The 144,179-nt window shown below is 37.2% G+C and overlaps 9 protein-coding genes, 2 long non-coding RNA genes, 1 other non-coding gene and 1 pseudogene across 14 annotated transcripts; 7 read left to right on the plus strand and 6 right to left on the minus strand.

Annotated features, from left to right (window-relative positions):
• Window positions 1-25,867: 25,867 nt before the first annotated feature.
• Window positions 25,868-37,422, plus strand: LOC104092695 (serine protease SPPA, chloroplastic). Of its 2 annotated transcripts, none has more exons than XM_070197546.1 (14): window positions 25,868-26,376; window positions 26,687-26,870; window positions 28,035-28,172; window positions 28,532-28,702; window positions 28,784-28,887; window positions 30,494-30,561; window positions 30,997-31,163; window positions 32,060-32,129; window positions 32,530-32,684; window positions 34,847-34,952; window positions 35,291-35,378; window positions 35,468-35,611; window positions 35,788-35,963; window positions 36,594-36,832. In XM_070197546.1, exons 1-13 carry the CDS (start codon window positions 25,921-25,923, stop codon window positions 35,809-35,811), a joined length of 1,875 nt encoding a protein of 624 aa, XP_070053647.1. In that variant the 5' UTR covers window positions 25,868-25,920; the 3' UTR covers window positions 35,812-35,963; window positions 36,594-36,832. The 2 variants fall into 2 exon arrangements, with proteins under 2 accessions (XP_070053647.1, XP_070053646.1); XM_070197545.1 differs by lacking the exon at window positions 35,788-35,963 and adding an exon at window positions 37,174-37,422 and having other exon boundaries at window positions 25,869-26,376; window positions 36,594-36,974.
• On the minus strand, window positions 36,736-38,927 carry LOC138907189 (uncharacterized). Its single transcript, XR_011414959.1, has 2 exons — window positions 38,690-38,927; window positions 36,736-38,349 (listed from the first exon to the last, which is right to left on the minus strand). It is a non-coding gene; the product is annotated as an uncharacterized lncRNA (long non-coding RNA).
• Window positions 38,928-56,634: 17,707 nt separating this feature from the next.
• LOC138908450 (uncharacterized) lies at window positions 56,635-57,045 on the minus strand. The gene has a single exon (XM_070199116.1). It carries the CDS (start codon window positions 57,043-57,045, stop codon window positions 56,635-56,637), a length of 411 nt encoding a protein of 136 aa, XP_070055217.1.
• A 274-nt stretch (window positions 57,046-57,319) lies between these two features.
• On the minus strand, window positions 57,320-58,108 carry LOC138908451 (uncharacterized). The gene is made up of 2 exons (XM_070199117.1): window positions 57,910-58,108; window positions 57,320-57,825 (listed from the first exon to the last, which is right to left on the minus strand). Exons 1-2 carry the CDS (start codon window positions 58,106-58,108, stop codon window positions 57,320-57,322), a joined length of 705 nt encoding a protein of 234 aa, XP_070055218.1.
• Window positions 58,109-58,211: 103 nt separating this feature from the next.
• LOC117275885 (uncharacterized) lies at window positions 58,212-59,412 on the minus strand. Its single transcript, XR_004506114.2, has 2 exons — window positions 59,267-59,412; window positions 58,212-58,732 (listed from the first exon to the last, which is right to left on the minus strand). It is a non-coding gene; the product is annotated as an uncharacterized lncRNA (long non-coding RNA).
• A 464-nt stretch (window positions 59,413-59,876) lies between these two features.
• Window positions 59,877-62,814, plus strand: LOC104092699 (pentatricopeptide repeat-containing protein At1g18485). The gene has a single exon (XM_009598359.3). The coding sequence runs from the start codon at window positions 59,985-59,987 to the stop codon at window positions 62,649-62,651; it is 2,667 nt and encodes an 888-aa protein (XP_009596654.3). The 5' UTR covers window positions 59,877-59,984; the 3' UTR covers window positions 62,652-62,814.
• A 19,776-nt stretch (window positions 62,815-82,590) lies between these two features.
• Window positions 82,591-88,039, plus strand: LOC104102030 (folate-binding protein 1-like). Its single transcript, XM_009609623.4, has 4 exons — window positions 82,591-82,748; window positions 86,430-86,788; window positions 87,047-87,372; window positions 87,617-88,039. Exons 1-4 carry the CDS (start codon window positions 82,673-82,675, stop codon window positions 87,735-87,737), a joined length of 882 nt encoding a protein of 293 aa, XP_009607918.1. The 5' UTR covers window positions 82,591-82,672; the 3' UTR covers window positions 87,738-88,039.
• Window positions 88,040-88,648: 609 nt separating this feature from the next.
• LOC104102032 (pentatricopeptide repeat-containing protein At1g18485-like) lies at window positions 88,649-89,752 on the plus strand. Its single transcript, XM_009609626.1, has one exon. It carries the CDS (start codon window positions 88,649-88,651, stop codon window positions 89,750-89,752), a length of 1,104 nt encoding a protein of 367 aa, XP_009607921.1.
• A 2,921-nt stretch (window positions 89,753-92,673) lies between these two features.
• LOC104102029 (uncharacterized) lies at window positions 92,674-98,730 on the plus strand. 2 transcript variants are annotated; one of them, XM_009609622.4, is made up of 6 exons: window positions 92,674-93,235; window positions 93,334-93,395; window positions 96,808-96,908; window positions 97,977-98,008; window positions 98,230-98,284; window positions 98,361-98,440. In XM_009609622.4, the coding sequence occupies exons 1-5, from the start codon at window positions 93,155-93,157 to the stop codon at window positions 98,245-98,247; spliced, it is 294 nt and encodes a 97-aa protein (XP_009607917.1). In that variant the 5' UTR covers window positions 92,674-93,154; the 3' UTR covers window positions 98,248-98,284; window positions 98,361-98,440. The 2 variants fall into 2 exon arrangements, with proteins under 2 accessions (XP_009607917.1, XP_009607916.1); XM_009609621.3 differs by lacking the exon at window positions 97,977-98,008 and having other exon boundaries at window positions 92,690-93,235; window positions 98,361-98,730.
• A 7,520-nt stretch (window positions 98,731-106,250) lies between these two features.
• LOC117278184 (small nucleolar RNA R71) lies at window positions 106,251-106,357 on the plus strand. The gene has a single exon (XR_004508501.1). It is a non-coding gene; the product is annotated as a small nucleolar RNA R71 (small nucleolar RNA).
• A 5,111-nt stretch (window positions 106,358-111,468) lies between these two features.
• On the plus strand, window positions 111,469-112,754 carry LOC104099470 (probable splicing factor 3A subunit 1; annotated as a pseudogene).
• Window positions 112,755-113,102: 348 nt separating this feature from the next.
• Window positions 113,103-116,107, minus strand: LOC104099468 (uncharacterized). The gene is made up of 2 exons (XM_009606475.4): window positions 114,646-116,107; window positions 113,103-113,625 (listed from the first exon to the last, which is right to left on the minus strand). The coding sequence occupies exon 1, from the start codon at window positions 115,965-115,967 to the stop codon at window positions 114,648-114,650; it is 1,320 nt and encodes a 439-aa protein (XP_009604770.1). The 5' UTR covers window positions 115,968-116,107; the 3' UTR covers window positions 113,103-113,625; window positions 114,646-114,647.
• A 747-nt stretch (window positions 116,108-116,854) lies between these two features.
• LOC104099469 (protein ENHANCER OF LHP1 1) lies at window positions 116,855-124,157 on the minus strand. Its single transcript, XM_009606476.4, has 12 exons — window positions 123,715-124,157; window positions 120,820-121,928; window positions 120,336-120,512; window positions 120,104-120,217; window positions 119,571-119,675; window positions 118,734-118,868; window positions 118,590-118,645; window positions 118,406-118,508; window positions 118,213-118,329; window positions 117,992-118,118; window positions 117,751-117,881; window positions 116,855-117,655 (listed from the first exon to the last, which is right to left on the minus strand). Exons 1-12 carry the CDS (start codon window positions 123,989-123,991, stop codon window positions 117,146-117,148), a joined length of 2,961 nt encoding a protein of 986 aa, XP_009604771.1. The 5' UTR covers window positions 123,992-124,157; the 3' UTR covers window positions 116,855-117,145.
• Between the last annotated feature and the right edge of the window lie 20,022 nt (window positions 124,158-144,179).

Raw genomic sequence — 144,179 nt, forward strand, 5'->3', positions numbered from 1 at the left:
CTTGGAAATCAGCCAGCTCAAGTTTGATATCAAAAAGCAAGTCTGAAAGAAATACATGTACATAACTCTTAGTGAATAACAAGACGAGGCCCTCAAGGACCTCCCAATTCTCCTAGCCGAGCTGGAAAGGGCTCAGAAAGAGGCCCCATCCTTGAAGCGGGAGTAGGCTAACCTGGTCGAGAAGGTAAGGATCTTTGAGGCTAAAAATGAGAAGCTACTCGTGGTGATGAACAATGCAACTTCGCAGGTCCAAGAAAAGATAGACCTGATCGACCAGCTTCGGGCTGAGATGGATGAGGTCAAGGCCACGACCGAGGCGTGGAAGGGCAGGATGGACCTGTTGGCTTTGAAAAAACAAGCTGCAAAAGAGGCACTGGCATCAGTCAAAGACCAACTCAGGGTGGCAAAGGACAAGGTCGACAAGTGGTCTCAGCTAAATGATGAACTCGGGGAACAACCGAACTCAGCTGTCACGGAATAGGATGCCCTCGGTCAAGCCTATGCCGCGTTGAAGTCCAAATTTGAAGCAACTTCTATTGATTCCTCCGATGTCAAGGAAATGCTAGCCCAGTATAAGGTTGGTGTAGAAATAGCCAAGGCTCGCTTAAAGACGAAGACCGAATATGTGAAGCGGCTATCCCAGAGAGAGACCCTCGAGGAGAATAACGCCCGAGGTTTTTACCTATCGGACGAGATCAAAGAAGCCAAGAAACTCGAGGCTGAGGCAAAGGAACTCTACGAGCCTGTGGGTCCCAAAGGCTTTGAGGGTTTTGAGGGTTCCGACAGTTCTGGTGATGAGTCGAGCCCCGGTGAAGACCAAGCGTAAATGCCTTAGTTCTTTTTTGGTTTTTCCTTGTATATTTTCATTTTGTTCATTTTGGGGCTGCTTTATCATGCCTTTGTAAATATTTTTTGAAATATATAAAATTCTCCCTTTTGGAAATACCATATTTTTACCTTTCAGCATCTATTTGTAGTCATTTATTTGCGTATCGTTTTTAATGCCTTAACATAAAATCAAATCTAGTCTAGAGCATCCGTTATTCGTAGGGCCGAATGGGGACTGATTACGATGTCAACTTCGGATTACTTGTCGATTTGATACTTCTATAAAACTGAAGGCCTTTAAGATGCTTAAGTGTCTTAGACGATGTTTTGCCGATGATAACCTTTTAATAGGTTTCGATTTTTGTAAGGGCCTTACTTTCTGAGTACAAACTTCGGACGTTTCTGAGCCGTTTTTAGGGCGGTCGTAGCCATTCATATTCAGGCACTACCTATTAGGCTTGGTGCCTCCAGGATTCGGTAGCTCGGGTCATCTAAATTTTTATCGGTCGACAGTCCCCGAGTAGGGGTAGCTCTTGGGCTTTAGGATCCAAGATCGAAGAAGAAAAATGCACAGTAATAAAGTGTAAGGGAAGCAAAGATTTTTTTCATTATTTAATATGTAAGGTACATGATCGGAGGCGCATAAGCCTTGTGCCATGGCTAGAGTGGGCTATACGTGCACGGTTCGCATGAACGTATGACCCTTACAATGAATCCTAATCACCAAGCCTTGGCTTTTGACATATACAATTTTCTTTTTCCTTACTAAAGATCTTAATCTAGGGGTAATGGCCCCTAGTATTCGAGGCCTAACTTGCGAGGGCTCGTACACTGTCGATTTGTTGCAATCGATCATCAATTCCGGTCTAAGGCCGGTCTCCAAAACTAAGGTAGCACGTTTTACTGTTGCCTCATTAAAGACCTTGTCGAAAAACCCGCTTCGGGACAAAATTGGTTCAAGAAAAAAAGAGTACAATACATACTTTCAGACCTAATAGTCACATTCGTACCTAGCCGAGTACCTACATAAGTTAGTCCGTAATGTAACAAAATTAAAAAGGATTTAAGTTTGTACCTTAGCAGTAGTACCGCTTTAAGTGTGCCATTTCCAGTTATTTGGTAATTGTACACCATTTCTCGATTCGAGTTTATACGAGCCTTTGCCGGTTATTTCGACGATTCGATACGGTCCTTCCCAATTCGGGCCCAATATCCCTTCATTTGGGTTCCTAGTGTGTAGTGATACCTTTCTCAATACCAAGTCCCCGGCTTGAAAATATCGGAGGTTGGCTTTTCGGTTGTAGTACCTTCATACTCGCTGCTTCTGAGCGGCCAACTGGACCAGGGCGACCTCCCGCCTTTCGTCCAATAATTTGAGGCTAGGGGTCATGGCCTCGCCGTTTGACTCTTCGGTAGAATAATGGAACCTGAGGCTCGGTTCACCTATCTCGACTTGTATTAAGGCTTCCGCTCCGTAGGCCAGAAAAAATGGGGTCGTCCCGGTACTCGACTTTGAAGTCGTACGGTATGCCCACAGGACTTCGGGCAAGATTTTCTTCCACCTTCCTTTCGAACCGGTCAATCTCTTTTTCAGGTTTTGGAGTATAGTTTTGTTCGCCGATTCCGCCTGCCCGTTCCTATTAGGTTGGTAAGGCGTTGATAATGTCTTCTTGATCTTGTGATCTTCGAAAAACTTATTCACCTTGCTGCCGATGAATTGTTTTTTGTTGTTGCAAATGATCTCGGCTGGTATCCCAAATCGACATATTATGTGATCCCATATGAAGTCGATGACTTCTTTCTCTCGGACCTTCTCGAACGCCTGAGCCTCAACCCATTTGGAAAAATAATCGGTCATGAATAATATGAATTAAACTTTACCGGGTGCCCATGGCAGGGGACCGACGATGTTCATTCCCCACTTCATAAATGGCCATGGTGACAAGATCGAGTGGAGCATCTCTCCTGGTTGATGAATCATCGGGGCATGTCTTTGGCACTCATAGTATTTTCGCACAAAGTCTTTCGCATCCTTCTCCATTTCATTCCAGTAGTAGCCAGCTCTAATTATCTTTTGAACTAAGGATTTTGCCCCTGAATGGTTCCCACATGTGCCCTCGTGAACTTCTCTCATAGCGTATTCGGTCTCTCCTGGCCCTAAGCATTTGGCTAGTGGGCCGAAGAAAGATCTCCTGAACAATGCCCCTTTGACTAAGCTAAATCTGGCAGCTTTGGTGCGTAGGGCTCTCGATTCCTTGGGGTCCGAAGGTAATTTTCTTGTCTTCAAGTAGTCTATGTATTTGTTTCTCCAATCCCAAGTTAAACTTGTTGAGTTTACTTTGGTGTGGCCTTTTTTTATCACCAAGTTCATCAGTTGTACCATTGGCCCCGAGTTGAATTCATCGGAGTCGACAAACGACCCTAAGTTAGCCAGTGCATCGGCCTCACTATTTTGATATCGGGGTACATGCTGCAGAATCCATTCCTTGAATTGGTGCAGGGTCACCTGCAATTTGTCCAAGTACCTCCATATCCGTTCTTTCACTTCGAACGTTATGTTGACTTGATTTACGACGAGAAGGGAGTCGCATTTGGCTTCGATCACTTTGTCCCCAAGGCTCTTAGCCATTTCTAGACCTGCAATCATGGCCTCATACTCGACTTTATTGTTAGTCAATTTTATAGTTCTAATAGACTGCCTAATTATGCTTCCCACGTGTGGTTTTAACACAATACCGAGCCCGGACTCTTTCGCGTTGGAGGCACCATCCGTAAATAGGGTCCAGATTCCTGAATTAGCCCCCAAGGTGAGTAGAATTCCTTTTCGACTTCGGGTATTAAGGCCGGCGTAAAGTCGGCCACGAAGTCTGACAAAATATGAGATTTTATGGCAGTTCAAGGTCAGTACTCAATATCGTACCCATTAATTTCCACGGCCATTTGGCCAACCAGTCCGAGAGCTCGGGCTTATGCATGATATTCCTCAGCGGGTAAGAGGTCACGACACATATAGGGTGGCATTCAAAGTACAGTTTTAGCTTCTTGGAAGTGCTTAACAAAGCGGGCACTAACTTTTCTAGGTGAGAATACCTCGATTCGGCATCGCCTATGGTTTTACTAACATATTAAATAGTAAATTGTGTACCTTCTTCATCCTGGACTAAGACACCACTTACCGCCACCTCGAAAACTGCCAAGTAGAGGTACAGTCGTTCGTGTGCCTTTAGAGTGTACAGTAAAGGGGGGCTCGACAAGTACCGTTTGAGTTCTTCCAAAGCTTGCTGGTATTCTAGAGTCCAGGAAAAATTATTCATCTTTTTCAATAGTGAGAAGAATCGATGGCTCTTGTCCGAGGACCTCGAGATAAATCGGCTTAATGCGGCTATATGCCCTGTCTATCTTTGAACCGCCTTAAAGTTTTCCACTACGGTGATGTCCTTTATGGCCTTTTGTCAGGGTTGATCTCTATCCCCCGATTGGATACAGTGAACCCGAGGAATTTGCCCTAACCGACCCCGAATGCGCACTTCTCTGGGTTTAGCTTCATGTTGTATTTCCTTAGTATGTCGAAGGTTACCTGTAAATGTTTCAAATGGTCATCTGCTCGCAGGGACTTGACCAACATATCATCAATATAAACTTTCATTGATTTTTCTATTTGTTCTTTGAACATACGATTTATTAGAAGTTGGTACGTGGCACCGACGTTCTTTAATCCAAACATCATTACATTATATTAGTAGGTGCCAAATTTGGTTATGAAAGAAATCTTTTCTTGATCGTTCGGGTCCATCGGAATTTGGTTTTACCCGACCATCGCGTCGATCATTCGATCGATGTTAGGAAAAGGGAAAGAATCCTTTGGGCATGCTTTGTTTAGATCTTTATAATCCACACACATCCTTAGTTTATTTCCTTTTTTGGTACTACCACTACGTTAGCTAACTAATCTGAATATTTAACTTCTCGGATGGATCCTATTTTTAGAAGTTTGGATACCTCATCCTTAATGAATGCGTGTTTGATCTCGGACTGTGGTTTCCTCTTTTGCTTAATCGAATGGAACTTCGGGTCCAAACTTAGCTTGTGAGTGGTTACCTCCAGTGAGATCCCTGACATGACAAGATAGGACCAAACGAAATAATTGGCGTTAGCTTTAAGAAAATAAATAAGTTTTTTCTGAGCTGGGGGGTTAACCTCATGCCCAGGTATACCTTTCGATCCGATAGATGCTCGATTAATATGACTTGCTCCAACTCTTCAACCATTGATTTGGTGGCGTCGATGTCATCAGAAGTTATGAATGATCTCGGGACACCGTAATCATCCTCATCGTCTGCTCCTCGCTCTTCCTATTTCTCTGGTTCGGCTGATGCCAGTATCAGTGATTGCTATTTAATCTCTTCCTTTTTGGTAGGTTCCATGTTCCTTGATGTTGAAATTGCGAGCGCCGAGATTACCTCGTCGATATCAAACATCTCCCTTGTGGCTGACTGTTCTCTGTAGACCATTTTGACTCCCCTCGATGTGGGAAATTTCAACGCCTGGTGCAAGGTCGAGAGTACCGCCCTTATATTGTGGACCCATGGCCTTCCGAATAGAACGTTGTACCTCATGTCCCCTTCGATCACGTAGATTTTTATTTCTTGGATTGTCCAGGTGGTGTTTACTGGTAAAGTTAACTCTCCTTTCGTGGTCTCACATGCCATGTTGAATTCGTTCAATACCCTGACTGTTGGTACGATTTGGTCTTGTAACCCCAATTGCTCTATGAACCTTGATCTGATGATGTTGGCCGAGCTACTTGGATCAATCAGCACATGTTTAACTCGAGATTTATTGATAAATACGTATATTACCGGTTCATTGTTGAGGCTATACGATGCCCTCGACATCTTCGTCGCTGAACAAAATTGCTCCTCCGAAACATAATCTCGGGTGCATTTTTCCCTCGCAATAGACACTTTAGTGCGTTTTATCATTGGCCCTTGGGGGACTTCGACTCCTCCAATGATCATGTTGATCACGTGCTGAGGCTCCTCTTATTCGAGCTATTTGTTGGCGTCCCTATTTTTGAAGTGGTTTTTGGCTCGTACACTTAGGAATTCTCGGAGGTGCCCATTGTTGAATAGTGGAACAACTTCTTCTCTTAGCTGTCGGCAATCTTCGGTCCTATGATGGTGAGTGTCGTGATACTTACACATCAAGTTAGGATCTTTTTGGGCTAGATCGGACTGAAACTGTTGGGGCCACTTGGTCCCTCCCTGCTCCCGAGCGACTTTTCGAATCCATTCTTGCTCATCAAACCTCGGTCACTGGGCCCTCAATCGCTTCTGTTCTCGTTCCATGTGGGGTGATGCCCGGATCCATTTCCCCTTCGGTCCATATTGAAGGGTTGATACTGATCTCGGACAGGTCTTGGATCTTGATCGATGGCTCTCTTAGATCTATCATCAGCCCTGATGGGGTAAACAGATCCAGAATGGACCTAGAGTTGGTTGTCCTCGACGCTGATCTTCGATTGGTACCTGTTTTGGACGTCGGCCCAGGTTACTACTGGGTACTCCACCAAATTTTTGTTTCAGCTATTGAGAGGCCAAGGAACTTCGGGGGTTGAGCCCCTAAGTGAATGCCTGAATGGCCCAATCATCTACAACCAGTGGTAGGTCCATCCGTTCCATCTGGAATCTTGACACGAACTCCTTGAGCATCTCGTTATCCCTTTGTTTGACCTTGAAAAGATCTGACTTTCTGGTCTCGACCTTGATGGCCTCGACATGAGCCTTTACGAAAGCATCTACAAGCATAACAAACGATTCAATGGAATTTGGGGGCAAGTTGTGATACCATATCATTCGGCCTTGGACAAAGTTCCCCAAACTTTTTCAGGAACACCGACTCAATCTCATCGTCTTCCAAATCGTTCCCCTTGATTGCGCATGTATAGGAGGTCACATACTCATTCGAATCTGTGGTCCCATTATATTTGGGGATGTTGGGCAGACGAAACCTCTTTAGGATCGACCTTGGAGCCGCGCTCAGAGGAAAGGGCTTCTGGATAAATATTTTGGAGTCCGATCCCTTCAATATCGGGGGTGTTCCCGGGATCTGATCAACCCTGGAGTTGTATGTTTTCACCTTCTTGTCATTAGCCTCAATATTTTTCTCGCATGACTCCACCCGCTTTGTCAGTGCTTCGAGCATCTTCATTACCTCAGAATTTACCCCGGGCTCGGCTTCACCTGGTCTCTCGGTAATTTGTTTGTCTCTTCGAGTGCTCTCCCGGGATTGTTCGGGCTCAACCCTGTTGGGGGCAGGGCTTTGATTCTGCAGCTGTGCTATTGTCACTTGTTGAGCCTGCATCATTTCGAAAATCAGTCGTAGGCTCGCCCCATCACCTTCACCTTTGGCCGCTTCTTGAGCTGTTGGTCAGGGTCCTCTGCGGACACTATTTTTGGGATCAGTTGGAAAATTGATGTTGATGGTCACGTGCGAGTTAGCATCGACCGAATTGGCGGCTAGGACACCGTTGGGATCGGTAGGAAACACATCATGCTGGGCACCGCATTATTATTTTTGCTGTGGTGGCCTGATTCAGCGTCAACGTTCAAGCGAGTCGACTTAGAGTTTGACATTTTTAAGCTGACATGAAAGTAAGATTTCAAAGAACAAGCATAAAATATGGTGTGTTATGGAGATTTGTGTCAATTTACCACTATTATTCTTAGCCCCATGGTGGGCGCCAAACTGTTTGTCCCAAAATTAGGTAACAATTAAATTTGTACGCGGTTTAAAGGATACGTGGTTTAATTCAACACAAATAATTAAGAATAACATATAAATAAATTAATGATGATATAAACGATCAAATCAACTGCAATGTTAAGACCAGGACTGATCTTAGATTGAATAATGAGCTCGTCCTCGGTTGGACCCTCGGCTCAAGCCCAATCGCGAATAAAGAATAGTACTAGTGAATAATCTATATATTATTAAAACGAGAGGAAAAAACCTTCTCCTTAAGCCAAGTGACATCCAGAAAAAAGCCATATGGCATAAGTAGTTAATAATTAGTTATTTAGTTAATAATTAGTTATTTAGTTAATAATTAGTTATTGATTATTATTTTTAATTTAAATATTTATAAAATAATAAAATAAAATATTTTAGAATAAAAAAAGAAATTTTTTTTAAAAAAACTGTCAATTCAAATTGGAGAGTAGTTTCAAGTTGGTGTTTTTAAATTATTTTAAATTTTTTCAAAATTATTTTAAAATAAAAAACTAAAATTACAAAAAATAAAAAATCTATATCTTCTATATATTGTTAAAAGGAGAGGAAAAGCCTCCACATTGGCAACCTCACAATGGGCCACTTTGCAATTTAGGATAAAGTTAATTAAGTTAGGTAATAGTTAATTTTTTTAATTTAAATTTTAAATGATTTACATTACGCATTATATATTGTTATAATTAGTTACTCTCTTTGAGTTAACAAATTTGGAGATTTAAAATTATTCTAAAATAAAAAAACAAAAAACAAAAAAATTGCCAATCCAAATTGGGGGTAGTTTCTACCTAATATGGTAGTCTACATCTATAAAATACTAATAATAATTTTTTTATACAAAAAATAATTTGATTTCGAATTTAAAGAACAACAAATATTATTTTAAATTTATAGATAGAAATATTTGAGTAGATATATAATAAAAGTTTACTTGCTTATGGAAGATGATGTAAAAATAGAAATTATTAAAAATATCAGTAAATTTATGACAAAATAGTAAACTTTCTTATCTGTTTATATGTTTTTTAAAATTAAATCTATAACTATATATAATAAAAGGAGAGCCAAAGACACTATAGTAAGCCATGTGGCAACATAATAAAAAGTCATTTGGCAATTTTAGGACAAAGTTAGTTAGGTTAAGTAATAATTAGTTTCTTTTTAAATTTTAATTTAAAAAAATTAAAGTATGTGTTATTTATTAATAATAATTAGTTGCTCTTTTTGGATTTGAATTTAACATAGAAGAAAAGTCTAATTAACAAAGAAATTAACTACTCAAACATGGGTGAGGATTGGTTTCGGTTAGTTAATTTCTTTGTTTCATTTTTAAAAAAATATTTTCTTTTTTACTTTTTGAAATAAAAAGTGTATTTATCATTAAAATTCAGACAATATTATTGAGAACACTATAATAAAATTCAAAATAAAAAAATATTTCAAGAGTAATAAAATAGATGTCTTCTATTATATTAAAAAGAGAAAGTAGCAAACAAAAATATTAAATAAGTAATATGCTAATAATTTCTATTAACAATGTAAGGGTTGGTTTAGGTTATTTAATTTCTTTGTTTTATTTTATTAAATCATTTTCGCTTTTCTTTTTGTTTCTTAAATAAAAAGTATATTTATTCATTAAAATTCAGACAATATTATTGAGAACAACATAATAAAATTTAAAATAAAAAAATCTTTCAAGAGTAAAATATATATCTTCTATTATATTACAAAAAGAAAGTAGCACACAAAAATATTAAACAAGTAATATGCTAATAATTTCTATTAACAATGTAATTATACTAAATATTGGATAATACAATAAAGAAAAATACTGAACAAAAAAGTTATTCTATGACTATATATGTCCGTTTAATTTAATAGATTAAAAGAAAGCGAGCAGACAAAAATATTAAACAAAATAATATGCTAATAAAAAATTCTATTAACAATGTAAAAATACTAAACATTGGATAATATAATAAACAAAAATACAGAACAAAAAATTATTCAATGAATATATAAGTTCTTTAATTTAATAGAGATTTTATTATTGAGTATATCATATTGACAAATAAGATAACAATTGAAATTTATTAAAGCAATACGATCTAATATGTTTAAACAAGCCCTGTGACAATTTAATTTAATTAATATCTATCTATATAAAATAGGAGAAGCAAGAGCACTATAGTAAGACAAGTAGCATAACTACAAAAAGCCAAGTGTCAATGTTAAGACAAAATAAACTACATTTCTAACTAAATTTTTTTTTGAATCTTAAAATTTGAATTAATTGGTTACACTACTTGAATTAATAAATATAGATATCTTATAATTATCTATAAAAAAAAAAGGAAAAAAAGGAAAATATAAACAAAAAAATACCAATTCATATATATATATACACTATTCTAAGTGTACGCGCGTTGCGCGTGTACCTCGTTATTGTTATTGTTATTGTTATATATAGAATATGAGAAGCAAAAGTACTATAGTAAGACAAGTGGCATAACCACAAAAAGTCAAGTGTCAATGTTAAGACAAAATAAACTACATTTCTAACTAAATTTTTTTTGAATTGTAAAATTTGAATTAATTGGTTACACTACTTGAATTAATAAATATAGACATCTTATAATTATCTATAAAAAAGGAAAATATAAACAAAAAAATATCAATATATATATAGTATATATATATATATATATATATATATATATATATATATATATATATATATATATATATATATATATACTAGTCTAAGGAGTACGCGAGTTGCGCGTGTACCTCGTTTCTATGAATATATATTTTTTAAAATTTCATAATTGTTATAAAAATATACATGAGTTAGTATAAATTAAAAGTTGAAGAAAAGGTACAGGATACTAAAAATGATAATTGTTGATCTTAATTAACTAACTCAAGAAAAAAACTATATTTATAGAAGTCTTCAATCATCTCAATGAACGGGTAACTCTTGAAGATTTAAGAGTAGTTCTGAATTTTTCTGAAAACAAATATTTTAAGTTAATTTCAGAAAACACAAGCAGGATAGCTAAATTATATGACATGTTTTTTGTCAAGCGAAATATCAATTATTCTATTTCTTTGATCAAAGATAAATAATATGAGAATTATTTCCAACAGATTAGAAAAGAATAAATCTCTATTGAAAAAGTAGAAAATGCTATATTTTGATTAATCTACGCTTTCTTCATTTTCGAGAGAGCTTTCATTTCTGTCCAAGCACATAACCATGCATCCTAGATTTAACATCTAGATGTTGTGCTTTTATAGAACAAAGAGTTTATGATTGAAAAATATAGTGTTCATGCATGTTAAAATCAGATTTCGAGTTTAATACTATCCCAGAATATAAGTAAAAATACAAACTTCATGAATATTACAATCAGATTTTGAATTTATTTTTTCAACCAATTCTCACGTAGGGTTAGTTCTTGTGCAGCGATAGTCAGTTCTCATATAAATTTGTCACGATCCAAAATCTACTAGTCGTGATGGCACCTAACACAACCCGCTAGGTAAGCCAATTAACGATTATCCATTTTCAATTAACTTAATAAAACAATTATACAGAGGAATTATCTGAATCTTATTCATCCCCAAGGACTAGTAGTACGGATCATGAGCTTCTAAGAATATAATTTACAAAACTGATATGAAGTAAATACATCTTCTGTTTGAAAAGTATATAAATAGAATTTTTATAAATCTAAGGCTACCATGAACAAGAGGCAGCTACAACAGAAACGCAGGTACATCTTCAATCCCGGCATCGTCGACACAACAACAACAACAACAACTAACATCTGCATACAATGTGCAGAAGTGTAGTATTAGTACAACCGACCCCATGTACTGAGTAAGTATCTTATATAACCTCGTCGAAGTAGTGACGAGGCTTTGGTTAAAAGATGCTCACTAATAAAACCTGTAATATAAACTAACAATAGAACTATACTACAGTACAACAGAATAGAGCACACGAAACAAATATACAGAGCAATAACGGAGTACTAGAAGAAAACACAATTCAACAGGTATCAATATCTCACCCAATCCTTTCCTTAGAGCGAAAGCCAATAAATCACAACAGTCACCTCAAAACTTTCATAATGTGAGAAATATATTCAAGACATCAAATCCAACGGCACGGCAATACCCTTCGTGCATTTATCTCATCCTCACCAATTATGTGTAAAACAGTACCAACCAATGACAAAAATGCCGATAATAGAAATAATAGTGTAGGAAATACGCAATTAGCTATGGAGAACGAGAATGTACATGAGAACGTCAGTAACAGACTGAACAGAAAACAACAACAACAACAACAACAACAATCCCCCAGTAAAATCCCACTAATGGGGTCTGGGGAGGGTAGTGTGTACGCAGACCTTACCCCTACCCCGAAGGAGTAGAGAGGTTGTTTCCGAAAGACCCTCGGCTCAAAAAAATAAAAAGACAAAAGGGCAAAAAGTGAGACAATATTAGTATCACAACAACAATCGAAGACTGAACAGAAAACATAGAGGTAATAATAACGATTAGGAAAAAGGGATGTAACTTCGACTAACTAGCAAGGTGAAGGCATGAAAATAGATATGGCAAATAAGGAAGCGAACACATGATCTTTATAAATTAGCAAGTAGGGACATGAATGACTAGTATGGAAGAAGACCTACACTTAAGTGCAACAAAACAGATGACATGGATGCAATCATAACAACAAAAAGTAAGCATGTTATTGGCAAGTTTAAGTAAATAGAAGGCATGGTAACACGACAACAAAGGTGATAGAGGATAAGACAGAACAGTAACAACATATCACATAAGAACCATGAACACGATAACAACAACTCCGAGTAAAGACATAAAAATATCTGCAAGAAAAAGATATCACAACATAATGCATGTCTCTCGTCCTCACTTGCATGAAAACACCCTTCGTGCCATGAACTCACCATAACATGAAAGCGTAATAATATCAATACAATGGCACGACATCACCCTTCGTGCTTTTACTCACATAACATGGCACGGCATCACCCTTCATGTATTTACTCACAATGATATGGCACAACATCATCCTTCGTGCTTTTACTCTCAATAATATGGCACGACATCACCCTTCGTGCTTTATACTCTCCCTCGCATGATAATGTATAAACAAAGGCACAACATCACCCTTCGTGCTTTACACTCTTCCTTACCAAGCATATGTATATCAATGACAAACAAGACAAGAAGCATAAATAATATCAAAGGGGGTGTTTAAACGAATATTTCAAATGAATCCCAATCACAACTTTCCAAGCCAACAATAGTTCAATAAAACCACAAGAACCTTTTTATTCAAGTATTCCAAAAAATTTCACAAATGATCTACAACACAAGTATAGAATCTAGTATCTCAAGAATATCGGCCATAGCAATGTATTAACGATTATGCAAATTGATGACCGAATTAAACACACCAATGTATTCTCAGAATTTTCATCAAATTTGATCAAGTTATAATAAGCTAAGTCTTAGTTTCTAATATTTAATACTATGTTCTTAGTATCTAGGAGCCAAGTAAGGCATGAAGCAAGAAGATCACGTGATTCTACAAGGCACAGTTTATAACATATTTTACCCCCGAGCATGGTTACCCTGGTACATGCATATATGCTCGTCACCTCATATATGTATCACCCCCGCATGTAGCAAACAATGTCAAATAGTAAGAAAACTTCCCTCAACAAAGTTAGGTAAAACACGTACCTCAATTCGGCTAATTCAATACTCAATTTAGCTTTTCCTTTACTAATTCACCTCTACTCGACTCAATCTAGTCAAAGACGACTTAAACACATCATACAATGCAAGAGAAAACAACTTCAATTAATAAAGGTGTTATTTTTATTCAAATTCTAAAAAGTCAATAAAAGTCAACTCCCCGAGCCCACACCTCGGAACCCATAAAATTTACAAAACCCAAATACTCATTTCGGTACGAATTCAACCATACTAAAACTATCAAGTTCTGATACCAATTTGTCCTTCAAATCATCATTTTGTATTTTTAAAAGATTTTACAATTTTTCCCAAATTTTCCTTTAGATTCTCATGAATTTGATGTTAACTCATATATATAATCATGAAATGTAGTTGGGAAATGATTAAAGGTATTTACCCAATGATTTGGTATGAAAATCCCTTCACAAAATCGCCTCTTCTCGGACCTAAGGTTCAAAATATACCCAAATGAAGCTAAGTCTCGGAATTCTCAGCACTTAACAGGTTGCATATGTCGCATTTGCGTCAGGGGGTTCGCAAATGCGACCCTCGCAAACGCGAACAATGTGTCGTAAATGCAAACTGGAGGGCCTCCTACACTTCGCAAATGTGAAGGCAGAAATTTCGCAAATGCGACAGAGTTCTTCGCAAATGCGAACTCTCCCCAGCAACCCAGACTTCGCAAATGCGATGGTTGCTTCACAATTGCGGCTGTTGCATTTGCGACCAATACATCGCAAATGCGATGATACCAGTACTAGCAATCAAAATTTATGAAGAATCAATCTGAAACTAATCCAAAACTCACCCGAGCCCTCGGGCTTCCAAACCAATCATGCACCTAGGTCTAGAAATACAACACGAACTTGCTCGCGCGCTCAAATCATCAAAATAACTTCTAAATCAACGAATCAGATGCCAAAACGCATGGAGATCAACTAAACTTCAAGAACTTCTAGAATCGCAACCGAGCTTTCAAACCATATCAAATCAACTCCGAATGGCACCAAATTTTGCAAACAATTTCCATTTGACGAAACGAACCTACTCGAAGCTTCAAATCACGCATAACAACCTCGAAACGATGAATCACACCTCAAGTCAAAATCAATGAACTTTAAAACTTCAACTTCTACAACCGATATTGAAAACCCTCAAATCACCTCCGGTTGACCTCAAATTTTGTACACAAGTCACATTTGTCATTACGGACCTATTCTAACTTTCAGAATCGGAATTTGACCCCGATATCAAAAAGTCCACTCCCGGTCAAACTTCCCAAAAAGTCCAACTTTCTCCAATTTAAGACTAATTCGACTACGGACCTTCAAATTACAATCCGGACGCGCTCTTAAGTCCAAAATCACCCAACGAAACTGACGAAACTCCATTCCGAGGTCAAATGCTAAAAAGTCAAACTTGGTCAGCACTTCCAACTTAGAGCTTAAATTTTAAAGTTCATTCTTCTAAATCGATTCCGGATAACTTGAAAACCAACACCGACGGTTTGCGCAAGTCATAATACATCATGCGGAGATACTCGAGCCCTCAAAACATCAAGAGAAGTGCATATCTTCAAAATGGCCAGTTGGGTCGTTACATCCTCCACCACTTAAACACACGTTCGTCCTCGAACGTGCCAGGAGTCATTTCGAAGCTATCAAAGCACGGTGTAACCTTACTATGCATAAACCCGGGGGTGATCCCACGTCACCCTGCTCCACATAAGCCCGCCAACACCACACCATTAGAGATCCTTATTTCAACCTTGGTCTTGAAACCTTAGAACCCAATCTTTACTATCCTGAATTCATTACAAGACCTGAATCCCATATCTATATATTGTATAAGTCTGAACAAGCTTTATCAAGTCATAACCATAACCCAAGATGTAATCACATGATATACCCCATCACTTCGACACTCACAGTAGGAACTGCTGACCACCATTACTGCCCAAAACAAATCTAGTGCTGGTAGCAACCTCCTATCGATTAGAACCTCGTTCAAAACCTTCATACCCTACCGATGATGAAAGAAACATGCGTAACTGCTTAACCACTCATCTGATCAATACGCCAAGAAACTCAGTTACCCGACCAGGCCGTTGTCCACATCCTCAACAAAATATAGTGTTATTCTTCCAAACCTTCCTCATCCCAATACAATAGCACAAATCTCAGGTCTAGAAACCTCATCTCAGCCAATACGAGCAGCCACACCGACAAGTATCAACAATAATCATATGGAGCCCTACACAATCCGGTTCCGTATACTAACACGTAATAATTCAGACATGACAGATAACCGTAAGAAAACTAAATAAGAAGACTACTAAGCAAGTTAAGCAGGCAGGGAAATTTATGAACTATTTTCAACGAGGTGAAAGCAAAAATACATGAAATAGGAATAAGGAGTAACATTTCATCACTGTACCATTACGGCGTGTAACCCGATCCCAATATATCAATCCTCATAGGGTACTCGTCGAGCCATAATACTCGGGCTCACTGATCACATGTGCGTCAATATCAAGTACAACCGAGTGCAAAAAAAAATATATAACTATGGGAAAATCATTAGGAACAAACAATTATGAGAAAGACAAGCACAACTATGGGGCAATAAACAAATCAACATCACAAAGGCCATCTCGCCCATAATGCCATGAGGCCTAAACTAAATCACAATATGCCCGCGAAGAATCATATAACCCTCACAACCCGTCGTAGTATAAGAGAGAAACATATAACATAAACCAAGGCGCGAATAACATCCATTCTGCCCGATGATATATATGTGATAACAACTGCGCAAGAACAAACAAATCCGATTCGATACAGAATACATATTCTCATTAGGCTCAAAAGCAACTCCCAAACAAATTTTCGATCATCCCCAACATGTAATTAACCTTCCAAAAGTCTATAGCAACCTTTCTATAACACCTATTATCAATTATACAATCCTCTACATTTCTTCACAATTCGCAATCAAGGAATAGTCTACCGACAAGAACATTCAATCTCTGAGCCTCACGAATACCAGAATCTTCATACCCATTCTCAACACCGCTACTCAAATGGCTGATACGTGACTCATACTCCATCATCCCACGAAAAAACACCCATAAGTCAAAACACATCGTACCTACCAACATGCGAACTCTCCCCGAGTGGAAACACATGGTGCCAGCAAAACCTTAAACACCCGAAATCGTTTGTGTCATCAAGAACTCATATACTCCCTTTCGAAACTATCTGCAACCTTGCACGTGCAATTTTTCAACCTCACACGGTGCATCGCCTCTAACATGCTAACTCGCAACACTATGAAAATCTCATAGTCAACTTTGAACCATAAGCAAACTGAATACCTCATCAACCGAGAATCTTTCATTTAACTCAATCCAGGAGAACACCACCATACACAATATAGCTTCTATACCTGTGGTAAACACCAACACCTGCCGTGGTCATAACCATGATAAATTCTTCAGAACTCAGTATCACATAATCGAGTAATCAGAACCAATCACCTCTAACTCAACCGGGTCACGCAGGCTGCCAACCCGAAAGTAACTCAATCCGATATGACTGCCTTGAGGGAACTTCCTGGGAACCCGAAGCCATTTCTTACATCACTCCAACATTGACATGTAGACCTTTCTTGACAAGGAAATACCTTAGATACGATTACCATTCGCTACCGATTTCAAGTCTGCCCGTAGACAAATTCAAAAGTCCTTAAAGGCTACATAAGACCTGGAACTCGCTAGAACCTTCTCGATGACCACTCATCTTACTTTGATCTTAAATACATAGCTAATACGCGTCGAGCAACCCATGCTTCACCAGCATATGCCTATTCAAGGAAATAACCAAGCAATCTCTCGGTCCGAAAACTGATACGGCCCATGATCCTACAATCCGATCTCCATTAGCAGACTCCACCACTTAGTTCGAATCCATAGATCACCTCATCAGTAATCCAAAGTACCATATCTTCACAGCATGCCCCGATTTCGCATGACTATTTAGCTGAATACTTCAAAACTCATGCAATGCTGATCATAGAACACCTCGAAGACTCTGCCAAGCGCTTACCTATCATTGCAATAGTCAAACAACTTTCCCAAATGCTTTGAAATGATAACATATGCACTCCACCGAATGGAAACCTTATACGAGACACACGATCCAAACTCATCACGCAGGAGATGGCCCACCGGTTATACTTAAATTGACACCTTGCCATGAACCCACCTTAATCACAATAGCCTAGCCACCAGTTAATCTTCCCAAATCTGTGCTTACCAACCAGACATATGAAGTTGCCTCATACCTCAAATGAACGACTAGAAGATTTAACACTGCATCTGCTTCTGAAACTAGACAACACATCACGATGATAATCAAGCATCCAAAGCCCGTTGTAATCTATATACACCATCATCGATCATCGGCGCATAGCGAATACTGAGTGCAAAACATCACATATGAGCGATTGGGAAGAGTCAAAGTCATAGATTTCAAGCTGAAACAAGGCCGCACGATAAGGAAATAAGAAAGGGAAATTTTTCCTAAATGCCCTGTAGCCTCCCGAAGATAGGTGTGGACGTCATCAAACTGATCCGCAGGACTCTACTAGACACTTGCTCATGACTTATAGAACCTACGAACCTAGTGCTCTGATACCACCTGTCACGACCCAAAATCTACTAGTCGTGATGGCACCTAACCCAACCCGCTAGGTAAGTCAATTAACGATTATCCATTTTCAATTAACTTAATAAAACAATTATATAAAGGAATTATCTGAATCTTATACATCCCCAAGGACTGGTAGTACGGATCATGAGCTTCTAAGAATAGAATTTACAAAGCTAATATGAAGTAAATACATCTTCTGTTTGAAAAGTACACAAACAGAGTTTTTATAAATCTAAGGCTACCATGAACAAGAGGCAGCTACAACAGAAACGCAGGTACATCTTCAATTCCGGCATCGTCGAGCACAACAACAACAACAGCCAACATCTGCACACAATGTGCAGAAGTATAGTATCAGTACAACCGACCCCATGTACTGAGTAAGTATCTTGTCTATCCTCGTCGAAGTAGTGACGAGGCTTTAGTTAAAAGATGCTCACTAATAAAACCTGTAATATAAACTAACAATAGAACTATACTACAATACAACATAATAGAGAACATGAAACGAATATACAAAGCAATAACGGAGTACTAGAAGAAAACACAATTCAACAGGTATCAATATCTCACCCAATCTTTTTCTTAGAGCGAAAGCCAATAAATCACAACAGTCACCTCAAAACTTTCATAATGTGAGAAATATATTCAAGACATCAAATCCAACAGCACGGCAACACCCTTCGTGCATTTATCTCATCCTCACCAATTATGCATAAAACAGTACCAACCAAATGACAGAAATGCCGATAATAGAAATAATAGTGTAGGAAATATGCAATTAGCTATGGAGAACGAGAATGTACATGAGAACGTCAGTAACAGACTGAACAGAAAACATAGAGGTAATAATAACGATTAGGAAAAAGTGATGTAACTTCGACTAACTAGAAAGGTGAAGGCAAGAAAATAGATATGGCAAATAAGGAAGCGAACATATGATATTTATAAATTAGCAATTAGGGATATGAACGACTAGTATGGATGAAGACCTACACTTAAGTGCAACAAAACAGATGACATGGATGCAATCATAACAGCAGGAAGTAAGCATGATATTAGCAAGCTTAAGTAAATAGAAGGCATGATAACACGACAACAAAGGTGATAGAGGATAAGACAGAACAGTAATAATATATCACATAAGAACCATGAACACGATAACAACAACTCCGGGTAAAGACATAAAAATATCTGCAAGAAAGAGATATCACAACATAATGCATGTCTCTCGTCCTCACTTGCACGGAAACACCCTTCGTTCCATGAACTCACCATAACATGAAAGCGTAATAATATCAATACAATGGCACGACATCACCCTTCGTACTTTTACTCACATAACATGGCACGGCATCACCCTTCGTGCTTTTACTCATAATGTTATGGCACGGCATCGCCCTTCGTGCTTTTACTCTCAATAATATGGCACGGCATCACCCTTCATGCTTTTACTCTCAATAATATGGCACGACATCACCCTTCGTGCTTTACACTCTCCCTCACATGATAATGCATAAACAAAGGCACGATATCACCTTTTGTGCTTTACACTCCTCCTTACCAAGCATATGTATATCAATGACAAACAAGACGGGAAGCATAAATAATATCAAGGGGAGTGTTTAAATGAATATTTCAAATGAATCTCAATCACAACTTTCCAAGCCAACAATAGTTCAATAAACCCACAAGAACCTTTTTATTCAAGTATTCCAACAAATTTCACATATGATCTACAACACAAGTATAAAATCTAGTATCTCAAGAATATCGGCCGTAGCAATGTATTTACGATTATACATATTGATGACCGAATTAAATACACCAATGTATTCTCAGAATTTTCATCAAATTTGATCAAGTTATAATAAGCTAAGTCTTAGTTTCTAACATTTAATACTATGTTCTTAGTATCTAGGAGCCAAGTAAGGCATGAAGCAAGAAGATCACGTGATTCTACAAGGCACAGTTTATAACATATTTTACCCCCGAGCATGGTTACCCTGGCACATGCATATATGCTCGTCACCTCATATATGTATCACCCCCGCATGTAGCAAACAATGTCAAATAGTAGGAAAAATTCTCTCAACAAAGTTAGGCAAAATACTTACCTCAATTCGGCTAATTCTACCAATTCACCTCCGCTCGGCTCAATCTAGTCAAAGACGACTTAAACACATCACACAATGCAAGGGAAAACTACTTCAATTAATAAAGGTGTGATTTTTATTCAAATTCTAAAAAGTCAATAAAAGTCAACTCCCCGAGCCTGCACCTCGGAACTCGATAAAATTTACAAAACCCAAATACCCATTTCGGTACGAATTCAACCATACTAAAACTATCAAGTTTCGATACCAATTTGTCCTTCAAATCATCATTTTGCATTTTTGAAAGATTTTACAATTTTTCCCAAATTTTCCTTTAGATTCTCATGAATTTGATGTTAATTCATATATATTATCATGAAATGTAGTTGGGAAATGATTAAAGGTACTTACCCAATGATTTGGTATGAAAATCCCTTCACAAAATCGCCTCTTCTTGGACCTAGGGTTCAAAATATACCCAAATGAAGCTAAGTCTCAGAATTCTCAGCACTTAACAGGTTGCAGATGTCGCATTTGCGACAGGGGGTTAGCAAATGCGACCCTCGCAAATGCGAACAATGTGTCATAAATGCGAACTGGAGGGCCTCCTGCTTAGGTCGCAATTGCGACCCTATACTTCGCAAATGCGAAGGCAGAAATTTCGCAAATGCGGCAGAGTTCTTCGCAAATGCGAACTCTCCCCAGCAACCCAGACTTCGCAAATGCGATGGCTGCTTCGCAATTGCGGCTGTTGCATTTGCGACCAATACATCACAAATGCGATGATACCAGTACCAGCAATCAAAATTTATGAAGAATCAATCCGAAACTAATCCGAAACTCACCCGATCCTTCGAGGCTCCAAACCAATCATGCACCCAGGTCTAGAAACACAACACGAACTTGCTCGCGCGCTCAAATCATCAAAATAACTTCTAAAACAACGAATCGGACGCCAAAACACATGGAGATCAACTAAACTTCAAGAACTTCTAGAATCGCAACCGAGCGTCCGAACCATATCAAATCAACTCTGAATGGCGCCAAATTTTGCAAACAATTTCCATTTGACGAAACGAACCTACTCGAAGCCTCAAATCATGCATAACAACCTCGAAACGATGAATCACACCTCAAGTCAAAATTAATGAACTTTGAAACTTCAACTTCTACAACCGATGTTGAAACCCCTCAAATCACCTCCGGTTGACCTCAGATTTTGCACACAAGTCACATTTGTCATTACGGACCTATTCTAACTTCCGAAATCGGAATTCGACCCCGATATCAAAAAGTCCACTCTCGGTCAAACTTCTCAAAAAATTCAACTTTCGCCAATTCAAGACTAATTCGACTACGGACCTTCAAATTACAATCCGGATGCGCTCCTAAGTCCAAAATCACCCAACAGAGCTAACGTAACTGACGGAACTCCATTCCGAGGTCAAATGCTAAAAAATCAAACTTGGTCAACTCTTCCGACTTAGAGCTTAAATTTTGAAGTTCATTCTTCTAAATCGATTCCGGATAACTTGAAAACCAACACCGACGGTTTGCGCAAGTCATAATACATCATGCGGAGATACTCGAGCCCTCAAAACATCGAGAGAAGTACAGATCTTCAAAATGGCCAGTCGGGTCATTACAAAATTGGAACTTTTTAAAGATAACTCAGACTTGATTCAAAAATATATATTTAATTGTCTATATTGTGAAAAAGTATTTTTTGAGAATTTTTTTACATAAATACTTTGCTTGTTTATTTTTCTAATAATATTTATTAAGATTTTCTAGTTTTTACTGTATTGATTTTTTACTTACATAAAACATATTCATAAATGGCTTCTGACAATTATAATTTTAGATTTATTTTACTATTTTCACATATAAAATGGCAAGAGATTTAATCTTACTTAAAATCTTGCACTAATTTTTATTCATAGAGTTATATCTCTTTAAAACTATTAGTTCTATATTCATTTTTATGAACAAGGGATGTTGCTATTATCAATAGGACTCTAGCCGGTTAGTTTGGTGCATTAATTAATGCTATTATAAATAGAACCCTAGATACTTAGTTGGTGCTAAACGTTGCAATTATTCTCAATAACAATATCGTTATTCAGTTTCAAGTTAAAATTGGTATTTTATACCTAAACTTAAAGAGGTATTTAACTTTGAGGATTTCCTACATTATTCAAATAAGGAAAAATTTAATAGCTATAATTTTAGTTGATTACTAACTCCTAAATATTAGGAGACAATAATTAAAAGACTATTTTGTCTAGCATGAAATATATTTTTAAAGGGTAAAAAATGCGAACGAATCTTTGTACTTTTAATATATATATATATACTAGTCTTAGGGTACGCGCTTTGCGCGTGTACCCAATGTCAATAAATAAATAATTTTTTAAAAATCACATAAATAATATTAAACAATATCTTTGAGCTATAATAAAAATAAAAATAAAATGTACTCCCTCCGTTTTAATTTATGTGAACCTATTCCTTTTGAGTCCATGCCAAAACGAATGACCCCTTTCTATATTTAGAAATAATTACCTTTATGCAATGATTTATAGCCACAAAATATATGTGCATCATTTTTCACCATAATTATTGAGTGTAGTTTCAAATATTATACAAAAGTTTGATAAATAATTTTTTTGTTGATTTCAAAGTTCTAAATATTAAAAAGATATTAAAATGGAAGGTATTATAGTTATAGTACATACTTCAAATAAGTAAATACTTTATTTAAGATAAAATCTTAATTGATTTAAAATTCTAAATATTAGGATTTCCTACATAATTTAAATGAAGAGTTATTTAATAACTAAATTTTTAACTGATTTGAAAGTTTTAAATATTAAATAAATAATTAAAATATAGTTTTTCCAATGATTAAGTTAAGAGTATTTTACCTTATTTTTCAACTACAATACGTTGTATATTTAATATTCTTTATTATCTTTTCAGATAGTTGTCCCGCATTATTTCAAAACTTGGGTTTTAAGTTTTGTATAGTACTTATGATTTTTAAATGGTTAGAATGGATTAAAGTTATAAGTAGTCAAAAACATGAATTACACTTAATGGTATAAATATATTTTCAAGTAAATAACTATATAAATTGATGTGTATATGATAGTTTAAATATTTTATTGGAGAAAAAGTGATCTTTGAAATATTTTCTCAAACGCGTTCGTTGTTTTTATGTACGCAGAATAAATCGAGTTGTTTGAATATAAGGTAAACTTAATTGATTTTGATGTCATAAATATTAGGATTTTTTATGTAGTCCCTCAAATAAGGAAAATTTTAATAAGTAAAGTTTTAGTTTGACTTCAAAGTACGAAATATTAGGAAAATAATTAAATAATTATTTTGTCTAGTGTGAACTCTATTTTAAAAAAGTAAAATAAGACTAATGACATTTAGAGCCCGTTTGGACATAAAAAAAATTTCACTTTTTTTCAAAAGAATTTTACTTTTTTTCGAAATCAGCGTTTGATCATAAAATTTTCCATTTTCACTTGAAGATGCATTTTGGAATTTTTTAAAAATTTGAAAAACTACAAAAAATTATTTTTCAAAATTTTCACTCAGATCACTCACAAAATTTAAAAAACAACCCAAAATTATATTCATGTCCAAACAAAACTCTAATTTTCAAACACCATTTTCACTTGAAATTTTTTTTCACGGAATTTTACAATTCTTATGTCCAAATGCCCACTTAGATTTTCCATAAAATTATCTTTTTCGATTTTCGAGCAAGATTGGAATTCCATGTCGTTTGAAGTTGCTGAAAGTTTACCTTTATTAGGATACAAATTAGGCCAACAATAAATATAAAAAGTAAAAAAAAAAATGATAAGAAAAAGAGAGGTTATGTCCATGACCATGTTATTTGCTGAAAACTGATACTTAAAGCATGTTGAGCAACATATCTGTGAGGCTGTTGAGTATGGAAAAGTTATAGAGATGGTTACTTCGTGAAATGACTGGCTTAAAAATAGCTCCACGAGTTTCCGAACAATGCATGGTGCGAAAAAGAATTAAAATCGATAAATGTTCTAAATATTAAAAACAATTTTAAGTAGTCTTACAAATAAGGAAAACTTTAATGAGTAAAATTTTAGTTGACCTAAAGTACTAAATATTAGGAAAATAATTAAATAATTATTTTGTCTAGTGTGAACTCTATTTTAAAAGGGTAAAAAAGACGAACGACATTTCGCTAAGGGCATTCGTGCTTTTAATATAGTATAGATAGATATATATATATATATATATATATATATATAAAGAGAAGTAAATAATTCTACGATGCCAAATGGCATAACCATAAGACAACAAGTGTAGATTTATAGAATAAAGTTCCAATAAAGCTGGAGTTTTAAAATTATTTTAAAATAAAACACGAAATTAAAAAAAAAAAACTTATAAATTCAAATTGGGGATTAGTTTTAAGTTGGAGTTTTAAAATTATTTTAAAATAAAAAATAAAAGTAAAGAAATAAAAAACTTTCAATTCAAATTTGGGAGTAGTTATTATACTAAATTGGTAATTTATTAAAAATTCATATGTCAATTTAATAACATTAAGTAATGGGATATATATATATATATATATATAAGTAATGGATATATATATGAAAAAAATTATAAAAATATAAGATTTATAATTAGAATTATTATGAGAAAAGTCGTACATATACACATAACTAAAATCATAATAAACAAATAGTCATAAAGGAAAAATACTAACTTAATAAATAATAAACAGGGAATAAATAATTTATTTGATTATTATATGACGTGTATCCTTTGATTTTATAGATTTTATTATATGTCTGTACACTACATTAAATAATAAAATAATAACTAATATTTATTAAAATAATATAATACATTAGATCATAATTTTATAAGATTAATATTCTGTCAAATTTTTCGCGCATCGCGTGAGTTCTAACACTAGTGCCTTTAACAATAGCTAGAAGACAAAAATAATTTTTTCTTTGAATTGCGTGTTACAATGTGTTATACTAAAGAAAACTTTCTATTTATATAATATGAGAGTTTCAGTCCTAGTATAAGTCTAAAAAAGATAAAAATCTTCTTTTTCCGATAATTGTTAATCCATAATCGACATCGAGCGAGATTCCTCCGTGATATCCGGTTGAGGACTAGTATTACGGCCCTCTATCCGTCATGCATAACCGTTCACCGTATCTCCCGAGGTCTAGAACTTATATTCGGCCCGGGGCGCGTCGTTTTACCATGTCCGATGTCGGATATACCATTCACTCTTCCTGGATCTCGATACGAAGGATCTTTGACCTCGATTACAATCTCGCGGATCCGTGCTCCTCCTTCATTCTCTCGTCGGGGAACCGGGTAGACATTGCCCTCCAATTTTACCCTTACATACTTTATTATAAACGATGAAAATCTAAATTAATCAAGTTAATACGTAATGATATAATTCATAATTTCTCTATTGGAGCATATTAGGAATTAGGAAAGAAATAATAAAGGGAAAAAGGCGATGTGTACTTGTGTAGTAATGTACACGACGACGTGGCATTTAGCGAACCGTGTTCCAAGACTCGGGCATCCTTTTTGAGGAGTTCTCCACTTACAGCCCGAAAGCGTGGGAAACTAGAGAGAGAGAGAGAATGGCGAAGCTTTTATCCACACCTCGTCTCACCTCCATTCACTTCCGCACAGTCACTTCCACTCTCTCCAAATCTTCTTCTTCTCCAATTCACACTTCTCCCACTCGTTCTCTCATATCTCTTCACTTCAGTACTCGTCTCCTCAACCTTCCCTCTGTCGACAATCGTTGCCGAATTCATCGGAATTTCTCCGTTTCAGCCTTCGACACAAAAAACGACGACGTATCGTCGTCTTCCAAAGATGATATTAAGGACGAGCCTGGTACTGAAATCAACGGCAATGATGATAGCGCGAAAAGTAATTCTACCAAGGAAGATCAATATCCGAGCGGAGAATTTGAATTTAAGGAGTACGGTGCTTGGAAGAGGTTAGTAGTGAAGTTCAGAATGCTCTTTGCATTTCCTTGGGAGCGCGTCCGCAAAGGCAGTGTTCTCACTATGAAATTGCGTGGCCAGGTTAACTTCGAAATTTGAATTAATCGTATTGACATTTGACAATGTCCACACGGTTTGGTCATAATAATCATAAGTAACATTTTTTCTCGAAGAAAAGTATTTTCCTGATTAGTTCTGGAGTTCAATTGGATATAGAGTTTATGGGAAGTGAATCAACTTCTAAATGTAGCTAAGTAGAGAGACGAAGGTTGGGGAAGTCACACATTTATTGATTTGGTATAGAATACTTTTATTCTGCTAATGCTTATTTAGTTATTTCTTTTCTGTTTAGTTGAAGTAGTTGAAACTCTTGTACTGTTTGTCATGTCAGATATCTGATCAGTTACAGAGCCGTTTCTCTTCAGGATTATCTCTACCTCAAATTTGTGAGAACTTCATAAAGGCCGCGTATGATCCTCGAATCTCTGGTGTTTTTCTCCACATTGAACCTTTGAGTTGTGGCTGGGGCAAAGTTGAAGAAATTCGGAGGCATATACTGGACTTCAGGAAATCAGGCAAGGCTTCGTCTTTATACTTTTATGGAATGGTGAAAGCTGTACAATGTTCATGTGCTTGTCACTTGATTATATAACTTACTTGGGAACGAGGAAAAATATGACATTTAGTTATATCTGTCGCTGTAAGCTTGTAAGGGTTGAATTTGAACCAAGGAAGAGAAATATTTTAATCCAAGTAGGAACAAAAAAAAATCTAGGACATAATGAATAGATGAAGGTATTCGTATATATAAGCCTTTAGTACTATAGGAACTTTTAGGTTGAGGGACTGGAAGGGAGGAAATATTCTTTGTCCTCTTGGACCAAGACCACAAAATAAGATAAGTGACTATTGGAGATCAATGTCAAAAGTTGTTGTGAACTAATTTGAGAGGTGATGGAAATTTCAAGGTCCCTGGGAGTTGTTTTATCTGGACATTATCAGAATTATGTAAAGTCCAACATACTAGACTCTAAGGCAAGTACGCCTTTCTGTCTTTGTTTATTGCTTTGAAGAACAATAAAGTCACAACGTTTTCCACGTTCGCTATGATTTACTACAAGAAGTGGTCGGTGCTTTCCCCATCTTATCCGTGTGCCTACTAGTCCCAATTCCTCAATGCAAATGAATGGAAAATTCTTGTGCTCATTCTGTATGTCTCATATGTGATGAAGTTTTCAAGTATGACCGGCATCTTGAAGTACGTGCATATTTCAGTGCTTCCTATGTTATGAGATTGGAGTAATGCCATGTCTCAGGTGAGATGAATATTAGACTAGAAACTATCTTATAAGAAATCTAAACTTTCAAGACACTTTTGAAGAGAAAATATTATCAATGCTTGACTGATTAAGTAGCAGTGCTAGAAAAATAATCTTTCTTACCTTTCCAGTAAAAAAAATGCTAAAAGAATAACAATATTACTACCTTATCAAGTCTTAGCATTATATGTACATCTCTTTATTTTTGATCATTATGTAGAAGTATTTTCCTTCATAGTAGCATCTGAGGTAACTGATTGCGCAACAAGTCTAAATTTAAAATGAGTATAATGTTGCATACACTGAAAAGTTACTTGGATTAGTTAAGCTTCCCATGTTGAAAGAGTTCAATATGAGATACTTTTTCTGCAATTAGGAAAAAGAAAGTAAAGAAGAGCATTAATCTTTGTTATTTTTCAGGTAAATTTGTAGTTGGCTATGCACCTGCTTGTGGTGAAAAGGAGTATTACATCGGCTGTGCTTGTCAAGAGCTTTATGCCCCTCCAAGTGCTTACTTTGCCTTGTATGGTCTATCAGTTCAAGCATCATTTTTGGGAGGTTAGTTCTTTAGCTCCCAGCTGATACAAATAGAATCTTGGCGAGACAAGTTTCCCTTAATTATCTCGGAAGTGCTAAATTCTTACTGAATCTTGGATGTATGGAATGCTGGCTGAGCTTCATTTTTGGAATATTGAGTTAGTCATCATTGCAATAATACTTTTTTTATATTCCAATTTATGCAAAAGTGCAAAAAGTAAAAACCTATTTAATTCCAGAGTTACTGGAATTTGCTACCCAGTGTTATTGGAGTTTCAGTGAGTGGGTGAGTGCAGACTCAATTGTTTAACAAAAGTGCAAATGTGATCTTAAATTGCTTATGATCACCCCTTAACTGCAGCAAATATGTTGCTCTGCAGGTGTCTTTGAGAAAGTTGGAATTGAGCCACAAGTGCAAAGAATTGGTAGATATAAGAGTGCTGGAGATCAACTAATGCGTAAAAGTATATCTGATGAAAATCGAGAGATGCTAACTGCATTACTTGATAATATCTATGGAAATTGGCTCGAAAAAGTTGCTCTCACTAAAGGTGACTTCAGATTTGAAGTTCATAAATGGAGATATAAAGCTTTTCCAGTGGGGATTTTCATGATCTGATTTTCTTACTTAGGGAAGAAAAAAGAAGACATTGAACATTTCGTCAATGACGGAGTTTACCAAGTTGAAAGGCTAAAGGAAGAGAGCTGGATAACAGATATAAAGTACGATGATGAGGTACAGTAAGTTGCTAGGTGTCTTGAGGCATTACTTGAGAGAAACAGTTCTGTGATTATTTGTAAGTTCAACTGATTTAATGGCTGAGTGGTGGGGGAGGGTGGTGGGGTAGTGGTGGTGGTGGTGGGGGGGTTCTTTTCAAATAAATTGGGAATGGTAATGGATTTACTTCTTTTCCACGGAAAGTCGATTCTTAAGATATCATGAAGGGAAAAAAATATAGTCAACTACTAGTATGTGCCATTTAATTGACCATTCTGGTGTAGGTGATTCTAGGATGATTTACCTCTTTCTGCATTAGAAGTTAAATCAAGAATTCAGCTTTTATATATATGATATAAATGTTTTGTTCATGGAATGTTGAGATATTCTCATATTAAATAATACTCCCTCTATTCCAGTTTATATGACACTATTATTTTTTATGTGATCAAACATCTTTTTCTTTGACCACAAAAGTTTCATATATTTTTCAAATGTTTTTATTTATAAAAAAAGTCGTAATTATAGTATTTCTTTATATAGTTTACATTTGTTGCAAATTTTATCTTAAAAAGATTAAGAACTCAATGTCCCAATTGAGATTTCACAATTTGACTCTCATACTCTGAACCCTTCACTCTTTTTGTAACGGAGGGAGTAATCTATTAAACTTTTTCAACATTGTGTCTGCTCTCTTTGCTTGCCAAACTAGGCCTCTGTATGATTCCAACTTTATCGATTGTATCCGAAGGGACCTCGCAAAAGCAGGTCTTCTAATCTGGGACTGGAAATGAAAGCTTAGGATATACCAAACTTTTATGAGGACTGAACTTTATATACAAAATGTGATAGCTGCACAGGTTATCGTAATCTCTGTACTCTTTTACAGTCTTATGATGAGCAGACCTCAGTATCCAATGTTTTCACCCTTTTCTTATATTATTTTTAACTTATGAAAAGAAAAAAAAGGGGACAGCCCGGTACACTAAGCTCCTGCTATGCGCGGGGTCCGGGGAAGAGCCGGGCCACAAGGGTCTATTATACGCAGTCTTACCTTGCATTTCTGGTAGAGGCTGATTCCACGGCTCGAACCTGTGACCTCCTGGTCACATGGCAGCAACTTTACCAGTTAGCTTATGCCAGTGATGAAAGCTTGGAAATCAGTTTCATTGACTTCTAGTTAAAAAATCATTTAATAAGTAAACAGTCAGTATACATCAGACGACATACGTATAGCAGGTCTATATGTGATTATAAGGAGAGCAACTAAGTTGTACATCAGTTTCGTTGCCTTCTAGTTAAAAAATTATTATAATAAGTAAACAGTCCGTATTCATCAGATGACATACGTATTGCAGGTCTATGTGATTATAAGGAGAGCAAACTAAGTTGTATACTAGCATTGTTGCCTGGAAAACAAGACTGGCACACACTGTAATCTCTTTTATTGTACTAAGCTGTTAAGCTGATACAGGCTGCGTCATTTATGCATCTGGCCTTCTGAATTTAGTCACTCTGCATTAAAATGTTTGAATTGCTTCATGAACTTGACATGTGCATAAGAACTTAAAAATCACTTTTTTCCCATGGTTAATGAAGGGATCACTGATTGTTCAACACTCAGGTAATGTCAATGTTGAAAGAGCGTTTGGAAATTCCGAAGGACAAAAATCTCCCTGCAGTTGATTACAGGTTTTTTCTTTCTGAATTTCAAGTCACCTGGATATGTTTTTCTCAGGATTGCTTTTTTGCACCAATATTTTGTACGCTTCTTTTCATGAGATGATAACTGATGATCTTTATTAATTGAAGTGAAGATGCAATATTTTGGAATTTGGCCTTGCACTTTACTGTTGTTTTTGGACTAATCTATGGCCCTTGAATTTTCAGAGAGTATCAAAACTAAGGAAAAAAAAAAATTATTTTGTGTAATTCTGCAAAATATCCCGGGTGGCTAATGCGAAACAGGGAATGTGTCATAACTTGTTTCAGTTCGACTTGGGATTTCGTCAACCATCAATTGTCTTGTATTTTAGTATCCTCTCTCCAATTTCTTTGTTTCATCTGTTATGCACTGTTTTCCTTTTGTATGTAAAATCATTTTGTGGTTATTATATTCTGACACAGGAAGTATTCAAGAGTTAGGAGATGGACTCTCGGTCTGACAGGTTATAAAGAACAGATAGCTGTGATTCGAGCCTCTGGGAGCATTAGTCGCACACGTGGTCGATTTAGTTCATCCAGTTCAGGAATTGTAGCAGAGCAGTTAATTGAGAAAATTCGTAGTGTACGAGGTATGAATTGTCCTTATATGTGCACAATTCGTGAATGATTCATTAAGTGGTCAAGATATGTGAAAGCAGTTGGTCGTTACACTGTGAATCTTGATTAGCCATAAATCATGAATACCAAGTTTTTAGTCTCAAAAAGACACTTTGCAGAAACAAGGCATTATCCACTCTGTACAGTTCTGGCTACCTTTCTTTTTCCTTTTCCAAGTTGCTTAGTGCTCTTTCCTCTCTTTCCAACTTAGATTCTGGAGAGACTTGTATTTTTGAAAAGCGTTTGCTAAGTATGAAGGAGAAAAATTCTTGCTAGGACTGTGTTAGTGTTATGTTGCTGGTGGTGTACTTGAATAATCAAAGTGCTACACTTCATATTCAATGTTTCTTCTTTTTCAGACTTTAATAGCGAACATTAAAGATGGTAAGGCCAGCTTGGTTATTGTTAGTTGCAGGCTTATTTTTTCATGTAATGCATGAAGTTGCTATCAGCTATGAAAGTTATTTTAGAAGAACGGTATGTAAAATTTTCAGTTAACCAGTAGGAAGTCATTGAAGATGTCCTTTAAGGCTCATGCATGTGTTGTAAACTGTATGCATGCTTGCTTTGAGCCGAGGGTCTATCGGAAACAGCCTCTCTGCCTGCACAGAGGTAAGGTTGTGTACATACTACCCTCCCCAGACCCCACTTGTGGGATTATATTGGGTATATTGTTGGTGTTGTTGTTGCATGTGTTGTAAACTCTCTAAATTTCAGCAGATTTGGATGCTTCATATGTGCTGATTTAAGATGAATGGAGGAAAAAGCTTGATAGGTTTAGGTGATTGCGTGCTTATTTTGGCTTCTTTCTTCTGGTTGTCAATTTTTCTTCTTTCTTTTGTATTTCATGTGTGGCTATGCTATGCAGAGTCGAAAAGGTATAAAGCTGTCGTCCTTCGAATTGATAGTCCTGGAGGTGATGCTCTTGCTTCTGATCTGTAAGTCCTGTTATATGGTGGCTCTTTCCTTTGTATGCACTATGTTAGGAGCCACTTGGCTGTCTGAATTTTTTCCTTTTAACTTCTATAATGTTGCATTTACATTCTTCCATGTTTTTTATAGGTAAAGTAAAACATAAAATTCTAACTGCTTAATTGATTGTCTTGTACAATGGAAATCTCAACTCTTATTTTCATTTAATCTCCTGTTTTGAGTTCTTCGATGATACTTCAGCTAAATCACTTGTAAAATAGAATGCGATATTGTTCTTTCCCTGTCTTCAAAGCAGTCAATATATTTTCCACATATAAAAGCTTCTGTACTAGACTCTGACGAACATTATTTTATTTTTTTCAAACCAAGTTCTCTGTTGATTGATTAGGATGCTTTTCTCCACAGAATGTGGAGAGAAATCAGACTGCTGGCAGAAACTAAGCCTGTTATAGCATCCATGGCTGATGTGGCAGCCAGTGGAGGATATTATATGGCAATGGCTACACAAGCTATTGTGGCGGAGAACCTTACACTGACAGGTTCAATAGGTGTGGTGACAGGTAAATCTAGCTACTAGAATAAATTCTAGCTCCTTACAAACTGTGATTGAGTGGTAAACTAAATTTGGGGGCTAATGTCAGAGCTGGAATAATTTTCCGGAGAACCTTATGCTTCACAAGTGTGTGTATTGTGTTTTAGAACTTGTACTTTGCACTAGCAAGATAATTTCTGTGCAGGTGTTATCAGCTCCCAAAAGTTTGTAACTGATTAAGAGATATCTTGAAATGCAGTTACTGTTGCATATCTTGATCCAAACATAATTCAGGAACTGAAATGTAGGTAAAATTTACCATCCACCTTTAAGAATTAGAAATAGCTCCCAACCGCTTGAAAGCATCACCATGCAGGTGAACTATGTTCCTTGTGATGGTTAGACAGTGTTTTTACTTAAGTTGGAATGACCTGTGCTCTTCAGAAACTCCTTAATCCTAGTTGTTTTAGAAGAAAAATCATAAAACCCAAGTGGTTACTATGCAATCAATATTGCTTTTGTTTGTCCGTAATCCTTTGGCCTTATAATTTTATGTTTGTTGAATTATTCATCATTGGTTGGTCCGACTGCTTTTAGTTTGCCTGTAGGTTACCTAATAAACTTTTACGTTATCAAAAAAAAAAAGTAAAAAGTAAAACGTTTCGCCTGTCTGTGGGCTGAGGGATACACTTTAGGTGCAGAAGCATGGATTGGTAATTGATTGACCAGATTTATTTATATCTCCAAATTGACGAAGGTTTCTACTCATGTTTGACCCAGTTGAACTATCCACACTCTTTTACCTTTTAAAGGAAGATATTGAGGGGAAAAAATCTCGATCTTGAATGCCAGGTGTTTTTCCTTGTGTGGTACGACTTGTTTGAAGCCTTTGTGCTGCTTTGCTAGAATGCATGATTGGTCAATGATTCCTTGCATAAACGTATCTTGTCTAATTCCAAGATCTTTCTTATACCATCTTCACCAGAGGATAAATCAAAATCAAAATGTTCTCTCTTTGAATGCCACCATTGGAGTAATCAGTCCCAACTACTACGAAAACTCAGCGCACATGCCTGAACTGTATGTTCTTGTATCAGATTTGGTGCTCTTACAAGGTTGATTGTACTGATATTCTTTTTACGCCCTCCAGATTAGGCCATAGAACTGGATTATGAGGGGGCAAGATTCCTTTAATTGTCCCAATAACCTGTCTTTCACAATGTATACCAAATTTAGTTCCATTACTTACCATCTCAGAATATATTGAAGTGTAACTAGACAGTTCAATATTGAATGGAATAGCCGAATTTTCCAAGCTTTGGATTTGGAGAAAGTATTTGGAGTTAAGTCCAGCTATAGAATTGAATATCATTGGGGTTGAGGCTATGTTAGTGCTTTGTCCATATAACAAGCCTGATGTGGAAATTAAAGATCTTTTCCACAAAATAACATGAATAACCAAAATTTAAGACGGAGGATAAATTGTATCTTACAGATAGGTTATGTAGTTAGAGATGGTAGTTCATCAGGTAGAGGCTAGAGCCCTTGCGTTCTATCTCTTCACTAGGCCCTCCCCTTCCCTTATCCCAACTCGGTCATTCACCCACCCGTTGCTCCCAATTCTTTTAGAACACCGGCAATTTGAGCTTGGACTGATAGTAGTAAAATTGGGATGACAGCTCTCTTTGGTGCGTGTGTGTGGGTGGGTGGGTTGGTGGGTGTGCCTGCAAGTAGAGGAGATTGGGTCGAGTTGATGTGTGTCTTGATGAAACCTTTAAGATTTTGGCTTGTGGGAGCGGCAATTATGCCGGTCCATGTATTTGCTTCCACACGAGTGCCAATCCTTTATAGTTTCAATTTTTCCGTTCCTTGGTTCCTCTGGGTTTTCTTTTGCTATCCATGCTGTTCTGGAAGTCTTTCGTTCTGCCATTGCATGCCCCCTTATATTTAGTTTCTTTGGTCCTTAATATTCACAAAATTTACTTGTACGAGGTCTTCCATAGTGGAATTGGCTTTATGAGCTAGGACTCCCATTTCACATATATCCCCGTGCAAAATATTTAATCAGATTCAATTTGTACAATAGACCCTTATGGTCCGGCCCTTCCCCGGACCCCGCGCATAGCGGGAGCTTAGTGCACCGGGCTGCCCTTTTTTATTCAATTTGTTAAAATTACATGTTTTTGGCAGGAAAATTCAACTTGGGAAATTTATATGATAAAATTGGCTTCAATAAGGAGATAATATCAAGGGGAAGATATGCAGAGCTTACTGCTGCTGAACAGCGACCATTCAGGTGAAATGTTTTTGTCTTCCTTGAGGTTTATACATGTCACTGGGTGGTCCGTTACACCTTGAGCCCCATTTATAAGAACATAACCTTAAGTTGTGAATTTCACATTACATCCTTCTGTTCTTACTGCTTCATTTTTGGGGCCTCTATAAGCCAGCTGAAGTTTGCTCGTAAAAAGTAGGATAGCTTCTGTACTTACGCAGAACACCAAAATCAGAACTTCCACTTCTGTACTTAGTGGATTTTGGGCTTAGCTGCTGTTTTAAATGCCTACAAGTGGAAATCCAACTATTGTCTTGTATTTTGATTTAGTATATTATCAGATAGAACTTCATCTGCAGGCCTGAGGAAGCAGAGCTGTTTGCCAAATCTGCACAGCATGCATATACCCAATTCCGGGACAAGGCTGCCCTTTCAAGATCAATGACGGTATGCTACTGGTGAAGAGTACAGCTTAGAATGGAACAGTCATTACTTTACTTATCAGTTGATTGAAAATACGAAGCACTGCATTTTAGGTGGATAAAATGGAGGAGGTTGCACAAGGGAGAGTCTGGACTGGAAATGATGCTCTTTCACGAGGTCTAGTTGATGCTATTGGTGGTCTCTCTCGTGCTGTCGCAATTGCAAAACAGAAGGCCAATATACCTCAGGAAAAACAGGTGCGTCATAAGCAAATCTTATTTTGCTGTTAAAAACAGCTATTTCAAGTTTGAGCACATAGATTGTAGTGCTGTGCTTTCTGAAGCATGATTCTCAAGTCTTTATTTCAGTTTATGCTTGGATCTTTGTCAACTGTCATTCTAGTTAAATTCTGGAACTCTCTTGGGAACCTCAGGATCTGAATCTCTTGATCTTCTGATAGAGAGCTGGTGAATTTTCCTGCCAAAACCGGGTTCTAGATCATCTCAGTTGCTTCTTTCGTCAATAGTTGCCACAACTTTGAGATAAAAAGAAGTCAAATATGTAGCAAAAGGGAATAGCTTGACAAAGGCTCACTACATCCTAGGCGCGGTCTGCTCTAACTTTCTTGCAAGATACTTTAATGTGTGCTGCTGTCAAGCAGCAGATTTAGCTTTGTTTTTGTGCACTCTGAGCCACCTTTCATTGTTGCCAAATTATAATGGGTTTAAGAATAGCATTTTTTGGAAATCTAAACAATAGTTATTGTTTTCATTAGTCAGATGCAAACCATGTATGGTACTCATCCCTTTGTCTTTTATTCAGAAAAAGAAATACATGATGATGTAGGAACTGAGTTTTTGGAAGATTCCTGGATATGGAATTGAAATACTTGTAAGGATCATGATGTGACCACTGCACATTCTTTGTGCTTCTTTTGTTTATAAAATGCTCACTTATAAAATAAAAAAAAAGAAATACATGATGATGTTTGATGCCCAACTAGCTTAGTGTTACTAATACCTAACAAAGCTTGGAAGCTGCTTTCTACTATTAGTAACTGAAAATGTAGTCAGAGGCGAGAAACTTTGACTGGAAAAGCAAAAATGTTTTTTGAAGAGTAGAAACTATCTCCTGAGTTAATTTCCTCCTTTTTTGTTTGTACTTTCATCTCTTTCTCTATCACTTTGATGTAATGGAGATGAATTTCTTAGTCTTCCTAATAAGTTGTTAAAACTGCAGGTTTCTGTTGTTGAGCTGTCAAGGCCATCCGCATCCTTACCGGAAGTTTTAAGCGGCATAGGGAGCTCTTTAGTCGGAGCAGATAGAACTTTAAAAGAGTTGCTAAATGATGTGGCATCATCTGATGGAATCCAAGCCCGTATGGACGGGGTCATGTTTGAGAAACTAGGAGGAGCCGCTTACACCAATCCCTTGTTTATGTTGATAAAAGATTGCCTCAGTTCCTTCTAAAGTCGAAAGGATGTATACTGTTGCATCAGAAATATCTCATTTTATTATTTGCTGGAGCAAAAAATTCATACATGGATCTTACTTTTTGTTGGGGATGCGGAATTTGGGAACATTGGTGCTCTGCTTCCTTTCAGAAAGTAAAAGTTACAGGTAATTGTCTCTTTTCTTGTATTCAGTATAGAACTTTCAATTTGTTTTAATTTTAGGTCTTGGGTTGGTGAGAAAATGAAACAAATGGATAGGTGGTAAAGAATAGATTGATTCTTGTAAAAAGTTATTTGATTTATTTACCTCAAAGTTACAGTAATTTCAGGTTCATATATATAAGTTCTTGCTGATTTGAATTCAGGGTGAGCAGTTTCTGGGTTTCAAATTCCTTATCACAAATAAGGGTATGGAGGTACCACTCGAATCGGGAGTTATCTTGACATTCTGATATAACTACATGTTACTTTGAAAAGGTTCCACTTTGTACTTCCTGTTCCGTATGATTCATCATGTCCGTACAGACAGATCCATGGGGTGCAAACGGCCATGTGTAAAATACAGATGTATTACGATTTAGTAGTGTATTATTCTCATTTTTCTCTTTCTCCAACTTCTTTCTTTTGGTAAATGCAGTAGCGGAACTATTGTTGCTTCAAAGCTCAGGTACAGCTCGGTTTTATAGTATAACTAGTAAATAGCGCGGTCATCAAAAGAGAATAAAAATATGGGTAAATAGTAATTGTTAGAATTATTATCGTAAGAAATCAGTCTTTACTAATCAAAGAAGTAGCCTAAAAGAGAAAAAAAATAATTTGTAACCTCATGGTCTTGCGATAACTCATGGAGTGAAACTTTTAAAGTCTTCCTTAAGATTCACCGTTAAAATATAATTCTTATTCTAGTATTTTATCTCTAGGAATAATATTAAATTTTATGTAATAGCAAAAGTGAGTTTCAACAAAATTTATTCTCAAGAGCATACAATGAATGATAGTGGAAGTAGTACTATTTGATCAGTTCAGTTTCATCTTTTGCATATTCTTGTCGTAACACAATTAATTATTCCTTTTTTCTTTTTGCTTTTATCATCACTAATCCCTATCAACAACCAAGAAGTTCTCCATTGCAGACAATAATCCAACACAACTTTTAGTTTTCTCTCTCTTTAAAATATATGTATGTGTATATATATATATATATATATATATATACACACAAACACACACACTTATAGTTTGTATTTTATGATATTATGTTAAGCAAAAATAAAATACTTCCCCTCCATAACGAAAATAAGAAGTCAAATTGTATCTGAGGTAATAAAGGAATTTTCATATTTGAAGAAGTTTACCCACATATGAAATAGTATTTGGTAAAGCATGAGTCAAGTAGCAGTAAACCCGGAAAGCAAAAGCCTTAGTCAATTGTTAGTAGGTAAAAAAGTAAACGAATCTGCATATATATGATATGTTATGTAAGATCACAAACAGAGCAATTGCAATGCATAACCTGTTAGCCAAATTCCTTAAGCTAATATCTGTAAGAACAAAAAAAAAATCACCGTAAGCCTCATCTTTAATCTTTTAGTATTTTATAAACTTAAAAACTAAGATATAAATAAAATATGTTTAAAATTTTATAATATTCAATTAATTAAAAATAGTATAGGAATACATACATACATTGCAGACAAAAATCCAACACAACTTTCAGTGCACTAATAATTTTAATTTTATGATATTATGTTAAACATATGATATAAAATTATTTAAAAAAATGAAAGATAGAACCAATTAAAAATTTGAAAAGACCAAAACAGTAAAAACATACAATCATGAAATAGAAAGATGAAGAATAAAAATTTAACAAAAACATACATGTGGTTTCATGGGTGAGCACCATCTGGTGATATAGAGAAGTGAAATTGGAAGGATGCCAAATTATTTGTTGCTCGTAATACGCAAGGCATGATAATTCTTCTCAGTTAGGTATGTTCTTTGTGCTATTTATGAAGAAGAAAGTCCCCTACTGGAAAATGGGATGGAGAGAAGGATTAGTTCCAACTTTTAATTACTATCATTATTTCCATGATGGTAACGTTCCATCTACTGCAACTGTTGCATTGGTTTTTTTTATTTTATTTTATTTTTTTTCAATTTATGATTTATGATTGTTATATGGGTCCAAATCTGCCTCAGTACTTGGGACTAGGTAACATCGAGAAAAAAGTTAGGCGAGGTTGACCAGGAAATGGCAAAACCCGTGGGCGAGTGTCACGACCCCAAATTCCCTCCGTAGGATGTCGTGATGGTACCTAGTCTCTAAGACTAGGTAAGCCTATCAATGCGGAATAATAATAAATATCTGAAATAAATAAATTATAATTCAAACAATTTCAACTCCCAAAATCCAGTAGAAATAAGTCACAAGCTTCTAAGAATTTATTCTCAATGTCTCTATATGTCAAGGTCTAAATAAAATATAAGGAAGCAACATAAAATGATAGAAGGGGACTCCGGAGTCTGCGGACGCTGGCAGATATACCTCGAAGTCTCCGTGCGCAGGTAACTCACTGACGTCTAGGCTGGTAAAAATGTACCTGGATCTGCACAAAAGATGTGCAGAAGCGTAGTATGAGTACACCACAGCGATACCCAGTAAGTGCCAAGCCTAACCTCGGTAGAGTAGTGACGAGGTCAGGTGAGGCCCTATTGGAATATAATAATGGCATGGTAAAATGTTTATCAATGTAGTAAAATAAAATAACATTAGAAATGAATCAAATAGTATGTCACATTTAATGACACCAAATAATTGCAAATAATATCTCGTGGAATCAAAACAGAATTTCCTTCAACTTTATGAAAATCACAACAATTAATCGAAAGCAACTATGGCCATAAATCAATATCAACAAGGGCACTACCGAGGTACCGCCTCGTAGTCCTAAGTTATAAATAATTTTATAATATCTCATTTCCTTATATCACCGCGGGCCTTCACAATTTATTTAAAGAAAACAAATTTTTCCGAAATAGCATCCCGCGTTTTAGCCACCCTTATCACACCGCATGACTTCTAGTAGTCACCCCTACTAGCCACGCGTATCAAGCCACCCTTATCTCACCGCATGCGTTTCAACACCCATACCTTATACCACCGCATGCGTATCAATATCACAATATATCACAATTTGCACCTCAAGTGCTCAAATAATTTAACTTGCCAAAAATAATTCAACAATAATATTTTTCCACAATAAAGAGCTCACGGCTCATGCCAAAATAAATCATCAATAATAGTTTGCCACAATAAAGAGCTCATGGCTCATGTCAAAATAATTCATCAATAATATTTTTCCACAATAAAGAGCTCACGGCTCATGTCAAAATAATTCAACAACAATATTTTTCCACAATAAAGAGCTCACGGCTCATGTCAAAATAATTCAACAATAATATTCTTCCACAATAAAGAGCTCACGGCTCCCTCACAATGAGTATAAAAATATTCAGGAGTAAATAATTTAGGAAAATAATATTTCAAAATCTTTACTACGTTGCTTCAATATCAAGTTTAAAAATGTCAAATACTTCATATTAATAATATTTAATTTAAAGAAAATCAACCTTCAAATAATGCACAGAATAAAAGAAACCAAGTTTCAACTAAACAGGTAAAATAACTAGTAAGAAAAGATCAAACAAATTTGAAGTATATATCTCAGATCAATGATGAAGAATATAATAAGATAAAATAATTTAATAAATGCGCAACAGTGATCTACACAATTTAAAAATATAATCTTTCGTAATTTAGCCCGTGTACACACTCGTCACCTCGTGCACACGACTTTCAACACATTTCAATAATCACATCAATACCAATCCTAGGGGGAATTTCCCCCACACAAGGTTAGACAAGTCACTTACCTCTACTTGCTCCAATTTAACCAAGTATTATGCCTTTTTCTCGATTTTCCAACTACGATCGACTCGTATCTAGTCATAATTAATTCGATACAGTCAACATAAATTATAGTAATCAATTTCATAAGAAAATATTACATTTTCAATAAAATCTGAAATTAGTTCAAAATTTTTTCATGGGGTCCACATCTCGAAATCCGGCAAAACTTATAAAATCCGATAACCCATTCAATTACGAGTCCACCCATACCAATTTTACCAAAATCCGATAACAACTCGACCTCCAAATCTTAAATTTTCGTTTTTGGAAGATTTTGCAAAAATCTTAATTTTTCTTCCATAAATTCACGGATTCATGATGTAAATGAGTATGGAATCATGAAATATAATCAATATAGGATAAGGAACACTTAAAGTCCTGCCAATCCGTCACTAAAAGTCCATTTTTCGTCACTAAAAGTCCACCAGAAACTGCTCTACCAGCCTTCCTTCAATTGATCATAACTTCATGTACAAATATCCAAATGATAAATGGTTTAACTTTTTGGAAACTATAATCCAACTACTACAACTTTTATGTTTTGAAAATATTCTGATTCCTTATGAATTGCGAGATATAAGCTTCCAAAATCGGCTCCACGCATCAGAAATTTCTGCGAAACTGCTCTACCAGCCTTCATTCAATCCGTCATAACTTTCTGTACAAATGTCCAAATAATAAATGGTTTGAGTATAGAATTATGAAATATAATCAATATAGGATAAGGAACACTTAAAGTCCTGCCAATCCGTCACTAAAAGTCTATTTTTCGTCACTAAAAGTCCACCAGAAACTGCTCTACCAGCCTTCTTTCAATTGATCATAACTTTATGTAAAAATGTCCAAATGATAAATGGTTTAACTTTCTGGAAACTATAATCTAACTACTACAACTTTTATGTTTTGAAAATGTTCTGATTCCTTATGAATTGCTAGATTTAAGCTTCCAAAATCGGCTTCATGCATCAGAAATTTCTGGCGAAATTTCTGGCGAAACTGCTCTACTAGCCTTCATTCAATCCGTCATAACTTTCTGTACAAATGTCCAAATAATAAATGGTTTAACTTTCTGGAAACTATAATCAAACTACTACAACTTTCATGTTTTAAAAATGTTCTGATTCCTTATGAATTACGAGATATAAGCTTCCAAAGTTGGCTCAACGTACGAAATTTCTGCAACAGAAATTTCCAGCACTCTTTGTCCGGAATCCATTCCGTTTACCTTCCGAAATCCACCCAAGAACCTCGGGACCTTAACCAATTATTCTAACATGTCCCAAAATACCATACGAACTTATTTGAGGCTTCAAACTACATCAAACAACATCAAAACGACGAATCACACCTCAAATCAAAATCAACGAACTTTAAACTTTCAAATTCTATATCTTGTGTCGAAACACATCAAATCAATTCGGAATGACTTCAAATTTTGCACACAAGTCATAAATGACATAAATGAGCTATGAAAATTTTCAGAATCGGATTTCGACCCCGATATCAAAAAGTCAACCCCTCGGTCAAACTTCCCAAAAATTTAACTTTCGGTATTTCAAGCCTAATTCCACTACGGACTTTCAAATAAAATTTCTATCACGCTCCTAAGTCCAAAATCACCATACGGAGCTGTTGGAATCATTAAAATTCTATTTTGGGGTCGTTTGCACATAATTTGGCATCCGGTCACTATTTGAACTTAAACTTTTAATTTTTTATCAAAATTTCATATCTCGGGCTAGTGACCTCGGAATTTGATTTCGGGCATACGCCTAAGTCCCAAATCACGATACAGACCTACCAAAACTATTAAAATACTGATCCGAGTCCGTTTGCTCAAAATGTTGACCAAAGTCAACTCAGTTGAGTTTTAAAGCTCTAATTCACATTTTAATTCATTTTTCACCTAAAAACTTTCCGAAAATTTTTTACGGACTGCACACGCAAGTTGAGTAATGGTAAATAGTGCTTAGATCACATAATTAATTATTAAATTTAAAGATGATATTTTAGGTCATCACAGCGAGATGCAAAAGATGGTCGATGTTGAGCAATACAAAAAGAGTTGTAACGGCTAGTTTATTAGGGCATGGTATTAAAGAGAATATTCCATTGGATATTCTTTGTACTTATACTATTAGGGGTTATTGGGGGTATGTCCTAGATAAATAGAAAAAAAGATAAGGAATAGGGGCATGAGATATTCATTATGATAAGAGCAGATTTTGCTAAAAGATATTCTCTCTCTCTCTTGAAAAGATACAAAGAACACCTTTTTATTAAGGTTCTTGTTCATATTATCCTACACTTCTCCATCAGATCCGAGAAGATTTCGAATGTTCTAAGATCTGTCTATCACTCATCATTGTCAGAAGAAATAATCATCTAACTCATTATTTATTGGGTGAATCACTCCTCCTATTTACTCAAATGCCATTTATTGCTATTTATTAGCTGCCACTCTTTCATTATGGCATATATTTTATGTCTGTTTAATGCTTGTTATTGTCAACCCTTTACTGGATCTGTCCCACCTCACGCACGTTTTCAAGATTCACATCTAGAGATGTTATCACTAACTAGGTTTAATCCGTTATTATATAAATATAATAGTTTTAGCCAAAATTTATACTTTTTTGTCAAACAATTTGGCGCCGTCTGTGGGGATTATCTAGTTAAATCTTTTAGTTTCTTCTAGATCTACAACTGACACTGGTTACTAACGTAAAAAAAAAAAAAAAAAAACAAGAACAAGATCCTTTTTCTCTCTACATACAGAGATCTAATATGACATGTAACAAAGAAGAAAGAATAAAAATAATGAGTGACCTCCTAACTAACCTCATGAACATCATCAATGAGAGCTCTGAAGCAGTGGACGAGGACGCGACGCCCAATGCCTCCCCCAGGCGAGGTGGGTCACCCCTTCCCCACGGCAGCATCACAAAATCTCTTGGTGAGGGAGACTCCACATCCGTGGCGGAGGAGGCGCCATCAACAATAAAAAAGCTCTTAGAGGCCTAGCTAACTGACACACTAACCAGCATCCTCCATAAGCCCGCCCGGGATTCGGCTACAGAAAACGCAAGGACCTGCGTTATACCACCAGCGGACGAGCAACATGATCAATTTCCTCCTCCTCCCCCAACGACAAGTATTACTCACAATGTCATTAACAGTGCAGGTGACGACACTCTCGCAGCCATTTTGAAAAGGATGGAGGAAATGGAAAATGAGAACAAAGCGCTTCGGGACCAAATGAGAGAACACCAAGAAAGGGTCAATAAGATACCGGGCGCCCGTAAGCTCTTGCCAAAGAGAGATGCCGGTCGATTCGTCGAGCAGCTGTACAGTGATGATGCCGCCCCACATGCTATACCGAAGACCTTTAAAATGCCGCCTTATCTGAAAATATATGAGGGAATGACCGACCCCGAAAACCATGTGACTCACTACATCACTGCCATGAAAGGCAATGACCTCGCCAAGGAACAAGTATCCTCCATTTTGTTAAATAATTCGGTGAGACCCTCACGGGAGGAGCATTAACTTGGTATTCACAACTGCCTGCACGTTCTATTGAAACCTTCGAAGAAATGGCCGATAAGTTCGTAACGACCCATGTTGGGGCCAAAAAGGCAGAGGCGAGAGTAAACGACATATTTTGCTATTAAACAATCTCCTAGACAAGGATTGAGGGACTTCTTTGCCCGGTTCAATCGGGTAAGAATGACGTTGCCGAATGTATCGGAAGGGATGGCGGTCGCAGCTTTTCAAAATGGGCTGAGCAGAAACGGTTCGAGGGCAACAAGAAAACTACTAAGTCGGCTTATGAAGTACCCCCAACTACTTGGGATGAGATACACAACTCATATTGTGCCAAAGTCCGAGCAGACGAGGATGACCTCAATGGGCCGACCCATCGACTGACCTCGGTGCAAGCAGATTCCAGGAAAGATCAAAGAAATGATATCAGAAGAGATCTCGCGGCCTCGCGACCCAACCGGAAATGGCATCTACCATATGTCAGAACCGCCACTGCGTTCTCATCCCGCCACAAAGAGGGCCCACCCCGATCAAAAATAAGGACTCACCGGAACGAGAAAGGTATGCCCCCTTTATTATCCGCTCATAATTTTTGTGTGTCACCTACAGAAATAGTCTACGCCTTGGAGAAGCTTGGACCGAAGGTGAAGTGGCCACAAAAGATGAGGTCAGACCCGAATACCAGAAAATCATATGCCCTCTGCGAGTTCCAACAAGAGCGAGGACATAAAATCGAAGATTGCATCGCCCTAAGACAGGAGATCGTAAACATGCTACGACAGGGACACCTAAAAGAGTTGTTGAGCGACCGAGGAAGGACCAACTTTGCCAGAGGACGTGAACAACATCAAGGACCGCCAAAACCACCCTCACCGACCCGTACCATCTACATGATCATTGGTGGCGGCGACGATGCTTTCATCAACAGTGTGAAGTTCACCACAACCCACAAGCTCAAACAGTCGATCACTCACGAACGGTACGATGATCTCGAAGAAAGTATCATCTTCGATAAGTCAGATACCAACGGTTTGGTTTTTCCTCACTATGATGCTCTTGTTATCACTTTACAAATTTTAGATACCGATGTGAGGCACATTATTGTAGACGATGGGAGCGGTGCATGCATTATCCACCCTCGAGTACTTGCACAAATGAAACTCGAGGATAAGATAGTGCCGCGCTGCATCACACTAACGGGTTTTAACAATGTAGTTGAGCGAACATCCGGCGAGATCACACTCCCCGTCCTAGCCGGTGGCATCACTCTGGAAACCACATTTCATATCATGGACCGAGACACGACGTACAACGCCATAATAGGGTGACCATGGATACACACCATAAGAGCCATCCCCTCCAGCTTATACCAAGTGATCAAATTCCCAACTCCATAGTGAATATTCAGTATACAAGGTGAACAACGCACATCCCAGGAATGCTACCGCATCGCCCTAGACTATACAGCCACCCAACAAACAAAGGACAAAGAAAAAAAGGCATAGCAATTAATAGGGTCAAAGTCGATGTGTGACGACATAGAGGACGTTATCAGAGACCCCGATACGGTCGAAGCTGCAGAATCAACCGTATAGGACCTCGACCCCATTCAGTTAGACAGCAACGACCACAACAAGAAATCTTACATCGGCTGAAAACTTTAGGAACCGGGTAAGTTTCGTCAATTCTTAACTGCTAACGCGGACTTGTTTGCTTTAAGCCATGCAGGTATGCCAGGTATCCCAAAGGAGATAGCCACACACAAATTGAACGTCTATCCATTCTACCCCCTGGTGAGGCAGGTTAGGTGTAAGTTCAACTCCCTAATTAATGACGCACTGCGAAGAGGTAGAAAAAATATTGGAAAATGGCTCCTTCAGGGAGTCGAAATACCCCCAATGGGTCGCCAACGTGGTCATGGTGAAAAAGAAGAATGGCAAATGGCGGATGTGCGTAGACTTCACTGACCTGAACAAAGCATGCCCCAAGGATTCATTTCCATTACCCTATATCGACCAACTCATCGACGTAATGACCGGGCATGAACTACTAAGCTTCTTGGACGCCTACTCAGGATATAATCAGATGGAGGAAGAGGATCAGGAAAAAACCACCTCCATCACCCATCAAGTGACGTACTGCTACAGGGTCATACCATTCAGGCTAAAAAATGCAGGGGCGACTTATCAAAGGTTGGTGACGAGTATGTTCAAAGACCAACTCGGTAAAACAATGAAAGTTTATATTGACGACATGTTGGTCAAATCCAAAAGGAAAGAATATCACATCGACCACTTGAGAGAAACCGTCGGCATACTCAAGCAATACGGAATGAAACTGAACCCCAAAAATGTGCATTCAGCGTGGCCTCAAGAAAATTCTTAGGTTTCCTAGTGTCACAGCGAGGTATCGAAGTCAATCCCGACCAAATCAAGGCCAACAAAGGGATACCAGAACACTTGACAACTAAAAAACAGGTTCAGAGGTTGACTGACCATATCGCCACCCTTTCAAGGTTCATTTAGCGATCATCTGATAGGTGCCATAAATTCTTTGGCGTACTAAAAAAGGATAATGGCCTCCAATAGACCCCTGAGTGCGCCCAAGCACTGAATGAGTTAAAGGTGTACTTGTCATCGCCACCATTGCTTTCAAAACCAGAACCGGGGCAACACCTCCTTGTCTATCTCGCCATGTCCAAAGTAGCCGTGAGCGTGGTCCTGGTCCGAAAAAATAAAGGTACGCAGTCTCCCATCTATTACATTAGCAAAACACTAGTCGACGCTGAGACAAGATACCCCCACCTCGAAAACCTAGCTCTGGCCTTAGTCGTAGCTTCACAGAAGCTTAAACCATATTTCCAATGCCACCCCATCTCAATCGTCATGACTTTCCCCCTAAGAAGCATTTTGCATAAACCCGAGCTATCAGGCAGGTTGGCCAAATGGGCCATCGAATTGAGCGAGCACGATATCACATATCGGCCGCGAACAGCGATAAAATCACAAGTCCTCGTAGACTTCGTCGTCGACTTCAGCGCAAAAATAATGCCCGAAGTTGAAAAAGAAGTCATCCACGCTTCTCTTCAAATGCAAGACCTCTGGGTCCTGTACACTGACGGCGCGTCTAACGCGTCAGGGTCCGAGCTGGGACTCGTACTCGAAGTCCTAACAGGTGAAGCGATTCGCCAGTCCATAAGATACCTGGACATGACTAACAACAAGGCCGAGTATGAGGTCGTAATTGCAGGATTAAGACTAGCACTCAAATACGGAGCGAAGCGGCTAAGACTGCGCTACGATTCTCAACTCGTGGTCAACCAAGTCGCATGGACTTTCCAAATCAAGGAACAAAGGTTACAAAAGTACCAGACCGAAATATGTAAGTTGCTACCCTAGTTCGATGAATGTCAACTCGACCAGATCCCCCGAGCATAGAATACCGAGGCGGATGACCTCGCCAAATTAGCCGCAGCCACCAAAAATATTGCAACCGGAGACAGAAGCGAAGTCCATCTTTTCAATTCATCAGAAGACCTAATCGAGGTAAGAACCATAAACCTGACTTGGGACTGGCTCAACCGTATTGTTACATACTTGCAGGACGGGATACTCCCAATTGATAAAAAAGAATCCAAAAAATTATGGATGCAAGCAGCAAGGTACAACGTCATTCACAACGACCTATACAAGAGGATGTACGGTGGCCCTCTAGAGAAATACTTGGGCCTAAATCAGACGCGGTGCGTCCTTGAGGAAGTACACGAAGGCCACTGTGGAACTCATCCGGCAATCGGGCTTTGGTCAGATGCCTTATACGGGCAGGGTATTACTGGCCCACCATGAAAAAGGAGGCCGCGAATTTCGTGAAAAAATGCGAGTAATGCCAGAAGTATGCCCCAATGATTCATCAAGCAGGCGAACACCTACACTCAGTGACTTCCCCTTGGCCGTTCATCAAATGGGGAATGGACACCGTGGGCCCCATCCCGGTAGGACGAGGTAACGTACGATTTCTTTTAGTTTTAACTGACTATTTCTCTAAATGGGTAGAAGGAGGAGCATTCGCTCAAATACGGGAACATGAAGTGATCGCCTTCATATGGAAAAATATCATATGCCGTTTCGGTCTCCCCAAAGAGATCAGCTGCGACAACGGACCCCAATTTGCGGGAAAAAAGGTCATTGAGTTTTTTGAAAAATGGCACATCAAAAGAATACTCTCAACGCCATACCACCCTGCGGGCAACGGACAAGCGAAATCCTCCAACAAGTCAATACTAGACATCATGAAGAAGAAACTCGAAAACGCCAAAGGATTGTGGCCGAAAATATTACTAGAAGTACTCTGGGCCTACCGAACAACGCCGAAGACAAGCATATGAGAGACGCCCTACTCATTGGTCTATGGGACTGATGCAATAATATCGGTCGAAGTCAGGGAGCCCGGCCTAAGATACTCCCACGAAAGCGGACCTAGTAACGATGAAAGTAGAAGGCAAGAGCTCGACGAAGTCGAAGAACGAAGAGATATGGCCTACGTAAGGATGATCGCCCAAAAGCATCAAGCAGAATGCTATTATAACAAAAAGGCAAAGATGAGGCCACTCAAAGTCGGGGACTACGTGCTTAAAGCTAAAACACAAGCGAGGAAAGACCCACGAGAAGGTAAACTAGGAACAAATTGGGACGGCCCGTACAAAATCACAGCAATAGCAAACAAAGTGTCATTTCAACTAGAAACAATGGAAGGAAAGCTACTACGAAACAACTGGAACATTGCAAACCTCAAGTACTTCAACTTTTAAGAGATAAAGCGTCCTCAAAGTCGTACTCTTTTTCCCTCACTTGAGTTTTGTCTTAATTGGGTTTTCTCAAGGAGGTTTTTAATGAGGTGACGGAGGGGACACTTCATGATAAAGTGCGCACAGGCCGGCTAGTTCATTACTCGACCTCTCAATACTTCCCCAGATCGACCAATGAAGGGACTGGATAGACTAGGACTGGGACTGAGACTGAAATACCAGCCAACGCCCGAAAAAATATGTAAATTTATCCAAGTGTATGAACAAATCACAATTGCATGAAGTTTATTTCTATTTCTCCAAATGTACAACCAAGGAAACGTTGCCTTAAAGATCACAACATCGAAAAATGCCGCACCTAGGGGCATACCTAACTGGCCCTCGTCTATAACTAACTATAGGTTATATTCGTCCTCATTCAAATCAACACCTAACCGACCCTCAGCCATAACTAAGTATAGGTTATATTCGACCTCGTTCGAATCAACACCTAACCGGCCCTCGGCCAGAACCGAGTATAGGTTACATTCGACCTCGTTCGAATCAACACCTAACTGGCCCTCGACCATAACTGAGTATACGTTATATTCGACCTCGTTCGAATCTACACATAACCGGCCCTCGGCCATAACTAAGTATAGGTTGTATTTGACCTCGTTCGAATCAACACCTAACCGGCCCTCGGCCATATCAAAACATACAATATGTTCGACCTCGTTCGAACTGACAACTAGTGGCCCTCAGCCATAATCAAACTTAGGTTTTGTTTCGACCTCGATCGAACTAACACCTTTTGACCCGCGACCGTAATTAAATTAAGGATATGTTCAACCCTACTCGAGCTAAGTGATTACGACTAAGAAAACTAAGGCAACCAAGCAACAAGATCAAAAAGCATACAAGCTCAAACCGAAGAAAAAGAATCAGGTACAAATAACAAAACCGGTATTTCATACTTAGAATATTTTTTACAAAGGCTCGAAAAGACGCCCACAAAAAATGCATAAGTTTGCGGCAAAACAAAAGGAAGGAAAAGAAAAACTACTAATCGCTGCCAGGCCCAGAAGCGCTATCGGCATGATCACCTAGGCCATCCCCATCTGCCCATTCATCATCACCATCGCCTTCAGGATACTCATCCTCATACCAGGCGTCCTCTTCAATCCGATCCATGCCTGCATACCCCTCATCATCACCGCCTTCCGGTGTAGTAGGATCGTAGCCACAAGAGACCCGATCTCCACGTGCCATAACACGAGCATCCTCAAGAACGGCTTCTGAAATGGTCTCCCCTCATCATATCTCTAAATATATCCAGCTGGGCCTCGGCGTGAATCCACTCCTCGTACAAATCTCGAGGAACATCAGGGAAATTAGAAGTGCGGGAAGAGGATGGTCGAGCCAGTAATTGTGACTTCTCGGCTTCAAGAGCGGTGATGCGATCACAAAGGCCAGAAGCCTTTTTCTCTAATTATCCAATCCGTTCATCAAACTACTCTTCTTTGAGTCTTGCCGTCTCCAAGGCACTCTCTCGCTCAAAATGAAGAACATGGATTACGATCTCCAAAGCCTCCATCTTCCTCATAGCCCCCGACCAAGCTAACTCCGCCTTCTCGAGATCCGTTGCCTTCTCGGTGACCTCGCCACTTAAAGCATCCGCTTTGAATTCACATTCCTCGAGCTCGACGCGTAACGAGACCACCTGGACTTGGAGATCTCCATACTCCTCTTCTTTATCTCTTAGTGCCCCCTCAAGAACGCTGTATTTTTTGATGACCCTCACCAACTCGTCATCCTTTTCCTTCAGTTTATCTCGGAGAGCCTGGAAATTACCGCTCTCACCAAACCGCCTACAAATCTCGCGGTACATGCCACGGTACTCGCGGTATTTTCGCTCCATCTTCAAAAAAATAGCCTTACACCTCTCCTCTCTTCGGGCGCTTTCAATTTCCAAAATCACAGTCTGAAAGAGAAAGAAAAAGAAAATGGAGAGTAAGAACGAAGCCTAAACATTGAACTTGACAAGCAAAAATGAAAGAAGTCGAGAGTACCCTGAGAGCGAGGCCGGCTATGCTCCTTGATAAGGTAGCGTCATCCAGCTTTTCAAGGTTTTACCCTCCATGTTCGAACAGAGGTGACCAAGGAAAGGAACCACGTTCTTCGTATTTACCAAAAAATCTTGATCCATGGGGATCGTAATGATCTGCATGGACCCGTCCAGTCTTACTTCGAGTCGGGTAAAACCATCCCCCATCATCCTCACCTCATTGGTGTCAATATTAGAGCACGTCTCATAGCCATCCTCGGTAATGGTTTTTCCTTTCCTGTCGGCCAGCGAAGAAGGACCATCAGCCGGTCGCAAGGCCGATGGCTCATCTTGCCGTAAAATATCAGAGACTCTCGCAGATGACCCTTCAGCTTCCATTGTGACATCGGGAAGGGACACGCCCTCTGTGGCCTCAGCCGATGGCGAAATCTCAGACGATGACTCGATGTCATCTCCAAGCACTATTGTCGTCATCTCAAGGGTGACAAAATCGCCCCTTACTGAATCTATGGCCCGGGCGACCCCGTTATGGGGAACCAAATTCCCACTGCTCTGCGACGACTCTTCCTCCTCATCCACTAGACGATGTAAAGGGGAAGCTGAAAGCTTTGTTGTCGATATGTCTGCATGCGGAGAAGAAACCGATGTTGAGGCAGCAGCAAGTGGGACCGACAACCAAGCAGACCTGGCCGTGGCGGAAAAAGGAACAGAATTAGACGACCAGGCAGGCTTAGCCGCGGTCACAGTAGAAATAGACGCCGAAGAAAAAGGCAGCCTTCCTCTTATGAAATGCAGGAGAAGGAGCCTTCGGCCTCCTCGAAGATCCTCGAATTGAAAAAGAAAGACTGAAGGGTATCACCACCAAGAATAAACTGCAACGAGCAAGCGACCATGAGGTCAAGATAGCAAAAAGTTTATACATATGAACTCACCGGCCGAGGAAGAAGCAGGCCCAAACTTTTTGAGAAAGCCCGGCCATTCACGAATCCCCAAATGTGAGGCAAACCCCGGCCAACCAAGTTTGAAATGTCCCCGACCAAAGGAGGGGGCGTAGTCTTGGTTGTACGAAGCAGAAAAAAAATGTCAGAGCCGGCGACTAAGACAGATCAAGTGCTTTTAGCAACAAAAAAAAAAATATATATATAGATACTTACGAGTGTAATTCCAAGTCTCAGGCAAGTTGTTCGCATTGGTCAGCACGTCTTCGGTTCTGACAAAAAAGTAGTTGAGCCAGAACTGATGATTTGCCTTATCATCCATCTTCACCACGAGGCATTTACTTCCTCGGTGGCGAAGATGCAACATCGTCCCCTGTAGAAACTAGAGGCGAAGAGATGCATCAAATGGCGGAGCGTGACCTCGTCCCTGGCCAATTCCGTAAATTTTGTGAGCATCCTAATAAGCTTGTAAATGTATGGAGAGAGTTGGGCCGGGCAAACGCCGTAGTAGCGGCAAAATTCCTCCGCCAATGGGAGAAGGGGAAGAGAATAGCCAACATGGAAAGGATATGCATAGAACGCGCAATACCCGGGGCGGTGGATTTGTACCATATCACGCCCCGCTGGGACCAGATCGATGTGGGCAGGAATGTTGAATTTTGCCCTAAGATCAGCTAGATCGACCTCTTTCATCGCTGACTCCGAGACATCGAGCTCGCTTTCAGGCGCCTTCTAAAAGTCGGACCTAACTTTCTCACTACAAGGAATTATTTCCTCCACCGTAGGAAAATTCTCATCTTCAACGGCGATAGAGACGCCTACAGCGCGAAAGGGCATAAGCACCGCCAAAGAAATAGGGTCAGTTCCCACACCAAAACCAGAGGATACATTAGCCATTTTTTAGAGAGGATATTCAGACAAGTAAGTATTACAAACAACAAGAATCGCTAAGACCAGTAAAGAGGATACACAACAATGAATTAAGGAGAAGAAGACAAAGAGATTCGATATGAAGAATATGCAAAACACGAACGAATGTCCCCATCTCCCTATTTATAAGAATTAAAAGCGTCAAAACCGAGAAATTATGCCATCATTACCTAGCGCTGGTATTGAAATGACAGGTGCACGGGAAACGATGTAAAATATTAGGAAAATGTGCCATAATGACGCATGATATCATGACGTCATTCTGGAATAGAAATGATATGACCTCGAAAGTCGCAGCCCACGAAAGGTCATGTCATCATCCCGTCTAAAACGTCACTACTCAACCTACTGCCCAATTTCGCCAAACATGATAAACAGAATCCGCTCATCAAGATCGTCTGGGTCGGCCTTAATAAACGGAGGGACTACTATATGGGTCGAAATCTGCCTCAGTACTTGGGACTAGGTAACATCGAGAAAAGAGTCAGCCGAGGTCGAACATAAAATGGCAAAGCCCGTGGGCGAGAAGCAAAAGATGGTCGATGTCGAGCATTGCAAAAAGAGTTGTAACAACTAGTTTATTAGGGCAGAATATTATAGAGAATATTCAATTGGATATTCTTTGTACTTGTACTATTAGGGTTTATTGGAGGTATGTTCCAGATAAATAGGGAAAAAGATAAGGAATAGGGGCATGGGATATTCATTGTGATAAGAGCAGACTTTGCTAAAAAATATTCCCTCTCTCTTGAAAAGATACAAAGAACACATTTTTATCAAGGTTCTTGTTCATATTTTCCTCCACTTTTTCATTAGATCCGAGAAGATTTCGAACGTTCTAAGATCTGTCTATCACTCATCATTGTTAGAAGGAATAATCACCTAACTCATTATTTATTGGGTGAATCACTCCTCCTATTTACTCAAATGTCATTTATTGCTATTTATTATTAGCCACTCTTTCATTATGGCTTATACTTTATGATTGTTTAATGCTTGTTATTGTTAACCCTTTACTGGATCTGTCCCACCTCACACACGTTTTCAAGATTCGCATCTAGAGATATTATCACTAATTAGGTTTAACCCGTTATTACATAAATATAATAGTTTTAGCCGAAAGTTATAATTTTTGGTCAAACAATTGTACCATTATTTCTTGAGTTATAACCCACCATTAAGAGGTGTAAGTTATGGGGTGTGAACTTTTTTAAAATAAGATTAAAAGGAAAAATGAAATTAAAAAAAAAAAAGAATAAAGATAAATAGAATCCCTACACAAAGAAAGATGCCACATCACCTTTCCGATTTCCAACTTTATATCTATTCCTATATTATAAACGGGGATAACTAGGCAACTCATGGTCAATATGTCTGCGTGGCATAGGGACATTTTTGAAATTTCATAGTTTATATGCTTTTAAAATATTGCACTTGCTAGCTTTATTACTTGTACACTTGATAAGTTTATTGGAAGTGTGGGCTCCACCTCAACTTTTCATGCCACTTATTGTTATTGCAGCATTTTAAACTGGCACTTATTGTTCAAGTGGGCCCATCTCTGAATGTTTGTTCTATGGATTGGATATTACTCCATATCTTTTTATCTTTCACATTCTATATTTTGTGCAAAAGCTTTATTTTTTTACAAAAAATTCAAAAAATTCATACGAAATTTTTAAAAAAAGGGACCAAATTTAATGCTCGATTGTTCTATGCGCGTACATCTTACCTTTTAGATTAAAGAACTAGACTTATGTTGATGGATTTATCTTCTCTTTTGAGTATTTATTAGTTGGATAACAAAAAGAAAATCAGAATTGTAAGTTCAAAAATCAAAGTTTAAGAAAATATGGTAGGAGTAAAATATTTTGAATATCCCAAAAAAAGACTAGAAATATGCAAAAAAATAAAATAATCCATGATTAATAAGTGGTACTTTATATGCTATTAATATCATAAATTTCACACACAAAGAATATATTTTAATTGATCTCTATTAACTTAAATTGTATAGTTAATATTTGTACAGATAATTAGTCGGAAACCTATGCTCTCAAAAGTTCTCTTTTTAAACGTAAATTTCTTCTCATCATGCAAATTTTAAGAGTTTTGTTTCCTATAAAGTAGTAGTAGTAGTATGAAATTTCATAATCAATAATTGAAGCTAAAATCATCTAACTTTAGTATATACATTTCTATAATCTTATAAAAATTAAAATCCTTCTTTGAGTAAACAATTTTCCTCAGTAAAATAGAGTTCAATTTGACGTAAAACAAAAAAACAATAGTCCTCCTCTTCTACAATGTTATTTTCCTTATTTCACATGTAAATAATTTTAATTAGGTTATATCCGCTTCCATTAAAAATAAATGTCACTTTAGCTAAATATATTTGGCCAAAATAAACGTTGCTTTGGGCAATTAAAATAACATTAGTCTGTTTTTTCAAATCTATTTTCAATCTAATAAATTACCTACAGAATATAATGAGTAACTTGACTATGATATAAATCATAAATTAATCAAATAAATCTTATAATAAATATTTTATATGATTTCCTTAATGAGCATACAAAAAATTTAAAAAGATATTTATTTTAGATATGAAATAATAGTTGGGACCAATAAAATTATAAGTAATTTTTTAATGACTTTAGATATTTTAAGAATAACTTTAGCATCCTTTGAAAATGAACTCGATCTATCTCTACCATACATATATTTACGACACTAATATTTAGGTAATAGTATTATTGTGTCATGCACAGCATGGACTATCCCTTATCCCTTGCTAGAATATACATACATAGACCAGTCGGGTACCAATTCAATAATAGCTTTGTGAATTAATAGAAAGAGAAAACCACAATCACCACCTAGGGCCTGCTCACCTTCTTCCCTGAGAAGACGATAACGACAAAGGTTAATATATGTTTTCAGGAATTGTCTACTGCTTTCAAGGACTACGCTCTTTTATAAATTTTACTAACAACTACTTTCTTGAACTAAAAATTAGTTACCTTTTGTTTTGCACTTATAAAGATTCTTGAACTTCACTTTGCACATATACATATAAAGAATACTAAACTTACAAAAGCTTAAGTTTACCGTTATTTGGCCCTCCACTCTACGACATTATACAGTTTAAACTCCTAGCTACTTGGTAATTGAATTAACATAGAGTTGAATTGAGAGGAAGATGGTAAGTATTTTAGGAATACTGAAATTATCCTTACACAAACTACAACTTCTACCTCTTCTCAGAGGCGGATCCAAGATTTGAAGATTCCGGGTGCCAAGTTGATCCAAAAATTCCAACTTGGCACAAAGCATAAAATTTCCAAAAATACTACTAATATCATAAATATACATCATTCCTTTACAATTGTCCTCGACGAATTTTCATATTCTGAAAACGGTCAATAATAATATCATTACTTACATTTATAAATACATTCCGCTCTATACAGAGGTGGATCCAGGATTTGAAGGTTTCAGGTGCCAAGTTGGTCCAAAAATTTCAACTTGGCGCAAAGCATAAAATTTCCAAAAATACTACTAATATCAGAAATATACATCATTCCTTTACAATTGTCCTCGACGAATTTTCATATTCTGAAAACGGTCAATAATAACATCATTACTTACATTTGTAAATACATCCCGCTCTATGTAACAAACTAAACAATCATTTAAATATTGATCGCCCATGCTATTCCGCTCATCATTCTTTATTTGCTTCACAGATGAAAATGCTCTCTCCACAGTTGCGGTAGCAACAAGTAAAATCAGAGTCAACTTCAAAAGTAAGTAAATATATGAATAAGTTTTCACAAGATTTGCCTCAACCAATGCTTTTGCTAAATCACTAATTCCTTTCAAGTTGGAGAACTTGGCATTAGCACATCGCATAATTCTGAAAGTATCGAGTTGATAACTCAAATCCCGAATCTGTACTTCATCAAACTCATTTGGATAACACTTTGCTAAAGTCATTATTCTACCTTTTATCATAACTAGCAAAAGAATTGACTGGATTTAAGCTAGCCATCCCGAGAAGCAAATTACTACTCACTACATCAAAACGGTCATTAAGCTCTTGAAGTTGCACATCAATCACAACACAAAATATTTCAACACGCAAGTGGTGTGAATAACAAATACTAGAAGAATTCCGCTTAGACTTTCCGGGAAAATAAAACTCATCCATCTTGGGAATCAAAATATCATGAATAGCACAAAATGAGGAAGCACACTCCAACAAAGATTCTCATTCACTTTCTTTCATATCTTGCAATCTTTTCTTTATAATATTAAGAAACTCCACAGCATTAACAATATCTTGATCCCTTTTTTGTAAGGTCTTGCTCAACTCATTTGACAATGCCAACACTTTCAACATCAAGTGTAGCATAAAAATAAATTTGAATGTTTTAATCTCACTCAGAAGATACTTAGCTTGATTTCTATCATTTGAGGTAGAACCTTCATGTTTAATCACTTCAAGCACACGGACAATAGATGAGAAAAGAACAATAAAGTTATCTAATGTTTTGAAATGTGATCCCCAACGATTATCACCTGGTCCTTGAAGCCCCCGTTCTTGATTTAATCCTTGTCCAGTATGAACTTCACCAGACTCAACTAATTTCTCCAACTTTTCAGCTTGAAGAAGACGAAGCGAATCTCTACGCTTAAAAGATCCTCCAATAACATTCAACACATTAGTAATATGACAAAAGAAATCTTCAACATCCAAATGCTTTTTAGCAATAGCTACAAGTGTTAATTACAATTGATGAGCAAAATAATGAATGTAATATGCTGATGGACTATCTTTCATAATCAAAGTCTTAAGACCATTTATCTTTCCCCTCATGTTACTAGCCCCATCATAACCTTGTCCACGTATTTTAGATGGACTTAGTGAGTGCTCTAAAAGTAAAGAATATATTGCTTCCTTCAATGATGATGCCGATGTATCGCTAACATGGACAAGACCAACAAATCGCTCTACAACTTCACAATTCTTATCAACGTAATGCAAAACAAGCGCCATTTGTTATTTGTGTGAGATATCTTTGGATTCATCAACCAATATACCAAATTAATCTCCATTTAAGTCTCCAATTATAGCTTTCAATGTTTCTTTTGCATAAGCATTGATAATATCCTTTTTGAAACATTTATCACGGACACTATTAACATCACCAACATTTAGACGCAATCTTTCAAGGCTCTTATTCCAAGCCCTAAAACCATTCTTTGTATAGAATTCACCCGCACTTCCATGAATAAATTTATTTTTGAACAAATAACAACATAGGCAATATGCCGCATCTTTCTTCACACTATATTCCAACCATCTAGAAAATTGACCTTTGAACCAACTTGGAACAAATTGACGCATTCTCCTTCCTATTTTAGTTTTGGAAAATTGATGCTCGAAGGTTGACAAGGCCCTTTTTGAATATAGTGTCTTCTCACTTCATCTCGTATTCGAGGGTTATAGTTAGCAATTGGTATTCTTTCTCCTGGATCGGGTTCAAGTGATTCCAAATTGAGTTCATCTATTAGATGAGAAAGATTGGCATTCACCTGGCTCAAGGATGGACTTGGTTGAGAATGATCCAACCTCGTGACAAATTTATCCATCTCAATCACAAATATTAGGACCACTTTCCTGTAAAATAAAGTTCATTCCATCTCATGTTATATGCTTTCAGTCACGAAGTAAGAAATAAATTAAATGAGAAAGCTTCCTCTCTAGCAGAAATGCAAGAACAATTTGATAGTAGAAATCCAAGTTAAATACTAAGTATAGAAGAGCATCCTTCTTTATCTTAAAGAATCCTTAGAAGTTTGGATTCTACACATCTACTGCCAAGCAAAATAAAATAAACTTACGGCAGGCAACAACATATGATTTGAATAAGACGAAACAGATATTTGATTAACTAACTTTCGTTGCTTTAAGTTCCATCAAAGTGTGCTCTAAAGTCTAAATCGTTGCTTTTCTTCAATTAGATATCACATATTCAAAGTCTAAAATTGAACAATATTGTGATTTGTGATACACAACCAAATAGAACAAGATGGAACAGATATTTGATTAACTAAATAAAACAGAAGAAAATAAAAATTGAACTGATATTTGATGGAAAAAAATGCAAAATAGGGCTAGAAAATAAATAAGAATCAACTGGTAGTGCCTTACAATGGTTGGGTGTTGGAAGATAGAGGCGATGGTCTGAACTCCGGTGAAAGAATGGAAGTAGAGAAGCGACCCTAGGATGTGAAAGCAGAGGCGACTGATGTGTTACTTCTGTTGGGTAGGTTTTTGTTTTACAGAGAGAGAGAGAGAAATTAAGAGGTATTTTATTTTATTTTTATACTTAAATAAATAAAAGAAAAGTCAATGATAAATTAAAAAAAAAGTTAACTGATTTTGTAAAAATAGCGGAGTTCGAACTTTCATCTTGTAGCAGGAAAAAGCAACATTTTGCCACTGGCACCTTGGATACTTCTATTAATGCGGATGGCAACCTAATTATTTATATTATTTCTTTAAGTATACAAGTTTGGATGTAAGCTTCCGGGTGGCGTACCACTCGGGACTGAATAGATCCGCCCCTGCCTCTTCTCCAAGGTTTTACTGCAAAGGCAAAGTCAATTCGGCCGGCTAGCCGGAAAATGTTGGGTTCATTTGCAACAAAAAGTTTGCAAGTTGACTATCTGTTATGTGACTACAAGTATTTTTTCTATTTATTTAATTTTTACCTATGAGACTATAATATATAAGTTTGGATAAGATTTTACTGAATAAGATTGAATTTATAGAAACTGACAACGCCCATGTGTTTACTACTCCTGCTACAAAATTAAATTCGAATAGGATAAGGGATGCGAAGACTTAGCCTTGCTATGCGCGTTTGATGTTCACACTGGCGAGCTTCCCCATGGCTCTGGCGCCGCCACCGCCGATCTCATGCTGTCGCCACCAACGCCATCGACAGCCCCATTTTCAGACCGTCATTTTCCGTCCAAAAACCAACAAAGGCACGTTTGCAACTACCTCTCTTCCAAAATCGGTAGGCTCGCTTTGCACTCCAACACCTGATGAAGGTTCTATAACTATAACACACCTTTTAGAGAATCGGATTAAGAATCCATTAACACTGTCCGAAGAAATTGCGCAACTGTCCGAATCCAAAACCTTGTCGGAAGTCTTACCTACATTTCAAGATTACCTAAACAGTGGCTTTTACCACTCGTCTGAAAAAGCCGAGGCCTTAGGCGTACTCTTACAGGCCTGTGGTAACCAAAAGGACATTGAAACGGGCCGTAAGGTTCACGAGATGGTTTGTTCATTGACCCAATTCAAAGATGACTTTGTACTCTGTACGCGGCTCATCACAATGTACTCTATGTGTGGGTATCCTTCTGCGGCTCGCGCCGTTTTTGATCAGCTGCGAACCAAAAACCTATACCAATGGAATGCTCTTATGAGTGGATACACAAAGAATGAACTTTGGTTTGATGTTATTTTTTTGTTTATTGAGCTGATCACTTCATCCCAGGATAGGCCCGATAATTTCACGTTTCCTTGTGTTATTAAGGCTTGTGGAGGGCTTGTTGATGTTGGTTTAGGGGAAGCCATTCATGGGATGGCATCAAAAATGGGTTTAGTTAGGGATGTATTTGTAAGTAATGCGCTAATTGCTATGTATGGGAAATTTGGTCTTATTGAAGAAGCTATGAAAGTGTTTGATCATATGCCTGAGCGGAACTTGGTTTCATGGAATTCAGTGATTTCTGGGTTCTCTTCAAATGGGTATATTGAACAAAGTTTTGATCTTTTCAGAAATATACTTACAGGAAATGAAGTTCTTGTTCCAGACGCAACTACCATGGTTATTATGCTGCCAATATGTGCAGCAGAAGAGGAAGTGGAGTTGGGAAAGATTATTCATGGTTTAACTGAAAAGCTAGGACTGGCGAACGAGTTAACAGTGAATAATTCTTTAGTGGATATGTATTGCAAAGTTGGGTACTTTGCTGATGCTAAAATTCTGTTTGAGAAAAATGAGAGCAAAAATGTGGTCTCTTGGAATTCAATTATCGGGGGTTATTCAGGAGAAGGAGATGTTAGAGGAACATTTCATCTTATGAGAAGGATGCAAAGTGCCAGTGAATATGTGAAGGCAAATGAGGTCACTCTATTGAATGTTTTGCCTGTGTGCTTAACAGAATCAGAGCAGTTGATAGTGAAAGAACTGCATGGCTACTCGCTTAGAAATGGTCTTGAATACCATGAGTTATTAACAAATGCTTTTATAGCCGCCTATGCAAAGTGTGGATTGCTCAGATATGCTGAGCTTGTATTCTGTGGAGTGGAAAATAAGACAGTAAGCTCTTGGAATGCACTGATAAGTGGCTATGCTCAGAGCGAGGATCCATCCAAAGCTTTGACTCTGTCCTCTGAAATTATGGGTTCTGGTTTGCTTCCTGACTGGTTCACTATTGGTAGCCTTCTTTTTGCTTGTTCCCGTTTAAAACAGCTACTGTGTGGTACACAAATTCATGGTTTTGTGCTTAGAAATGGTCTAGAAACAGATATGTCTACAGGGGTTTCCCTAGTTTCATTTTACATGAATTGTGGAAAACCTGAACTGGCACAACTTCTATTTGACAGGATAGAAGATAAAAATATTGTATCCTGGAATGTGATGATAGCTGGTTACTTGCAGAATGCACTACCAGATAAAGCCTTATTTTTGTTTCGTGATATGGTATCTCTTAGATTCCAACCTGAAGAAATTTCTGTTACAAGTGTATTGGGGGCTTGTTCAGCATTGTCTGCTGTCAGGCTGGGGAAAGAAGTTCATTGCTTTGCACTAAAAACTCACCTTATAGAGGATACTTTTGTCCATTGCTCAATCATAGACATGTATGCAAAAACTGGATTTATAGGAATGTCCAAGTATGTTTTTGACCATATTCTGCTCAAAGATATAGCATCATGGACGGCTATGATTACAGGATATGCAGTTCATGGACTTGGAATGGAGGCCATCAAGCTATTTCAGGAAATGCAAAAATCGGGCTTCACGCCTACAAGCTTGACATATGTCTCTATTTTAATGGCATGTAACCATGCCGGGCTCATTGAAGAAGGTCGACAATATGTTAGAGAGATGCAGGTCCATGGTCTAAAACCTGAATTGGAACATTATGCATGTGTAATTGACATGCTGGGTCGTGCTGGACAGTTTGATGATGCCTTAAATCAAATGGCTGAGATGCCTATGCAGCCAGATACTCAAATTTGGAGCTCGTTGCTCAGTTCATGTACGGTTCATGTCCAATTGAATCTTGGGAAGAAATGTGCTGAGAAGTTGCTGGAATTAGAGCCAAAAAGAGCAGAAATATATGTTTTGGTGTCCAACTTTTTTGCTAGATATGGGGATTGGGATTCTGTTAGACAATTGAGGCAAAAGATGAATGAGTTGGGCTTGCAAAAAGAAATTGGTTGCAGTCGGATTGAAATAGGAGGAAAAAGCTATAACTTCGCTGTTGGCAATATGCTATCCAAACCGTAAGACCTATAGTGAGGATAGATGTGATTGAAGGGAACCAATTGAGTTGGTTAGTACCTGAGAAGATTTGGTGCTTCAGCAATTGAAGAGAGAGGGTTAAGAACAAAATTGAGGTAGCTCAGCAAGAAACTATTTAGGATTCTATTTCCTAGTACCATGACCAAAAGGAACTCCTGCCTCCATCATCTAGCACAAGAGAAGGAAGGACAAGTTAGATGAACACTATTGCATGACGGAATGACCTCTACCTCTTATGGAAGCTGTTATCTCGCATATTTCCCTAGAGGAACAGTAGCTTTGTTTCTCTATGGGCACATGGCATGGGATTATAAAACACGGTTGTCCCTTGACTCAGGTTTTTCTTGTTGATGACTCCAGGTTTTCCTCAATGAGAAGCAGTTTACAAATTACCGCAATGTGCTTTACGTCGGTGCCCACAATGATCGCTAGGGAGATGATCGCAAGGATTGGGTAAAAGCACACTCACATTTTTTAAGATGGTTTCTCCTGATAGCTGATCCAAGGATGGAGTCACTTTGACCTGCTTTTGTTTAGCCTCCCTAATTGTTCAGATGAACATATTAAGGCAGAATCATATTCCTTATTCTGTAGTGTGGCAGAAGATATTTGAAACTTAAGTTCAGGTTGGAATTTCAGTTCTTAAAAATGATGAGTGATATGAGGTTGGAATTCCAAGAGTCAATTTCGTGGTAGTCTAAAAAATATGCCCCTAATCTTGTACATTATTGTTGTAGAGAGAGGAATATGTCATTGATTTTAGGTGCTTGGTTTTCGCATGCTGGAATTCCCTTGGTGCTTCTCGGCATTATTTGTAAGACTTCGTTTTGTTGTGTGTAAAGATGGAAGTAAATATGGAGGATAAGGATTGATTTCATCGTTTAGTTAGGGAATACGGAGGATTTATAAAGTATAAACAAGGAGTTGGATACTACTTCATGCCAGCTTTCAATCTTTCTAAAACTAGATGTAGAGAATGAAGTGGAGTAGTGTTACTTTTACTCCTCTTCCAACCATACCAAATTACTAGAAGTAAAATCGTTAGTATTTCAGCTAAGTGAAATGAGAATTATATTCCACATCCTAGACCGTCCCTTCCCTTCCCAAGAATTTGTAGTCCAAATATCCAACAGTACTCTCCGCTCATTTGGCACCAATGGAAGGAGTGGAGCAAGAGGCTTAATCAGGATTTCAAAAGTATGAGTGCACCGTGAGCACTAGAGATCCGAGTTTTCGAGACGATGCCTAAGAGATATATTGTTGGTTTTGGAATTTTAAAAGTCAAAATAAAGACTAAAAAGAGAAGGACAAAAAAGAAAAAGAAAATGTGTAACCAATAAAAAAGGAAAAAAGAAACAAAAAAGTGTGTTTAATTAGAAGAAATGGTATGGGGATTTAACCCTATTTATTTATTAAAATATAATTTAAAAGAAAAAAGAGCAGGGGTAACGAATCTCTAACTAAAAGGTAGAAGATGCACCTCCTTTTTTTTTAAATCCCTCCCAAATTAGGAGGATCTATAATGTTTCCACACTTCCCCTCCAACGTGACTCAAACCCAAAACCTAACGATCATGGGTGGAGGTGCTTTTACCAACTAAACAAGCCTCACTTACCAATGTACTAAAGTGCTCATTTGAGCTTGGGTTCACCCGTGTTAATTTAAGTATTGTTGTTGAATTCACTAGTGCTATACATGATTTTAGGGAGAGGATGATGGGTTCACGTGAACCCATCCCTCCCCTTTACATCCGCCCCTGGAGTGCATGTATAACTTATCAACTAGTTCGACGAGTGAAAATGTGCAAACCAAACCACATGTTCAAATTTCGCAATTAAATTGTACATTAATCTTCATTTTTTAAGGTTGTACGAGCTATAATGGTAGCTGAAAAACCTTCCGTCCGAGTTGACTTAAAACATGTGTTTACCAAAGAATTCTTATCATCGTTTATTGCTACTAGTAGCACCGTAACAGCCTAAAGTAATCTCAGTTCTATGTGATTCATAGCCTGTTTGGTCAAGCTTCTTCAAGTTGAGAAGCACTTTTTTTTTTCAAAAAAAGTATTTTTTTTTCAAAGTTGAAGTGTTTTCGCCTAGTTTTTAGAAGAAAAAAATATATTTTTGAGTAGAAGCAGAACTAGTTTTGGAGAGCAGAAAAAAGTAGCTTTTTCCCATAAGTACTTTTTTGAGAAGCATTTTTGAGAAAAATATATTTAGAAGCACTTTTTAAAAACTTGGTCAAACACAAATTGATGCTTAGAAGTGCTTTTCAAATTAATTAGCCAAACACAAATTACTTTTCACCAAAAGTACTTTTGAAAAAAAAAAAACTTCTCAAAATAAGTTGATTTTTCCAGCTTGGCCAAACATGCTATCAATCTCCTATCCACCGACTACAAGACTGTAACTTAACGGGCAGAGTTTATTTTTAGCCTGCAGTTGAAACTATTTGTATCTGGTAGCCGCAAAAGTATATAAAATTTGTATATTTTTTTGTATATAACATACAAAATTGTATATATACTAGTTTTATGGTATGTGTTTCACGCGTGTACCCCACACTAATGAATATATAATTTTTTAAAATTATATAAATAATATTTAAATAATATCTTTGAGTTATAAAAGAAAAAATAAAAAAAATTGTAAGTTCTTGAAAATAGTGAATGTTGATCCCACTTAGCTAACTTAATAAAGAAAGAAATCCTTCTCCACATAAATCCTAAGATGCCTTATTGTAATTTCTAAAGACTTCTGTGGGAATACCTTATGAAATTTATTGTTATTTTTGTGACATAATACTAAAAGTAAATATTTATAAATACTTTAATTAAAATTCTTTAAATATTTATTTAATAATATATATTTAAAAATTAAATCTTTATCTCTTTAGAGATTTGGGAATGAAGAGTTTGCCCTATAGTTTAAGAATTATTTTAACGATAGTGTACAGTACAAAGATGACTAATGTTCAGTTGATATTTTACAACAAATAATTTAGTAATATATTTAAAAAAAAATATAAATTTGTTGGAATGAATGGAAAAGAAAGAAAAATAATTATTAAAAGCTCATTTAGAATACTGCAAACAGTTATATATAGATTATAATATAGTGATTAAATAATATCAAAATTATTTATTGGATATAACTTATTTTGGTAGATGTTTGAATTATTGGATTAAAATAGAAAATATAGAGTATAATATAAATATTTGTTTGATTTTATCATATATAAACTTGAATAAATTTTTAATTTTATTTTAACATTGGACTTTTAAAATAATTAAAGCGAAGAGCTTTGGAGGAGGATATTTTGGTCATTTGATTATATTCTTTCTTGGGATACATAGCTAATCTCTATATTTTTATCCCACATTGAATATAAAATCAAAATAGTACCAAATTATGATATAACCATTTTCATAAATTTCTTATGTCGAAAATATAAATTCAACCAATCATAAAATTGAATAATCTCACTTTCTATCTCAAGTTTGTTATCCTTCAATATTGTCCACGTGAAATTGTTTGTACATTCTTTAAAATTTTCTTATTTATTTTTCAATTTGTTGAGAGTAGTTTTCAAGTACTACACATATAATCGATGAAAAGAACATACTTAGTGATTTGTTCATTAGTATAGTTCCAAATATTATGAAAGAATCGATGAAGAGAAAATATATTATGAAAGGAGGTCAAATATTAAATATATGAAAGTGTCGATAATCACTCCAAAGTTATTTATCGTCGAAAACTAAAAGTTTTTTAAAGTTCAATACAATTTCAAAGATTTTATGTAATAGGATTAATTTACTTTGTTGGAGAAAGTTTTATATGTTTATTACTTATTCGCATAATATATTTTTTAATCCTAAATAATAGGACTTCCTACACAGTTCAAATATAGAACAATTTAATAAATGTAATTTTAATAGATTTTAAAATCCTAAATATTAGAAAAGTAAATTAAATTATAATTTTATCTAAGATAAAATTATTTTTAAAGGGTAAAAAAGTAATTTTAATATAGTGTGTATATATATATGTACAAAAAAAAATATATTTTTTACTATTATTTTGAGAGCGGCTATGATGTGTCATTTTCTGTAACTTTAACACGCAAAATTAGTCTGACGGTCATATGACTACACGATAATTAATAGTACTACTTTGGGTGTGTTTGGTACGAAGGAAAATGTTTTTCATGGAAAATGAGTGGTTTTATCACTTATTTTTCCTTGTTTGGTTGGTGAGTGAAAATATTTTCTAGTGTTTGGTTAGAGAGTAAAAAATATTTTTTTAGAAAAAAAAAATTATTCTACTTTCCTCACCCCCTTCCCCCAAGTCCCCATGTTTCCTTGCACTCCCCTCCCCCTCCCCCTCCACCACCAAATACCTAACGTTTTCAGGACTCTATTTTTTTCAATAATTTAATTATTATTATTCTAAAAATTCACACAAACCCAAAAGAACTAATGTGTTGCTTTACTTTTTTTTTTACGCAAAACAACGTTGAAATTTATGCTACATAACTATAAAGAAAATACTCTTTTTTGGTTGAAAAAGAAACTACTCTTTCTACAACATGAAAATAAAGTAATAGGGTGTGGGGATAGGTTGTGGGGATGGGGAACGGGTGGGGAATGTTAAAAAAGAATTTTGAAAATATTTTTCAAAACATTTAAGCCAACCTAACATGAAAAAATTAGAAAATATTTTCCGAAAAATATTTTCACGCGTACCAAACACACCTTTTAACAATAGTTTGGATGTCGTTTATCAATTTATATTGACGGGTAACTAGTTGTTTATCAATTTATCAATTAAACATAAGTAATGTGTATTAGCTAAGTTAAACTTCATGTAGAAACAGAAAAACAAGACCCAATCTATGCAACATTTCTTTTGTGCCATTGAATCTCCGGAGCAACAATTCTTAGTCACTTCCACCAGCCAAAGCTATAGACTTTGGGTACTTGTTGAGCAGAATCTGACATTGGTCTTGATCCTTCGGGTAACATATTACGGAGTGAAAACGATTTTTCCTAAGTTTCAATATATACTATTTTATGACTATGTAAATTTTATTTCTATAAGACTAAGAAAGGATCTTCCAATGCATACAAAGAGTGATTATTTGATTCGTTTACCCAGAACTTGCATCAGTTTTTTAATTATTTGGGAATAGATGAGTCATACAACAACAACAACAACCACAACCCACTAAAATCCCATAGGTGAGGGGGTTTGGGGAAGATAGTGTGTACGCACATCTTACCCCTACCCGATGAAGTAGAGGGGTTGTTTTCGATAGATCATCGGCTCAAAAAAACGAAAAAGATAAAAAGAGATAATATATCATTGCCATCAACATAAATCATAGAAATAATAACATCATAAGAACCAGAAAATAGATGAAACGCAATAACAATAACCAGTTAAGGCCCGATGCTATGAAAAATAGACGAATAGTGAGAACACAATATTATCCCCTAACAGTCTAAGACAAACCCTATTAGACTAGCCTCACACCTTGTACGAAGTAGAAAAATATTCAACTACCTCCTAACCTACCACCCTAATACTCGACCTCCACACCTTCCTATCAAGGGCCATGTCCTCGAAAATTTGAAGTCACGCCATGTTCTGCATGATCACCTCTCCCCAATACTTGCTAGGCCGTCCTCTACCTCTTCTCGTACCCTCCAAAGCCAACCGCTCACATCTTCTTAACGGGGCATCAGGGCTTCTCCTCCGCACATGCCCGAACCATCTGAGTTTCGCTTCCCGCATCATGTCATCTATAGGAGCCACACCTACATTCTCTCTCGAATATCTTCATTCATAATTTTATCCATACTAGTGTGCCCGCACATCCACCTCAACATCCTTATTTCTGCTACTTTCATCTTCTGTATATGTGAGTTCTTAACGGCCAACACTCTACCCCATACAACATGGCCGGTCTAACCACCGCTCTATAAAACTTACCTTTGAGTATCGATATTAATTCCATATCAAATATTATTTTTTCCTTACAAAATCCAAAATTATACTAAAAACATTGCTCGTGGGGCCCACATCTCAGAACTCAACAAAAGTTACAAAATATGAATGCCCATTCAACCACGAGTCCAACCATACCAATTTTATCAAATTCCGACATCAACTCGCCCCTCAAATCCTCAAGTTAAACCAAGAAGGTTTTCTAAATTTTCTAACTTAATTCACCAATTAAATATTAAAAACAATCATGGATTCGGATAATTTGACTAATATTGAGTTAAGAACACTTATCATATTGTTTTTCTTGAAAATTTTCTTCAATGAATTTCTTGTGAAATTTCAGTCAAGTTAGGCTTTTGAATCACCCAATTTGGCCTTAAAATGAGGGAGATGTGATGTTTTGAAGATTTAAATAAAATTTGGAAATTTAAGAGATAAAAAAATGATATTTTCGTAATTATTTTACACCAGAAAATCAGCAACGGAAGAATTTTCGTTTTAGCACCCAAAACTCATTCGGAACCTTCGGGACACAAACCATATATGCGTTTCAATCATACGCTACTGTAACGACCCGGCCAGTCGTTTTGAGAATTTAAGTCTCGTTCAGTGGCATAAGGCCCTGAGCAGCTTCATATTATGTGTATTGACTTGCGTGCATGGTTGAATTCGGTTACCGGTTGCTTCGGAGTGATTTGGGACACTTAGTCCCTAAAACGGAAGCTTAAGTCTTAGGATTTTTTTCGTAGTCGGAACTATGTGAAGACGACTCCGGAACGGAGTTCTGTCTGTTCCATTATCTCCGTTGGGTGATTTTGGACTTAGGAGCGTATACGGACTGTAAATCCGAGGTCTGTAGCTGATTTAGGCTTGAAATGGTAAAAGTCAAATTTTTGAAGATTTGGACCGGAAGTGGACTTTTTTTTATATCGGGGTCGGAATGCGATTTCGAAGTTGAAATAGCTCCGTTATGTTATTTGGGACTTGCCTGCAAAATTTGACGTCATTCCGGGTTGATTTGATAGGTTTCGATACGGGTTTTAGAAGTTGAAAGATTTGAAAATTTATAAGTTCGATTCATGGTGCGATGCGTAGTTTCAATGTTAGTTGATGTGATTTGAGGGCTCGACTAAGTTCGTATGGTGTTTTAGGATTGGTTGGTATGTTTGGTTGAGGTCCCGGGGGCCTCGGGTGAGTTTCGGGTGCTTAATGGATTAAAAGTTTGATTTGTGTTACTGCTAAGTCTTCAGGCTTCTGGTATTTTTGCACCTGCGGTGAAGAGATCGCAGGTGCGAGAGCACACGTGCGGAGAGGCAAGCGTAGAAGCGAAAAAGTAGAGGAGTGCTAGTGGTCGCAGGTGCGATGCCTGCAGATGCGATGGAGCAATCGCAGGAGCGGTGAAGGACACGCAGAAGCGGACATGGGTCCGCAGGTGCGCACACGCAGGTGCGACCCTTGGATCGCAGAAGCGGACGCTAAGTTTTGAGTGGAATCCGCACCTACGATAGGAATTCCGCAGGTGCGGTGACGCATGTGCGAAGGAAGGTCCGCAGATGCGGTTTAACTGGTAGAAAATGGGGCAAATCGAGGGTTTGATTCATTTATTCATTTTTGGACTTGGGAGCTCGGGAATTGGCAATTTTTAGAGGGATTTTCAGATAGAGCTTTGGGTAACGATTTCCAACTCGCTCTTGGTTGTATTTCATTAATCTATAATTGTTTTCTTCATTAAATTTCGAATTTGGATAATTTAAGAAAGGGCATTCTTATCGATTGTTTGAGCTTGGTTCGAGGTAAGTATCTTGCCTAACCTTGTGTGGAGGATTTCCCCCTTAGGATTTGAGTTTTCTATGTTGATTGTAGCCCGTGTGCACGAGGTGACGAGTGCGTGCACGGACTTATTTGTGGAAAGTTGGCCTTTTAGGGTTCTTAGGTCATTGTATTCATTGAGTATGCAGTTGTTCTTGTTATGATTATATATCTTAATTACTAGATTCACATCTACCTGCTTAATTAGAATAAATTATTTCATGATCCACTATTATCGTTACTTGATTCATATGTGCCTTAATTGAAATTGTTATCTCTTTTATAGCCACGCTATCTTTTCATAACGGTTTATCTTTATTTGGAATTTATATTATTTCATTCTATAAATTGTTCAGTCTTAATTGAGGTTATGATTATCTTTCCGCTGCTTATCCTTAATTAAATTATTAAAAATCCTTAGTAATTTCTCAACCTTAAAAGAAGTTTTAGATATCCTATATATTAGTCGACTTGTTTTTTTTGGAATTATTTGACTCGTGTTAGTTTTTCTGTTGTTGAAATGTATATTGTGGGATCGTTGATACACATTAGTTTTCCTTTGTTGAGTTGTTCTCTTTACGCCTAGCATTCTTTACTGTGGTTATTCCTTGTGATTTGGTCCCACATTTTTCCTGTGATTTAAAAGTTCTTGAGTTGATTTACTTGTCGTACTTTGTATTATTGCCATTGTTGTTGTTGTATTTGTTGTGGTGATGCACGAGGTTTCTACCGTGCGGTTGTTATTATTGTGATTTGTGATGCACGAGGTATTTGCCGTGCGGTTGTGTTATGGGGTTGCACGAGGTTTCTGCCGTGCTATTGTCACTATTGATGTTTGCACATGCGGCGTAACAAGGTGGGATATATACGTATATATATATATATATATATATATATATATATATATATATATATATATATATATATATATATATATAGGGGGTTGCGCATGTGGCGAGACAAGGTGAGGATATTATTATGCACGTGTAGCGAGACAAGGTGGGCTGTGTCAGGGATTGATTTGTGATGATTTATGGCCTGGGGACATTCTTGTTGTTGCTATTTGTGTAGTGGTATACGTACCTGTGTGAGCTTTATCTTGTGAAAGTTGTGAGAAAATATTCTACGTGTTGTCCGTTCTTCTTCTTCCTTATGCTTATTTGCTGGTATGGATTATGTTAGGACACTTGCACAAGCATACACGTAGTTAAGCACTCTTATTGGATAAGAGGTGTTCTTGATATCGTTGAGCATAGATGCTCACCCTTGTTTACTTGTCTTCTATGTGAGAATGGCTCTATTGGCACGTGAGTCGTCAGTGTGGTTATGAGGTGTTATGATGGCATAGGATGCCAAGTGTTAGGGTTCAGGTATTGAGACCCGTGAGTTGTGAATTGTCCGAGGTTCGGTACTTCATAGAGTTGTTGACTAAAACCTGATGTAAAAGCGGTTGTAATTACTGAGTTATTACTTGTCCTTGCTGTATTCGTGATTCCGGATTTAGGTTGTGTTCCATTTACTTTGTCTGCATCATTTTCATGATATTCCGCCGATACTTGTTGTTTCTTGCTTTAATGCCATTACTGTATTGTGAGCCATATTGCATAGTCTTTATGTGGACATCATACTCCTGTTATTCATGTGCTTATAGATGTTCAGTTTATTAGACCAATGGGTGTCTTGACTGTTCCTCGTCACTACTCCACTGAGGTTAGTCTTGATACTTACTGGGCACCGCTGTGGTGTGCCCATGCTACTCTTCTGCACATTTTTGTGCAGATCCAGGTACTTGTTCGTTAGCTAGCTGTGTGGACTGTTGCGGTAGAGACTCAAGGTAAACCTGCTGCTGCGTTCGCAGGATTCGGAGTCACCTTCCAGTTTTTGTTTTGCACTGTTTATTCTTATTTCTGGACAGTTGTATTTAGAAATTTTCTAGCAAACACTCTGTAGAGCTTATGACTTGTACTATCGATTTTGGAAATTTTAAGAGATTCTATTTAAATAATGTTGTTATTTTAATTATTGATAGGCTTACCTAGTCCCTAAGACTAGGTGCCATCACGATACCCAACGGACGAAAAATTGGGTCGTGACAGCTACGAACCTTCTCGCGCACTCAAAATATCGAAAAGATGTCATTTTGACCCGATATTGACCATGGTCAAACTCCAAATCCTTAACTTAACTAGTTTCTCAACTAGTGATCCAAAACACACCCGAGCCCCTCCGGACCCCATTCAATCACACCAAAAAGTCTTAAAAATGATACGAACTTAGTCGAAACCTCAAATCACATCAAACAACGCTAAAACCACGAATCATACTCCAATTCAAGCTTAACGAAATATAGAAATTCCAACTTCTACATTCGATGCCGAAACCTATGAAATCAAGTCCGATTGACCTCAAATTTTGCACAAAAGTCATAAATGACATAACGGACCTATGAAAATTTTCAAAACTGGATTCTGACCCCGATATCAAAAAGTCAACTCCCCGATCAAACTTCCAAACTTAAATTTCGATTTTAGCCATTTCATGCCTAATTTAACTACGGACTTCCAAATAATTTTTCGAACACGCTCCTAAGTATAAAATCACCATACAGAGCTATTGGAATCATCAAAACTCCTTTCCGAGGTTAAATTTACAAAAGTCAAACTTAGTCAACTCTTCCAACTTAAAGCTTCCTAGTTGAGAATTGTTCTTCCAAATCAATTCCGAATAACCTGAAAATCAAAATCGACTATTCACACAAGTCATAATACATCATATGGAGCTACTCATGCCCTCAAACTACCGAGTAAAATGCAAATGCTCAAAATGACCGGTCGGGTCATTACATCCTTTCCCAGTTAAACATGCGTTCGTCCTCGAACGTGCCAAGAGTTGTTCTTAAGCCATCAGATCACCCATGTAACCTTACCATGCACATACCAGGGGGTGATCCCACGTCACCCTATTCCATATAGGCCCGACAACACAACATATTGAAGATCATTACTTCAACCTTAGCCCGTAAACTCCAGAATCCAATTTTCAACATCCGAAATTTCCTACAAGACCTGAATCTCGCATCTACACACTGTCTTAGTCTAAACAAGTTTCACAAAGCCATAACCACAACTCGAGACACAATAACATGATATACCACATAACTCAAATACTCATAGCAATAACTTTCGACCGCAATAGCTGCTCGATAACCAACTCGACATCGATAACAAACCTCATATCAACTAAAATCTTGTTCTGAACCTTTGTACACTGCCGATGATGAAAGAAACACGTAGAAATTCTTAATCACTCATCATATCAACAAGTCATGAAGCTCTCTCTCGTCCGACGGGAACCAAAGCCAAGTCCTAAGCCGACTTCCGATGTTATTCTTCCAAACATACTGTAATCAAATCCGATAGTATCCATTCTAGGTCCAATGACCTTATCTCATCAAACACAACTATTCCATTGACATGCCATACCAATACAACCTAAAGTCACAACCGTGCAATCTGTGCACCAACAAGAAATAATTCAAATGTACTCAATCGGGAAAAATGACTCAAATGAGAGAACTTTCCCGCAAGCTCAACAAGTACCACCACAACGCAATGCTATGAACCCATCACACATAGTAGGACCAAGACACACTAAACACTATATCTGCTCCCAACTCCACCGCCTGAATGTCTAACACATCTCTCATACACATTCATCCCACGAGGAATACTTCCATAATTCTTCCGTGCCACATAGCAATAATTTGAATATCGACAGTCTATCAATCATGCGAATACCGCAATACCCACGAAACATCCGTATGTCCAAAACACAGTGTGCCCCCCTTTCTTTTTGAATATACACTCTGCTCGGGTAATACCACAAGTGCCCATATTAGAAATTGTTTGTTCTCCATAAACTCATTATCTCCCTTTTGAAACTGAATCGTATACTTGTACATGCAATCCCAATCTCACTCCACTCACCGCCTCTGTTAGACCATCCTACAAGAAAACGTGATCCTCATTAACACTCTGAGTCACAAGCAATAATACATACCCGATTAGTTAGAAACTTTCCATTTGCTCCCATACAGGAGAAAATCACAATACACAACATATTTCTCACACTGGTAGGACATATCCATCTTAAACCGTGATAGAAACCATCGAGAACTCTTCGAAACCCATTTGCACATAACCAAGCTAACAAAACTAAATTTCTCTAACTCGACCAAGCCATACAGGTTGCCAAATACGAGAGTATTGCCACCAAAATATTTGTAGAGCCTCACCACATCATAATCACCCAAAAGAATCGAACATACCATTACCATACTGGTCTAGCCTACTACCCGGTTATCCTATTTCCTCCAAGTTTCTTCTGAATTACCCTCAAGTTGACACTTCTGCTTGTTAGAACACTACGATCCTTACCCAAAGCTCACTACAAGATACCCTAACATAAAACCACACCGCCCTAAGGCCCATAAGTCGTTGTATTCTTCTTAAGCACCCCCTAAATACCACAACTGAGACACCCACTCCGGAAGACCTTATGTGAATTTAAAATTATTCCTTTTTCCTTTCTTATACTGAAATGTAGAATCCATAGTCATACAGAATTACCGCAAGTCCCGACACCATTCAATGTAAATAACTGATTCTAGCGATATACGAATTTGAAAAAATTTCAATTGCCACTTATACATTTTTGAATCCATTAGAACCTTCTCGAGAGTCACCCACTTTGCTCAAATCCAAATTGCACCGCCCAAATGGGCCGGAAGACACATGCCCCCTTAGTACAACAACACCTAAAGAAGTAACCCTGCATTGACACCACCAATCAAATTCATACTTCGTGCGCACTACATCTTTCACAAATAATAACTCACTCATCTCATGATTTTCATATACTCATAAAGTGCAATATAACCCGTATCCAGGAATTTCCTCATTCGAGTCATCCTCGATATCAACCTCTGCAGGTCATAACAAATCCACAAGTATGCCTCAGACCAAAACTAAAATTTAACATATAACCATAAAATTGAATTTTCAATAGCAGGCTCCCCCACTTGGCTCAAAGCCATATAACCAAACATCTGATAACTCGCCATACCCATACCCTACTATTGTCATAATCCCGCAGTCAATTCAACGAAAATTCTTCACAAGCTCAAGTAACACAAACTATAAAGTACCTTAATTTATCTGCTAAGCTCGCCTTCATTCTCGCGACAGTCAAGTCAACTTTCTCAATCAGATTCAAATTCAAATCTCAACACATACACCCCGCAGGTAGAAAAAGAAACTCTCCACTCAACATTCTAAGGAACACACCTACGTAGATTACTCCGTAGGAGATAACCCACTTGTTTAGCCTCGCATTGGCACCTTGTTATACCCTTTCGCAGCCACAATTACTATGCAATAACTTAATCTTTCTGAGTTTGAACTCATCAACACAACATGAAAATCTAATTCGTTCCACAATTAAACTGCATGATAGATCCTTCAACACACTCACAATTCGAGACCGTACGTCACATCAAACGAAAATCAAGCACCTGATGGTCCTCTTTACATTCCAAGGAAACACCTCTCATCACATTCAAAACATCTTAACACATCCTGCAGTCACATCATACTTATCGTATAGCCATTCGATCGCTCATCGAGCCACAAGCTCCACTCATAGGGACACTACCGGACATATGAGTCCAAATGTACAAGTTACAACTGAAGCTACCGAGCCTAAGCTACGGTCCAAACCTGGCCTCAAGTCCTCCAGACTGGCCCATCACCTAAACACATAATACACATTTCAAATCTCGTTCATGGAATCACAAGTCGGCGATACACAACTGATACCAAGCGCTCACATGCGCACAAGATGGATGGAAGGAATTCAAAGAGTTATGTTTCAAGCTGAATCAATTCCGCACGATAAGGAAAGAAAGATAAGAAATTATCCTAAATGCCATGTAGCCTCTCGAAGATAAGTATGGATTTCATCATACCGATCCATAAGACTCTACAAGACACTTGCTCATGACTTGTAGAATATATGAACCTAGAGCTCTGATATCACCTTGTCACGACCCAAAATCTAACTAGTCGTGATGGGACCTAACCCAACCCGCTAGGTAAGCTAACTAATACCTATCCAATTCCAATAATATTTAACTAACTCTAATACACCCCCCAAGGACTGGTAGTACAAATCATGAGCTTCTAAGATTAGAATTTACAAGCTGGTATGAAATAAATACATCATCTGTTCGAAATATACATAAACATATTTTTTTATAATTCTAAGGCTACCATGAACAAGAGGCAACTATGACCGGAACACAGGTACATCTTCAAATTCAGCTCCCGTCAATCACAGCAACATCAACATCCAATATCTACACGCAAGGTGCAGAAGTGCATTATGAGTACAACCGACTCCATGTACTCAATAAGTAACAAACCTAACCTTATGTTGAAAGTAGTGACGAGCTAGAACAAAGGTCAGAGTCCAACACCAATAGCCAACAACAATTCATAACAACATAATAGAAGTAATAAAAGAAGTAGCTCAGAGATAAAATGCCCAGCTCGTTCACAATTCCAGAAAAATAGGCTTGCTTTTCAAGTATTTCAGTGAAAACCCGAATTCTTTTACCGAAATAACCAGAATATGAGAACGTTTTGTAAAACTGTAATTTTTCCCAAAAGCTTTTCAACAACAGATAGGATGTTTCATTTTCAAATGGCATGAGGAAAATACATCTCTATGTCTACATGTCAATGAGTATGTGAAGTCATGAATGATGCAATATCATACAGCATGACGAAAAATGCATCTCTTTGCATGTATGTCAAGTGTGCATGTCAATGCGATACAACTCAGTAATAAAACCATATGCATACTCTCATAGTATCAATTCACTCAGTCCTTACATTCACTCAGTCCTTACATTCACTCAGTCCTCACAGTCACTCAATCCTCCCAATCGCTTGACACTCGGCACTCGCACTTAGTAGGTACCTACGCTCACTAGGGGTGCGTACAGACTCCGGAGGGGCTCCTTCAGCACAAGCGCTATAATCTACACAGACAACTCACGTGCTATAGTATCAATATCTAGATCCGCACGGAGAACTCACGTGCTATAGTATCAATATGTGGATCCGCAGGGAGAACTCACGTGTTGCATGGACAACTCACGTGCTATAATAAGCCAATCTGACCTGCTGTGACGTGCAACCCGATCCCATAATTATCCTCACAATCAGGCCCTCGGCCTCACTCAGTCATCAATCTCTCCAGTCTCTCGGGCTCACAACGTCATGAAACTAGCCCAAAATCATGATATAATGTATTAATAAATAACAGCAGAGACTGAGATATGATATGCAATGAATGAATATGACTGAGTATGAAATTACAGTTTAAACATATAATTCGACAGTAGAAATGACATCAGTGGGTCCCAATAATACTAACATTTGCCTAAGCATGATTTCTAACATGAGGCATAACTCAGTTTCTCTAACACGTAAAAATACATGGAAGAATACAAGTTAATTTGCTAAACAACTCTACGGAATCAACTGAGTCTCAATTTCTACGGTGCACGCCCACACGCCCACACGCCCGTCACCTAGCATGTGTGTCACCTCCAAACAATTCACATAACACGTATAATCAGGGTTCATACCTTCAGCTCCAAGATTAGAGATGTTACTTACCTCGAACAAGCTGAATCCAATGTCGAGCAAGCTAAACAATGCTCCAGAAATTTTATTCTGCGTGTATCAACTTCCGAACGGCTTGAATCTAGCCACAATTAATTCGATTCAGTCAACACAAATTATAGGAATTAATTCCATATCAAAATACTATTTTTTTCCTTAAAAAATCCAAAATTACACTAAAACAATTGCTCGTGGGGCCCACATCTCGGAACCCAACAAAATTTATAAAATATGAATGTCTATTCAACCATGAGTCCAACCATACCAATTTTACCAAATGCCGACATCAACACGACCTTCAAATCCTCAAATTAAACTAAGAGGGTTTTCTAAATTTTCCTATTTAATTCACCAATTAAATGTTAAAAATAACCACGGATTCGGGTAATTTGACTAATATTGAGTTAAGAATACTTATCCCGTTATTTTTCTTAAAAATCTCTTGAAATTCGCCTCTTCCCGAGCTCCAATTAGTCAAAAATGGAAAATGAACAAACACTCTATATTAAATATTATTTTTTGCTCAGTTGTTCTGCCTTATTTCATATATCAAACAATCTCAAAACTCTCTTTTGATACCTCTAATAGATTCTTTATGAAATTTCAGTCAAGTTAGGCTTTTGAATCACCCAATTTGGCCTTAAAATGAGGGAGATATGATGTTTTAAAAATTTAAATGAAATCTGGAAATTTAAGGGATAAATAAAATGACATTTTCGTAATTATTTTATACCAGAAAATCAGCAACGAAAGAATTTTCGTTTTAGCACCCCAAAACTCATTCGGAACCTCCCAGACACAAACCATATATGTATTTCAATTATAAAATATGCTACGAACCTGATCGCGCACTCAAAACACCGAAAAAAGGTCATCTTGACCCAATATTGACCATGGTCAAACTCCAAATCCTTAATTTAACTAGTTTCTCAACCAGTGATCCAAAACACACCCGAGCTCCTCGGGACCCCATTCAATCATACCAACAAGTCTTAAAATATAATACGAACTTAGTCAAAACCTCAAATCACATCAAATAACGCTAAAACCACGAATCATACCCCAATTCAAGTTCAACGAAATTAAGAAATTCCAACTTCTACATTCGATGCCGAAACCTATCAAATCAAGTTCGATTGACCTCAAAATTTTCACACAAGTTATAAATGACATAACGGACCTATGAAAATTTTCAAAACTAGATAACGACGCCGATATCAAAAAGTCAACTCCACGGTCAAACATCCAAACTTAAATTTCTATTTTAGCTATTTCAAGCTTAATTTAACTATGGACTTTCAAATAATTTTTCGAACACGCATATAAGTCCAAAATTATCATACTGAGCTATTGGAATCATCAAAACTCTGTTCCGAGGTCAAATTTACAAAAGTCAAACTTGGTCAACTCTTCCAACTTAAAGCTTCCTAGTTGAGAATCGTTCTTCCAAATCAATTTTGAATAACCTGAAAACCAAACCGACGATTCACACAAGTCATAATATATCATACATAGCTACTCATGTCCTTAAACTAACGAATGAAGTACAAATGCTCAAAATGACCGGTCAGGTCGTTACGGTTGATCACTTCCATCTTTTGCTAACAAATAATTTCATAAGTTCATTGTATTCATAAATTTCATCGTCAAGATTACCATTCATCTTCTCTCTTATTTTCTCAAAACTATTATTCATTCCATGAACTATAGTTTTATAATCCAATCTTTTAAGCATTAAAACCTGTAACAAATACTTCAAATACTTTTAATTACTCATGATAAACGAGTTTGAAGCATTGGAATTACCTCTAGTAGATCAATCTTGAAAAATCACAACTTTGATGATGAAATCTAGTGTTTGGATATAAGAATGATGTTAGAACTCATGTATATTGAGTAATAATCAACCCAAAACATCATTAACAACTTACCTTAGTTGATTGGACTTGATTTGAGCTCAAAATCGTCTCTTCACCTCAAGAACCCTAACCCCCAATACACAAAATACTCTCTTCCCCTGATTTTGTATTTATAGGCCGAGATTTCTGGGTTTCGAACGCGGTCCCGGATGACGGACGAAGTTCACTCCTCTTCGAAGCTCGGACACGGACGCGGACGCGGACCCGGATGCTATGGCAGTACTTCACTACCAGCTTTTCTTTCGGACGCGGCCCCGGATGCTTCGCATCCCCAGTTCACTCCTCTGCCAGCCTTTGGTAATTTGGTCATAACTTCTTGTAGCAATGTCCAAATGACAAACGGTTTAAAGCGTTAGAAACTAGACTCGATGATCTTTCATTTGAAAGGTTGTCCATCACATAACTACTTTATATATATATATATATATATGCTCATCTAAAGTTAGGTCTTGTGCGTACTCATTTGGAACTTTAGTCTATCATGTAATTTCCAACTTGATTTGTCTGAGGGGCTCTCCTTATGCCCTATATTACCTCAAATATACCTCGTACACTTATTATAATATCCAATTAATATTTATCATATTAATAGTCCTCGTCTGCACACAAAATAATGTAATTAGCACACATCAACTTTCTTAATAGCGCTTAAATATTTTAAAATTTTTCGGGGTGCTACAATTACTTAGTTGTGTAATTACTTGGTTGTGTAATTACTACCCTAGTAATTACACAGTATAGTAATTACAATGACATGTTTGTTTGCCAGAAGATAATTACAGTATAATTTCCACTTTCATGTTTGGTTGGACAGGTGTAATTACATAGTTAAATAAACTTTTTTCAGATTAATCTATCAAAATATATTAAATAATTATAAATTAATAAATAATATCTTAAAAGTAGTAAATATCTTTAAAATGAATAACATTATTACTTAAATTAATAAATCAAAATTAAAATCAAAATTTAATTTTTTACTACCTCATTAATGTGTGATAAATACATGTATATATAAGAAATGCTAGATATTATTTATAATCAGGTATTTAAAAGTGTATTTTTTTTAAAATTAAAATATTAAATTATTAAATAATATCGTAAAGAATTATGTATATCTTGACTATCTTCAAGTAAATAATATCTTAACTTAAAATAATTGAAAAAAGTTTTAATTATGAATTTAAAATTTTTACCAACTCATATGGTAAAATATAAAATTTATGATTTGTTGTATTTTTTAAATAATAACAAGAAAAATATGACTTCAGATTAATAATCATACTATAATAATAAATAGAAAATAAAGCTAATAATATAAGAAATTGCGTTTAACAATAAAGAAACAAAAGAATAATAAAAAAGAAGCAAATTATGAGAAGTTGTAAAACTATATGGAAGCATACCATAATCAACATGTTACAAGGTTAAAAATGAGAATAAGAGAAATAAAAAAAATATTATAAAAATAGTACTTAATATATTTAAAAAAGAAAAATAAAAAAATTAGAAAAGTTACATTACCTTGTAATTACAGAGTGTAATTACCACCAATTCTCAACTTCCCCTTGAGAACTGAAGAGTGTAATTACAACCTCTTAATTACATCTAATTTCATGCTCACCAAGTAATTATTTGGCCAGACAAACATGTTAAACTGTGTAATTACACCCAATTATACCCAAATCCAACTCCAACTCCAACTCCAAGATGGCTTCCTAGCTGTGAATATCCCCAATTATATTAACTTATCTTTTAAATGAGCTAATAGGGTTTCAAGTTAAAACTGATTTAGTATTACTAGTTCCATATCTTAGCCCCGTTTGGTCATAGATTTTGCCTAAGTTTTTTTCAAAAAATATTTGGCAAAACATGTTTGTTTATAGATTTTATCTATGTTTTGTCAAATTTTGAAAATAAAATTTCCAAATACCAAAACCAGCTCTAGATCTGTTTTTGGCTCAAAATATCACTATTAATTTTTTTAACAATTTCAAAAATTACCCTGAACTTTTGTATTTTATAAAAAATCTTACCATCTATTATGACCAACTAACCACCAGCTAATTACTATCATTTTCTTTTGGACCAATGGATCTTGTAATATCATTGCAATTTGACGAATTATAGTGGCTAGTAATTGTATTATTAATAGTTGATATTAAAATATCAAGTTATGGTTTTAGGATAGTGTATTAGCAAGTTTGTTTGTCTGGTATTGTTGCGTATTGTTAATAGTTTTTATAATTTATGGGTATAAGTCACATTTTTAAAAAAGAAGTAAAATATATTTTAAAAAATTATGTCCAAACAAATTTTTATTTTCAAACTAAACTTCACTCAAATTAAATTTTTAAAACAAATTTGGAAATTAATGTGCAAAATCTTTTAATTAGGTACTTCTAATTAGGTACTTCTCTTTACCTTTCACCTGTTTTCTCTACTTTCAGCTCTGCAAGTAAAGCGGTTGTTTAAAAGGAAAGATTGGAGAAGTGAGAAGACAAGTGGAATAAAGGATGGAATTAAAATGGCGTTTCTCGTTGATGCTGCTGCTCACAACCTCCGTTTACCTTCAATTACCGTACGTCTCAGGTACCATCCCTCTGCTCTTTCTAGCTCGTGCGCAACCATTAAGTCTAGCCCTAGGTGCAAATTGTAAACAAGCCCCTTATTGATGATTTTCTGTAAAATCCTAAATTCACCTTTTATTTAATCTTGTTCAGATTATTTTGTTGAATTAATGTTCTCTACTCTCTAAGAAAACCTGAGATAAATGAATGATTGTGGTAAGTGAATCCTATTCTTTTAGCAATTAGGCAGCTAATTTGCCGATTGAGCTATATTGGGTTGTGATTCATTTGATAATCTAATAAAATTTTGGATATATTTACTTCCGGTTTACAGCGGTGGATCAGTCAGTAAAAGTGTATTAACTGAGTAGAGTGTAGAGTGCGAATGTTTCTCGAAAAGAAGATCTTGACGAGTAGCAAAGTCAGAATTTTCACAAAGAGAATTCAAAATATAAAGAAGTATACACACAAAGAAGCCAAGGGGATTCAATATATGATATATACACAAACGGAATTTGACCTATTTATTTTTTCAGCTAAGGTGTGTTAGTTGACTCCCTTGGGACAAGGGTAACTCCGCCCCTGATCTTGTCGCTCTTATCACTGATTCTCCTTTTCCGCCCTTGAATCACTGATTTACTCTTAACGAGTATTTCGTACTAGGATAAATGTTTCTCTTTTCTTTTCGATAAAGTAAAATATTAAATGCTTCTCTTTTCCTTTCCAAAAGAAACTCCTTTTTCCTTTTCCGTTGTTCATCTTTCTAGTATATTTTATTTTACTAGGGATGCAGATGTTTAGCTGTTCATATTACACCTCTAATAAGTGCCAGGGCGCAAGAACTGAACTTTGGAATATGGGGCTCAAGCTTGGATGAGCCTCCCATAGTGTATCTTGCTCAAATTCAATCTATAGTTTAACTGTGTGAGCTTGATTTGGTTTAGCATGTGCGTATGATAGTCAAATAAAAAGTACATGTCTGAACATTAATTTTCACCTTTGCAAACAAATCAGAATGTTAACATAGTAAATTCTTTTCTCATGTGACATACCATTATAGTGATCTACAAAACCACCAAACTCACAAGATTCAAGCTTTAGATGTCATTCATATTATTATTAGTGACTTAGAAAGAAGTGCCTAGTGTTTGGAAGTGTTTTGTGGTTGTTATTGTGGTCCTAGATCATGTGATATTCATTAATGGCGTTAAAGAAGTCTTGTAGAAACCTGATCAAGGCATCGCATAAAGGGGGAATTTCCCATCATGCTGGGGTCAGATGGGTAATGGTAGTTGTGACAATGTCCTGAGGAGAGGGGTTGCTAATGCATTCTACGAGTTAGAAGTTATATTTTCAGCTAACTGGATTGCTTTTAAGTGAGAATTTACGTGAAATATGAATCACATGTCCTGTTTTTAGGTAAGATGCTTGTTATAAGCATCAATAAAGACAGTGCTTAGCTTTGCAAAGGAAATATTCAAGACCTTTTGTTGGAACGGATGCCAAAAGTATATGTGCATAAGAGATGCCCGCACATCTTGTTTTATGGATAATAAGGATGTTTTTTGGGCAGGAATTTGGGGCTAAACATATCAGCATCACCTAACTTATCTAATACAAGTGCTGCAATTCGGCTGCCCTCAGAAAGAAAGAAGCACTAGTGGGTTATGTAAGTTGCCAGAACCACATTTGGGTTGGGAAAAGGGTGTGGGTGTGCGTGGGCATGAATATGCTCGTTCCTCAAAAGATTGCTATTATCATCTGTAGATCTAGGTATTTGTTTTCTACTGAGCTATCGAAACATCAAAAACTGATTTTTAGCCTCCAAAGTGGTTCTTTATTTTTACTGTGATGATGCTTATAACAGTACTTGCCCAATTCCTTTTCTTAACCTTCTAATTTCCAGTTTACCAAGAGATTTCAACGAAAACTTTTACTACCGGACTAGCCTGAAGAGCAAAGATATCATCACATGTATTTTGTAACTTAATTATAAGAAATTATTATACGTGTGGAAAAGAAAACCACACTATTATGATTCAGTTACTACTCTGAGAGAGTATTATTGAATTTTACAATGGTCAGGCCCTAGGAATACAAATCATCCACAGAATTTTAGACCATAGATTAGAGGAAAAAGTTTAGACTTCTAAACTTTTTCTAACACTGGGTTAGCCACAGATTTTAAGAAATATTAACATAAAGTATCCGCAACTCAATTATTCAATGTATAGTGTACTTTCTTTTACTTTAAAAAATCTTATAAAGTTAGAAGTCACGTGAGAAACTTCACAATTAAAGAAGCAGAGTATTGTCCTTTTCTAATACCAAACGTTAAAATGATCATATAAGAAAAAAATGTCTAGAGCAAAGCCAGAAAGCCAGCTAGCCAGCCTTGAAGAGTATTCAACTACTATTTTTTGTTCTTTTGTGGGTATGTAAATAAAGGAATCTTCCATAAAACAAAAAAAAGAATCAAAAAAGTGTTTTTGGACATTAAAAAAGCTACTAAAACAAAGGTTTTTTCCTTAACAACAACCTGCCCAGCGTAATCACATAAATGGGATCTGAGGAGATTAGTATATACACGGACTTTATTCCTACCTTGTAAAGATAGAAAGACGGTTAGACTCTCAGCTCATGAAAAGCAAAGTTACAGTAATTTTTGCCTTCTGGGATGTAAAGCTTATGCAAGTTTTCTGTTTGGTATCAATTAGGATTGTGGTGGACTATTAATACTTCTTCATTCTAAAATTAGTGATTTCGAGTTTGAATTTGAAATAATTTATTTGGATCTCAATAGAAATATAAAAAATATATAGGAAAAAACTGCTCATTAAGGACTCTAAGACTCTCAATGAGGATACAAAAGAAAGGACTCTAAGACTCTTGAAGTTACTCCTTTTCTCATCTAGATATGAAGTTACTCATTTCCTCACCCAGATATGAGAACATTCTTTGACAATAAAAGTCAATTGTCGCAGCAACTTCCTTATGAGACTATTAGCTATAATATAGGAGAAAAGCATGCATAATTTGTTAATTCATCTCTGAACTCTTCTATACATTTATGAATTGATGATATAGTTTGTCTAGGCAGCATTTTGTGGCTATGGGCTAGAAGAATATTTGGACCTTGTAGAAAAACTGCTCTGTTAAGTTTCATAGGTGACTCATGTGTAACCCATGCAGGCTTAGCTAGAAATATGCACAATCGAAGAAAAAGATCCATATAGCAATGCCAATTAATTTGAATTAAGTTTAAAAAAATACTTACTTTAAAGCAGATGCTCGCTAGGAGTCTTTTTATCTTTTTAGAGTATTTATGTGTCATAGCAAATATAGAAAGTGTAAGTTATAAAATATGGATTGAGACAGGTCTAAATGGAGCGAGGATGTGAGATGAATAATGCGGATTTGTATAGCGACCCTGGGGTTGGGGTAAGGCTGCGTACATCCTACTCTCCCCAGACCCCACTTGTGGGAATTAACTGGGTGGTTGTTGTTGTTGTTGTTGTTTTTGTTGTATAGCCGACTCCAACTAGCTTGAGATTGAAGCATATTTGTGTGGGGAATAGGGATATCGTCAAAATTTCTGTAGATTCGTGAAAAGATTATAATTTCTTTGATAATGGGGTGCTCAAGGCATTGTTCTCTAACATCTACTTTTCTACTAATGAGTCACCAAATCATTTAAATACAGGAAAAGATAATGGAGTTTGCATTTCACCTGGTGGTCGCTTTCCTCGATTTTCAAATGAAGGAAAACCTCCAAGAAAAGTAAAAAAGGGCCCAAGAGATTTGAACCTCTGCAGGATATTTCGCGGAAAAACTTGCTGTGATGTAACACAGACACATCCTGCTTTGCTATCCATTAGGAGGCTTGCTTCAACTGGAGAGGCAAGCCAAGAGTGCTTGCACTTATGGGAAATGTTAGAATGTTCAATCTGTGATCCACGTGTTGGTGTGCAGGCGGGACCCCCTGTTTTATGCACCTCTTTCTGTAACAAAGTATACCAAGCTTGCTCCAATGCGTACTTCTCCATGGATGCTAAGACACAGGTTTGTTTGAGTTCAGTTTGTTAACAGATTTTTCAGATGAGTTATTCAGCAATGGTGTATCAAAATTCACCAAACAATAAGCTTGCATTGGATGTTATGATTTGTATTTTGGATCGTATAGGCTGTGTCTCAATGAAGATGCTTTTGTCCCCTTTGGTTGACCTCAATGCCAACAACCTCAATTATTTTCTCATCATGTTTGTACTGAATTAATCAGTTATTGACATATCTCACATCTGATTAGAAATTACATGTCAGGTTCTAGCACCCTGTGGTGTAAACGACTTTGTTTGTGGCAGAGCATCCCAATGGATCTCTAATGGGACAGAGCTCTGCCGCGTTGCAGGTTTTTCTGTGAAGTCTTTGTCTGATGATCCAGAGGAAGTTTCTTGCTATGGTGGAAAATCTAGTGTGGATTTTATTGCTGATTCATGGAGGGCCTCACAATCCAAGGTGCAAGAAAAAACGGACAGTTCTGGATTCATTGAAGATTTCAAACAATGGGTGGAGGACATGACATTTAAAGAGAGAATATCTTGGGCAGTAGGAGGCATGGTTCTTACAGCAGGACTTCTATTTACCAGGTGAGGCCACTCTTTTTTAGTAATTATAAAATAAAGAGAATCTTATTTGATGCTTCATGAACTCTCTCTGGTGTGGCATGTAGCCTTAGAATGTTAGTTGTTACTTTCCAAGTTCCAGCTGTACAATCATGTGGAATGATTCTTAGTCCATTAGAGTGATCATCAGTGTATTTGGAAGTTTGATGATGTCTGCATGCTTAATGATATCATACTTCATTACTGTAAATTTACTTTTACTATGCAGTCAAAGGAAAAGCCATAGGCAACGCCAGAAACTAGCAGCCCTCCAACGCACAGCCAGGAGATTGGGAGGAAATGTGAATCCGAGATCTCCTACAAGTCAAGGGAGCGAAAAGGGTAGTTAAAGATGAATATCTCCTTACTTGAGAGGAATTTCATCTTTCTACCGTGTTCCCAGACAAAGTTAGCGACGAGTACAGGTTTACTTGTTATTGCACTTCGAGTGTAAACCAGTGAAGAAAGTTTTTGTGCAACTCTCTTTTTCAGTTTATACAACATATTTTACTTTTAAATTCATTTTATATAGAATGACACACTTTTAAATTAGAAACAATTAACTTTACACTTTTATTTTATCACATAAATATTATCTCATGTATAATACCATGAATTTTAAAAACTTTATAGCTACACAAATGTTATTACATATTTAAGATTACAAATTTTAATTTTTTTTTTCAATTTTTTCTTAAAGTCCTTCAAAATAAAATATCACCGCAATCGTTGGAGTTTGGAAAATATCTTTCTATGCCTGAGAGACCAGGAAACAAAACAAAGAAAATGATAGCAATGATGTAACTTTTGGTGCCTGAATTTTTATCAATTTAGGGGCTCATGAAATAAAAATAGTAACTTAGATCCAAAAAGGGATTCTTTCCTTCTCTTACTGATTAGGTTTTTCTTTCTTCGTCTCCTTGTGGAGCTGAACTTGTAACTATTTAACATACAACTTCAATCTCTTGACATTTGCTAGGCTTGTACTACAACTAATTTGCAAGCACTGATCGACCAAACTCAAATTTAAATGACTGGAAAGAGGAGACGTCTTGTCTATGATGCTCCATTGGGTCATGAACTGCATATTAAGCGCTCCTTTCACTTAACCCATCAACATCATTGGGTGAGCTAAAGTTTGCTGATGGCTCTACTACTACCATTGTTGGGAGTTGTACTATGAAAAAGTAGTTTCAATCAAAATTTCATTGATTGTAGCTAGTGACTGCCCGGATCGGTAGTTGTTCCAGACGCAACTACCATGGTTATTATGCTGCCAATATGTGCAGCAAAAGAGGAAGTGGAGTTGGGAAAGATTATTCATGGTTTAACTGAAAAGCTAGGACTGGCGAACGAGTTAACAGTGAATAATTCTTTAGTGGATATGTATTGCAAATTTGGGTACTTTGCTGATGCCAAAATTCTGTTTGAGAAAAATGAGAGCAAAAATGTGGTCTCTTGGAATTCAATTATCGGGGGTTATTCAGGAGAAGGAGATGTTAGAGGAACATTTCATCTTATGAGAAGGATGCAAAGTGCCAGTGAATATGTGAAGGCAAATGAGGTCACTCTATTGAATGTTTTGCCTGTGTGCTTAACAGAATCAGAGCAGTTGATAGTGAAAGAACTGCATGGCTACTCGCTTAGAAATGGTCTTGAATACCATGAGTTATTAACAAATGCTTTTATAGCCGCCTATGCAAAGTGTGGATTGCCCAGATATGCTGAGCTTGTATTCTGTGGAGTGGCAAATAAGACAGTAAGCTCTTGGAATGCACTGATAAGTGGCTATGATCAGAGCGAGGATCCATCCAAGGCTTTGACTCTGTCCTCTGAAATTATGGGTTCTGGTTTGCTTCCTGACTGGTTCACTATTGGTAGCCTTCTTTTTGCTTGTTCCCGTTTAAAACAGCTACTGTGTGGTACACAAATTCATGGTTTTGTGCTTAGAAATGGTCTAGAAACAGATATGTCTACAGGGGTTTCCCTAGTTTCATTTTACATGGATTGTGGAAAACCTGAACTGGCACAACTTCTATTTGACAGGATAGAAGATAAAAATATTGTATCCTGGAATGTGATGATAGCTGGTTACTTGCAGAATGCACTACCAGACAAAGCCTTATTTTTGTTTCGTGACATGGTATCTCTTAGATTCCAACCTGAAGAAATTTCTGTTACAAGTGTATTGGGGGCTTGTTCAGCATTGTCTGCTGTCAGGCTGGGGAAAGAAGTTCATTGCTTTGCACTAAAAACTCACCTTATAGAGGATACTTTTGTCCGTTGCTCAATCATAGACATGTATGCAAAAACTGGATTTATAGGAATGCCCAAGTTTTTGACCATATTCTGCTCAAAGATATAGTATCATGGACGGCTATGATTACAGGATATGCAGTTCATGGACTTGGAATGGAGGACATCAAGCTATTTCAGGAAATGCAAAAATATGGCTTCACGCCGACGAGCTTGACATACGTCTCTATTTTAATGGCATGTAACCATGCCGGGCTCATTGAAGAAGGTCGACAATATGTTAGAGAGATGCAGGTCCATGGTCTAAAACCTGAATTGGAACATTATGCATGTGTAATTGACATGCTGGGTTGTGCTGGACAGTTTGATGATGCCTTAAATCTTATGGCTGAGATGCCTATGCAGCCAGATACTCAAATTTGGAGCTCATTGCTCAGTTCATGTATGGTGCATGTCCAATTAAGTCTTGGGAAGAAATGTGCTGAAAAGTTGCTGGAATTAGAGCCAAAAAGAGCAGAAATATATGTTTTGGTATCCAACTTTTTTGCTAGATATGGGTACTAGGATTCTGTTAGACAATTGAGGCAAAAGATGGAGGAGTTAAGCTTGCAAAAAGAAATTGGTTGCAGTCGGATTAAAATAGGAGGAAAAAGCTATAACTTCGCTGTTGGCGATATGCTTTCCAAGCCATAAGAGCTATAGTGAGGACAGATGTGATCAAAGGGAACAAGTTGAGTTGGTTAGTACCTGAAGATTTGGTGCTTCAGCAATTGAAGAGAGAGGGTTAAGAATAAATTGAGGTAGCTCAGCAAGAAACTCTTTAGGATTCTATTTCCTGGTACCATGACCAAAAGGAACTCCTGCCTCCATCATCTAGCACACGAGAAGGAAGGACAAGTTAGATGAACGCTATTGCATGACGGAATGACCTCTCCCTCTTATGGAAGCCGTTATCTCGCATATTTCCCTAGAGGAATAGTAGCGTTATTTCTCTATGGGCACATGGCATGGGATTATAAAACATGGTTGTCACTTGACGCGGGTTCGTCTTGTTGATGATTCAAGGTTTTCCTCAAGGATAGCAGCTCATAAAATTACTCCAATGTGCTTTAAGTTAGTGCCAACTGCCAACAATGATTGTAAGGGAGATGGTCACAATGATTGGAGAAGAGGCACTCTCACTATTTTAAAGATGGTTTCTCCTGATAGATGATACAAGGATGGAGTCACTTTGACCTGCTTTTGTGCCTCCCTAATTGTTTCAGATGTACATATAAGGCAGAATCATAATCCTTATTCTGTAGTTTGGCTTCTGTTTTAATAGCAAATGGTGTTTTCTATAAAGAACGACTTTAAGTTCAGAAGATATTTTGAAACTTAAGTTCAGCTTGAAATTTCAGTTCTTAAAAATTATGAGCGACATGAGGCTGGAATTCCAAGGGTCAGTTCTGTGGTAGTCAAAAATAATTTGCCCCTGACCTCGTACATTGTTGTTGTAGAGAGAGGAATCAGTCCTTGATTTTAGGTTCTTGATATCGCAAGCTGGAATCCCCTTGGTGCTTCTCAGCATTGTATGTTGTTATATGTAAAGCTTCGTTTTGTTGAGCGTAAAGAGAAGTTCTAAGAGTGGAATTAAATATGGAGGGATAAGGGTTGTTTTTAGTTAGGGAATACAAAAGGATGTAAGATGTATAGTAAAGGAGTTGGATACTTCTTCATGCCGTCTTTCAATAGAACTAGTCGTAGAGAATGAATTATATTACTTTTTACTCTTCTTCCAACCATACCAAATAACTAGAAGTGAAAACCGTTAGTATTTCAGCTAAGTGAAATGAGAATTATGTTCTATATCCTATACCGTCCCTTCCCTTTACAAGAATTTGTAGTCCAAATATCCAACAGTATTCTCCGTCCATTTGACATCAATGGGAGGAGTGAAGGTATAACTTGTCAACTAGTTCCATGAGTGAAAATGCGCAAACCAAACCACATGTTCAAATTTCGCAAATAAATTGCACATTAATCTCATTTCTATTTGATTCAATCTCCAATCCACCGACTACAAGTACAAGACTGTAACCTCATACACAAAATTAGTCTAACGGTCATATGACTACAGAATAATTAGTAGTACTACTATAACAGTAGTTTGGTTGTCGTTTATCAATTTATATTGACTGGTAACTACTTGACTATTTGAAGTTAAACATAATTAATGTGTATTAGCTAAGTTAATATGTTATTAATGAGGTTGAGTTAAACTTCATGTAGAAACAGAAAAGCAAGACCCCATGCTATGCAACATTTCTTTTGTGCCATTGAATCTCCGGAGCAACAATTCTCCGTCACTTACGCTAGCCAAAGCGTACTTGTTGATCAGAATACATGTAACAAAGTTTTTGACAGTGGTTTCGATCCTTGGGGTAACTTATTATGGAGTGAAAACATTTTTTCCTAAGTTTCAATATATAATTTTTTCTGACTATGTAAATTCTATTTCTATAAGACTAAGAAAGGATCTTCCAATGCATATAAAAAGTGATTACTATTTGATTCGTTTATCCACAACTGCATCATTTGTTAATTGTTTGGGAATAGATGAGACATGCTTCCACATTAATAGGGATCAATTGTGGCGTCTTGAGCCGCGAAAGCTTAACACGTTTACCGGATTTAATGGATATTTAATAATAATAATATATATATATATATATATATATATATATATATATATATATATATATATATATATATTTTGATAGTGTATATGATATTTATACTATCAATTTATTTTAATATGTTATAATAGGTAATTGTCGCAATTTCTTTCATATTACAAAAATACTAATTTTATAGATAGATGATTAAATATATGAGAATAATTATTATGCTCACTTAGAATTTAAATAAAAATAAAATTCTGCGTTATTAAAACAAAATATCCGCAATTATTTTTTCCTTGAATATCCCCAATTATATTAAGTTATGTTTTAAATGAGCTAACAGTTGATTTCAAGTTAAACCCAGTTAGTATTACTACTTACTAGTTCCGCACCCTGAATCATTACTTCCCTTTACCTTTCACCTGTTTCTCTCTACTTTCAGTAGCGGCTCGTTCTCTCCGCTAATACATGCGGATTATCCCCTCTGTTCTACTTTATATCAAATTCTCTCTCTTTCGCTCTGCATGCTTTCCTCTTCAATTTATTTCACTTGTTTTCCCCTATATACTACTTGTTATTAGCTTTACAAGTCTGAATCCAACAACTCAAAGCTCTATTTAATGCTTACAGTGCCTGATCCTTACCTCCCATAACCCTTCTTTTCATGTTCAAATTCAATTAGGCCGTATATATCATCAACTCCGAAGTGGTAGGTTCGTTAATCAACGTTTCTTGTAACTGACGCCGAATGCCAGTAAATATCAATTAACCACTGCGGGATTCAACCATAGCTACGGTTTGAAAATTGGCCGAGTCAAGATTTGCAAGAAGATACTGTCATTGGATAAATGGCAACTTCAGCTTCAAATTCAGTTACAAACTCCCCTATATCCTCCGCTGCTCACTCTCCTCCCCCTCCACAACATCAGGTCCCTCTCCCTTACCTTACTGCCTCCTTCATTTTCTTACGGCTTAACCTAAGTTGCTCTCTTTTTTTCTTGCTCAATTTTTGTTCCTTTTTCTGTAGGAGGTTTCAAGCCCCACTGTTCCTGAAGAGTCAAAGGAGAAAGTGGTCAAAGATCCTCTTGAGTAAGTGTATAACTAGGCTTTTATTGTATAACTGCTATTTTCTTGTGATATTTTAGCTGAAAGTGTAGGGGTCAGCCTTTGCTTTTATTTTTGGTCTGCAGCTCTTTGTGTAATCATGGTCTTATGTGCAATTTTAGTTTGAAAGCATTTAAGAGATTTCTTGCTATTCATTTGTTCATAAGAACATCTTTGTGGAGATACACTCTTTAGGAATTACTTTTACCTATGGGAAAGTAGAATTTACTCATGGCTGATAGTTCTTTTTCCCAATAACTATCTGTTTTCTTTCGTGAGTCTACTAATCAGTGTTGCCCTTTTATCTACCACAACATTATGGAAAATACTGAGATGGACGTTGCTGGAAAGCTTAGCGAGAAAGAAGCCTTTTCTGTTAATTCCTCCTTTCCTCCACGAAGTCCAAGTTCAAATAGATTAATCCTAATGAAATAAAACAAGAGAATTATTTACGTGATAGTTGGGATTCAGCTAGTAGATGTTCATTGTGAATCCTTTGGAGCCCATCTGAAGTTATACTGACTTTCTTGTGAATATAGCCTATAATTATATCTGGTATCATGTGCCACAATCGGATTTGAAAGCATAAGACGCGTAACCGATTTTTTTGTAAAGTAATTGAAAAGCAAAGTCCATTAGCTACTCTGGTCTCTGTTATCTCCTCTAAAGTTAATATCCCCCTATATGTGCAAATTGAATTTGGAGTTTGAAACTAAGATGTTAGGTGAATCCTCAGAATACATGCTCTGTATTTAATGACAGAAATTTAGGACTTAAGCACTTTGACTGAAATAGCAAAAGCTGCTTGTCATGGTATCTGTTAAGTGCATGCTTATCAGAAATTCTCACGTATTATCCATTTAAATTGGTAAGCACAAAGATGCTCTCTCTGTTACGAACCAAATAATGAATGAACTGTTCTATTATTTCCACTAGTCTACATCTGTAGGGCCTGGAGATGACTTTTTGTGTCACTCCATATATAATGCATAGGTTGGTACAATTTTGTCCCAACTTGCTTGGGATTAAGGCATCGTTGTCGGTTGTGGTGGAATAATTTTTGTCCAAATTTTCCATTGAAACCTACTTAGAAGGATCAAAACCACGAGGAAAAGGGAAACATTAAGGGCCAAAATCGAGGGCTAAAAAGGGTAACACATGAGGATTTATGGGATCCACCAGTTACCAATCTACCATATTTATTTACCCAATTTATCTTGTTAAGTTGCATTACGTAACTAGGAGCATTCAAAGTTCTAATTGTGTCAAAGTAGCAAAGCTTTGTAGTAAGAGTATAATCTTGTTCCATTGCAAAAGTTAATGAAACGGTAGAGAACAAGAAACAGACAAGGAGGAACCAAGACGAGTAGAACATTTTGAGCTCAAGAAGTTTCTTTGGATTGACATATTATCGAAGTAGTAATTTCATCACAGGCAGAAGTTTCACTTTATTTTGACCTCTCTTCTAATTAAAAACATAACCTAAACTTTAGGTGAGTAATAACTGAAACCAACACATGGTTTAGAGTCTTTAGACTACTAACTGCCCAGATTGTTACACCGACTGCTTATGATTATAATTTGATACAAACTATTTTTATCTCCTAGGTCATAGTCTTTTACTCTGTATGTCGGGAAAAGATCGTCTTACTTTCATTCTTTTCTATTATGAAAGATAATAAACTTTCCTTTTATTGAATACTTAATCCACTATTCATTATCTCTATAATACCGTACTACTTCAAAGGTCAAAAAATCTCAAAACCATAATAAAGTTACAGCTACCTTATTTGAACCCCACTTTTCCCACTACAATAATTTCAACTGTACCCTTCATGTCTATGCCTAATCAACTAAAAATATTTTATTTTGGAGTGGAGTATAGGAAAACAATTAAAACGTGATAGGTGCCGACTATTGCACAACATGTGTAAGTTTTCATGTTAAGCCATCGCTAGTTGGATTTTGTCCGTCCTATTCATTAAAAAGTCTTAATTTTCTCAGGTTGCTGCTATTTTTGCAATAAAGTGTGGTTTTCATCTTTTACAGTTAATATCTTGAAAACAGCTGTCTTGGTGATAACTAAGCTCAACAGTCAACACTAGTAGTTTGTACACTCTTGCAAGATGACCATTAGTCTGAGCATCTTAAACACTCTATCCCTGGTGTCCTAAAATTTCTACTTGTTGGACTGGGCTCTTGGTGGGCCTAGTGGAGAAGTATCTTTGCTGGGCCATATACTGGAAACTATTGTTGAGCCCAATCATAATTCACTTATAGATTCCTCTTAGTTGTTCCACATGTTCAAATATTAAATGTCTTTGCATATTTGTGGCTTTGGTTTAGTATTATCACAATCTACTAAATTAATCGTACTTTTCCAATTATTCACTAGCATGTACATAATCATTTAAGACTGGGAGAATGGGTTTCCGTACTATGTTCATATTGCCGAACTCTTGGACACCTCAGTGAGTGCAGCATTTGCAATTCTCTGAATCTATTTTTAAGAAAAAAAGACTTTCTGTACTTCAAGAACGACCTATCATCTTTGTTGAATGTGTTATGAAGTTTTGGTAGTCTGATTGATTGGAGAGGTTGCTCTTTTCCATTTAGTTTTCCTATGTTTGTTTGCTGGTTTATTCTGTGATTATGGATTAGCTCTTGCAGACTAGTCATTCTCGTATAGATTTACATGTGTTATCTGCAATCTGCCTGTGCACAAGGCTGCATGTTTTGTGCGGGTATTAGTGAATGTTTCCTTGCAATTCCAATTTTGATTTTTGTGCGGCTATAATAAAGTTTCTGTACTTTTTTATAGAAGTATCTTTTATCAAGCTTAACATTCAACCAGCAAGCAATTGATACTTTCTTCGGGTGGGTTGGAGTGGCAATCTACCTAAAATTTTCTGACAAAACATGCAAAATCTTTGACAGAGTGAAGGACTCTGATTATTTGCCCCAAAAATATAAATCATGTCTCTTGTTATATAATCCCCTACTTGCAATTTAATTGTGTGTGAGTAATAGAACAGTACTGAAGAAAATAAAAGGAAAGAGAGTCAAGGTCTGCGGACGTCATAGCAGCTACCTCGAAGTCTCCCAGCAAGTACTAGCGCACGAAGAGACATAATTTAATAGTGCACATTTGATCAACTAATGAGCTTTTAAATTTGCTGCGGCTGAGCATGAAAAATCGTAATATTGAAAGAAAAGGTTTGTTTTGGTTTGCTTATATCAAGTGTTGTTAGTTCTCCGTGATGGTTAATCTTAATTATGTAGTACTGATCCTGCTACAGCTTTAATTCCAAGTTCTGCGCAAGTCTTCTATCTATATAAATGTAATCTGAACTTGATGGAGGTCCTGATACCTAACTGTTTCCATGATATCATGTAGTGATATGGAGAGCCGACAGATTGAGAAGTTCAAGAGGTATGAGGTTGAGTCCAGCAGATATTTAATGTCCAAGTACTTCTCGGACAAGACAATTTTTGGAGGTAAATATTCTCACAGAACACTTTGGTAAGGTTATTTCACTAAGTATTTAACCACAATGATTCTTTTCTTGTTGAAGGTGGAGGTTTACTATTATTTTGTATGTCGGAGAACTGCATTTACTTGAGGGATACTCCTATGACCATTCACATGTTTTAGGAATTTTTCTGTTTATTGGTTCACCCATCTTCCCTTGCCTAATTTAAGTGTCTTTTTTCCGTAATTAAGTAATTATATTTACCATAGAAAAGATATACAGTCATTACAAAAAACCCAAACTAAGAAAAACCAACTAACTGGAATTGGACAGAAGGCCCCAACACCAGTTAACACCATAGCAACCTGACTACACCTAGCTTAAGGATAAAAAGTTCAACTGTGCTAATCTTCTTGCTAGCTTTGCCTTCATCTGACCCCCTGTAATACACTTTTTGTATCACCTGCTTTACTAATTTTTGCACATGACACAAATCTGTTCACCCACGAAACACCATTTATGTATCCTATCCTTTGTAGGAAGCTTGCCATTTGCTGCTATATTCAGATTGAATAACCACCTAGGAGAGCCAAGGTTATTACAAAACAGTTCCCTCCAGGGGATTTTTTGAAATACACCTCTTAGCTTCTGATACATAATCTTGATAGAGAAGGATTCTAAGTGTTTTTTTTTAACTCATTACGTTCTCATTTTAGTTGCAGCGCTTAAATTTAAATGCATTTGGCCTTGAGAAGAAATTGTTCTAAAATAATTCGAAACAAGATTTAAGGGGTTTGAGACAATGTTAGACATCTTCCTTTCTGTTTCTTCTTTTCATAAGATGTAAAGCAAAATTGTTGGAAGACTAGTGGTTTACCAGTACTTCTTCAACTATTTTAGTTCTGCCATTTCACTTTGCATCTATTTTAGCATAGCAGAGCTACCAGTTACCAGGACACAGACTAGCCACTGGTGAACCAAATGACTCGACCTCCCTTAATTATTAGAGTTGAATCCGTTCCCTTTTTTTTTTTTTTTAATTTAACTTCTTCTGACCTATGGCCTCTGTAAATGAATGATATTGAGCACTCAGAACTGGCATGTCTGGATGACCTCTCGTTGAAGGTACGAGTTGTGAATATGTTACCTCTTTTGAGTTATAAGAGAATATAGTAAACTTCATATTTTGGTCAATAGCACTCAATGTTTTCATAATGTGTTTTAGTTTTAGGTTGGCATTGGTTGGTTAAGAATCGTTTCTCTGGAAAGCATTGACTTTATGCTTTCCTGAAGTAGCAAGGTGATTAGTTCGTTGTCATGATAACTTCACTGGCAATTGTTTGCAGGAAACATCTTTGACGTAAAAATGACTATAAACGGAGAGCAAGTAAAAGTAAGCAGGTATGTATAACAGCTATATACAGCTTGTTGATTGAATTGTATGTTTTGTTGCCTCAACATCTTCTTCTTTTGCCAGATTTCCTGGGTACCAATCATATGCAGATCCTGCTAATTTTAATGATGATAGCAGTAGCGACACAATTTCTACAGTGGAAACTACACCACTGAGTGCTAATGGGCAGCAACCTTCCAATAAAGGCTACTAATCTTAGAATTTCTTTCCTTTACCATCCTCTTAATCAGTAGAAATCTCCTGCACTTATAATAAATCTGAAATTTTTTGTAGATCATCTAGCAATGCGGAGAAACTTATATAACTTTTAGCAATATCTGAGGACAAAAATATTAACTTGCTTGGAATTGAGGCGTAGTTATAATTGTTATTGTTGTTGTATTCTGAGGACAACGATAAGAATTTGGACCGCTGGTTGGTTGCTTGTCCCTAACTGTGGTGCCTAGTTGCTCCGGCTTGAATAGTATGATGTACCACTGACAAATTGTTGTCCTTTTAAAACCCTTGATACTATAAGAACATAGAGAATATTGTCACTCTACCTCAATTACGTTAATCGCCTTACCAGGATTAGAAAAGGATATCACACGAGGATTTGTTGAATCACCGGTTAAAATCCACCATATGTATTTACCCAATTTATTTTGTGAAGTTGCATTAATTAAGCACATTTGGAGTCTTCGAGCTTCCAGTTACATCAAATTAGCTAAGCTTAGTAGTCAGAGTATAATATTAATCAAATTGCTCTCTTTATTTTTACACGCGAAAAATTTACTTTTACACGTAAGAGATTTATCTTTTATACACAAGAGATCTAAAAAGGTTATTTTTTTAATTTTAAAATTGTAAACAGACGTTCTGTACAAATAGCACAACCAAGAGGACTCAAACATTTTGAGCACAAGTTTTTCTTGATTTGATTCTAACAACAACAACAACGAAGCTGTTTTCAAATGACCCTCGGCATCCTTCCCTCCAAGAACTCTCCATCTTGCTCTTGGGGTGACTCGAACTCACAACCTCTTGATTGAAAGTGGAGGGTGCTTACCATCAGAGCAACCCACCTTGTCGACAACTCTTGGTTTGACACTAACAGAGCAAGTAATTTCATTATGGGCAAAAGTTTCACTTTATTTTGACTTCTCTTCTGCAATGAAAATTTACATCCAATTGCCCCTCAAAGCTTATAAAAATACGTAGAATTGAGAAATTTGCTCCTGCAAAATTTGGGGAACTTTTACCATAACACAATCTTATTATACGTCAAGTATATATATGGGATTTTCTTTTCAAATTAAATTCACCTTCAAATACAACTTTTAACTTTTAATAGTAGTAGTAACCTCAAGAACAACTTATGCGAATGCTTCGTGAATCTCATGATCTGATTTATTACTTGGGAAGAAAATGGAATCATCTTGCCTCGCACCTCCACTTCATACACTGCATCTAAACTGGCATCGGGTTGCCAGTTAGCATAAAACTCCTTAACCATGTTCACATTCACCGACTCACCGGGACGGAACAAGCTTTCAAAACCCATGTATTTGATGTTATTGTAAATCCCCGAGTATTTCCTGACTGGCTTACCATCATCAATGCCAACTTCCTCTCACCGCCGAAACAAAGGTCCGGTACCACATCCTAGCATGAGTTGGCACAACCCGAATGCCATACTTGCAGCCTAGTACTACATCCGCATCACGATCAATGCTCTCTTCTTCCTCCTCCACTGGGGCGGAGGGAGGTGCCCGCCTACCTCCTCGACGGCTACTAGAGGCAACCTCTGAGGTACCTTTGTTAGGACGACGAGATATTGTACCTGCACAAAACGAACAACATTAACCACAACACTGAAAATAAAAAACAAGACCGAACGGGGTAACCACACCACACTTATGTTATTGGCATGTTTACAAGTACAATATCTATCGGGGACTCAGACTACCCCATTGAAAGTACACCACGAGTAATCCACGACCCATCCGACCACCAACATAACCTTACAACAACATAACCACGGACTATACTAGTGTAAAAGACAAAATTAAGAAGCTAAACTAGTAATTAAGAAAAGAAGCATAAGAAGTTAGTCTAATCCACTACTAACAAAATTTACGATACAATACAACACTACACACGTGCTTAGCATGAATCAGGCACCCCATTTAACACCTAGTAACACATTAATATGGGGTGGTCAATTAATTAGCACTCGGAGTTAACAAATTAAAGTTTCACAACATACGAACATGACCTCTCACCCCACACTTATCATCTAGCATCACATCCCACAAAGCACTTCCCTTCAACATTAGCAACACTACACAATTTTATATCACTAAGACATTTCAACAAACACATTGTGGGCATACCTTTCACGTTCTTATTTAAATTCAAAGTGGGTTAGAATCATCGTACAACCACATCAAAAACATCACTCACCATAATCACAACATCACCACATCTTCCTAATAGCACAAAATGCATAATTTTACAAAAAACTTTACCAATTTTCGGCCACTTGGGCACCCCCACCAAGCTTCAACATAAATTAACTCCAACACCATAAAAATACACCAAAAATCACCTATAATCATAAGAACAATGAAAACCCCACAAGTTTATGCAAGAATTTCGGCCAAAATAGAAGAAAATTTAGCTAAAAGATTAGCACAAAATAAAATACCTAGGGTTAGAGAACTTAAACTAAAGTTAACTAAAATCTACAATTAAATACTAAAAGAAGGAGAGGAAGAACTTACTTTGATGAGTGATGGAGGTGGGAGAATTGGAGGTGAAGAACTTTGAACAAAAAGAAGAAGAATGGGGGATTTAGGGGTGAGTTAGAGATATGATGGAAAGTGAAAAAAAAAAAAGTGTGTGTGGAAAAAACTGGGTGGGGGTAGTAGTAGTCTGTCCCGTTTTTTTCAAAATCAGATTTTAATTTTATTTTTTTTTAAAATGTTAAAGGCCAAAAAATTTACACTATCGCGTCACTGCGCGTGGCACCTCATGCGGCGCGGTAGGCCAATTTACAGGTCGCACCCCGACTCTATTTTGTACTTATTTTGTGTTCGATTCATGCTCATACCAAAAACAATTACCAAAACTCCTTAACTCTAATAATCCTAAATTACTATTATCTATCTAGTCTACAAAAGCAATAAAGAGGGTTAGAAGTAGTTCTGAGTTATAGTCGTGAGCTTGATTCCGTCACTTAGGCTCATTTGATCACGATGCTGGAGGATTGCTTGTCAAATCCTCCAACAAGGTATTGTTTTAACCTGTGCCCATTCACCTTAAAACTTTCATTCCCTTCTTCATCCTGTATTTCAATGGCGCCATACGGTGAGACGTGTTTCACCACATACGAACCTGTCCATCTTGATTTGAATTTTTCGGGGAACAATCTAAGTCTACTATTGTATAGTAAGACTGTGTCCCCTTCATGAAACTCCTTTCGCTTAATCAGAAGATCATGCCATCTCTTTGTCTTTTCCTTAAAGATTCACGTATTTTCATACGCATCCTGTCTAAACTCCTCCAATTCGTTCATCTGCGCCAACCTGTGTTTACCTGCAAGACTAAGATCAAGATTAAGCATGTTAATTGCCCAATAAGCTTTATGTTTTATCTCAACAGGTAGATGACGTGATTTTCCATACACTAATTTGAATGGTGAAGTCCCTATGATTGTTTTTAACGCAGTTCTTTATGCCCATAGAGCTTCATCCAACTTTGCAAACCAATCCTTACGAGAAGCACTAACCGTCTTTTCAAGAATTCGGTTAAGTTCACGGTTAGCCATTTCAACTTGCCCACTAGTTTGGGCATGGTATGGGGTTCAAGTTTTATGTGTGACCTTATACTTAGATAACAATGCATCGAACTGTTTGTTCACAAAGTGCGACCCATTGTTACTGATAATCACTCGATGTGTCCCAAAGCGGGTAAAGATATTCTTCCGATAGGAACTCACACACCACCCGAGAATCATTGGTCCTAGTAGGTATTGCTTCGACCCATTTAGAGGCGTAGTCAATGGCTACTAGGATATACTCATATGAATAAGACGATGGGAACAAACCCATGAAGTCAATGCCCCAAACGTCAAAAATTTCACATACTAAAATGGAGTTTAGTATCATCTCATCCCTCTTGCTAATGTTACCTACCCTTTGACACTTGTCACATGCAGCTACATACGCCCGTGTGTCTTTGTACAAAGTAGTCCAATAGAAATCAGCTTCCATGACCTTTGTTGCAGTGTGATTTCCACCATAGTATCCTCCAGCTGCTCCATCATGGCAATGAGAAAGAATGCTTGCCATCTCTTCTTCAGGAACACACCTTCGAATCACACCATATGCACACAGTTTAAACAAGAAAGGGTTATTCCAAAAATAACTTTTTACCTCACCTTGAAGCTTCCTTCTTTGATCACGAAAGAGGTCACGCGGAAACCATCCGCTAGCCAAAAAGTTGGCTAAATCAGCATACCAAGGTGGCCTTTCAGAGACTGCATCAATGGAAAAAATCTGCTCATCAGGGAACTCCTCCCTTACATCAACTGTTTCAACCAGAGGTCTCTCAAGTCGAGATAGATTATCGGCGACTTGATTTTCTATGCCCTTCCTATCTTTGATGTCCAAGTCAAACTCTTGGAGAAACAATACCCACCGCATCAGACGCGGCTTGGACTCATTCTTACTTAACAGATATTTCAAGGCTTAGTGATCCGTGTGTACAATAACTTTGCTCCCCATCAGGTATGATCTAAACTTGTCAAAAGCAAAGACCACAGCAAAGAACTCTTTCTTAGTAGTGGCATAGTTGACTTGAGCATCATTCAACGTCCTGCTGTATAGTAAATGGGCCTAAACATTTTATCTTTTCTTTACCCCAGAACTTCCCCCACAGCTACATCACTGGCATCACACATTATCTCAAATGGTTGGCTCCAATCAGGTGTCACAATAATAGGAGTACTTACAAGCTTTTCCTTTATCAATTTGAATGCTCGTAAGCACTCCACATTGAAAACAAACTTGACATCTTTCGCTAGCAATGCAGTCAACGGTTTGGTAATGCTGGAGAAGTTTTTGATGAACCTCCTATAGAACCCGACATGTATCAAGAAACTCCTTATGCTCGTGACAGAAGTTGGTGGAGGGAGCCTAGCAATTACATCCACCTTGGTTCTATCAACTTCAATTCCATGTGCAGTTACTTTGTGGCCCCAAACAATTCCCTCTTTCACCATGAAGTGACACTTCTCCCAATTAAGAACCAGGTGCGTGGCTTCACAATGTTTAAGCACAAGCTCCAAATTCTTCAAGCAGTCCTCAAAGTCATCACCAAAGAGGGTGAAATCATCCATGAATACTTCTAGATACTTCCCATTTAAATCAAAAAATATAGACATCATGTACCTTTGAAAAGTGGCAGGTGCATTACACAACACAAACGACATCCTTCTGTAAGCAAAAATACCTGACGGACAAGTGAATGTGGTCTTCTCAACATCTTCTGGGGTAATGGGTATCTGATTGTAGCCCGAGTACCCATCCAAGAAGCAGTAACATCCATGTCCAGCTACTTTCTCGAGCATTTGATCAATAAAGGGGAGTGAGAAGTGGTCCTTCCTTGTTGCATCATTCAACCTTCTATAATCAATGCACATTCTCCATCCAGTGACTGTTCTTGTGGGGATAAATTCATTATCTTCATTTTTCACCACTGTCATGTCCCCCTTCTTAGGTACAACTTGTACTGGACTAATCCACTGACTATCAGAGATGGAAAAAATCACTCTAGTATCTAGCAATTGATGATCTCCCTGTGCATTACCTCCTCCAAATTTTTGTTCAACTTGCGTTAGGGATGCACCACTGGTTTGTTATTTTCTTCCAACGGAATTTTGTGCATGCAAATGGCTGGATTGATTCCTTGAATATCAGCTATACTCCATCCAATGGCCTTCTTGTGCTTCTTTAGTAGCTCCACCAGTTGTCGCTCTTGTGTACCTGTCAAGTCAGCAGAAATAATCACATAAAAATTGTTAGTTTCAAGAAAAACATATTTTAAGTGAGTGGGGAGGACTTTCAATTACACATTAGGCTTAGAAGCCTCCTCTTTTAGTTCCTCCTCATCAACCACTTGATCCTCAGTTTCAAGAGCTTTAGCCTCCTTCTTTATTTCAGGATCTTCATCATCCACCGTGCCAGACTGAGTAATACACCTCTCTAGAGTATCCCCCACAAGCTTGTCATACTTGTATTTTTCAGCCAATTCTCCAACAACATCCAGCTTGAAACACGAGTAGGCGGACGCCTAATCACTGGGGTATTTCATCATCCTCTTCATCTGGAACACCACTTTTTCGTTGCCCACTCTGAGCATAAGATGTCCTTCATAGATATCAAGGATAGCTCTGCCTGTACATAAGAATGGCCTCCCTAAAATTACAGGCACCTCCTTGTTCACCTCCATATCCACCACAATAAAGTCTACGGGAAACACAAACTTGTCCACCCGTACTAGAATATCCTCAATGATTCCCTTAGGTAAAATGGTAATCTGGTCAGCCAGTTGTAGGGATACTGGTATTGATTAAATCACTCCAAGATCACCTTCCAGTTTCTTGAATACAAACAGAGGCATTAGATTTATAGACGCACCAGAATCACAGAGGGCTTTATCGAATTTTTTACTCTCCAACGAGCATGGTGTGGTAAAGCTTCCTGGGTCCCCACACTTTTGGGAAATTTTATTTTGTAATATGGCACTGCAGTGGGCATTCAGCTTGACCACGGTTATCTCCTCCAATTTTCTCTTGCTAGACAAGATTTCCTTCAAGAACTTTGCATAAGCAGGCATCTGAGTGAGTACCTTTGTGAAGGGAATGTTCACATAGAGTTGTTTGAGCATCTCCAAGAATAGCTCAAAATATTTGTCAAGTTTTTCCCGCTTCATCTTTTAAGGGAATGGTAGAGTTGGCATATGTCTACTTTCTCCAATCTCCTTTTGTACCCCACTACTCTTGCCTTTCTGCTCTTTACCTTTTTTCTCCGTTGGTGTCTCGGCCTGCTTGTTCACCGCCTCGGGTCTAGCTTTCACCACTGGATCAGCAAATGTTTTGCCACTTCTCAGAGATACATCTTTGATTGTTTCCTTTTTGGGTTCTTTTCAGTGTAAGAAGGCAAAGTCCCAGGAGCCATCTCTGATAACAAATTTGCAATCTATCCTAATTGTATTTCTAAATTCCGGATGGTCATGCCCTGCTCTCGAATGGTTGTGCCCTGCTCTCGAATGGCTGTGCCCTGAGTCTCAAATTTTTTATTTGATTTGTTGATGAATGCTTTCATGAGATCTTCCATACTAGACTGATTTGACAGTTGTGGCTGGTATTGCTGCCTCTGCTGGTTCTGAAAACCTGGTGGTCCTTGACCCTGGGGTTTGAGATTATTTTGCTTCCATGAATTCAAGATCCCACTAGGTGAACTCCACGAAAAACCTTGATGTCTTTGACCCATAGCATTATAGTTGTTCCCACCTAGGTAGTATCCTCTATTAAAGTTCCCCACAGCGTTGACTTACTCAGGTGATGCTTGACACTCATGTGTAGGGTGTCCCAATCTACAAAAGTCACATGCTATTTGCGGCTCATTCTATACCTTGGCCAATGTCAGCTTTTTTATCTCCTTGGCCATGGTGTCTAGCTGGGCTTGCATGGATGTGTTAGAGTCCACCTGGTGAAGCCCAACTGATTTTCTTTTGTCATTACTCTCAGCCGGTCACTGATTAGCATCCTCAGATAATTCATCAAGGATAAAGACAGCCTCCTCCAGCATTTTCTTCATTAGTGAACCTCCGCATGCAGTATTCAGAGTTCGTCACGAGGATGGTGTCAGTCCATCCCAAAAATCCTGGAGTTGCATCCATAAATCGATTCCATTGTGCTGACACTTTCTAACTATCTCCTTGAATCGTTCCCAATCTTCAAAAACCTTTTCTGTCTCCTTCTGGCAGAAATTGTGGATTTCCCTTCTGAACTTCCCTATTTTTGCAGCTGAGAAGTACTTCTCAAGAAAGTTCTTGGTAATATTTTTCCATGTCCTGATAGAACTTGTAGGTAAGCTACGAAGCCATTGCTTCGTGTCATATTTCAATGAAAAGAGGAATGCCCTTAAGTAGACTGCATCCTTTGATACTCCATTGTAATAGAAGGTGTTCATGATATCTTCAAAGTCGATCAAGTGAGTATTAGGTGTCACGACCCAAAATCCAAAAAGGTCGTGATGGCGCCGGACGCCACTGTCAGGCAAGCCAACCATAATCAATTAACTTAATTACCCATTTTAGTATTTTTGAAATAAAAATTTCTTCAATGAAATAGTAAAGATAAAACTCATAGAGTAAATGATAAATATTTTTAAAAACTAAATTTCTAAACAATTCACAACCATTCCCAAAATCCGGTGTCACAAGAGCATGAGCATTTACTAGTGAATTAAAATAAAATACAGCATCTGTCCAGAATATAAATTAGACAGGAAAGTATAATAACTCTGACGGAGATTCTGTTAGCTGTGGATCATAATATAGAATACAGCTCACCTATGTCCCCACAATTATTAACCACACCTCTGCGCCCATAAGGCCGCTATACATATATGTACCTGCACAATAAAATGTGCAGCAAGTGCAGTATGAGTACGAAAATAATGTGTACCCAGTAAGTATCAAGCCTAATCTCGAAAAGGTAGAGACGAGATGGCCGACTATGATACTCACTATGGGTCAATAATATTAAATAATCATGAAAATAGAAATATTTATATCGACGTGATTCACATAATTAACAATAATTTTATTGAACTAGCAGAAGTAATTAAATTCCTTCAATTCCAATAATTCTCAATATATTAATTAAATTCCTTCAATTCAAATAATTTCTAATCTATTAATTAAATCCTTCAAATTCAATAAAAATTTCAATTTATCAAATAGCTTTACAAGCTGTAATAAACTGTCCAAGTATCGTGTAATTATTATTATTCAGCACGATTTCTGCCGAGGTCGTACGGCCCGATCCAGAGTTTCGTGTACACTGCCGAGGGATGTGCGGCACGATCCATAGATGCATCTATCCTGCTGAGGGGTTCGGCCCGCTCTACAAGAAAGGAGGACATTTTCTTATATACCTCCGGAAGGAGAGTATATTTATTATAAGATAAATTCGGGAGGAAAAATAATTTCTTTTAATAATTAATTAATTTAAACAGAAAATCAAGCATATGAGGTTTTCATCCTTTAATATCTTTATCTGAAAATTTATAATATATAATATCTTTATCTAACAATTCACAATATATTCATATGTATATCAATTAATATTAATTAAATAAAAAATATAATTTACACAAGTAATTCATGCTTTGAGTCCTAAACTACCCGGACTTTAACATTAATAGTAGCTACGCATGGACTCTCGTCACCTCGAGCGTACGTAGCCCCTGCAATTAGCAACAATTATTCAATTTAATCCCTATGGGGTAATTTTCCCCTCACAAGATTAGACAAGAGACTTACCTCGCTCCGAAGTTCCATAGCCGGCTCCCAAGCTTTTCAAATAACTCGACCGATGCCTAACGCTCCAAAACTCGCTTTCGCTTTATTAACATTCACAAGCTTTTAATCTTCCTCTGACATCGCAACATTGAGTAAAATTCTCATACGCCACCAACAAATTGGTATCTACAATTACAATCCCAATTACAATCAAAATATGACTCAAAAATATTTATCAATATCCATTTACGGCTCTCAAGTTGGCTACAAGCCTCCAGCTCAAATCATCTAATAGGTTCACTTACTAGCACATTCAGCTCCACTCTTATCATTCAATACCCATTTGAAGTCATCAATGATACTACATAAATTCTCCAACACCGCCAAATTACTATTCATCGTCTTCCTTAACCAACATTTCCAAAACATTCAATTTGGTGATTACTTAGTTGAATACTTCCAACTAAGCTAGAAAATGATTCCATAGATTTATTGCATCCTTTAATTTCATTTCTAAGAACACTATTTATCTTTCCCTCATTTTCTCAAGAACACTATTCATGCCATGAACTAGAGTTTATGAAATCAATTATCCAACCATAACAACTTGAAACAAATATTAGAAATACTCTCACCGACTCATAAGAAATGAGTTTGAAGCATTAGTATTACCTTCTTGAAGTTTTTCCTTGAAATTCCAATATTTGGAAAATTTGGTGTTCTTGAACAACTTGAAAGATTTCTAGGGATTTCAAAGGTTGAAGGATGTTAATACTAGTGTTAATAGGATGTTATTAACTTAAAATATCCAAAAAAAAAAACTCACATTGTATTCTTTAGTAGTCCCCAAGGTCGAATCCACCATGAAAGAACCAATCCCTAGCTCAAGAAAATTCCCAAAAATGGTTGCTGCCCGTGACTGCCTTATAAAGGCACAGGTGCTTCAGCGAGTTGTACCTTGCGCTTTGCAGGTTGTACCTCGTATTACAAGTTTTGCCCTGCTGCACACTTTTTACTAAAACGTCCATAAGTCCTTGTAGAAATATCCAAATGACGAACGGTTAAAAGCGTTAGAAACTAGACTCGAAGATCTTTCATTTGATAGGTTGTCCACCATATAACTCCTTATATATATATATATATATATATATGTAGGCATGCTCGTATATATATATATATATATATATAGGCATGCTCGTCCAAAGTTAGGTTTTTGTTTGTACTCATTTGGAACTTTAGTCTATCAAGTAATTTCCAACTTAATTAAGACCTAGGGCTCTCCTTAGACCCTACATCACTTATAACATGACTCGTTCACTTATTAACATACGAACCTGCCGGAACCTTCAAGTTCCGATTCCGGTGTCGTTTTCTCAAAATATTGACCGAAGTCAAACTTGCCCTTTTAAGGCTAACTTAAGGAACCAAGTGTTCCGATTTCAACCCAAACACTTCCAAATCCCGAACCAACCATCCCCGAAAGTCATAAATCATTAAAAATACATTCGGGGAGTTTTATTTAGGGAAACGGGGTTCTAAAAGTTAAAACGACCGGTTGGGTCGTTACATTAGGATCTTCATTCACCTTCCCTATGAAAGTGCAGTTGTTTTGGATAGTTTGAAGCAAGCCTTACTTCAATTCGAAGTTGTTTGTTGCTATGAGTGGGGTCTGACACTTAACAGTCCTTGATTATATATTGGCCTAGCATAGTCACCTAATGATCTTACATGCCTGGGTGTTGCATTCTCGAACTGGTCTTCAACCAAGGGTTGGTTTAGATTGAATCTTCGACCCCCATCATCATTGACGGTCTCATGAGCAATTTTCCAGGCTGCTTATTGTTGTGTTGCCTCTTGGGCAGCTAAGTCTACTCCATCGTTCTCTTTGTTTGCCATGTTATCTTGAGTCGAAGTTTGACCCAAGAAATTTTCTGTTAATTCTCTTTCTTTTCTCAGTTGTCGCGGGTGTTTCTCCAACTCTGGTTTATAGGGTATCACTTCCTTTGAAGAAGATTGAGTCATACACCAGAGAAATCAAACGTGTATCCTGCACACAAGTAAGAAACGTGAATAACTAAAGTACAAATTGGTTCTTGAATTAGTACTAAAAACTATTTTAAATAATATTGATTGTCAATCCTCGGCAACGACGCCAAAATTTGACGAGCGCAAAACACAACACAAAATTATTGCTCGCTAGTCAAAGATAGTATAGTTTAATTATTATCTCCACAGGGATTGGATTTAAACAGTGTTCGAATAATCTCCAGTTGATTACTATCCAGGAAATTTAACACTTGATTTGATGACTGTTACTACGGGTAACTACTAAAAATTAAGCAAATAATAATTGATCACAAAAGACAGCAGATGAACAACAAAGAAATATCAATGAGGGGGATAAGGGTATTTGACTATATAGATGAAAGATAACTGACTCGGGATCCAATTCTTGAGTTAATTTATTCTATAATACGGTTAATTCTCATGAATTCAACCGATAATCAGATTGCACTTGAAGTTAATGTTCCTCTTTCGATTAAACGTTAATTCAATAATTAATCCAATTGAAGCACGGTAAATAATTGCAACAATCAAATGATGGTTATGATCTAAAACTTCTCACGAATATTTTTCTATTTTCTAGCTCGATTAACAATTCAAAAGGCTCTTTCGATTACATATTTGAATCACAATTTTAAACTAGAGCATAAGATGTGAAGAAATTCAATATCAAACTCCTCTTTTGATTAAGCAAAATAATAAATAACTCACAATAAAAATTAAAGCTCCATCTATTAATTCTAACAATTATCAAGAATCGAATCCCTACTCGAGTTATCGAAACACCGTATCTGTCAATACCCTAATGAAAATTACTCCATAATAATTGAGTAATATATCTCAAATAAATTTAAGAACAAAGAAAACATCAATTCTAATGATTCGATACAAACTCCCGTATTGCACCGATTGCAAGTTGTAGTATTGATGAATTATTGAGTCTTCTTGCCTTGGTCGGTTCTCCAATCTCCCGTAGGTCAAAAGTCCCTTCAAAATCGTATTTTTGGTGTATTTATACCGTGTAAAAACAAGCCCAGGCGAAACTACCCTTTCCTAGCCGAACTTGGAAATCACCCTGACAATTTTGATCAGTCGCGCAGCACGTTGTGCCGCCTCATGCGGCGCGCTAGTGAGGAAATCCAGAGAGCTTGCACTTTGCTTGTCAGACAACTTTTGCACTGTCGCGCCGCGCCTCGTGGCGCCCCATGCGGCACGGTAGTGGCTTTTTCTTAGAGTAAATTCATATGTTCACTTTTTGATATCCGGACTTGGTCCTCGACCCCCGAACGTGATCCCGGCTTAATTTCTTGGGCTTCTACTCAGACTTCAAAGCTCCAACTTGTTCGATTTCGCTCCAAATTACCTAAATAGTTCAAAATCATTTCCTATAAGGCATAAAATACGTAATAAGTATAATTTACTATCAATTAAGCTCAAACACACGTAAAATGCAATAATTATAGTGCAATACTACTGCTAAAACACGGATTTCTAACCTACCATCAAAGGTATTAGAGACGCAAATGTCGAAGAGAATGCTTATGTCAAGAGAAGGGGACCCACCAATGCGAATTGTGGAGAACTGGAAGAGGCCTGAAGAGAGGATCCAGGCAGAAAGGGACTCAATCAAGTGTGTTGTCTGTCCTATAACTGGTGAGTTAATACCTACTAAAGAGATGTCTGAACATATGAGGATATCTCTCATTGATCCCAAGTACAAGGAACAGAAGGAGAGAACGTTTGCTAAGATTAGGGAGACAACTCTTGCTCAGGATGATGAGATTTCTAGGAACATTGTTGGTCTTGCACAAACACGTCCTATATATTTGGTACTACAGAGGAAGAAGTTTCAAATGCAATCAAGGCAGAGATAAAGAAAAAGAAGGAAGTGCCTAAGCAGCTGAATAATCCTACGCCTCCTAATACAATCAAGTATTCCACTCCCACTAGTGCTGTAGTCGTTGCTCTACCTCCACCTCGACCTCCTATGGTCAACATGATTCCTCAGGTCCAGCCCCCAACTCCTCCAATGCCACAAATGCCCGGTCAGCAAAATCTCATGGTGAACTGTCCACCAATGCCTCCATTAATGACTATGAATTCACATAATCTTCCTGTTCCACCATCTCATGTATCACAATTTACGCCTTTGGGAGCACCTCGACCCTTTGTTCCCCTCGCGATGTCCCAGCTCGGAATACATATGGTGCCACCTCCTCCTATGTCCCAAGGAATGCCGCCACCACCTCCAGTAGAGGAAGCCCCTCCTCTTCCTGAAGAGCCAGAGCCGAAGAGGCAAAAGCTTGATGAGTCTGTTCTCATTCCTGAAGAGCAGTTTTTGGCTCAGAACTCGGGACCTGCAAGGATCAATGTATCTGTGGCGAATACAGAGGAAGGGAATTTCAAAGGACAGGTTCTGGAAATCACAGTGCAATCTCTGTCCGAAACCGTTAGCAGTCTAAAAGAGAAGATCTCTGGGGAGATCCATCTTCCTGCAAACAAACAGAAGCTGAGTGGAAAAGCAGGTTTTCTCAAGGACAACTTGTCTCTTGCATACTATAATGTTGCATCTGCGGAAACACTCACTCTCTCTCTGAGAGAAAGCGGTGGCAAAAAGAGATGAATGGAGTTATTTAGCACTTCAGAGGTTTTTCTTTGGAACTGTCAGCATTATCTAATCCCTGTTGTTAATTCAATGGATTCTCCATACTTTTTCATGTGATTTTGGAGATCATATTGGTTTTACTTCTAGCATTTCTTTCTCCAAATAAATCAACTTTATTCTTCAATAAATGCTAGTATATATAAATGATTTAGGGCCACTGACAATTGATTTCATTTCAACTCTTGCAAGACCGAGTGCTGCATTTGCAATTTTCTGAACTCATTTTTAAGAGAAGAACTTTCTGAACTTTGAAAAGTACCTATTTCATCTTAGTTGAATGTGTATGTGAAGTTCTAGCGGTCTGATTAATCGGAGAAGTTGCTTCAGGAATTAGTCCTTTAACCATTTAACGAATGTAATGCGTTTGCCACATCGACCTCAATTTTGTTAAGTGCCTTTTGACGCTTAAGGGGGTTTAACCTTACTGACGTAGGAAATAGAGGAAATGGACATCTTTGTTCATCTTCGTATTTTTCCAAGAGAAAGTTAAACATGTGGTGTCGATGTGAATATGCATGGTATAACACATTGCAATATCATTAATTCTCACCATCAAAGTAGAAATTCAAGAACGATAATGTACAAGCTGGCAAGACTGTCACTTTACACTGCACGACACTCTGACTTCTCCACGTTTCAGCCTACAACTACCAAGCTCCATCTAAAAAATTTCCCCATGATCTGCAACTTAATAAATTCACTCTCTTAAAAATATAAACAAACAGAAAACTCTTACTAGTTGTTTTGATACCAGAGGATGGGATAAAGGTTCCCTTGGCTTCAGAACAAAAGTTTAGTTATCCAAACAAATTTCCGCTCTCTCCAACCTTGACCGACTAGCCCATCACACTCTCTCTCTCTCTCTATCTACCAGCGCTCTTAAGTCAATTTACATCCTGATGGCATTGGGAGGAGGTGCACTCTAATTGCAAGGAGTCACAGTCCCACTGAGAAATCTGCTTTTGCCCTGCCAAGTTGTGAAGCGACTGATAACTATTCGTGATGAACCAGGCCTACTATACCCTGAAAAGGGAATATGAGTTAAATTCCATGCACCAATGATGACATAAAATCTTCAGATCACATTCAAATATCATCCGGTTGCAGTAAAATGTGGTCCGAAATAGTACTTGAATAGTCCAATGAACCGGACCCGGTGTATCAATAGCAACAAAATAAAAACATGGATAAAACAGATATACAGAGCATGAACACATGCTTAAATTGAACTAGTGCTAGTGTCAATCCTGATTTGGCCATCTATGGCCTCATTATACTATTCTCGGCTCAGAAATTATCATGACATTGATGAGGTTGCTCATACATGCTCTCAGGTCTAACACACTTAACTGCAGCTGCTATTAAGGACCTGTTTATGCATATGTCTAGCAGGATGGACTATTTTGCAAATATGATAAAAATGTGCTTGCTTCTCAAATATTTGACAAAATTCGATTTCCCTAACAAGCATCTGACTTTGTTGTCTTTCAAAGCGAATGCTGTTTTACTTATGCTCAACTTTTAGGCAAAGATTCCCACTGCCAATGACTCCTTGGACCTCAATTTCAAAATATTCAGTCTTGTATGACATTGGAAGAGTCCATGATCAAAACAAGCAAGAACATCCCATCTTAAACATCTGTAAAAAAGTGGAAAACTTTTTCCCTCCAAACTTGAAACTATGTTCACATGGTGCATTCAACATAAGAGCTATCGAGAACTCATTGATGAATATCAATGAGTCTAATAATCTGTGAGCTTTATACAATCTATAAGGTGTAACAGTAAATTTACAAAGAAAACTCAAATTAAATAGACAATTCATTCCTTCTACTGAACTTGCTTTATATACAAAGTTTTCAACATATAATAGTCAAGGGAATAAGACGTCAACAGAGTACTAACATCAAAATCATCTAATATATTAACAATCTTAATTCAAGGAAACCAACAACTAATTCCAACAGCAGATCAACAAAGAGCAGATGCATTGCTCAAAGGGTTGATGCTGTCAAGCCATCAACCCAAATGCAAAAAGTATACCTTCAATCAAGTTGACCAACTCTCTGAGTCGGGACCCTTCTCCTCCTCTCATAATCAGGATCATCAGTGGGCAACTCATGTCGACAAACTGGACAGGTATTCCTAATCCCAAGCCAAGGCACAATACAGTCGCCATGATACCTATGAGCACAGGGTAACTGTCTAGCCTTTTCTCCCAATATCATCTCGTCCTTGCAGATGGCACAAGTAGCATCATTCTTCTCTATATCATCTTTACTCACAGCCACAGTCAGAAGGTTTCTAACAACAGTTTTAGAAGCTGGTGGTTTTCCAACTAAACCATTCTCACCCTCTGCAAACTGTCCAAATAACAGCTCATATTCAGCAGTGTAATTATAATCGTCTTGATCAATATGACGAGCTAAATCGAATTCCACGTTTCCAATTTCAGGGTCAGGCTCCAAATTGTGAACATTCAACAGAAACTCCCACTCCAAATTTTCCAACTCTCTGGCCCTATCCTCTAGGGCAGGAGCAGATTCGGATATTTCCTCATCGTCTAAAAACATGCTAAGAATCTCTCTCTCATCAACTCTGCCATCAATTTCTTCCCACTCAAAGTCGTCATTATTCGCATCCCTATGATCATCCTCCAACTGGAATGAATCCCAACAGAGCCTAAGGCTCGGGTCATCACTGGCGTTATCACGAATATTTTCCTCATCGTCATCACCATCACCTTCATCCACATTGAAAAGTCTGCCCATAACGCAGTTCTCATCGGGATCCGAATCCGATCTAATATCCACAGCATGCAGCCCACTAACGAACTGCTCTGGGCCATCACAGTCTTCAACGTGGAACCCAGAATTATCGGTGTCCCCACAAAAACCTAACCCTAGCCCAAAATCTAGGTCTAAGCTACTCAAGCCCATAACGTCATTCCCTTCAATCACACCGAAACTGGCCTCTAACTCCGGCTCCGACAAATGAAGCAAATCAGGGTCCGAAATCACTCGGGTAGAAGATTGGACTTGTTCTACGCGTTGCTGAAACAGGTCCATGACGAAGTTTACTTGGTTCTCCCGGTCCAAAAGATCCATTGTGGTGATAACCGAATCGGGTTCTGAGACGTCGTCGCTTAAGGGAAAATTCGTGCGCCGTTGACGGGTCAAAGAGATTTGGGGGCGTGTAGGGAAATCGGAGAGATCTGGGGCAGTGAAAACGTCGAAGTTTTCACCGAAATCGTGAGCCCAGTAAGGAGAAGAGTCGAGGTCTTCAATAAAGGCGTTTGGATGTCCGTTAACGTCGTCTTCGCCTTCGTTGAGGAAATTGAGCAGCGAGATTGAGACCTGAGCCATTGCTGAAGCTGAGGAAATACTCTATTTTTTATGGAGGACTCCGTTTTTGGCTTTGGGTTTCCTTGTATTGATGGTTTTCTGGTAGGTGTGTGTGTGTGTGTGTGTGTAAGCAGTTGATTTTCTTGGCGTGTGAAATTATTAAAACATCAATATATCTGTTTGGACCAGCTGTGTTTGAAATTTAAATTGAGTCCTTGGGCATCCTTTATTCTGGACTATTTTACCCTCGTCAAATTTTGGCGGACAGTGATGTGTCCCTTATTCCTTCTCTCGTATGCCTGCGGTCACTTTTTAAGTTAACCAAAGAAATAAATAGATAATACTATATGTTTTTTGCATAATACTTTTATCACCTAATTATTGTTAAGTGATATGTATTTTTACTTTATTTACCACTTAACCATGATAAATTAATATAATTTGGTGAAACCAATATATGTGAGCAAGTTGTTTGCCTATACTTAGAATCCTATGGTCTTCTACATGCTAATTAAGATTTAAGAAGGTTGAAGTGTAAAAATATATTTAAAAGTATTCTAGAATATTCACTTTCCTTCTAATTTAGGATCTACTTAATTGTAGAATATATATGCTACAATATTATAGAACATTTACTTTCCTTTTAGTTTGAAATCTATAAGAAAAATAACATATCCACTTTATTTTATTCCCTTTAGTAATCCTTCTTCCTATTTTAAATTTAACGCAATGCGCTATTATTCATCCTCTATGAATTTTTTCACCAGTTTCACCTAATTTTCTAACATGAAGACATAATATTGCAAAAGCCCAAAATCTCTCACAAAGTCACGTTCGAGTTCTTCGACTTCACTAATTCATCCAACTACAACCCACCAATAAAACAAGAGAATCACCTTGACAACGAATAACAGGCAATGTGATGTATATAAATAATTACTTAAGCATAAACGCTACAAACTGAAAACACATGAACTCTTCAACATCAATGGATGCCAGCAACCTAATGGTACAAGTGGATACTCATTTCAGCATTATTGCGGATTATCGAATTCAACTCTTGTCAACTGCTTCCACATTGTATTGCTTAAATAGATACAAGGGCTACCTAAAAACCTAATGCTATATCGATCATATACAACATCCTCTATTACAAGCAACTTTGGGAAAACGCTCCACTCTTTTCAGTCACAAATGCATCATCTGTCAGTTTTCACCTTTTTCTTGAGGGAATCAAACAAGGATGTATTTTGTTTGTTGTTAGACGATTTTGCAAATGGATTAGAGGGGCGTTGGGTTGTTACCTTATTCGCTTCTCCATTCTTATCTTCTCCATCTTCCAGTTTGTTTGCATTCTCTAATTTTCTTGCATCTTTCACTTCATCCACCTTATCCTTTTCATCCTTCAATTTCTTAGCATTCTTCAAATCAAATGCATTTTTGAACTCCCTTGCCATTTCCAGTTTTCTGGCTCTAGCATTTTCTGTATCTGCATCTACATCCTTGGTTGGTTCCTCCAATGACCGTTTTTTCGTGAGAGAAGGAGCTAACAAATTTAGGGAGGGGGAACTCACTAGTTCCAATTTTTTGCTGCTTTCAACCGTAAAATGGGTCTTGGTTAATGCAGCCTGAGCATTAAAGGAGGTATCACATTTCAACTCAGTGGATGCAGGAATTGTGCTACCAGTTGTTTCTTTATTCAACCTTTCCTGTAGAAATACAAATTAACAAGACTAAGAAACCCAAATAATCGAAGTAACTAATATCTGACAATCAAATGCTTCCGTTGAGGTATTGTCCCTACCTCCAATATGGCATTAAAGCGCTCTGCCAAATTTGGTAGTTTCAGGGCTGTAACAAGCTTTATAGCACCTTTGACTGATTTTTCCAAAGCCAGAAGCTTTACGAGTTCAGTAGCTCTCACTAGCTTATCACCTGATAAGAGAAGGGAAAAAAGCCAATATCAAAATTTAAGAAAACATAGTGGATAAGTAGGAAACTAAGGTATTGTAGGCTTGCTGCATCCAGCTTTACAGAAAACTAACCATTGCAGCAGGATGCAATGAGCCTCAGGATGCATCTATCAAGAGCAGCTTCAGTATTAAAAGCCTCATCGTCAAGCAAACTGGTGTCCTCACCAGCAGCTTCCATTTCTTCAATTGTGCTCTGAATCTGAATGCAAATCCAGCAAACGGCAAAACTATATATCAACGTGAATTCCCATTGATTTTTTTGCAACTGTAAGGAAATCTTAACATATACATACCCGATGGAGATGCATGTTATTCATTATAAATTCATTCTCCAGGTTTTCTGCTCCAAGGTCAGATGAAGCAAGAGGAAATGAAAGATCCAACAGAGTGAGAATAGGCTTTGGAGTGGCCTGAAAATACAGCCAGAGGATTAGAAACGTGTGATAGTATATATGACAAGAAACACGCTGCAACAAAGCACCATACCTCTGGGAAGGAGTCCGGAGATTTGCAAATGACACAGAACAACTTGCTTGTGTTTAACCCAACAACCCAATAGTTTTCTTCTGGCTTCTTCAATTTGCTGGCACTGAAATTTCTAATTTGTAAAGGAACAAGTATTTGTAACATCTATACAGTTACTAGTGGACAAGTGGGGCGGTAGTTATACCTGAAAAGTGGAAGCCAACTGCCGCCATATTGATTAGTAAATACCCTTAGCACACCCTATATTTGCAGTTAAGAAAACAAGTTTAAATTTAGCAATCTTAAGAATAATCTCTGGTCACTGATTTAATGGTCAATGATTTCTCACCGTAGAGTCAAAAGAACTAAGATGGCCTTCTTCACTAAAACCAAACCATGATAAACATGAACCAGGAGTCAATGGAAGTCTTCCTCGGCGAGGTTGTGTTCCATTACAAGTATTGAAGACTCTAAATTCAAGAATCTGTATGGAATTTCAAATAGTTCTATGATCAATACACCAATCCACCTCTTCTCCAATCATCATCAATCGATCAGTCCAAAAAGTAATTATATATATCTAAATTTAAATATAAAATCCGAGTCCAGGGAACTGAAGAAAAACAACTATATATTCCACCAAATCATAGCAAATCCTGCTATCTCTAATCAACATGAATAGTTATGATCTGCCTTGGTTATAAGCAAAGTTTAAGTAGGCCCTAAATTGTTAGTCCTGAGCTCCATCCATTTCATTTGAAATGAATTTATTTTCTTCAGACCAAGTCAAAAACATATGGAAGGGTAAGACAAGCTTAACATGCATGTAACAAGCATAAGCCTAGACAAAGGTTAGAATTTATTAAATTCTTTGTTTAAGAAAGGAGTATTGGTCAGTGGAGCTTTGAGTGATCATTCAGACAGATTGAAATCTGATCAGTGTACACCATGAACAAGGACATTTTAAATAATAAGTTGTGAAGATCTACTGTGACACAACTTTTTGATAAGTAATCTACTGTGAAACATTGTCAAAATTGACCTAATATCTCCTTTTATTAAGCAGCCACTGTATAGCCTTATTGAAATTAATTCTTCATATTCTGATAACTGCTCACAGGGATTTACAATGCATCAAAACGTGAAATAAAAGAATTTAACCACATGATGTAACAATGAACTGTACCTGTTCGTTAGAGGGAAGAGGGGGAGATGCATGTGTGACAACTGCAAGTTCATCCTTATAGCCTACTGCAGTAACCACTGGTCCGTCGAGGGAAAGAATGTGTCTCTTGTATTTCAATCCACAAAAGAAAAGGAACTGTCTCAGAATCATTTCCAGAATAATCAAAAGATTGACCACGACATTTGAAATACTCCATCTATCTCAAGTTGATTGTCATAGGTTTATTTCGGATACTGCTAAAACAATGACCAATTTCACAACCTATCTTAAACACCAAAGGTATAAAATAAACCAATAACCAGTCCATCATTAACTAGAGACCCTTGTCAATAAGTAACACAAATTCAAACTGCACCTCCATCAACTATTACAAGGGAATGACCTCCATTAACTATTACTAGTGAATGTTATTTTCTTACTATTACATGAAGTCGAAAAAAAAAATTCAATTTGAAACTAAGGGAGATTATTTTTGAAGGCACGAACGGAACCAACTTACAAACCCTAAGCATACAATATCTGAATATATATACCTGCAGGCCACCCTCAGTGAAGATGCGAAGAAAATTACAACTTGTAACAGCAGCTACCCAACCAGTTCCTAGTGCAACTGCTCTTACTTCTTCCTCTTCAAATCGCATTGACCACTGATGTTGCATAATTAAATCAGAGTTAGCCATGTCAGAAGTAACAAGTTTCATAACACCAGACTTCTGAAACATTTTGATGTACGGATTAGTTGGAATCAAAGATTAAATCACTAACCTCACTGTTATTAGCCCAGCTACTGAAAGGACGATACATGAGCGTACTCATATTCTTCTCACCCTTGCATGGATTTGCAAATACACTTCCATTTTCATTTAAAGAAGCCATTGTGAAACCAAAATAATCAGTCATTGCAGGGACTCGGGGACCACTGCTTGTGTCATGAAAATCAATCTGCATTGAAGTTATCATGTTAGTTAAATAACTCATTCATACGTAGGTCGATGGTAAACATGAGATGAATTGCCCTCTCAACATGGCTTGCATTATCGGTAGGCTGTTTTTTCCCTGGTTAGTTCTGGATGACAAGTTGAAGATCACAGTTTCTAGCCATGAAACAATTAAAAGCCAATCACTTGAAATAAAGATGATTGTTGAAACATGTTCAAAGTTCAACTTTGTATAGTAAGAATAAAAATAACATAAAAAGTTTTCAAATAGATATAAAGACAAAGATACAAAAACAAACAAGCTGCAATACCTCTATGTGAGAGTATCCATCATGCTCCATCACGGTTATACTGCCAAGCATACTGTAACATAGAAAGCGTCTTTTGCCAAGCAGCTGCCGAGTTGTGCCTGGCTGAAAAGCTTCTTGCATTTTTTGTCCTGCAGAAATTGGGACACTCTTGAGCTCATTTCTTTTATTATCTGAACTATCCCTGTGACTGTGAGGAGCCTTCTTACGAAGTTCAGCTTTTGGAAGCAACTCAAACTCTTCTTTAACGTCTTCTTCCCAATCATCATCATAACTATGCTGTTTGCGTAATCTTTTTCTGCTAAATGGTTCAGATTCACCGTGGCTATCTTCTCCAAGGTCACTTAAACTGCCAGATGCACTTGGGTTTTCTTCCTCTTCATCAAAGAAAAGAAGACCATGACCATTTTTAGAACCTAAAACAGGAACATTTGCCGTCGGAGATCTCATTGAAGAAGGTACAGCTGATTCCCAGACACCATACTTTCCCATGATGTCAATTACTGCCAATGCATTGCCAATTGGTTTCCACGCCATACAAGTTACCCTATTATCAAATTTCTGCCGATCAATATCTTGTTTCTTATCAACATCCCATATCAAAACTTGTCTATCTAGTCCAGAAGTAGCCATATACTTTCCATTTGGTGACCACGACAAAAAGCAAATGGGCTGTACATGATCACCTCTAAGTGAAAACAGTTTTTCTGCAGTGTCTCTGTCATACATCACCACATCATTTTTCAAGCTAGGAACAGCTAATAGCTCCCCATCAGGACTCCAGCTAACTATGTTCATAGAAGAAAAATCAGAACCAATGACACGAGCTATTCCTTTTAAAACGTGAATTGTTTTCCCTGACTGGAGTTCCCAGATCATGGCAGTCCCTATTGAATCAACTGAAGCCAGGTATTCACTTTTGGGATCAAAAGCTATGCCAGTGATGGACCCTCTATGTCCTTTAAGAACTCTTGCGATCGAGCCATCAATGGTATTTATAAGTTTGATGCCTTCATCATCACCAGCAGCTGCCAGCATTGTTCCAGATCTGTTGAAAGCAAGTGTCCGTATAGGCAATGTAAATCTGGTAATATTTGTCTCAAACTCCCCTCCTGATGCAAATAATCAAAACAACCAACTAATCAAGATGGCAATCAGTAAACAGCAATTGATGAACAGCTGGACTACCAAACAGATATTCCAGAATCCAGATTTAACATAAAAAGACAAGTTGGTATATGCCTCCATTTCAATCTATATGGCAGTCTTTCCATTTAGAGACATCTCAAAATGTTTGACACCGTTCCATATTTATTCTAGTTTTACAACTTTAAAGAATTCAAATTCCTTAAATTATTCAACCTTTTAAACTTTGATGTGATGTTTCCCCTATCAAAATAACTTTTCAACCATTATGTTATTATTTTTTTCCACTATCACTAGTATAATAAATAAGTCAAACCAATGTCTTAAACTCCACACAATCCAAAAATCATTAAATAAAACAAAATGGATTTAGTAATTGTTAAGGCATCATTAAAGAACTATATCTCCAGATCAGTTCTGTTAATTAGCTAGCGACAATGCCTGGAGCTGTTAGACACAGACAAGTGGATGAAAGGAACCAAATCAAGGAAAAGAATTCACAAGGCAAAAAAAGATTAAGATTATGAGGAAGAAATGAAAGGGTTGAGGTATATTTCTACTATTTTCTTTTTTTCTTTTCTTCCTCTTTCTCCTCTTTTTTAATAATTGTAGTGTCCGCACCAGCTTGCGGGCACCTTGACAAATTCACGGGGTACCAGCTATCTCTCACCGGCGTAGGCACTAACTCTATTTACCAACTATGTCCTATTTCTGCGTTTATGTAAAGGGGTGGAGAGGTGTGAATGGGGCAAGATATGCAGACAAACTTTTCACTTCAACCAGCACAAGAAAGGTTGCTGGGAAGCTGCCAAACTCTCATAACTTAGTTCAGGAGTTCGCGGCATTTGATTCAAGTATTCAGCCCTTAAAATTGATGTCAAGAAAAATAGTTCAAAAGGAAAAGCTTTGTATGAGCCAAATGAATGAAGACCTTACCTGCACTTTTATTTTTTATTTTTATCATACTATCTAAAAATTCCACATCATAGTTAGCAGCTGCAAATGTTGGAAAACAAAACAAAGGACCAGCTCAACTTCTCAAACTAACACCTTAGTCCAGCTTGATGTTGACACTAACAAATAATGTGGTCTCATATAGATCGTGAACTGAAAGGGTGTCCTAACTAAATTATAGTAGAAAATCCATCCTTATGAGAGAAACACAAGTAATTGTGTATACACTATTGTATGGTTAGCGGTTTCATGAACCAGTGGTCACAAGGGATTCTTATGAAGGGACCAACTTATATGGGACAAGATTGACGATTTTTTGGTAGAATAGCAACAGGACAAAAATACTATTTTCCAAGGTAAATAATGCAATATTTGAGATGTTCGGATAACAGCACACCTCCCCCCAACTCCCAGAACTCTGGCTGTTCAAACAATTAACCTTAAATATTACGATTGACCACTTTGTCCAGAACATTCATTTTCTGGAAATAAAATCATGAAAAAACAACACAAAATTCAGGTATACATATGATACAAAAAAAAACATTAAAAATTACAAAATTTAACAGAAATATTATGCACGCCTAAGTAGTTCATTATAACTTGACAAACAATTCAGATAGATTCCTTTTTCGGTCAACTTAGAGCTTCATTAATCATTTTGCCTACAACAGGAAACTGAGAAGCAGAAAACTAAATGAATTAAACAAACTCCTTATCCCTTAACTGAAATTACTCTACTTTCCATTTCGACGGTGGACACAAACTACTTGAGATGAGAGAAAAGCGAGCATATACCAGGAAATTTGTAGAGTTTGACGGAATGGTCAACAGATCCGGAGGCAAGACAGGTGAAATTAGGGCTGAGAGCCAAAGCGGTGACGCCATCTCTATGATGTCGAACAATTTTAGGGGGATTAGCTGGCAAAAAAGCATCTTGAATGCAAATTGAAGAATCAGACGAAGACGCAGTGACAATGTGTTCGCCTTGATGATCCCATAAAACCGAGCAAAACGACCCAACGCCATTGCTGCTCTTGTGAGCTTCTCGCATCTTAATGGATCTGATCTTCATCGTCGATCAAGGTTTTGTTGCTCTCTTCCTTCCTCTGATTTAGATGTTACTTTTACTTGGTTTCCATTTGTTAGGGTTTGGATAAAAGTAGTAAAACGTTTTGGATTTGGCGGGAAATGGGTTTGTGAAATGCGATTGAGAGAGCGGGAAAGGAAGACATAATTGGAATTGTATGTTTGGGTCTCGTGCCTACGGACATTTGCAGCCGTAATCTATATTTGTATCACCTTTTAACTTGTACCCTATTTTTAAAAATTATTGATTTGGTAGCCAACTTACAAAAAATACGTAATAAAAATATAATTATACTCCTGACAAAAGATATAAAGATGCATCACGCATTAATCGTGTTACCATTCTCCTTCATCACTCTGTCCCTCCTCAAATCTCCTCTCCTCTCAGCAACTTTATCAAAAAAACAGAAAGTGTTGAACCAGATTCAAATTCCGAATTCAAAATTATATTATAAGTATTGCAATCCATTTTCAGAAGTCGAATTAGTTTTTTGAAACTAATTGATGTGCAATTATTTTCGTAATTCATCATGTTGTTTAAGTTTTAAACTTAAAAAACAAAATCGGAATTCAATTAACACCTGTAGATATTTTCACTAATGCTCATTTAATCACACTTGCATGAAGTTATTTGGCGGATAAAACATGAAGTTTTCACTTATTGATCTTCAAAAAACTTTGCATAGGGGATATAGAATAAAGTTATTTCACGTTGAATTATGAAGTTTTAATCAAATACAAGCTAAACAATTCATGCTAATATAGCGTGAAATTGTTTCACGTTCAAGCTAAAAATTCATGCTAATGCATGCTAAAGTTATTTAGTTCATTTGCTAAAATTTCATACCAAAACATACTCAAGTATTGTAGTATGCTAAAGTTTTTTAGGTCATTTGCTAAAATTTCACACTAAACATGCTTAAACTTTTGTCCTACATTATGTAATTTTCTAAAGAATTTTAGCTAATGCATACTGAAGTTATTTAGTTCATTTGCTAAAACTTCATACCAAAACATGCTGAAGTTTTGTCCTGCATTCAACAGTTTTGTCATGAGCTTTTTCCTAAACTTCAATATAAACAAGCTGAAACTTTTTAATTCATTTGCTAAAACTTCAGGACAAACATGTTGAAGTTTTGTATTGTGTTGAAGTTTTTTAGTTCCAAATAAGCTGAAAGTGTTTAGTTCATTTTCTAAAACTTCAGAACACACATGCTGAAGTTTTTGTCCTGCAGTATGTTAATTTCTAATGAATTTTTGCTAATGCATGCTGAAGTTATTTAGTTCATTTGCTAAAATTTCATACCAAAACATGCTGAAGTTTTGTCCTGCATTCAACAGTTTTGTAATGAGCTTTTTCCTAAACTTTAGTATAAACGAGCTGAATCTTTTTAGTCCATTTGCTAAAATTTCAGGACAAACATGCTGAAGTTTTGTTGTCACGACCCGAATCTCCCACCCTCGGACCGTGATGGCGCCTAACATTTCACTTGCTAGGTAAGCCAACGTTAGAATAATATTAGCCATTTTTAAATAATTTTTAAATTTCTTTATAACAAAGAAATAAATGCGGAAGTAAAGTCTGAAATATAATGATTAATCCATAAAACAACGGTGTTTAAATACCATCCCAGAATTGGTGTCACAAATGCACGAGTTTCTAGAATAAATACAAATAAAGGTCTGAATAAAATAAAGATGTCTGAAAATAAACACACAGCTAAAGTAAAATAGACGGGGACTTCAGAACTGCGGACGCCGTGCAGTTATACCTCTAGTCTCCTCTGGTAGCTGAAATCCGAGCAAGTCTATAGTACGCCGATGGGACCAACTCAGAAATCTGCACAAGAAGTGCAGAGTGTAGTATTAGTACAATCGACCCCATGTACTGATAAGTGTTGAGCCTAACTTCGACGAAGTAGTGACGAGGCTAAGGCGGTTCACTTACATTAACCTGTACGCAATATTAATAACAACAACAAATAATAGAAATAAATCAGGTAACTCATTTATAATAATTGAAGCCAACTCAGCAGTCATAATCTATTATTATTTCAACCAATTCTGTTGCAGCGTGCAACCCACTCTCACAATATATTCACATTCAATTTTGCTGCAGCGTGCAACCCACTCTCCCAATATATTCCTTTTAATCAAGTCTGTCATATATTTATTTCAATCAAGTATATATAAAGACTTTTAAATAAGTCTATTGCGGCGTGCAATCCGATCCCCCAATATTGACTTTTAAATAAGTCTATTGCGGCGTGCAATCCGATCCCCAATATATATATATATATACTTTCATTTTCGTTGCGACGTGCAACCCGTTCCCCCAATATAATTTTAAACAACTCATAAATGTAATAAAACTTATTCCAATAAATACCACGTCCAATGAAAAATTATTAAGCATCAAGGCACACAATAATTATAATTTATTTATGAACCAAACAATGACAAATAACAATTTATTATGAGAATAATAGAGAAAATAGGTAGTTTAATATTTAATATGCTAAATGTCAAGTAACAATTAAAACACACAATTCAAATAGCATGTAACAATTAATACAGAAATTCAAGAATTAATACTTGACAAAGAATAGGAGATAAATAATTATTATAATAATTAATTTATGATTTAAAATAATTTATGATTTCTCAAGTAAGCAGGCAAACAATTAATTTGACGACGTATAGACACTCTTTACCTTGCCTATACGTCGTTCACATGCAATTCACATAAAAATAATTTAAGGGTTTTATTCGCTCAAGTCAAAGTTAACCACGACACTTACCTCGCTTTGCAAATTCCAATCAATTACTCAACCACAACTTTTCCTTTTAAATTCATCTCCAAAAGCTTCAAATATATTCATAAACAATTCAATATACTCAATACGAATCATATGAATTAATTTCATAATAATTTACTAATTTTCCGGATAAAATTTTGAAATTCATTAAAATATTCGACAGTGGGACCCACGTCTCAAATCTCGGAAAAACTCGCGAAATCCGAACACCCGTTCCGATACGAGTTCAACCATATAAAAATTGTCCAATTCCGATATCAAATAGGCCTTCAAATCTTAACTTTTCGTTTTTGAAAGATTTTATAAAAAAAGTCCAATTTCTTCCATCTAAATCCGAAATAAATGATGAATATAAACATGGATTTGTAAAATATAATCACTTTTGGTTAAAGAACACTTACCCAATTCAAAGTCGTGAAAATCCACCTTGAAATCGCCTAAATTCGAGTCTTGAAACTAAAAAATGAGTAAAAATGGCGACTTTCGAATTTATGGGATCTGCCTAGTCATTTTCGCATCTACGGATAAAAGTTCCGCATTTGCGGACTCGCATTTGCGAGACAAAGCTCGCATTTGCGATGCCAGGCTGCAAGGTGAAGTTCCGCATCTGCGGACACTCCTGTCGCACCTGCGACATCCGCTTCTGCGCAAAATAGCCGCACCTGCGAAGACCCCAGGTCAGGCCAGGCCCGCATCTGCGTGATTGGTGCACATCTGCGGACACGCTTCTGCGAGAAGCTGTCCACTTCTGCGATCGAAGCCTTGACACGCCTGGGCGCATATGCGATGGAAGGCTCGCATCTGCGAGCTCGCACCTGCGGTCAAAAATCCGCAGGTGCGATTACAACATAAGGCAAAAATTTAGATTTTGCTTAAGTCCAATTCTTGATCCGATTTCAATCCATATCTCTCAGGGTACTAGGGACCCCGTACGAATATACCAACAAGTTCAATAACATAATACGGACTTACTCGGGGTCTTGTATTGTCACGACCCAAAACTAACCCTGCCGTGATGACGCCTATCGTGGAACTAGGCAAGCCGACTCATTTCCAAAACAAACCGATATATTCATTTCAAAGATAATTTCAAGGTAAAAACCTCCATTTAAAGAGTTCAAATCAAAGAAAAACAGAAGTGCGGAAAAGAAAAGCCCGACCTCGGGGTGTCACTAGTCATGAGCATCTACTATAATCTGTCTAACAATATCAAGGCTAACTTAGCCTGGAAAATAGCTAAGTACAACTAGAGGAAGATAAGAGGGAGAAGAGTAGAGGCTACGATCGCCAAACAGCTACCTTACTATCTCCGAGAAAAACCTGCAACCAGAACACTCAATAACTGCTACCATGTCCAGCTACACCTGAATCTGCACACAAGGTGCAGGGAGTAACGTGAGTACGCCAACTCAGTAAGTAACAACAATAAATAAAGACTGAGCAGTAGTGACGAGCAATAAAGCATGTAACGTTCATATCAGGAAATCTCAGCAAAATACCACATGCTCTTAAAAATCAGGATTTGAATCAAACATCTCGTTTAAACCCAGTTCCAGTAAAAATCATTTTAAAGACATTTTTCCAACAGTTTTTTTCAAACAAAGGCTCAATGCAAATGTGAGTAAAAATGATGAAATCATAAACAGCCCCTCGGGCAAACCTCACAGTCACTCTTGCCACTCGAGCATACCTCACAATCACTCTTGCCACTCGGGCATACTTCACAATCACTCTTGCCACTCAGGCATACCTCACAATCACTCAGCACTCGGCACTCGGCACTCGCACTCAGTAGGTACCTGTGCTCACTGGGAGTGTGTACAGACTCCGGAAGGGATCCTTCATCCCAAGCGCTATAATCTGCACGGACAACTCACGTGCGATAATAATAATAAAGTATGCTGCAGGCGGGCAGCTCTGATCCACACTCATCCTCACAAATCAGGCCCTCGGCCTCACTCAGTCACAAGTATGCTGCAGGCGGGCAGCCCCGATCCATACTCATCCTCACAAATCAGGCCCTCGGCCTCACTCAGTCACAAGTATGCTGCAGGCGGGCAACCCCGATCCACACTCATCCTCACAAATCAGGCCCTCGGCCTCACTCAGTCATAAATATCTCAAGCCACTCGGGCATTTCAGTAAAACAGGGCATTCGGTCCAAAACATTTATATGCATCAAAATAGAGTCATAAGACTGAGTTATGCATTAAACAAGTATAACCATGACTGAGTATAGATTTTCAATCGAAAACAGTGAGAGGATGATTCAAAACAGCCCCTAAGGGCCCAAACATGGCATTCAACCCAATTTACAGAAATTCTTTCTAAATCATATAAGTATCAACGGTTTCAACAAAGTATGCAACTTTACAGTTGCTACGGGGCGGACCAAGTCACAAATCCCCAACAGTGCACGCCCACACGCCCGTCACCTAGCATGTGCGTCACTTCAAAATAATAGAATGATACAAAATTCGGGATTTCATACCCTCAGGACTATATTTACAATCGTTACTTACCTCAACAAGATGAACCCAACATCGAGCAAGCTAATCAATACTCAGGAAATTTCCACTCCGTGCGTATCCACCTCTGAATGCTTTCTTGTCTCCTCAATTCAATGCCAACGATCCGAAACTGAAATTCACCCCTTAATGATAATACAACGATCTACTTTACTAAGCAACTTCAATCTACAATATCAACATCCATTGGGACCAACATTAGTAACCCATTCCATAGTTTCATTGTATTCATAAATTTCATTGCCAAGATTACCATTCACCTTCTATCTTATTTTCTCAAAAGTATTATTCATGCCATGAACTAGAGTTTTATAATCCAATCTTTCAACCATTAAAACTTGTAACAAATGCTTCAAATACTTCTAACTACTCATAATAAATGAGTTTGAAGCATTGGAATTACCTCTAGTAGATCAATCTTGAAAAATCACAACTTTGGTGATTTTTGTGTTCTTGAGGATTTGATGATGAAATCTTGTATTTGGATGTAAGAATGATGTTAGAAATCATGTATATTGAGTAATAATCAACCCAAAACATCATTAACAGTTTATCTTGGTTGATTGAACTTGATTTGAGCTCAAAATCGTCCATTCACCTCAAGAATCCTAACCCCCAAATACTCAAAATATCCCCCTTCCCCGACCTTGTATTTATAGGCCCAGATTTCTGGGTTTCAGATGCGGACCTGGATGCTTCGCATCCCCACTTCACTCCTATTTGTAGGTCGGATGCGGACCTGGATGCTATGGCAGCACTTCACTGCCAGCCTCTCTTTCGGACGCGACCTCGGATGCTTCGCATCCGCAGGTTCCTCCGCTAGCCTTTGGTAATTTGGTCATAACTTCTTATAGGAATGTCCAAATGACAAACGGTTTCAAGCGTTAGAAACTAGACTCAAAGATCTTTCATTTGATAGGTAATAAACCATATAACACTTAGTATAATGAGTGTTATGCTCAATGAAATTTAGGTCTTATGCGAACTCACTTGAAACTTTAATCTTATGAAATTTCCAACTTCCAAACTTCTCATTAGCCATTCGAAATCATCCCGAGCCCCTCGGGACCTTAACCAAATATACCAACAAGTCCTAAGATATCATACGGAGCTATTGGAATCATCAAAATTAAATTCCGAGGTCATTTACACATAGATCCATATCCGATCCACTTTTCTAACTTAAATTTCTCAATTATCAGACTAAGTGTCTTATTTCACTTCGAGTTCCTTTCGGACCCGAACCAACTAACCCGATACAACTCAACATAGCTGAACAACACATAAATAAGGATAGATGGGGGAAACGAGGCTATAACTCTCAGAAATAACGACCGGGTCGTTACATCCTCCCCCACTTAAACATACGTTCGTCCTCGAACATGCCCAGAGTTGTTCCAAAAGCCATCAAATCACTGTGTAACTTTCCCATGCACATACCCGGGGGTGATACCACATCACTCTAACCCATACAAGTCCGATAGCACAGCATAACTGAAATTCCTCAATTCAACCTAGCCCACAAGCCTTCGAATCAAATTTACGACATCCGAAATTTCTTATAAGATTAGAAGTTCGCTTCTACATACCGTATAAGTCTGAACAAGCTGTACCAAAAGCCGTAACCATAACTCAAATACTCAAATTCAAATACCGCATAGCTCGAATGCTCGAAGCAATGATTTCAAATCACAGTATCGACTCAAATCAATAAGTGCTGGTAATAAACCTCATATCAGACAAAACCTCATTCTAAAACCTTCGTACACTACCGATGATAAAAGAAACATACCGAATTCATAACCATTCATTAGACCAACATGTCATGGAGCTCCCGTTCCTTCTACAAGAACTATAGCAAATTTCAAAGCCGACTTCCGATATTATCCTCCTAATTATACCACAATCAATCTGATAGCATCCATTCTAGGCCCAATGACCTCGTCTCCTCCAGCACGGCCACTTTAGTGACATGACACATCAATACAATTTAAAGCCACAACCCGTGCAATCCGTGCACCAGATAGCAACATTCCAAATGTACCCAATCGTAATAATGACCCAAACAGGAGAACCATTCCGCAAGCTCGACGAGTACCACCCCAACGCAATGCTAATAACCCATTACACACCGCAGAACCATAATATACGAATCTTACATAAGGGATTATATTTCCACATAACCCTGCTGCAATACGCGACCCTATCCAAATATTGGTCCATATAAAACATCTCAAGCCACCCTGCTAAAATCAATAACCATGCGCAATTCGACATCAAGTACCCAAAGTACATTACTATAACCACAGAGAAGCAAACGACACCATGCCACATAAAATCTGAAAGAACGTGACCAATACGTCATCAACCAAGCAATATCCAATACTATTCTCGCTCAAATTCCGCTATAAGGCCATAATAGAACCGCACCATATGTGCATATAACCAATGAATCACAACTCTTCGTAGCATAGAAGAGTAACTCACAGATCATTCCAGAACACGAATAAGCTTCACATCAACCGAATGGCACATCCTTCAACAATATTAGTATGGAGCCAATCAATCCGGCTCGGTGTAGAATACACATCCTAATTGGGCCTACCAATGGGCCCCGAATCAACTATGGTCAGCCACCAATAGATAAACAACCTCCGAACGTCCACAATGACGGAATCATAACACCTTCCATCATCTGGCTAGCTCCGGCCACAACTTCACAGTCCACCACCATGAAACAATCTGCTCATGAGAACTCCCAATCTTCAATTCCATAGAATACATGAATCACCCTATTTGATTCCACCTCCATCGCCCGAATGCCTAAAACCTCTCTCATACACAATCCTTCCACGAGAAATACTTTGAAACTTCTTTCGTGCCACCTAGTCATCGGAAACCATTCATGCTGCCTAAGAATTTATGTCCTTCCCTTCAAAACTGAACTGTGACCTGGTACATGTAAATCCTATTCCCGCACAACACACCATATCTGTTATGCCATCATATGACAAGCATAAGAATTTCATTATCAACTCTGAGTCACTAGCAAATTACATACATTATTAGTCAGAAACCTCTTTCTTGCTTCTTTCTAGGAGGAAACCATAACACACAACATGTTCCGTACATCGGTAGAAAATATCTGGTTCAAACCATGGTAGAACCCATCATGAACACTTTGAAATCCATTTGCACATAACCAAGCTATCTGAACTGAATTCCTCTAACTCCACCAAGCCACACAGGTTTCCAAATTCGAGAGTATTGCCACGAAACACCTGTAGATACTAGCCACATCATAAGTATCCAAAGAACCGATCATACCCATTATTGTGCTAACCCAACCTACTACCAAGCTGTCCTATTTCTCCAAGTCCTTTCTAAATTGCCTTCAAATTGCTACTTTTTCCTTGTTAGAACACTACTATCCTTAACTAAAACTTACCCCACGAACTCTAGCATAGAATCAGGTCGTCCTAAGGCTTATAAGCCGCCAAATTTCTTTTTCTTTTTTTTTTTGTATCCCAAAGGCTCTACAACCAAAAATGCTTACTCTGCAAAGACTTTATGTGAACCTAAAACTGTTTCCTTCGCCTTCTTGATACTGAAATGCATAATTCACAATGATATAAGATGCCATGAGTCTCAACACCGTTCAATGCAACTCCCAATTTTCTAGCCATATTTATAAATCTTGAATCCATTGGAACCATTCTCGAGAGTCATCCACTCTACTCAATTCTTGAATTAACCGACCAAACGGACTGAAACGACATGTGCCCCATTAGCACACCAACAGATAAGGGAATAAAGAGTAACCCGCACTCTTACGCAACCGAGCAAATTTTCACTCCATGTACACTATATTCTCTGTGAATAACCGCTCAATTATTTTATGGTCCTCCTATAACCATAGAGTGTAATACAACTTGTGTCCAGAAATTCCTTTACCCGAGTCATCCTCGATCTCGACCTCTGCAACTCATAACTGACTCACTGGTATACCCCCGAACCGAAACTAATACGACCCATAACCGTGCAATCAACTCGTCAATAGAAGACTCCCCCACTTAGCCTTAAGCTGCAATTATATAAAATTAAAATCCGTAAGGATTTCTCCTTCTCAGTTACCAAGGTCTCACACCGTTAACCTGCCAGACTTCTCGAAGTCTTTTATTAAGCCTTTCATGAACATTCTGAATCTCCAGCCAAAATCACACACACGACCTCCTACCGGGTAGCAAGTAATATTCCTCGCAAAGCTTCATCAACATCACGCCACCGCTAGCTGCACACAGGAGATAACCCACATGTGGAATTCCTTACCGACATTTCCCAATGACACTGCACTGAGTGCAACGACCACTAAATCCGTAAATTCTCCTGAGTTCATGCTCGCCCACTATTTGTATAAGTCTGCACTTTCCCTATTGACATCAACTATACGTCAACAATACCTTCCGAACTCAAGTCATATTGCACCTGACACGATAATCAGATCTCCACGCCTCTATTCATTTCAAACATACTCCTTTCTGCCATATTAAATTTTTCCTTTGTACACTAACCATCACTCCAAATAGAGTTTACAGGCCGATTCACATACTAACACGATTCCAAACCATTCTACACTTTCTCAAGGCACACGACTGCCCTACTAGTGAATTCATATGCTAATCTGCCACTCTTACTTCGGTTAAATCATCTCCTTTAAGAAACTTCTCAACCTCTACTTCTCCTACTTGACCTGCTAGTGCTTCAACCACCGTAAAACACTTCCCGTCATGTCTTCCCTTATACTTTTCTACCCAACCGCTGCATCAAATCAAAATGTATCTCTTTCGCACCTAAACCAATAAAATGTTACCGACTCTAAGCCTCTTTAAATATTATCTTTCTCGAGCCATCAACATCAAAATACCCATTCGCAACCACCATTACTACACAACCATTTACTCTTCTTGAGTTCAAACTCATTGACATACATGAGAGTTTAATTTGCCCCAAAATTTAACAACGTGAAAGATCCTTCAAAACATTCACACTCGAGACGGTACGTCGCATCAAAATGAAAATCCAAGCACCAAATGGCCTTCCTTTACATTTCAAGAAAACACTTCTCGTCACATTCACATAGTCTTAACACTTCCCGCAGTTACGTCATACTCACCACAAGCCATTCCACTGCTCATCGAGCCACAATTCCACTCGTAGGGACATTATCGGACATATGAGTCCAAATGTATAGATTACAACTGAAGCTACCGAGCCAAAACTACGATTTAAACCTGGCCTCAAGTCCTCCAGACTAGCCCATCACCAAAACACATAATACACATCTCGAACCTCATTCATAGAATCACAAACCGACGATGCACAACTGATATCGAGCGCTCATGTGCGCATACGAGATGCGTGGAAGGAATTAAAAGAGTTATGTCTCAAACTGAATAAATTTTGCACGATAGAATACAAAAAAGTGAAATTTTCCTAAGAGTTCTGCAGCCTCTCGAAGATAAGTACAGACGTCTCCGTACCGATCTGCAAGACTCTACAAAACCCGCTCATGGCTCGTGAGACCTATGTAACCTAGGCTCTGATACCAATTTGTCACGACCCAAAACTAACCCTGCTGTGATGGCGCCTATCGTGGAACTAGGCAAGCCGACTCATTTCCAAAACAAACCGATATATTCATTTCAAAGATAATTTCAAGGTAAAAACCTCCATTTAAAGAGTTCAAATCAAAGAAAAACAGAAGTGCAGAAAAGAAAAGCCCGACATCGGGGTGTCACTAGTCATGAGCATCTACTATAATCTGTCTAACAATATCAAGGCTAACTTAGCCTGGAAAATAGCTAAATACAACTAGAGGAAGATAAGAGGGAGAAGAGCAGGGGCTACGATCACCAAACAACTACCTTACTATCTCCGAGAAAAACCTGCAACCAGAACACTCAATAACCGCTACCGTGTCCAGCTACACCTGAATCTGCACACAAGGTGCATGGAGTAACGTGAGTACGCCAACTCAGTAAGTAACAACAATAAATAAAGACTGAGCAGTAGTGACGAGCAATAAAGCATGTAACGTTCATATCAGGAAATCTCAGCAAAATACCACATGCTCTTAAAAATCAGGATTTGAATCAAACATCTCGTTTAAACCCAGTTCCAGTAAAAATCATTTTAAAGACATTTTTCAACAGTTTTTTTCAAACAAAGGCTCAATACAAATGTGAGTAAAAATGATGAAATCATAAACAGCCCCTCGGGCAAACCTCACAGTCACTCTTGCCACTCGGGCATACCTCACAATCACTCTTGCCACTCGGGCATACTTCACAATCACTCTTGCCACTCAGGCATACCTCACAATCACTCAGCACTCGGCACTCGGCACTCGCACTCAGTAGGTACCTGTGCTCACTGGGGGTGTGTACAGACTCCGGAAGGGATCCTTCATCCCAAGCACTATAATCTGTACGGACAACTCATGTGCGATAATAATAATAAAGTATGCCTCAGGCGGGCAGCTCCGATCCACACTCATCCTCACAAATCAGGCCCTCGGCCTCACTCAGTCACAAGTATGCTGCAGGCGGGCAGCCCCGATCCACACTCATCCTCACAAATCAGGCCCTCGGCCTCACTCAGTCACAAGTATGCTGCAGGCGGGCAACCCCGATCCACACTCATCCTCACAAATCAGGCCCTCGGCCTCACTCAGTCATAAATATCTCAAGCCACTCGGGCATTTCAGTAAAACAAGGCATTCAGTCCAAAACATTTATATGCATCAAAATAGAGTCATAAGACTGAGTTATGCATTAAACAAGTATAACCATGACTGAGTATAGATTTTCAATCGAAAACAGTGAGAGGATGATACAAAACAGCCCCTAAGGGTCCAAACAGCATTGGCGCAATGCCCAAACATGGCATTCAACCCAATTTACAGAAATTCTTTCTAAATCATATAAGTATCAACGGTTTCAACAAAGTATGCAACTTTACAGTTGCTACGGGGCGGACCAAGTCACAAATCCCCAACAGTGCACGCCCACACACGCCCGTCACCTAGCATGTGCGTCACTTCAAAATAATAGAATGATACAAAATTCGGGGTTTCATACCCTCAGGACTATATTTACAATCGTTACTTACCTCAACAAGATGAACCCAACATCGAGCAAGCTAATCAATACTCAGGAAATTTCCACTCCGTGCGTATCCACCTCTGAATTCTTTCTTGTCTCCTCAATTCAATGCCAACGATCCGAAACTGAAATTCACCCCTTAGTGATAATACAACGATCTACTTTACTAAGCAACTTCAATCTACAATATCAACATCCATTGGGACCAACATTAGTAACCCATTCCATAGTTTCATTGTATTCATAAATTTCATTGCCAAGATTACCATTCACCTTCTCTCTTATTTTCTCAAAAGTACTATTCATGCCATGAACTAGAGTTTTATAATCCAATCTTTCAACCATTAAAACTTGTAACAAATGCTTCAAATACTTCTAACTACTCATAATAAACGAGTTTGAAGCATTGGAATTACCTCTAGTAGATCAATCTTGAAAAATCACAACTTTGGTGATTTTTGTGTTCTTGAGGATTTGATGATGAAATCTTGTATTTGGATGTAAGAATGATGTTAGAAATCATGTATATTGAGTAATAATCAACCCAAAACATCATTAACAGCTTACCTTGGTTGATTGGACTTGATTTGAGCTCAAAATCGTCCCTTCACCTCAAGAACCCTAACCCCCAAATACTCAAAATATCCCCCTTCCCCGACCTTGTATTTATAGGCCCAGATTTCTGGGTTTCGGATGCGGACCTAGATGCTTCGCCACTTCACTCCTCTTTGAAGGTCGGATGCGGACCTGGACGCTATGGCAGCACTTCACTGCCAGCCTCTCTTTCGAACGCGACCTCGGATGCTTCGCATCCGCAGGCTCCTCCGCTAGCCTTTGGTAATTTGGTCATAACTTCTTGTAGGAATGTCCAAATGACGAACGGTTTGAAGCGTTAGAAATTAGACTCAAAGATGTTTCATTTGACAGGTAATAAACCATATAACACTTAGTATAATGAGTGTTATGCTCAATGAAATTTAGGTCTTATGCGAACTCACTTGAAACTTTAATCTTATGAAATTTCCAACTTCCAAACTTCTCATTAACTATTCAAAATCATCCCGAGCCCCTCGGGACCTTAACCAAATATACCAACAAGTCCTAAGATATCATACGGAGCTATTAGAATTATCAAAATTAAATTTCGAGGTCATTTACACATAGATCCATATCCGATCCACTTTTCTAACTTAAATTTCTCAATTATGAGACTAAGTGTCTTATTTCACTCCGAGTTCCTTTCGGACCCGAACCAACTAACCCGATACAACTCAACACAGCTGAACAACACATAAATAAGGATAGATGGGGAAAACAGGGCTATAACTCTCAGAACGAACGAACGGGTTGTTACATGTATCACGTTAAACAACGCTGGAATTACAATTCACACCCCAATTCGAACTTTGAGTTTTAAACTTTTCAATTTGCAAATCTCGTGCCAAAACATATTAAATGAATCCGGAATGACTTCAAATTTGGCACACAAGTCATAAATGATATAACGGAGCTGTTCAAATTTTCAGAATCAGATTCCGGCTCCGATATCAAAAAGTCAACCCCGTGGTCAAACTTGAAAATCTTTAGCCTTTAAATTACTAGTTTCCGTTAAATGGTCATAACTTGAGATAGGGACCTCCAAATTAATTTTCTGGCATACGTCCAAGTCTCAATTCACGATACGGAGCTACCGAAACTATCAAAATACTAATCCGCATCCGTTTGCTTAAAATGTTGACCAAAGTATACTCAGTTAAGTTTTAAGGCTTTATTTCATATTTTAATCCATTTTTCACATGAAAACTTTTCGGAAAATTTTACGGACTGTGCACGCAAGTCGAGGAATGATAAATGATACTTTTTGAGGTCTTAAAATACAGAATTACTTATTAAATTTAAAGATGACATTTTGGGTCATCACATTTATATTATGGTGAAGTTTTTTAGTTCAGTTGCTAAAACTAGAGACTAAACATGCTTAAGTTTTTGCTTGTAGTATGTAATTTTCTAAAAAAATTTGTCCTGCATTCAACAGTTTTGTCATGAGATTTTTCCTAAACTTCAGTCCAAACAAGCTGAAAATTTTTAGTTATTTTTCTAAAACTTCAGGATAAACACTCTTAAGTGTTTTGTCCTATAGTATGTTAATTTCTAATGAATTTTTGCTAATGGATGCTGAAAATATTTAGTTCATTTGCTAAAACTTCATACCAAAACATGCTGAAGTTTTGTCCTGCATTTAACAGTTTTATCATTAGTTTTTTCCTAAACTTCAGTCTAAACAAGCTGAAGTATTTTAGTTCATTTGCTAAAACTTCAAGACAAACATGCTGAAGTTTTTGTCCTGCAGTATGTTAATTTATGAAGGCTAAAACTTTAGACTTCATACCAAACATGATGAAGTTTTGTAGTATGCTGAAGTTTTTTAGTTCATTTGCTATAACTTCAGACTAAACATGCTTAAGTTTTTGTCTTGCAGTATCTAATTTTCTAATTAATTTTTTTGTTCATTTTTCTAACACTTGACACTAAACATGCTGAAGTTTTCATTTGGCAAAAATGGCCTTTAGCCCACCTAAACTTGCACTCATTTGTCATACCGGTACATAAACTTAGGAATTTTCCATTTTAGCACTCCTAATTGTTGAAATGAATATTATAAACCACTATGACCGTTGACTACGCCTATATGGAGGAGGGGTAGCTGACATGGCAACAATGCATGCACATCACTGCTATAAGGCACGTAAATATAATTTTCTTGATCTTTTTGTTGATTTAAAGAACAAAAGGATAAAAAAAATAAATGGAAAATTCCAAACCCCTCGTTTCTTCCTTCACCCTTCCCTCTTTATGTAAAATAGAATTAGCCAAATACCACTCCCTTCCACTCTTTCTTCCTTCTGTCCCTTCAATCCCCCTAACTCTTCCATCTTCTCCAATCCCTCACTTCGCTGCTTCCTTCTCCTCCTCTCCTCCAAATCCTCTTCCCCCACTTCGTGATTGCCTTTTTTTTAATATAATTTTTTAGAGAAAATGTGTTACTACTAGTTGTTCTAGGGGACAACTTGAAGGTGTTTTCGAGAGAGAATTTTTTATATGGCTAGTGATTATGGCGTAATAGCAAGCTTCAATTTTTCTATGATTGTGACCGGTGGTTAAGGTAGTTGGAAGTAGGTGTTAAGTGATGATTGTAAAAAATAATTGTGGAGAAAGTTGAAAGCGATCGAATAGTTGAGGGTTTCTTGCGTGTAGGTGTCAATGGTGAAATGTGAGTTGCTTTGTGTTGTTGTGGTAGTGGAGAAGATGGTTAAATCTCCTCGTCAATTTAGACTTTCCTTTCTTGAATTTTACAAATTCTTCTAGAATTCTTTACTTTATTTCAAAATGTGTGATTTTTGAACTCAAAAGCAGAGATCAGTGGAAACCCATCTCCAACATTCTTACACCCAATGACCCACATATAAATTTACAAGAAATTCAATTGTTCGAATCCTCTAGAGCCATCGGCGAGAGTTATTTTTCGCTGTTTCTTTTCATTTTTTGCTTATTCTAGTCTCTTCTTGTTGTATTATAGATAAGTGAAGAATATTAGATCTCAACTAGCCATGGTGAGAAGAAAGAGAAAGAAATAAAAAGTAGGACTTAGAAAATTAAGGGGGGAGTGGGAGTTGGTGCCCCCTTATATGTAGTAATATTAGTGGTCTTTTGCTAATTAGATGGCCATGTATGCATATTTGTAATACACGCGCTATGGTCGGATGGGCGAAAGGGTTTAATATTATGCAAATGTATGAGTTGAAGTGTTTAAATGAAAAAATTCTAAGTTTATATACCGGTATGACAAACGAGTGCAAGTTTAGGTAGCCCGAAAGTCATTTTGCCTTTTCATTTTGCACGATTAGTTCGATTTTCCTTGTTATTACTTTCAATTGGAGGTGGACTTTTGATTATAAATACTTGGATCATGATACAAAACTTATTCTGCTTAATAAACAAGTATCATTCAATACTTTCCTGAAGAGAATTAGTGAAGTTACAGATTTTGATTCAACCAAATATTCACTAAATATATGGTTTGATATCAAACTAAATACAAGTAAAGGGATGCTTGTAATTCAGATGAAGAACTCAAAACCTGTATACATTTGCTAACAACTGATTTAGCCTTCAGGAATTGCCATTTTGTCGTCGAAAAAATATAACTACTTTCTAACAGTATAGCTACATCAGAATCTGCAACATTCAAACCATCTATTGCACATACAATAGATTCAGAACAACTTGTTGATTATCAACATGAACTAGAGCAACCAATAATAGAAGTAGACAATGAGCAACAACCTTCTAACATTACGGCTGCTTCAGAATATGGAACGCTGCAAGAATTACCTGCCGCTACAATAAATTCATACCACTTTGGTGAGGCCCAAGAAGAATAAGGACAACTAATAATGTAAATAGATAACCAACACACAATCCAACAAAGTTTTTTGTTATCTCCTGCAATGATAAGCAACTACGAAGATGAAGAAAATACATAAACTATACTGATAACATCAGATACAATTGGAGAAATTGCTGAAACTTCTACTGCTTCTAAGAAATAAAAAAAAAGAGCGAGGAGAAAGCTGAAAGAATCTCCACCGTGTAAAATACTTAGGCACAATGTATTGCTTGAGGAAGTAAAAGTAGGATTAATTTTTGAGAACAAGAAGAGCATGACTAAATTTTTTTGCAGCTTGGAGATAAATCAAAAATTTGAATTCACCGATGCTAGATCATGTTCAAAGAGATACGAGCTGAAATGCATCATGGAGAAATGTGGTTGAAATGTACGCAGAATAAAAAAATTCCACACTTTTTAGGGTGATAAAATTTCATAACAACCATGAGAATGCTCGGTGATGCAAGAAAATGAGATCAAAATCATGCTACATCAAATTTTATAAGTGAGCAAATTTTAGAATATGTTCGGGATAAAAAGATTGATGTTACACCAACCTTTGTACAAAGTGAAATGAAAAAGAAATTTAAAATTGACATTGGATATCACAAGGCATGATGCACAATTTAAAAAGCCATTGCTTGCATAAGAGGAACACCGGAAGAGAGCTACCAAATTATTCCTTCATACCTATACATGATGGTGCATAGAAACCCAGGGACGTACACCAGCATAAAGAGAGATGAGCATAATCGGTAAGCAAAAAAATAGTAAACATCACTGTGAAGTTTGAAATGTTCCTATTTGAAAACTTCGCACCTTATGATTTGTTTTTTTGTGTTTCGCCTGTACAGGTTTGCTTATATGTTATTTACTCATGCGGCATCAATAGCTGGTTGGTGTTACTGTAGATCCATGATTGCAGTTGATGCAACGTTTTAAAGTCAAAATATCGCGGTGTTCTATTTGTTGTTGTATCAAAGGGTGCAAACAATCAAACTTTCCTCTATCTTTTGGTGTAGAAGATTCAGAAAACAATGATGCATACATTTGGTTATTCGGAGAAATGAGAAAAGCAATTGAAGTCCGCCGTGAACTAGTTTTTTTATCAGATAGAAACTAATCGATCGCAAATGAGATTATACAAATTTATCCTGAAGCTCACCATGGTATATGCCTCTATCACTTTTAGAAGAATTTAAAGAAAAGACATGCAAAAAGCACGGTAATAAATCTTTTCAAAGCGCTGCAAGGTCATATAGACGTGAAGATTTTAATAAGTTAATGTCCCAAATCAAAAGTGTTGACAAGAAAATATACAATTACATAATAGAAGAGCCGCCAGAGAGATGTGCTCGATCGTGGTTCCCACAGCGACGTTATGATATGTTGACAACAAATATGGTAGAATCAATGAATTCGGTATTACTAAAAATGAGAGAGATGCCTATTTTAAGAATGTTAGATTTCATCCAAGAAAAGTTGGGAGAGTGATTTTACGAACGGAGAAAAAAAGCACATGAAACTTTTTACAAAGTAACAATCAATGTGGGTAGAAGAAGAGATGAATAAGAAGATGGAGTTGGCTTGCAAAATATTTGTAAGTATATTTATTAACTTCAGAATTTACCAACGCATAATCACTTCATCTTTTAATGTCTGTTGCAAAATATTTAGTTTTTTTACTTTTTTATTCCTTCTTAGGTGTTCAACCTTGATTCGATGTTGTTTAGAATAAATAATGAAGGAATGGAATTCATTATGGACTTAAAGAAGAGAACTTGTGACTGATTGAAATTCTAACTTGATGAATTGCCCTGCCCACATGCAATTGTTGCTATCAATAAGAGATATTTGTAGAAATCTGATTACTGCTCAAAATGGTATTCAAGAGAAATATGGTTCAAAACATATGAATGACATGTGAATACTGTAGGAGATCAAAATTCATGGGATATACCACAAAATATAGAATCTGAAATCATAAAACCTCCCGATGTAGAGATTCGACAAAGAAGAAGACAAAAGAAGAGGTATATCCCTGCGACTGAATCAATATCATTGTAATCTACCAAATGCAGTCGTTGTAAATAAATTGGGCATAACAGAATAATTTGCTTGTCTTCTCCAGCACATCATCCATATTCCAAGAAGCACGCTGAAAAATACTCAAACGTTCAATAATCCTTGGAAAAAAATTCATTCCAAAGGAAGATAGATATGCTGAATTTAGACTTTCATTATTAAATGATATATGTGAAATGTGATTATTTTCATACAAATAAAGAAAAATTAGCTCTTGGATTGAAAAATACTCGTTTATATATTGCTGGAAGTACAAACCATTCATTTTTGTCGGCAGCTTATGGGTTTGGTTGCATTCTAAAAAAGTACGCAATTACTTCAGCGAGAAAAAACTGTAAGTGAAATACATATCTTTAACACAGAAAACACACACACACACACACACACACACACACATATATATATATATATATATATATATATATATATATATATATATATATATATATATAAACTACACCTTTCTGCATGAAGTATTCATACTGCAGGACAAAACTTCAGCGTGTTTAGTCTGAAGTTTTAACAAATGAACTAAATAATTTCTACATATTTTCTCTAAAAATTTTGAAAAACTCATTACAAAAATTGCAAACTTATGGACAAAAACTTCAACATGTTTAGTGTGAAGTTTTAAGAAATGAATAAAAAAAATTCCGCATGGATAAGTTTGACTCTTAAAAGATACAGTTACAACCTTATATATGCCTATTAATGGTAAATGTTTGCAAAAAAACTTCAGCCTATAAAGTGTGACTATCAAAAGCTATAGATGATAACTTCAGATAAAAAAGGTTCAAGTTTCTAACTTATATATGCTAACTTCAGCTTATAAGGCATGGAGTTTTACGTTGAGATGTACTATATTTTATTACATTGAAATGAGAATGCAACCTTCAAAATTGAAAAAAATTATACACAAAAACGAAACAAGATTTTTATTTATATAACTTAATCAACATAAACATTAACAAAAGAACACCATCATCAGAACATTAACAAAATAAAAGAAGAGCCATAAAAAATATTATCAAAAACACAGAAGAAAAACATAAAAAAAGGGATTACAAAAACTAAGCATCACCACCATCATCAGAACAGTACTCCTCAATTTCTCGATATATCTCATCATCAT

The sequence above is a fragment of the Nicotiana tomentosiformis genome, chromosome 3 (genome assembly GCF_000390325.3).
Source record: "Nicotiana tomentosiformis chromosome 3, ASM39032v3, whole genome shotgun sequence".
NCBI classification, from domain to species: Eukaryota; Viridiplantae; Streptophyta; class Magnoliopsida; order Solanales; family Solanaceae; genus Nicotiana; species Nicotiana tomentosiformis.

Bases quoted from the DNA above. Each gene is read 5' to 3' on its own strand.
- LOC104092695 (XM_070197545.1), top strand. From the start codon at position 25,921: ATGGCGAAGCTTTTATCCACACCTCGTCTCACCTCCATTCACTTCCGC. The intron at 28,888-30,493 runs GTACAGTAAGTT...TTCAACACTCAG, and splicing joins ATATAAAGTACGATGATGAG to GTAATGTCAATGTTGAAAGA. The intron at 32,685-34,846 runs GTAAATCTAGCT...TGTTTTTGGCAG, and splicing joins TTCAATAGGTGTGGTGACAG to GAAAATTCAACTTGGGAAAT.
- LOC138908450 (XM_070199116.1), bottom strand. From the start codon at position 57,045: ATGACTTTAGCAAAGTGTTATCCAAATGAGTTTGATGAAGTACAGATT.
- LOC138908451 (XM_070199117.1), bottom strand. From the start codon at position 58,108: ATGGCGCTTGTTTTGCATTACGTTGATAAGAATTGTGAAGTTGTAGAG. The intron at 57,826-57,909 runs GTCTTAAGACTT...TAACACTTGTAG, and splicing joins CATGAGGGGAAAGATAAATG to CTATTGCTAAAAAGCATTTG.
- LOC104092699 (XM_009598359.3), top strand. From the start codon at position 59,985: ATGTTCACACTGGCGAGCTTCCCCATGGCTCTGGCGCCGCCACCGCCG.
- LOC104102030 (XM_009609623.4), top strand. From the start codon at position 82,673: ATGGAATTAAAATGGCGTTTCTCGTTGATGCTGCTGCTCACAACCTCC. The intron at 86,789-87,046 runs GTTTGTTTGAGT...ATTACATGTCAG, and splicing joins CCATGGATGCTAAGACACAG to GTTCTAGCACCCTGTGGTGT. The intron at 87,373-87,616 runs GTGAGGCCACTC...TTTACTATGCAG, and splicing joins GCAGGACTTCTATTTACCAG to TCAAAGGAAAAGCCATAGGC.
- LOC104102032 (XM_009609626.1), top strand. From the start codon at position 88,649: ATGGTTATTATGCTGCCAATATGTGCAGCAAAAGAGGAAGTGGAGTTG.
- LOC104102029 (XM_009609621.3), top strand. From the start codon at position 93,155: ATGGCAACTTCAGCTTCAAATTCAGTTACAAACTCCCCTATATCCTCC. The intron at 93,236-93,333 runs GTCCCTCTCCCT...CTTTTTCTGTAG, and splicing joins CTCCCCCTCCACAACATCAG to GAGGTTTCAAGCCCCACTGT. The intron at 93,396-96,807 runs GTAAGTGTATAA...GATATCATGTAG, and splicing joins GTGGTCAAAGATCCTCTTGA to TGATATGGAGAGCCGACAGA.
- LOC104099468 (XM_009606475.4), bottom strand. From the start codon at position 115,967: ATGGCTCAGGTCTCAATCTCGCTGCTCAATTTCCTCAACGAAGGCGAA.
- LOC104099469 (XM_009606476.4), bottom strand. From the start codon at position 123,991: ATGAAGATCAGATCCATTAAGATGCGAGAAGCTCACAAGAGCAGCAAT. The intron at 117,882-117,991 runs GTTAGTTTTCTG...TTCTCTTATCAG, and splicing joins CATTGCATCCTGCTGCAATG to GTGATAAGCTAGTGAGAGCT. The intron at 117,656-117,750 runs GTAGGGACAATA...GTATTTCTACAG, and splicing joins GCTTTAATGCCATATTGGAG to GAAAGGTTGAATAAAGAAAC.